The 144,179-nt window shown below is 39.8% G+C and overlaps 3 protein-coding genes and 1 long non-coding RNA gene across 7 annotated transcripts; 2 read left to right on the top strand and 2 right to left on the bottom strand.

Moving 5' to 3' along the window:
* Nucleotides 1–45,040: 45,040 nt before the first annotated feature.
* Nucleotides 45,041–52,483, bottom strand: CMPK2 (cytidine/uridine monophosphate kinase 2). Its single transcript, XM_021551242.4, has 5 exons — nucleotides 52,113–52,483; nucleotides 51,661–51,775; nucleotides 50,648–50,849; nucleotides 49,251–49,484; nucleotides 45,041–46,365 (listed from the first exon to the last, which is right to left on the bottom strand). The coding sequence occupies exons 1-5, from the start codon at nucleotides 52,206–52,208 to the stop codon at nucleotides 46,245–46,247; spliced, it is 768 nt and encodes a 255-aa protein (XP_021406917.2). The 5' UTR covers nucleotides 52,209–52,483; the 3' UTR covers nucleotides 45,041–46,244.
* Nucleotides 52,484–59,157: 6,674 nt separating this feature from the next.
* Nucleotides 59,158–66,533, top strand: RSAD2 (radical S-adenosyl methionine domain containing 2). Its single transcript, XM_021551159.4, has 6 exons — nucleotides 59,158–59,750; nucleotides 59,935–60,096; nucleotides 60,529–60,758; nucleotides 61,583–61,732; nucleotides 63,186–63,218; nucleotides 63,779–66,533. Exons 1-6 carry the CDS (start codon nucleotides 59,426–59,428, stop codon nucleotides 63,941–63,943), a joined length of 1,065 nt encoding a protein of 354 aa, XP_021406834.1. The 5' UTR covers nucleotides 59,158–59,425; the 3' UTR covers nucleotides 63,944–66,533.
* Nucleotides 66,534–68,956: 2,423 nt separating this feature from the next.
* On the top strand, nucleotides 68,957–131,683 carry RNF144A (ring finger protein 144A). Of its 4 annotated transcripts, XM_085574551.1 has the most exons (10): nucleotides 69,068–69,202; nucleotides 72,806–72,911; nucleotides 83,625–83,707; nucleotides 104,096–104,241; nucleotides 118,944–119,048; nucleotides 119,257–119,317; nucleotides 120,304–120,511; nucleotides 122,317–122,464; nucleotides 123,700–123,789; nucleotides 126,933–131,683. In XM_085574551.1, exons 4-10 carry the CDS (start codon nucleotides 104,107–104,109, stop codon nucleotides 127,062–127,064), a joined length of 879 nt encoding a protein of 292 aa, XP_085430677.1. In that variant the 5' UTR covers nucleotides 69,068–69,202; nucleotides 72,806–72,911; nucleotides 83,625–83,707; nucleotides 104,096–104,106; the 3' UTR covers nucleotides 127,065–131,683. The 4 variants fall into 4 exon arrangements, with proteins under 4 accessions (XP_077638541.1, XP_031360307.1, XP_085430677.1 ...); XM_077782415.2 differs by lacking the exon at nucleotides 72,806–72,911 and having other exon boundaries at nucleotides 68,957–69,202; XM_085574552.1 differs by lacking the exons at nucleotides 69,068–69,202; nucleotides 72,806–72,911 and adding an exon at nucleotides 69,249–69,670.
* On the bottom strand, nucleotides 121,179–122,362 carry LOC110467969 (uncharacterized). Its single transcript, XR_014953586.1, has 2 exons — nucleotides 122,237–122,362; nucleotides 121,179–121,918 (listed from the first exon to the last, which is right to left on the bottom strand). It is a non-coding gene; the product is annotated as an uncharacterized LOC110467969 (long non-coding RNA).
* Nucleotides 131,684–144,179: the final 12,496 nt, after the last annotated feature.

Below are 144,179 nucleotides of genomic sequence, written 5' to 3'. Positions count from 1 at the left end.
ATTTAAAGCTGTGTTCATTTATCTCTTCGCCAAAATTTTCTTTCTATTCCAATAACAGGTCTGTAAGAAACAGATTCAACTGAGATTTCCTCCAAGGCAAAGATATTCTCCTGAACATCTGAATTTCAGCTGAAAATTCATGTTCTAATTAATTTACTAGGTCTAAATGTGATCTACCAATACCAAAATCAAATTACTGCAAGACAACTGGACTACAATTTTGTTGTATTGTAGTGTTTGTAGTGTTTATCTAAGGTTCAAGCTCCTAGACTAAAATGGCTATCTAAAAATCTCCTTTATAAATAAAAATATAAATTATTGGACTTCCTAGTCATGGACAATGCTTCAAATCTGAGGGTCAAGAAGGCCCTCAGATGGTAAAGACTTTAATTTTAAAAATTACTTTTCATCCTATTTCATTAATGCATAATCCCTGGATACAATATTTGTCTACATTTTAGATCAAAATCAGAGCTGAAAATGAAGAGATTTTTAGAAAGATACTCTTAAATTGTGTAGAAAAATTGCCAGTCATGTATTTATTGGTGTGTTTTACTTGGTGAACACTGAATTCTTAGCAGCTAATAAAACAAGGAAAGAATTTATTTTTAAACAGAATTTAAAAATCATGTTTACAGAAGTTGTAACTGCATTTCCAAAATGATTACTTGGAACCATAAATTTTATTGTAGTCAAAATTTAAACTGGTGGTTTGAGTCTAAATGTGGAAGATTAGTCAAGATATTCCCTCACAAATTAGCCTATGAAAAAATTTATATGCTGACCAATTGTTTTAATATCCAATACCATTGAGCTGAAATAGAAAGGACTCATTCAGTCAACTTAATCCAGACATGTTTTGCAAGTACCAATCTTAACTGTGTAATCCTAGCAATGATTTTACCATTTTGAACTCAATGTTTACCTTCTGTCCACTATTCCAAATGGAAATCTGCTTCAAATGAGCATTCATTCTGACAGAGAGTAGAAAAAACCTTGCAATAATTTTCACATTTTGTGAAAAATTTTGTGAAAATTATGTCCGTGGCCACAGTCTGAACTTACTTGTTCTTATACCAATACCATTCTTCACTGAAAATACATCTTTTACTTCTCTGATATACATTATTTTTAGCAAATCTCTTGTGAAGTTAAACCACCCAAGCTCTTTTTATTTTTTTTTTAACTGAATTCTGAAATTCCTTGGTCATCCCAGTATCTCTTATCTGCAGGTTCTCTGAATGCAACATTCCTGACCGTAACAATCAGAAGCATTTAGTTTAACCTAATGATTTAATTTCCCTGATACAGCCATGTCTGTATTGTTAAATCAGCTGTATGTGAGGGACATTAGTTGATGTGGCATGTGTCACTTCTGCACAAGCAAGCACACCCCTGGCTTTCAGCGCTGTCCTGAGAATCATTCCCAAGTCCATGGGACCATCACTGGTCTATGTCTAGGTCTTGTTTAATTTATTTGCATAATTGGAGCATATGATGAATACTACACTGGTAAAAATGATGCACAGTGTTTCCTGAAATGACTGTTCCCAACATATCCCAGATCTTAGTTTGCATGCCTGACCCTCATAGATCACATCCTCCCTGCAGTCAGCTGCTGTACTGGCATTTTTCTCCATCTGACTACAGTAATCTTCCAGAATTTTACCAAGACAGAACTTTTGGATTGTCTAACTCTGACATTTCCAATTTTGTTCAGCTCTCCAAGGGGTCTTCAAGATTTTCAAGACTGAAAATATTACATGTCTACGCTGTAAGCTGGCAAATCAGACGAACAAATTGTAATAGACATGGAGCAAGGAAATTAACAACATACAGGGAAAAAGAGTTTCTTGCATATAGAAGATTACAGTATTTACTTGCTAAGAGAGTGAAGAAGTTACTAAAAAAATCACAATCATTGGGATTTTTTTCAGGCACAGCTATTCACTGATAGTCTTATGACAATATATTCCCCCATTTCCTCAATCTCATTCCAAGATTACATCTGTTAATAGAGCACCCTGAGAGATTTCATGTGAATCTGTTAAAACAATACCCAGAGAAATTTTGTGTGCATTATATGACATTAAAATCTCAGTCTACACATGTTTATCTAGCTTTCATTTGGAGACTACACGTGAACACTCATATTCTTCATCCCCAGGAAATTTATAACCAAATCAGCTTTAGTACTCCCTTCACTCCAATCTTTGATAAAACCCCAAAGCATTCTGGTCAAATTCAAATGCAATACAAATAAAAGCAACACAGACTTTGACTTTTTATTTCTTAAATGTCTTATCTCTTAGCCACCAGAGGAAGCTTATTGAGGCTATGAATAGTTGAAATAAGTGATTGATAATGAAGAGGGGGAAAAGTTAATTAAAGATTTGAAATGAGAATTTTGATACCCTATGTGTTCAAACAAAGTGCCTTTCTTAGATCCTACAAAGCCTTACCCATATGCTAATTTCATGGAAATGAGGTTTATTATACTCTGTGGATTTTTCATTAAACAAGCAGAGACATAACCATATATACTCTTCTCTCTCTACCCCGAGCTCTCACACATTCTGTGAAAGGTGTGATAGCTACTTTCTTTTTATCAGTTTTTATCCCTTGTCAACTTGTCTTTGTTGAATCAACATAAAAGACCGTTCCACAAACCGTGTACGATGGATCCCCAGCCTGCCTGAGCTGAGCATTTCTTATGATCTACCCCAGCCTTGCTCATTTCTGCTGGGCTGTATATTGCAAACTTTCTGCACACAAACTGCTTGTTTGGAATGATGCCTGGCTCAGACTAATTATCAAACCATGCCAGGCACTGGGCTAAGATCTTCATATTGCATTCAAAACAATCCAATTCCCAAGGATGCTATTTTGGACATATCTTCAGCCTGTATCCAGACTTCAGATATAGAAGATTTTGTCAGATCTTTCTTTGGGCTCTTTTCTTGAAGAAATTGCCTCCTCTTTCCTCCTTCAGAGCCTTCCACCAGGCCCAGAGTGCATCCCCCAGGACAGGATTATGCAGATATTTCTTTTTATTTTTCCCCTCTTATCAACAGCCTGTTTATCAGTGTATATCACGTACTGTATTTATGCATGTAGTCCTTTCCCTAAAGGGGAAAAAGAGCCAGTTCAGGTCTTAGTTGTCAGCAATAAGTACTGTCTCAAGCCCATCCACAGACCTCAGAAAGTTAAATTAGACTACCTGGAAAGTCCTTTTAGATTTAATGGTGATTACAATTGCTTGAGCAACACCTTCATTCTATTTTCTGAAGCAGCCTTCTATTCATAGCTATTCAGAATACCATGTCTCACTTTACATCTGAAAATGAAAAAAAACCTACTCAAATTCTCCAGTCTTTTCTGCTGCATTTAGTCTCTTCAATTTTTGCCCAAAAGATTAATAGTTTAGTTGACTTTTCTATGTGTGCTTGGTCATCTGACACTTAGATCTCACAAACATCACACGGGAGGTTAAAGACTAAGTATCCAGCATCAATGTCATGCAACAAAATTACATTGCTAAAAGCATATTTCATTAGATAAATAAAATCGTGGTAATTTTTTTTTTTTAACTTTAAAAGAAAGAAGTGTGAAAAACCAATTCTGATGTGGACATTCTGCATGGTTAAAGAAGGTTAGAGAACCACTTACACTACTTATTATTTGTTAAACCGTGTTAGAGGCTGACTAAGTTTCTTTTGAAATATGAGGAAGTCATTTCACTTGTTCCAGATACAGGTCTATAAAGATATATATTTATTTCATATCTATATATTTTTTGTTTTCCTCATTGTAGTAACAGGTATAGCAGGACACAAAGGACTCAATTATATTTTTCAGTTATACCTAGTATTCTGTGGATAGATAGATAGATAGATAGATAGGTAGATAGATAGATAGATAGAAAAGATATAATTAACCTAAATGTAATTTAATATCTATTATATATCATTTGAAGTGTCCTACATATCCTCCAGCTGCTGGTTGAGAAGTGTTTCCTGGTTTCACCTACATTTCTGCCATATGTGCAGAGCCCATATATATTTTCTATATCCCAATGCTTCTGAAGAAACCTAGACACATATATAGGCATATAACTCTTTTGAAGAATGCTTTGGCTAAAAATTCTCATTAAATGACAGGATTTTTCAGGCTACTTCTTTCCACCAAACTTAGGCTCTCTAAAATTATATAAAGAATGCAAATTGCAGGAATTCAATAATTCCTTGGTATTAGAGATGTTCCTCTTTTTTGTGTTCTTTGTCAGATATTTTGTAATTAAAGGGTGTGGTTTTGCATTCAGGTAAGGTGTTGAATTTCAGAGATGTTTGTGGTCTAAACACTTCTCAGATATCCTGTAGTGATGTCTAGTGGTGTCTTGGAGATTTTTCTAACCTAGATATTTAGTATGTTGCTATATAAGTATGTGGTTCTTTCCAGTGCTGATCCTTCTAAAAAAACTACCATGTGGGCTTTTTTTATTACTTTCATAAGAAATAAAGATTTTAAAACCAATGTTGTTCAGTTTTGTTTGCTCTGAAACTTCTCCCTACATACATCTTGAGGCATGTAAGGAAGGAGTAAGCTGGAGCACTGTAAGCAAAGATAAATTACAAACAGTAAGAATGAAATGTGGGACCTCTGTATCCAAACAGTGCAAAGGGGCTCTATTCCACAGCAACAGGCTGTGGCAAGGTCATCAAATTCTCTTTGCACAAAGAGGGATACAATGCTGCCTTCAATGATTAAAAAAAAAAAAAAAAAAAAAAAAGCTTAATTTTTTGCTGCTGAAGTGCACTTATTTTGATCTCATTTCTTAGAATCAAAAAACGTAACTAATTTTAGTAGCATTACAATGTTACAATGAAAGCTTTACATATTCTACTGAGTTCAGGAATTTGCTTTGCAACTATATTGATTTAAATTACAGTGGAATGCATAGAAAGCTAATTAGGAAGCAACACTTGGCTTCCCAGAACAAATACTTATGCCAGCTCTTCAAAAATAATGGGCAAAATTATTAACCTCAAGTACATGGCACCCCATCTACTAATAAGATATATGTTTATTTTTCCAAGTTCAGAACTTTAAAACTTAAAGGCTAATGAGTAGTTAAAGGACTCCTGAGAAGAAAAGATAGGATCCTCCTCAGAACAGGGCTAGGGAAACAGACTGAAAGGTTAAGTAGAGGAAGAAAGAAACCTATTCTAAAGAAAAAGCCCAAGATGTCAGTGCCTTTCCAGAACAAGTGCATAGCAAGCTGTAGGGAAAGGTTTCATATGAATAGGGCTATATTTACTGGTTTAAATGTTTAAGATTTTCTTTCTTTACTTCTAAATAAATTACACTTCTAGAAGGCTTTCAGTCAGCTTTTTGTGTGGACAGCACTTTGAGGGAACTGATTCTGGCCCTCCATTCCTCTGGAATTCTGAGTGCAGCTCAGAATCCTACCTAGAATTCTGAGTGCAACTTGGAGTTCCTAGTACAGGAAAGACCTTGACATGTTGGAGTGAGTCCAGAGGAGTATCATCAAGTTAATTACAGGGATGCAGCACTTCTCCTATGAGGAAAGGTTCAGAGAACTGTGATTGTTGAGCCCAGAGAGGAGAAGACTTTGGGGTAACCTAATTGCAGCTTTCCAATACTTGGAGAGAGACTACAAGAAAAGATGGATAGAGACATTTTACAAGGGCACATAGTGACAGGACAAGGGGGAGTAGCTTCAAACTGAAAGAGAGTAGGTTTAGATTACATATAGGAAAAAAAATATTTACTGTGAGGGTCATGAAGCACTGTCACAGGTTACCCTGAGAAGCTGTGGATGCCTCATCCCTAAAGGTGTTCAAGGCCATGTAGGATGGGGCTCTGAGCAACCTGGTCTAGTGCAAGAGGGATTCGAATGAGATGATCTTTAAGGTTCCTTCCAAACCCGGCCATTCGACAATTCTATGATATATTACCTTGGCATGCTGCAGGGAAAAAGGAACATCAGGGTGCAATCCTATTTGGGATCCAGACTCTGCCTGGGAGAACTACAAGTCAGGCTACAGTGAATGATCCAAAAAGAACTACATTCAATCAGATTACAGGAAACATGGGATTCTAGGATAATACTGCTTTGCCAAAATAAGGAAAAATCCCAAAGCTTTGTATTTCATTTTACCTAATATTTTACATTCTAACTGTCCTCATGCTTACTTTTCCTAACATACCTCTTTCAGGGATAATTCTCAAGAGCAAATTTTCTTTTTCCTGTTAATAGGGGAACTGTTTCTTCCTTGTACCATCTAGCTCTTCCTCTGCTTGTGGATCATTTTTTGCTGTGTTTTGACCCATTTTGGTCTGAGTGGAACTGTGCTACTGTTCTAAGACAATGCATGGAGAAGCTGTGACAGCTTTATGACTTGGGTGATAGCACAGTGAACAGGCACATTACAAAAAGGGCAATTACTGTAGTCTTTGTGATGTTATTTACAGTACTTACTTTGCTAACATGAGCAGCATTGTAAAAACGTTAGTTGTTAACACTGGTAAAACGTAATGCCAGAGTTTCCTGCAGCACAAGAGGCTGGTATGCTGATAAATGACACTGCATGAAATGGTGGCCATGAAAACAAATTCACCGTGAATCACCCTCAACACACAGATTGGAGTAAGAGCATTGCAAAGCTGATTTGTGGGTTGATGTTGCCATTTAATGTGGTTTCCATCAAGCTGTTCATGAAATTCATAGCTGCAGCTAACCTCCATTACTGTGTCCTTGCACATTCTTCTTGAAAATAACTTGCTTATGAAGCTTCAGCAATGCAGAAGGACATTGTATGATCTGTAGGAAATGGAGGAGCCTCGTGTAAACATGGCCACAAAGCAATGGCCAGAAGACACATTCCTTTTATGGGATTCAAATTCTCACTTGCATGTTATGATTCTGTCCAATAGTCTTTGCAGCTATCTCTGCCGTGTGTGTTAGGCCAATCAACAGGCTGGTGCAGGTCCACAGCCCAGAGATTCCTATGCAGACATCTGATTTGTGACTCTGAATCTGGAGCTGAGCTCCACCCACTGTCCCTTCAGCAAGTCTCTGTTATCCTCACGGACAAATGGTATGATCCTGGAGAAACAGGAGCACTGTTCACGAACCATGGAGGTGTTATTGCCTTCAGCTCCCTGGAGAATCCCTCATATAGATGCCAAAAAGATCTAGCACTTAATCAATTCTCCATTAACATCATAAAAATTTGGATGAACACAGTCTATTTTTGTTTGTAAATTGATGATTTAATGTAATGTTTTCTCCTGTATTGATAAATGTCACCAATTTAATGATCAGCTTTGTGTGATTAAATGTTCCATTTCTCCAGCCATTTTATGTGATTTAGATTCATGATGAGAAAATATCAATGTCATAAGTATAGAAAGTATGAAAATAAAATAGAAAATCAACCTATCTTTTGAAATACTGAGATGCAATTTTTGTTTTGCCTGCTTACAGTAATCTCTTTTTTCTTTTGCTACAGTGTTTCTGTAGTTTTGTAGGGGGGTTTTGTTGGTTTTTTGTTAGTTTTTTTACTGTCGAGTATACATAATTTATGTAGAAAATATTGTGATCTTTAAGCTGGGGAGAAAAAGAAGATTCAAATTTATTTTTAAAATATCACTAGCAAAGTTAAGGCATATATCCTTTGATGCTAGATTCAGGAAAATATTTGTAAAAGAAGCATATATTGTTGAGGAGCACACTTCAGCAGTTTTTGGTTTATGTTTCAAGTACAGATTTACACCATAAAGTTAGTATGTGGAGGAGAGTTTTTAACAGACCAATAGTAACTTAACCCTTTCTCTGATTTTCCATAGAAAAGAACTTAAAGTCCTTTTCAGATCAGATGACTTTCAGATCGTATGACCTGTACACTTTCCGTACACTGGAAAGTGTATTTGCCTTAAAGCTGAATAGGATTTTAACAAAGCAAACCCTGGAATGACTGTGTCCACTATGATGCTTTTGATGATGGCTTATGCAGTCAGTAGCTCCCTAGTACATGAATTCTGAAAATCTCAGTATTTTTTCCATGTTGGGTAAAAGCAAAAATTAATTACTTGTAATGTCAGTATTCAATGATAATTGATTATAATTCTGGAATTATAATATATGTTCATTAATGTTCTAGGCTTAGTCAGACAGGAAAGTATTTGGAATGTTTCAATGAGATCCACACTTGCACTTCCCTGGCTAAACTGCTCAGCTTATTAGCTTGAAAAGGCAAAATACAAAGGGTAAGATTTTCACAACTGACTGGGGAACTGAGAGAGTCACTTTGCATTTCCTTAAAAGGGGCCTGATTTTCATAAAATACAGAGAAGCCTTGAACCGTCTAAAGCTGGTTTAGCACCCTAAGCTAAGACAGCTAAATTTACAAGTCCTTTTTGCCTGTTTCCAGCAAGTGGTATATTTAAATTCAGTTTCATGAAAAGAAAATATCAAAGAGACAAATCCAATTTGATCATGAGAATCAAGTCCTACTAACTTTAAATATTGATAAAATAGATCAAACCCAGGAAGAATGCAAATGCTGCTGACATCTCGCACTTCATTCCTTGTTTGGGCTACCAGGGAAGCAGTCTGAACTAGCTTGCAACATCATGTTGCATTCTGAAACTGAAAACAAACAACAGCTTCTGCTCTGCAAAGTCCTCACCCACAGTCGGAACACAACAGCTAATTGGATTAAGAAATGGATTATGACACCCAGCATAGTTTGAATTGGTTAATTGGATTAAAATAGATTGAACTGGCCATTTGGATTAAGGCATAATCAAACTTCTCCACAGACAAAAGATCTGAGCAGCATGTTAAGGGAAAAAAAATAAAAAAGAAAGAGAGAGAAAAAAAGATAAGGGACAAGAAATGCTTGTTAAAGGGGGGTATGCTACTCTTCTCTTCCTAGCTATTTTTAATGAAGGGCACATTATCTTCTTGCCTAGCAGCTGAAATAACATTGTGTAATGGAAATGAGCTCAGCAAAAGGGCTATAGTCATTATAAAAGATAAAAATCCCTAGAAGTCTGTTTAAATGTTAATAAATATAAAAGCATAAAAGAAAAAATTAAACATTTCAATACAATGTTACCCCTATGCAAAACTTCCTGGTCTGCATTCACTCCCCACCACATTATTGATTTTTAAATTACATTGTCTTTTTATTTCTTTTCCTTGAATCTGTCACTGTAAGAACTGACACAAAATCTAATCAAACCATAAGGAAACCATCAATTTTATCTAGTTATTCAGCTGGTTGGTGAATAACATCACAGCCTCTGGTCCTGCTCATAGTAATGAAATCAAGTCCTGTCCTGTGCTTTCATATTTTAAAGGTTTTTCTTTGGAAGAACTACACAGCTGAAGGGAACGCCTTTTTGGGAGTGCTGTGGCACAGCATAAGGGTACAGGCTGCCACAAGGTATTGGCCAAAACGTTTCTGTATCTCTCACTGACACATCTACATAGAGATCGACATCATTTATGTGCGAGCCTCCCAAATATTTTTTTTCAGAAGTTTGTAGAGCAAAAATCACTGTTCTATCAGTGCCATCCCACTGAACATCACATGGGCACACACACAAAAAATTAGCTGGTGCATAGATCCCTAAGCCATTGCCACAAAAAATGGGCTTCAAATCAAGAGCTGCAATCCATTCCCATTCAAGGGCTGCAGAAAAGCCATGGTGCTGGCAATATCTGCTTATCTTCTGAGCCCTTCAGGAGAGTCATGGATTTGCAGAGGCCTCAGCAAGGTTGAGAGTCTGCTTTATCATCCAAATCTACAAGTGCTAGCCTACACTGGCGAGAGCAAGGGATAGGGAGAGACATGAGGGGAAAAAAATTGAGACAATCAGGTAGACCACAGCAATCTTTGGGCTCCTCCTTAGTTTTCCCCCATAGTCCCTGTGGCCCATGCAAGCAGCAGGGAAATGAGTCTTTGCACTTCCAGCTCATGCTGTCCTCTCTGCCGAGCAGGAGAGGTCACTTGTTTCTTTTCAGGTCTTCTTGCCCAGAGCCCAATAACTCTGACATTGCTCAAGTGCACTGAGTGCGCCCTTCAGTTAACAACAATAGCAAAAGTGTTGTGAAAACAGATGATATTTGAGGTCAGAGATGGAGTTAAGTGCCATAGAAGTTCAGGACTAAGTGAGAAATTTTCCCAGATGTAGTTTGCCAAAAAAAGAATCTATATTCAACAGCAACGTGATATGTACTAACTTAGTGTGAAAATCCTACCTTCAATCTCAACCTTTGTAGAAGCCCCATCAAAACCCAAGTAACATTGCTGAATAATACGTGACTTAAATTAGCAGATTACTGGAGACAAGAAATAGCCATAAACTGTAGTCATAATTCAGTATGCATTAAACTTTCCAATCACTATCTCTAAATCACCTTGGTTCTACCCACATTTTCTTTTTCATCTTCTTTCTCTAGAAATGAACAGGAAATAATAAAATCCTGGTAATTTATTAACATAAGAAAAAAATCTGAGGATGGGATGATATACATTCATTGAAAGTCTCATTTCCTACCATCATTCAGATAATAGATTTCCTGGGTTTGGTTAGCTTTGGTTTGGTTTCAGTTAGAGAGCACACTAGGAATATTTGCAAAATTATAGCAGGGCTTTTACTTTAATATCAAATAGAAGATACCTGCAGTGCCCTGTAAAAAATTATAAAACAAAACTTTTTTCAAGTTTTTACAGAAGTATAAGCACAATGCTGCTTCATGATCTGGATTAGGTCAGATCATGCCTTGAATGCTATTTTTGCATGTGGCTATCTTTATCATATTTGATAGAAGCCAGGATTTCTCTTCTATATCAACATAACTATCCCATGGAGGAGCACAGACTCTTTATAGACAACTGTGGACATACCTTCATCAAAAAAACAGAATCAATGTGCTTGCAGGCTTTTGGTTCAGCCATTACTGAATTATCTGCTGCACTTTAGGACAGAGATCCCACTGGATCATCTATACTGACAAATTTCTTAATAAGTGAAGAGTTTGAAAGTTGTGCTGGGGGTTCTATGGCCAGGAGAACCTAAACCTCAGAAGCTCTGACCCAGCTGCTCTCAGCTGCACTGGTCTAGCTGGGCACATCACAGCTGTGCCAATGTTACCAAAATAGGTGAAGTAACACTCATCTATCAGCAGAGTGATTGCCAAACCAGCACCCTAAGAAGTAATTCATAAAGCAATATCAGCTTTGACCCACCCTCTCTTACCTCCTCTCCCCACCAATGAACCTTTCTGTCAATCTGCAGCTTCAAGGTGTCAGAAATATGCTTCTTCGTGCTGAAGTAACCAATTAAGTTTTATTGCTTTATTGATGCCACAGATATAAAATGACTATGTAGAGCATCTGTCATAAAATGCTTGCTTAAGAATCTATTGCTGAAGACATCAGTAGTGCAGTAGAAAGATGAAAGGAAGATTTAAAACACATGATGTGGATATGTGTTAGAAGCTAATTACATGCAGTGGGAACAGATACAAGGATGGCTTGCCATCAGCTGTGGATTGCATCGAAGATGTGGTTATCAGTGCTAAAATGTTTTCATAAAACAATCTTATGTGCTGTCGAGCTAGTCATTTTTCTATCATGAATTGTTCCTTCTAGTGATTTTTTTTTTAAGAAGACAAAAACTCAGTCCTGGTTTTCTCTTATACTGTATAGAGTGGAGTTCTTTTATGAGGAGCTGACAAGTACACACAAAACATTAAATACTGGTCCTGAACAGGGTAGTCTATTGTCAGGAGCTGTCTCTTATAGCAATGGCATTAATTTATAGAAATATAAAGAATAAATTCAGCATGAAGAATCTATGACCATATAAATCTATCGTGCATCAGTTCAAATGAAAGCTGTTGAAAAGAACTGAACCGTGAATATATTCATGTAACTGCCTGTGACACAGAAAGTTTACAAAAGAAAAAAAGAAATGCTAGCAATAAAAATGGAAAGGTGTCTTTCTTCTACCATATCCTTTTATCCCTGATATATGCCCTGCTTCTGCATCTTTCATATGAAAGCTTAAGAGGGTGTTGAAATTCTTTTTAAAAAAAGTAAAAGGAGAAGCAGTGCCTACTGCCTATCAGATATAGTCACAGAGGCAGTTGACTCAGATATACAGATTAGGGAATCTTTTATGCTTTGGCAGCAGTGGTCTCTGTTTTTTTCTGTGTAGCCCACAGCAGTTTTATCTTCTTAATTTGTTATTTTATAAATATTTTGAGTACTGAGACCTTTAAAAAGCCCCAGAACAAAATAAAAAATAAAATAATAAAAAAAAAGAACAAACAGCATCACTATTGTCAATTTTAAAATGGCAAACCCAGATTCCTAACATGTTCCTTTGAAAATGGAAATTGTGTATGAGGATCATGTGCACAGGGACATGTTATCAATTCTGAACGATTTTCAAGATGTAGTCTTGCCTGCTGCTAACACATTATACAGTGCTGCAAATCACATGTACCCTTAAAAAAGGTCAAAGCAAGAAATTTTAAATACCATGGGATTCTTCCTCTTTTTATACAAAAGGCCATGCTTTATTGAAGAGGTTAGGAAATCTGGTATTGTAAAATCCACAGTGGAGATCAATTTTGTGTCATTGAAATAGGAAGCTATGTTATTTACTATGTATGTAAATATTAAATAATTGAAAATCTGTTCTAACTTAATATTAAAACACATTTTTCAGAGATCTGGGCATGTATTTAATAAATTCACTATCTTGCTCAGTAAAACAAGGAGATAGAAGCAAGTATTAAGCTCCCATACAAAACCTGCCCAAAGAAGTATTCACCAATTGTTTTAATTCCTTATTCCTTTTCTACTCTAATTTCCTTTCGGCCTTCTCTTTCTTTTTTTGGCTATATAACTAGTTATTATTTCAGGGTCAGGAAGATGTATTGTGGCAAGAGGAGAAAAGCCACCTTTTAAAAAAAAACTTTTGCTCCTGTTTGTTTTATTCATATATTCAGACACAAATAGTTTTAAAATAACCTCTAAATATTGACATTGAAAAGAATGAGAAAATTCCAATCTTTTTGACCTGGCTTGATCAACCCCCATTGCAGTGCCACCCAATCATTCAACATTTCATTCAGTTAAGCTAATGGCTAAAAGATTGATGAAGAAATATTTGTTTTGTTACTTGACCATGTCCTAAAATCACTGTGAGATTAATAATTTCTTTGTGTTTATTTATTGGTCCTGACACAAATCCCATCTCTTATTGATGCAATGAGCTTTGTGACCACTACACATCTTAAAAGTGAGAAGGAGGAAACCAAAGCACTGCTTTTTTACAGAATGTGTTTCCTGCCTTGACATTTCAAGAGTCAAATGCAGATTATATATGTCTGCAGGTGGTTTAACTCCATCCTATCCAGTAAGATCAGGTAAATCAAGATGTACCAGGAGCAGTTTTTGTAGCAGTAACAGGAAAAAATAACTGTTATGGGAAAGCACACAGAAATGCTGCAATATCTCTATCACCATCCCCCACTCCTCTCACATCAGTTACCATTACCAAACACATCTGTGTGTACTCTCTCTGTAGTTGCACTAACTTGGAGAGAAAAACCTAATTATATATGAACCTCTGCTTGAAAAATTGCCCCTGTTGAAATATCCAATTGTCTCAAAAGTTATTAAATAATTTGCAATTATTTGTTTATGAATAGTTGCTGCTAGACAATTATTTTTGTATTTCAGACATCATTAAAATCAAAATGATCCATACAAATGGACAATCTTCTTTCATTCGTGCTTTATACTCTCTAAATCATAAAATTCCATTCAGCAGAGCAATAGAGTGTCTATTACAAATATTCCAGGTACAAGATTTCTGGTTCTGAGATAGCATCCATCCAGGACAAAAGATGGATCTATGTCATCATTAATAGAGTGTGCTATTTAGGTTACATACCTGCAAACTGGGTTCCTGGGCCAATGAAAAGAGGCATTGGAAAGATTAGTTGATCCACCCTGTTCCATAGTTCCTTATCTCAAAACCCTGAAAAATTATTTTCTTTCCCAAAGGGGTGAAGGAAGTACAAATCTATGAATGGTTGTGTAAGCTTGGATACTACAGTGCTGAGGACCATAGCAAGAAACCTTTGCAACTATATTTTCTTCCAACTTTTTAAATGTTCTTTAGTCCCCACCTTCTGGGAATTCCTACAAATATTCCTTCCTCTTGTCTTGCCCCTTTGTTTTTATGGCATATGCTGGTTTACCATCATGGAATCCAGCAGTGGCTAGGATCACACTGTAAAGCTATGAAACTTAGAGCATAATCACATGGTTTTAATGTGGATCAACCACCTCCTGAACCCTTCCTGTAATGGCAGTCTATCTTAAGATATGCATTAGTGAAGAAAATCAATTAAATTACCACCACTTAATGAACTATTGCTTGTTGGCCAGTCAGGGTATCTGACTCTGTTACCACAATTGAAAAAAAATAGGCCATAAAGGGCATAAAGTAGTTGCATTCCATATCTGAGTGAATCACATATTCAGATAGCAATGAAAAATATTGATTCTTTTTGCTTGTATTGAGTCTTCTCCTGTGGTCAAAAAACAAGTCACAAACTACAATTGATAACAAATTGCAGCAGACTAGATCTAATCTTCTCCCATTGCTCTTCCCATACCTGAACTATACATCTTGCTTTGGAGTACACCTTAGGAGGAATTCTTGGCAGAATGTTCAAGACAAGAAACTGAATCACTGCCTGAATACGGGTCCAGTCAAGTGTTAATTCACTTCAGGTTATGCTACACAGGCTATTGAGGATGAGCCAGTGTTTGTACTGGTGCAAGGATGAGCATTTAGTTTGAAAACTTCTGGGCTTTTAGCTTTACAGTTTCTAGTACATCCAAGGTTTGTTTCAATCACTAAGAAATTTGCAATCATGCAGTTGCTTGCAGCTCACATTGCAATATCCACAGTGAGTGTCTTGCGTGGCTTTTCACAGGAAATGGCCATAAATGATCGGGACCAAATTTCCCCTTTTCCCTCAAGAGGACTACCAGGGTCAGAGTTGAGGTCATTAACAGGATGGTGTGGGGAAACTCACACTGCAGCTATCTCTCGTGTTTGCAGCTCATGGATAAACAATGGACCTCACTGTAAAATATTTCAGTCCATGAATCTTCAAAAATACAAATATTTATAATGAAGTAAGAATGTATTAGCCCTGTACACAGTATCTGCCTGATTTGCTTCCCTTTGTGCAGTTCATTAGCTGTTTTAATACAGGCAGCAGTTCTAAGGTGTGTTGTGCTCACTCTTCATCCATCTGTGCATGCACAGACTATCTGAGAATGTAGGGGCCATCTTCCTGCTTGTGGATTTTGTTATGGTGTTCAGAAGAACTTAATCTTTCCAACTCTACTCTCTTCCTCTGAGGTCGACAAGGCCATGAGAAAGAGGGCACTTTCTCCAATTGCTTTGAAACTGGGAGTAACTTCACAAAGCATTAAAAAAAGCAATCCCATTAAAGCAGTTTTCATACCCTGTTCCCAAATTGTGCCAAGCACTCTTCAAAAAAAGGTCTGGTCCAGAAGAATCATATTTTCAGAATAGGCTTTCTACTTTGGTTATTTTAATTTGAACAGTAAATGTTTCATTCTGCTTCATCAATGCAAATTTGTCTCTGTACAGCAATGCACTTCCCCCCCATAACGAGATCCATGTTTTGTGTCCTGCACTTACCTTTCAAAAACAGGTTCAGCATTTAGACCTGCAAAGGATGATTTTTCACAATACAGTGCAGTAATAACAAGACAGTTTCTTTTGTAGACCTACTAAGACTGACATAATATCATATCTAATGGGCCACTGTCAACAATGAATGGTCCATGAAAGAGCACATTCAGTGCTGTCACTTTCTAGGCAATTAGTTTCACCATTTAAATTATTACACTTCCAGTAATATTATGGCAGTGACATAGGCACATCAAGAAAAAACTGTATTCTGCCCTTTCTTCACCCATGCTAATTGCTTGCAGATTTGTGGAAAAGGCAATGGAATGGAAAAAAAAAAAAAAAAAAAAAGAAAAAGGAGAAGAGAGAAGAAAAAAACAACCCCAACAAGTTATGAGTCCCTGATGGAAATGACTTATCAACATTAGTTGTACACTCTATGCTGTCAATTTATAGATACATAGATGTTTGCATTGTTTTTACAAATATTTGCTTAGCTAGATTCCTAGTTTCATAAGCTAATGGATCAAAATCACTTAGAATATCTTTTTTCTTTCATATTTCAAACAGAAAAATAGTTCTGCTTTCTTGCTCAATTTACTAATGGAGAGCAGTGTCTCTTCTATACAGAGCTAAGCTTTGCATTTTGCTATGCCCAGGCACCAGAGCAGATCAGCAGGCCCATACAGCTCATGCTTTAGTGTAGGATTTTTCCAATGAACAGCTAGATTTTTGCTCCAGCCAGTCATATGAAGTGAGCAGAGCAGGAGTGTACTCTGGCACCACCTAGCAAAAACAAAATCCAACTCAGTCTTCTTCTCTGAGTACAGACTAAAATTGACATGAAGTAACTAAACTGGAAGAGAATTCAAAATATTGGCACCATGTCTCTTTTTGACACAGGTGGAAAAGTACTTTAAAGATGATTTGTAAATATATACCCCCTTGCCAAACATCTATTTGTGCTGTCATAACAGAAGCTTATTTCTTATATTTCAAGGCAAATGGAATAGAATATATAATCTATAGTGATGATTGATGCCTCTGCAGAAGTGGATTAAAAAGCAAAGTAATTTCTTAAGTGTAGGCTTCTGCTTTAACCTTACTTGAAATCACCACCTGAGGCAAAAGCCTAGTGTATCCTGAGAACAAGGGTGTTTTTAACGCTGACTTATTTACTGGCCATAGAGAAGCATCTTGGTTTTCGTGTCTCCATATATACAATGGAAAAAAAATTACAGGATTGGAGAGAAAATAAATTATTGCACACTTACTGGCTGTTCTGAAATCATGACCAAAGCTGAAGCAACTATTTTCCTTCCTACTAATACTATAATAAGGCAGTTTTCAAACAGAAGCTTAAAGAGAAATGAAGAACCAAAGCCTGGAGATAAGAAAATAAAAAAAATAAAAGAAAACATGTTATTATATTAATGAGAGCAGCTCTGCTGTTTTTGCTTTACCTTGGGTAAGAAGGTGAGCTTCTCAGATGGTATAAATTACACTGCTTCCAGCTTCCTTCAAATGATGCCCTTTCACACTGACTGAAAGCCTGGCCTGTGTTCTCTAGCAGCTCTGACCTTGGAAATCCCTTTGTTTGAAGAAGTTTTATGGAAACTTTACCTTTAAAACATTGATTTTTGAAAAACAGAAGCACTTGAAGTTTTTTTCATTAAATGACAAATAATTGCTAACTTTTCTAAGTAACATTTAGAAACACAGAATCACAGAATAAACAGAGTTAGAAGGGATTCACAGGGATCAAGTCCAGCACAGCAGAGCACAATTCCCAGGAGTCACACCCTGTGCCTGAGATCACTGTCCAAATGCTTCTTGAGCTCTGTCAGGCTGGTGCTGTGACTGCTTCCCTGTTCCAGTGCCCAAACACCCTCTGGGGGAAGAACTTTCTTCCTGGTATCCAAACTAAACCTCTCCTGACACAACTTCAGGCCATAATACAATTAGCCTGACTTCATAAATCCTGCTGAGTTCATGTTTTAATTTTCTTCTCATCAAATGACTAGTTCTATAACTACTTTCTTTTCTATCATCTCACCAGTGCAATCTTGCTTACAATTTCTGATAAGATGCTTGGGATAGTTTATTAGGTTTCCTTAGTAATTTGTTAAATTTTGCAGTCACTTTTGAGTCTGTAAAAGTCTGTAAACTTGGGGGGATCAAGGAAAAAAAATAAGCAAGTGGTTTGTATCTAAAAATGTTAAAACTGTTATTTCAGACATAATTCAGTAAAAAAATTATCCTAGTTTTTTTCAAGTGGACTTTTTCTTCCATTGTCCATTTACCTGAAAGAAGGAATTTCTTTAAATTTCTGCTTAAGACTCATACTTTCCTCTCTTTTCCCAGCAATTCTTGTTTCTTTTGATCATGTCTTCTATAAAAAAAAGCTAACTTTTGGAATATCTACTCTGAAACCTGAATGCAATTAAATTCTCTCCAATACTTTACTAATTCATGTACTATTATATGATATCTGTGAAACACTGACAGAAGAGATCACATTTCTGGTTTTCCCACCTCTCCAAAAATACACAGGCAGTTTCCAGGTCTGAGGGATTTTCTCTTCCTGGCTTCTCTTAGTCCCTGTTGTATTCAGGGTAAATGTTTCCATCTGCAGGGTGTAGCCTCAAAATACAGAGCTCTCAGCTGTTTTCTGGGCCAACACATAACTTGATAGAGACATGTACAACACACCAGGTTGTCAGTGAAGAACACACATCCACACTTTGCCTCCCATGGCAAACACAGGCACAGCAGTCCCTGACACGGTGGCCCCAGCAGGCTCCTTTCAGCACCAGGTTCCTCCCGTGGGTGGAATGTCCCCACAGTCCATGTGGAATGTCCCTGCCTACCCAGGGACTCTGAACCCAAGCACACCTAATGGAATTCTCATTCCAAGTCATGCTAGGGAGCCGTGTGGACACCACAGAACATGACCACACTAATAACCTGCAGCAGAAGGGGACCTCCATAAGCCACAGGACGGGTCTGTGCTCCTGCCACCATTGCACTGATGGGAGGACTTGACCTAGAACCTCAGGGAGAGCCACAGTGTCAGGCAAGTATAGGCACACGGTTTTACTCAAATGTATTTTTTAGAGTGATGTTTGGAAACATTTTTACATCTGATTGCATATGTTAATTAGCCACCTGCATTGGCTATTCCATGCATAAAGACAAATTTCTGTTGGCTTCTTGACATGAGTTGGAAATATGTTTGTGAACACAGCAATGTGGGAAACTATTTGAAAGTGGGCCTTCTTCCATTCTGCTAGAGCAATCCCTATGGCTTCAGGGTAAACCAAATGGAAAGCATTTTATTTAGGATCTGGCAAGTGTCCATGCTCCAATTTTTCACAAAGTCATGATACGCTTATGCCGAAAAGGTTGACATATATGAAACCTCTGTGCAGCAAAATGTCATGCTAAAAATAAAGCAAATGGGCTATGGCTTAGGCCTACTTTTTTTGTACAGTGCCAAATTCCCCTGTAGGATGAACTGCAGAGAAATTGTCTCTGGAAAAACAGACTGATTATTCCTGGTTTCATTAACAAGCTGTCAGTGTATCCCTCTAAAAGACCCACATACACAAATAACGGTGTTCTTATATTTAGATTTTTCTCTATCACCTTAAAACTATCCTATCTCACTGCAGCTGGGTCCTTTCCAAGCTGTCAGATTCGCATATTAACTGATATTTCATAAATTTGGCCTGAGCTGCATTTGTAGCTAAGTCCCAAGGGTAAAAGCTAATGCATTAAACAGAACATTAGCCTCCTGGAAGTCATATTTCCTTCAGAAGCAAAGAAGCCTTCCTCAGCTGAGCTGTACAAACCAGAAGCACCAAGATGGCGTGGAGAAACTCATATTGTTCCTTGTGAATTTTTCATGAGGGTTTCTGCCCATCTATCTCTAACATCCATCATTGACTTTTACTTATTCTCATCCTCATAGTAAAGATGGGAAACGTAAAAATGACCTGTGCCTCCACATTTTTGGAAATATTTGATATGGAATAGAGGATATCAGGGTGTATTTGGAGCTGGAGATGGGAGTCAAGTTGGATGGATGTTAGCTTGCTAGTCCATAGCCCAATGTCTACAGAATCATGCAGTGACAGAGGTAGTTAGTTTGTAGCTGTACAGATGGTCATGGATGATAAGATTTGCCTCAGGCAGGAGAGCTGTTCTTGCTTATTCCACTGAAATGTAGCCTTAGATATTTGTAGCTAAATTGCTTTGATTTTTTTTTTTATTGTAAACTCCTCAAGTTAAAAGGGTAAAGCTCAATTTATGAACAAGATATCAGAAGGCAAAGTTTAAAATGTAAGCGTCCCTTAACCTAGCTTAAATATAAATTTCAGAAACAATTTCATTTGAAATACATTTAACTAGCAAGCTTACCAATCGCATCATTTCCCATACAGTTCAAATCAAGACACGGCAGAACTTTCTCATTAATGCATCAAATAATGCAGATGTCCTTTTCTTGCCCCCTTTGAAGTGACATATGCTTCAATTTATTTTTAATCTTCTTAGTGATGTTGTAAGTAAAGCTGCCCTGTGTGACATATGAAGTTACTATTTTCTTGGTTGCTATGAATCTGGAGAACGCAGGCAGTAGTGGCTAAATGCAGATTGAATCAGGCTGTTTAACCTAAACGCCAAGGAATGAAAGCCAGCATTTAATTGTGAGGACATACACAAAGGCAAATGCAATGAATTTGCCCCTTGCAGTAAGAGAGAGAATACACTAAACACTCGAAACCCCACATCTGCACTTCTCTTTCACAAGGCACATTTCCACTGCCAGATGAAGTTTTTTGGCTGTAGCTGTGTGGAACAACAGTGTCATCCAGTGGTTACTTGGCTAAGCACATGCTGCTCTTCCCTCCAGGCTGTCCAAAGTCTGCATCCCAAGCTTCCCGCACTGCTTGAGATAACAGCCTTGTGGGAATCCAGAGCTTCCCTCTGGCTGCCCTGGAAGGCCTGGGACCCTGGCAGGGGGTCAGGAACCCCCCTGGACAGAGCCCCCAGAGACACTGTCTGTGATCCTTGTCCATGGAAAAGAGTTTTTAATCTTACAGGATGAAGCACAAGCTCTGAGTGTTTGATATAAGTAATAATTAAGTGTGGCACGAGTGCAAAAGTAAAATTTTAGGATTCTAGATTAGGGGTTCAAAGGGGACAAGATGGAGGAAATTGGGTGTGCCTTGTCCTTTTTCTCCTTCTTCATGCCCTCCATGTTTCCCTGTGGTGTTGGCATTTTTCTATTGGTTTAGGCTGGGGACACACTGTTCAACGTAGACGATAGATCTTGGCAAGTTATTGTAAATATAGCACAGGTAGTTTCTGGTATTTAATGTTTGTAACATCCCACTGAGGGCAGAGCCACACACGCTGCCCTGCAGGACAGACCTGTGGCAGGGCAGCAGAATATGGTATAGATAAACAAGAATAAACAACCTTGAAAACCAGCACAGACGAATTACAACTTCTTCTTCGGCAATGGGGCAGAAGGATAGACTTTCTACAATCTCGGAATCATCAATACCACAGAATCTGACAAGCCTGAAAATGAGCTGGCACGGCCAGCCCTTTGCATCACACCTTTAGGGAATATTTCTTGGAACACAACTGCTCTCTGCACCCTCAGTACTGGGTAAGGATTGGGTTTCATGAGGAGCTTGCCTTTTGGGGACAGTGCAGAACAAGCAGCTGCTATGACCAAGGCCATTTCCATCTATGTTTTCAGAATCTGACTCTGAGATCCCTTTAAGAAGATCAGACAGCCAAAGGAGGGCCAGATAAGGAGATACTTGGATACTCTCCCTTGGCTTCTGGCATTCACAGTTCAGGAGCTTCCCAAACCAGAGGCAGCCCCTCCATGCCCGGAGCCTGACACGTAGTTTGTCCAGTTGCTCAGTAAATGTTTGATCCTTCCATGTGTAAGGTTATGTGCACTTTTCAAGGAAAAAAAGATCTCTTGCCTGCTTTGATTACACCAATAGTCTTCCTTATTCTTTCACTGGCAGAGGAAATTAATAATCTATTCTGATACACTTTTTCCAGGCCACCACAAAGCCAGATCTTTCTTCATCCCCCCTTCCAGCTGCCAGATTTTTATTTGATCACAACAGCCACTCCACATCTTTGAGCTTCTTTGACCTTCTCTGTGCTAGTTCTAAAATTTCATTTTTGAGACGGAGAGTCATGTCTGAATATTCACGAGTAAAGATGGCATTTTTGCCAAAGCTGAAACTTTTACTCTCAATAAAAGTCAATAGATTTTTCTTTCATTTAAATAACATAAAGATCTTCACTGGTATTAAAATAAATTGATTTGGCTTTATTGTTTTCATGCATTTTCCTCTGACCTAAGGATTAAATATTAATATCATCCTCCATATAACATATCTAGAGTATTTAATATTTTATACTGTGATTTCCCATGGTCTAAATGAAATCCTCTAATATTACTGAACTGAAACTTTCTGACATTCTCAAAATAAAATGCAATAAGTGCTCTGACGTTTCCAAACTGAGAGAAATAATTAAAAAGAAAAGATTCAGTCTGTCATAAAATTCAAAATTTCCATTTTAGGTTGGCATGAGATGTTTAAAAGAAAATATCATGGGAAAACAATTCTATCTTCTCAAGTTTAGCTGCAAGAGTTTTCCATATGGGAAATGATGCAGCTTCTCATGGGAATATGCTTTCCATATATTTTGTTAAAGAAGTGCACATGATCACTTTGGAAAAGATATATTAAACTTAAGGTTTATGGTTTGTTTGCAAGAAAAATATGATGCTAGGGAAAAATAGAACCTAAAGTATGTCTTAGAACAGGCTATCTTTACGACTAAAGATTTTTTTTTTTTGTGAGATTCTATTCTTCTTCAAAGTTTATTTTTCCTTCTCTTGAACAATATATTTAAAAGAAATTGAACAGCTCAGAGTCCAAGACCCCTCTGCCTCCTTTTGGCCATGCAGACTCATTATTTTACTGCAGGAGAGCACTGGAGATAAGGAATTTTATAAAAGAACATAAGTGATTTAGGCACAATTAGATATGTGCTCTTAAACCTGCTAGGTGCATTTAGAAGTCTCCCTAGACAGGTTATGACCATTTATATCCTCATTTATATGGCCTGCCAGGGCTACTTCTTTAAATTAGCTTGAAGCAGGCCAGATAAATCCAGAAGGAAGTCAGTTGTCTTTTCTTTTGGCATATAGATAGCCACTGCTCTGCGTTCAAGGCTAACAACAAACAAGACGAGGGTAGAGATAAACAAGACAAAGACTAAACCATCTTCTCCTGAGCAGTTCACCATGCAAGCAGCAAAATGTCAAGACGAATTGGATGAAATAGTAAACCCCAATAGGAACAATACATCTTTTGAAATGAAAGGCTGCCAGATAGCCTGAAAATGTTCCTTGGCTAGATTACCTCTTCCCCCAGCAAAGCTCATGAAATCATCACGCTAAGCAATCACAGATAAAATGATGGGTAATTTTGAAGGTTTAAGCGATAATACTTGAACTTGGCAAAAAAAGCAAGATAAAATCTCTCTGTTCATTAGGGTTATTAGGCTTCAGATTGTGCTGAAAATCTGTGATATTTTAAGGAGCCTGGGAGCATAACTCAGCTTCAAGAGTAGTTTCTGCAAGAGCCTACAATTAAAAAATAGCAAGCATGATAACATCTCTGCCAGTCTGAATGGAATGGGGTGCTGGGTAGGTCAGAGGAGGTATTACAATGCACCTCAAAAGGTAGCATTGCTGAGAAAGTTTTGGGCAACATGTGTTGAGAATCTGGAAGGTTTTATATGAAAGTGACCTTCAGAAATTGTAAGCAGAATATGATCACTGACATCTGCCTACAGCAGGAAGAGAAAGCTATATGTAACTGGGGGGAAAATGGGGTCACATCTACAGATGCAGATGCAGCCCATATGTTTTGTTGTTGTTGTTGTTGTTGTTTTGTTTTTTTTTTTTAATGAAACTATGTAACACTGATGCCTTTTTTATTTAACAGACTGTATTGTTTGCGGGGTTTTTTGTTGTTGTTGTTGTTACTGGTCTTGATGTTTTTTGTTTCTTTACATTTTTGGCAGGGCTCGCATAGGTGTGTATAGCTGCAGCTGTCACATGGCAGATTACATATATACACATATGTCCAGGTTTTTTCTGAAATAAATTTTTTAGCTTTCAAGGAGAAAGAAGTAGAAGAAGGACAGTAAAGTCTTTAGCTATCTGACCTGCAGTGCACAGAAAATTCATACTGTGGGATTGGTTGAGAAAAAATAAGTTCATTCACAGCAAGTGAGAGATTGACACAAAGACCAACCTCGGCTGCAAAAAAAATCTTGAACAAAAATTGTCAGTATATACATAACAAAAAGGGGCACATAGAGGGGTAAACCCGACATCTGAGGCAATGTAATGAATTTAACCTCCCGTTCCCAATGCAAAGCTCCTGTAACCATGACTCTCTGCAGTTGCCTGGAAGCCAGTTCTTCACAATGAAACCACAGCTTGCCAGGTGGCAGGCTGGTGGGTAGGGTCCCCTAATTCTCCTGGGCTTACAAAACCTGAGGAGACACCTCCACTGACTCTAAGGGGTAACAGATGTATCTTCATCTCCAAGTCTCCGAACAGTTCAATAAGACAGAGAACAGCAGAGAGGCGGCTGAGTGATAGCACTTCATTCCCATCCTGCAGCAAGTGAAATACTCCAGACCCCCACAATTGCAGCTGTAATTCCATTGAGGTTTTCTGGTGACATTAGCCAACTCCTCAAGTCTTGCTCTTGATGGAATTAGAGACCTTCTATGATCTGTGGGATAGACTTTATGTCATTAGCATCAGCACTGGTTCTGCCTGGAAAGGCTGAAGCCCTGAAAAGGAGCTTCTGAAAGTAAGAGCCATTTGAAATATTGCTTTAATGGGAAGAAAAAGAGCTCCTGTAGCATAGCTCAATGTAGCTTTCAAGATAACAATAGCCAAAAGATATAACAATATACAGAGAAATCTAATTTGCTGTCTGTTTACCTTATATGTTGCACCACATTGTTTTTCACCTTGTTTGCACCAATATCAACTAAAACAGCATAACTGAGGGCAGTGGGATTACATTGCATAAAGCTGTCTGATGTGAAGTCATGATCAAGTTTTAAATACAAATATATTACTAATTCTAGGACTGCAACCAGACAATGGTACAAATCCTCATTACCAAAGAGGTAGTTTTGTGCCTGGAGCTCTGTTTGCACAGGGCTTCACCTTCTGTAGAAGGCTGCCTAACTGGTTTCTGCACTTTGTCATCTAAGTGGCCTAAAACTATGCTGACAATAAAAGCCTTTTTTGACAGCTGTGTAGAGGCCTCTAGTGGGGAGATAAACAGAGAGTGGAGGTTATTCATCCTTGTCCCTCCCCCACCCAGCCTAACTCTCAACCCAAGTTAGCAGAGCCAAAAATGTGTCCACCGCAGAAGCTTTCTCTTGTTTTTGAAAGTCAATCTCCCCCAGAACTGGATTACCACTGGCTAATCCCTTTAACCACAGGCACATAATGCTGGAAATGGATAACTTGCTTAGAAACCTGCTCAGAGCACACACGTTTGAGACATGTCCACAGCCTTTGGCTGCTTCAGCATCACGGCTCAGAGCCGACACTGCCCACTGCTCTTTGCTGGCTCCTGCTCTGCTGAAGAGCCTGGCACATCCTTCCTCTACACATCACCTAGGGGATTTTACTGAGCTGCTCTGCACTACCCTCCACATTTTGCTGGAGCTCTGCTATTCCACCTCCTGCTTCCTTGGAATGGGTTTTATATTTTAGCTGGGGAGCTGTAGTAAAGATTTTAAATGAGTGGTTTCTCCTCATTACACAAGCTTGCTGCCCTATTAAACAGATATATGTTGTGCTTCTCATCCTGCTAGAGTGTTCTGCAGCACTTTGTGTACCAAGTCCCACACTACACTGCTTCTTATTTACATTTCAAAACACCTGTCTAGAGATGTGCATGCAGCACAAAAATTAAAATTACAGCCTAGTGCTGGAAATATGCTAAATATTTCTGCCTGGTTGATACTGTACTGGAATATGAGAGAGGGAAAATAGGGGAAAAAAAGCATTATTATTTCATTCAGAAAATATATGAAGAACCAAAGCTTTTTTGATCAGTGTTGTGAAGCTCAAAGGTTATGGTACATGAGTGATAACACATCTTGGTTGATGAGTCAGCATTGAGCCAGGAGGCAGTGACATTTTTTTTCACTCTGAGCATTGCTGGTATTTGTTCCACAATCAGACGGTATCTGGGGTATTGATTAAGTATAGATAGCAATACTGGTTATAGTCTAATCATGTAACTGGAAGGCAGCTTCTAAACATATAATTACTTATAAAAAATGTGTCTGTGTTCTATGCTTAATTATCCTACAAAAGATAATATTATTAATTTTCTGCACTGACACACTAGGGAAGACAATGATGGTACAGTATATTCCAAGTCTCACATTAAAGACTAACCCAATACTACACTATGTTTGAGGTGTGGAGCTAGAGCAGTCAAATACAGTCTTACCCGCCTGATAACCTTCAGTGTTCATACCCTCTTGATGTAAGATGGAAGGGGCATTTTACTCTTTCAGCCTAAGCAAACCTCAAATTTGCAGGTACAAAATTTGCATTGCATTTGCCTGCAGACTCCCTGCAGTACCAGTTTCTAATCAGGTTATGCATTTTCACTATGTATAATGTCTAGAAATTCATTCTGAGTTACCTATGGTTAGAAAGTTTAAAGTTGATTCAAAGAGAAATGCTCATAAAATTAAATAAGTCCCTGTCTAAATAAAACACTGATAATGAAGAGCAAAGGCATTTTTTTTTTTTTTTTTTGTTATTTTAGTATTGACCAGCACTGGCATAACCAAATAAGAAGAGTTGTTAGCTTCACAGATTCCTACTGCATTGGGAACAGAAGTGACAGTATGCCAGGATGCTGCATGTGCATCACTTCTGTCTCCTAAGTATAACATGGAAGCAATTTATCACTATAGTGCACCCAACATGTTCCCATATATCAGACAGTCCCATCATCAAATGTTTTGCCTCCATTTCAACAGCAGGTACAAAATGTCACACTTGTATTTGCTACTTCTGGGTTCTGCTGATGCAGCACCTCAAAAGCCTTTGTACTACAAAAGCCAATCATTCACCAGAGAAAACATGAAAAAAATTCACAGACTGTGCCAAGGTAGGGGTCTACATTGGATTGGCTGCTGTTGGCAGAAATCCAAGGTCTAGGTAAACTATTTTGGAAGTGGTTCAGATGCTCAGGTGAAGTCTAGACTACAACCAGCACACAAATTTCTCCTGCTGTCAGGAGATTTCCAAGGAGACAGCTGGCAAGTGAGGAAGTCAATCAGCCTGTGGAAGCTCAGACATGATGCTGCCCTTTTTCATGCTTCAGCCACAGCAGCCTGGGGATGGTCTTTGTCTTTGGAAGGGCAACTACCTGTACACTGAATTTGTTTCAGTCCTGTCAAACTGTAAAGTGTTTTCCATATGCCAAAGTTGTGTTGTTTTATTTATGATTTTGTGACAGCTTACTGTAATGAAAGAGTGTAATATCAGCAGTAATCTCACTGGAGCAGGAAACAGAAATTTAAGACTTCAAATATAGTTAATTTCTTAAAATAATTCTTAAATTAGAAGAATAAATCTACACAAGGCATTTGCTTCCACTCTGTGGAATGGGGTTGGCTCTCAATGCTGCAGTGACTAAGAAGTTCTCAGATACCTCTCATGACAGCAGCTGCATAGATGTTTCAACTAATCATGTACAGAGAAATTTTGCAGCTTTTAATTCTAGTTTCCCTCCATTTCCTTTCATTAATTGAAAGACTTGATGGTGATGTAAGATTTATAAACCTTGATTTTTCAATTAGGTAATTTATATTACTTGGGATAATCCAAAGCACATTCTTAGTTTGATCAACAGATGCTTTGTGTCCCAAAACACTGAATTCAGATATTTTTCGTGTACCTCTTGGGTACATGGAAAATCATGTACCTCTTGGTTTGCATGTACCTCTTGGGAAAGCAGAGATTGCTAACCCAGAATAGGGTCTGAGCTACATCTGCATGCAGAGCTACTGTTAAATTCTTAGCACAGTTCTGAGAATGTTTAATGGGCTAATAGAAAAAAATTCTTGTCCCAGAAGGAGTGCAGATGACTCAAGAAGCTGTAGAGACCCCTCTTCTGGCTGTTACCAGACACCATTTGCCACTCCAAACCCAATATTTTATATATTCAACCTTTAGCTCTGGGGCTTTGCAAAGGTTCCTAAACTGTAACTGTTTGAATTGTACAAGCTATGGACAGATCTTTCAACCGCTGCAATGCCCAGATGAAGTCTCTGCCTCATTTTCTCCAACAGCTGTGTCCATTCTCCCCAAGCTAGGCTGGATCAGCTCAGAATTCACAAATCTTCCTGTGCAGATTTTGTCCCAGAGAAAAGTTTGTCCTGCTTTATCAAAGCATGACAAAAAATTTTCCTAGTTTGAATAAAAATCTTAGTCTTGTATTACCCTATAAGGACTATTAAAATGTTGCTAATTTTTAATGCATTGAACCCAAGCATTGTGGCATCTCATGATTACCTTCAATAAACAGGAAGAAAGGAAGCAAAAGCTTCACTGCAAGCATTTAGTACAAGGAGTTCATAATTTTAAATTCATGAACTGCAAATAAACAGGCCTGTAATAGGTGACAAACCTGAACGTAAGTAACAAGCAGTTCTTATGTCCGTTATATATACACTTTAGCAAATCAAAATTATTTAAAATTACTTCGGTGGCAAAAAAATAACTTGTTTACTGTTGAAGGGAGGATACTACTGCTTAAAAAACACCATTTGTCTCACAGTAATAAGTGAAATTTGTCCACTTCACTAATTTCAGACACCAAGGGTCTTTTGTAATGGAGCAATGGAAAATGTATAGTTGGGAAAAGACCTTTTTTAAAAAAGAAATTTAAATCTACACTGAACATCTGATATAATGCAGATTAGAATGCATTGAGAGAGCATGCTGGTGAGGCACCTGGATGAAGTCAGCATGGCCAAGATTTTATTAAACTGAGAAAAGTAAAAGGTTATACAAATAACTGCAATAGCAGAATGATGACAAGGTGCACTTTTTCTATCCAGAATACACACTCAGCAGAGAGTGCCAGTCTCTGTGTGATTAATTGTGTACTGACACATCGGATGCATATTTCAGTGAATTTGTAACAAAACAACAGGTTACTCCAGCAATTTGTTTCTCAAAATAATAAACTTTCTTTAGGCTAAATTGTGGTGCAACTTCCAGAGCCATGCAAGGGAACAATAGGATTCAGACACTCCATAAAAAAATTACACTGTGTGTGATTCAGTGCCGCGCTGCCACGCTCCCGCCCCAAATCCCTTTTCTCTCAGCCGCGGCTAGCTCTTGTGGGGCGAGGGCGGGCGATGGAGGCACCCTCCGCCGCTCCCAGCTGGGGTTTGGAGAGTGCCTTTGTGGGTTCCGGGCAGCGCTAGCAAGCCTCGCGGTGGTAAATGAAGAGCGGATCCTGCTGGGGGCTAAGTCCGAGTTTATTGTAGCCCAACAGGGCCAAATATCTTAGAACGGTGCCAGCCAACAGGAACAAGCACAAGGTGCTTGCACTGGCTTATAAACTGTAAGGGAGGGGTATCCAACGACCAATGGGGATAGGGATAGGGGGTGGCTCCCGGGATGGGGGGATATGGTGGGGTCCAATGGGGGAAGGATATGGGGGGAGCCCCAGGTCCTCGCCCAATCACCCGGTGCCCTGAGTAGAAGCTTCTGGATGGATGGGAAGGGGCACCGAGTGATAGACAAGGCACCCAGGGGGGGTAAAATGCCTCTTTCAGGGTGATGGATAGATACTGGGAAGGCGGGAAGGGAGGACAAGGCGGGAAAACTGGGGATAAACCAAGTTGCACACGGGGGTACAAAGGAATAAACCAATACATAATACAGGGATAATAAAACATACAAATAACGCAACTCCACAATTCAGCTTGCCTTGTTGCCTGCTGCTGGGGCATTGAAACATTATCCAGCCCTTTACATGGGTTTCACAGAAAAACCACACCTTGGCCTTGAAAGAATAAATCTTCATGCTTATATGATGCCTGAATTGTCAGCATGAACATACCAATGGTCACTGTTGGAAGTTTCATGGTGTTGCTCATTAATACAATGGCCAAGCATGTGTAAAGTGGGAATTCTGAATATTGCAGCATAATATTTATAATTTAAGTTTTTCAAGGCAAAATTCAGTATTGCTATTGGTTTTGGAGTGGTGGCACAGTCTGCCCTGGGGCTGTGGGGAGGAAATGAAAAATGGGAAAGGAAGGTTTAAGGGGGCAAAACACACAGACACACAGACACACAGACACACAGACACACAGACACACACACACACAGACACACACACAGAGAGACACAGACACAGACACACACAGACAGACACACACACAGACACACACAGACACACACACACACAGACACACACACACACACACAGACACACACACACACAGACACACACACCAATGCCCCTCTGAGAAGGTTACAGTAACCAGCGGTTATAATTTTACTTAATCCTTTATGACGTTTTTAATTAAAAAGGCTTTAGTGCTTTTCTAGCATGACATTTGATTGCACTCTAGATAATGCACCCTAGCTGATTCTGGCAGCAGTAAAGCGCTCAGAAAATATATGAAATGTTTTTATAAGGAATTCTCTCTGATCTGTCTTCAATGGGAAACACAATGATTTCAAACCATGTGTATTCTTTTCAATAAAACAACAATATATGCCAGAGCAAGATAACTGAAGAAAATCACCCTGTCCAAATTACTGTCCATTCTGTTGCTGTCCATATTGTCCCATATTGTCCATTCAAATTACTGTCCAAATTGCTGTTTTCATTCTTGCTGCTTAGATTCACTTTTTTTTTCATAAAAGAATTAGCTGAAATTTGTTGCACCATTTTGAAGTACTGACTAAATGAAATCTACTACAAGCTGTTTCTAGCTGTCTGAAAAAACTTGAGTCTGATTCTCTTGTCATCCATACCATTTTAATTTACTTGACTTAATCCTTATTTTCATCTAAAGCAGAATCACAGATCCTCCTTCCTCAGAAACTGTCAGAATTATTCTGTACTTTTACTTTTATCACTATTACATATACCTCTTTGATTTATTCACATGTATTCCTTTATCCACTTTGGTCAGCAATAATCACACTTTTCTTAAACATGGTACCTTGTTAATCTCTGACACTGAGCTGTAATGCTATGCTCTTTCTTGGATTTATGCAAATCTGAAAGCAGAAATGCTGCTACTATGGACTTCGCATACTTTGATGACAGGGATGCATTTACAAGATCAAAGAATAAAATTCTAGTCCTACTGTAGTCATCTGAAAGTAGCCATTAACAAAAAGAGCTCCGAGATTTTTTTCTCAAAATAATAGATTTTTTAGATAATTATTTAGCTTGTTGTTTAGGTGTGGGGTTTTTTTCCCAGTTAAACAAAGCTTTTGACATTTTAAATTGTTTCTACCCAAATTAAAGGAAAAAAAGTTTTATTAATTCTGAGGAAAAAAACCCTTGTATAGAGAAAAGTTGCCATTTTTAACAAATTAAACCCTTTTTTTCTTTTTTTTTCAGTTTGTTGAAAAACTGTGTATGTTTTGTGCTGAAAATAAAAATTCAGTGGCATAATTCTGAAGAAAGCTTCAGTGATGGGAGACAAATTAGTCGTTTAATGGCAAATTTGTCTATGGGTCACAGCAGTATATAAGTGCTTTCCAAATGCAATTGTCCTCATAGCATCCTTATGACATTAATAATGCTTCCCCTTCTCTGCTATGGATGATGCAAAATGCACATCAAAACCTCCTCCTCATTTGTTAAATCCTGATTTTAAATGTCAAGCCCTAGATTTTTCAAACGGTGCAGTTAAAATATGCTGTATTTGTGGTAGAGCATTTCATTTACCCAGAGTACAATTCCCACTGACTCGGCCTCTCCCTGAAAGATCAGCGTTGCTGCCAGCAGGCACCAGGTGTCCCCTGGCAGGCAGAGCAGCCAGGAGCACACACACACAGACACACAGACAGACAGACACATACACACACAGACACAGACAGACACACACACAAACACACAGACACACAGATGCACACAGAAACAGACACAGACACACACACAAACACACGCACACAGAAACACAGACACACACACACACATACAAACACAGACACACACACACAAACACACACACACAGACACAGACACACACACACACACACAGATACACACACACACAGACACACATAGACACACATAGACACACACAGACAAATACACACATACAAACACAGACAGACACACACACACAAACACACACACACAGACACAGACACACACACACACACACAGATACACACACACACAGACACACATAGACACACATAGACACACACAGACAAATACACACATACAAACACAGACAGACACACACACACAAACACACACACACAGAGACACAGACACACACACACACACACACACAAACACACACACACACAGACACAGACACACATAGACACACACACACAGACAAATACACACAGACACACAGACACACAGACACACACACAGACACACATAGACACACACACAGACAAATACACACAGACACAGACACAGACACACAGACACACAGACACGCAGTTATCACCTGTGTAAAAAAAGTAACCTGTGCCACTTGCTCAAGGGTGACCTGACCCTCCAAGGCCATTGGTGCTCAATTGGACCTGCCCCAGCCTTTGCCCATCTGCCTGAACAGAGAGAAGGATGGAGGCGACTGACAGGGGACGAGGCCCATGTGCTGCAGGAAGGAGCTTTTGATGCACTACAACTAATTTTTCAACAATAAATCTTTCCCTTGCTTTAAAATCAAAATTCAATAAAGCCTTAGCTATGGAGCTTACATGTTATGTCTACAATGAAAAAGACATTGGCTGGACATCCAGGCTCAAAGAGTGGTGGTGCACAGAAAGAGTCACATCCAGCTGGTAGCCAGTCACTAGTGATGTTCCCCAGGGCTCACTTTGGGGAATAGTCCTGTTTAATATCTTTGTCAATGAGCTGACAAGGGGATCAAGGGCACACTCAGTCAGCAGAGGACACCGAGTTGTGCAGGAGTGTTGACCTGCTGGAGAGTTGGAAAGCTGCACAGTGGTGATGAGCCAAGGCCAATGGTAAGAAATTCAACAAGGCCAAGTGCTGGGTCCTGCCCTTGGATCACAGCAACTGCAGGCTTGGGGCAGAGTGGCTGGAAAGCTGGCTGGTGGAAAAGGATCTGGGGGGCTGAGAACCAGCTGAACACGAGGCAGCATGTACCCAGATGGCCAAGAAGGCCAGTGGCATCCTAGATTGTGTCAGAAACAGTGTGGCCAGCAGGACCAGGGCAGTGATTGTCCCTCTGTACTCAGCACTGATGAGACTGCACCTCGAGTCCTGTGCTCAGCTCTGGGGCCTTCACTGCAAGAAGGGCTGGAATGAATGGGCTCTTAGGCTAACAGCCCATTGATGGGCTTGAATGAACCTAGAGAAAGGCAACAGAGCTGCTGAAGGGCCTGGAGAGTAAGTGATATGAGCCACTGCTGAGGAATCAGGGGGTGTTTAGCCTGGACTAAAAGGAGGTTCAGGGGTGACCTTACTGCTCTCTACAACCACCTGAAAGGAGGTTGTAGCCAGGTGAGGGCCAGCCTTTTCTAACAGTTAACAAGTGATATACAAGAGGAAATGGCTTCAAGTTGTGGTAGGAAAGCTTTAGATTGGATATTAGGAAAAAATTCTTCACAGAAAAGGGTTTTTCCAGCATTAGAACATGCCATGGAAGTGGTTGCATCACCACCCTTGGAGGTATTTAAAAGACATGTAGATGTGACACTTTGGGATGTGATCTAGTGGTGGACTTGTATGTTTTAGATTAAAGGTTGGACTTAAGAGTTCTTTTCCAACATAAATGATGCCATGTTATTTAACATCAGTAATGCATATTATTATTACCATTATGTGTGGCCTGAGAGATATCAGGAGAAAGATGGGGATGAATTCCAATTTTATAACCAATTTTCTATGGAGTGCTGTCCCCTTTATCTTAATAGCCCAATTTTGTTCAAATAATACTTCAAGGAATACTTTAAAAGCAGCAGGTTCTGAACTATATATGTTAGGTTGCAGCCAATAATGAAATTTTATAACTCCTTGAAAAGTAAGATCTGCAATGGAAAAATCTGACACACCCTTAATTATTTCATCCAGAATAAACCCAGTACAATAAAGGAAACTGATAAAAGTCGGGAGACACAAAAGTCACGTCTGTAACAGCAAGACAGACCAATGCTGTGTGTGCTATGCAGCAGATCTCTGGAGATCTTGATTTTTTAATCAGAATGCCTGGCTTGTAGCCTCAGCAGCATGCCTTCTGCATGGCTGCATGGAAAACCAGCCCAGGATGTCCTATGAACAAAAAATAGCATTGTTAAAAGTCCTGATTATCTTGTGCTAGTTTTAACAATCAAAGCCCTTGAGCCCCAGATCCCTGAAACATAAAATCTTACACTCTTTAGTGCACTCTTTACAGCATGGTCTGTTTTTCTGTGGGGGAAAGAAGCTGCAGTTCAGACACACAGAGCAAATGGGGAATGGGGGAAATAGGACTACAGTATTATTTAGGTACTTGAGTTCTGCTGTTTTTCGGAGTTTCCTTAATAATAAGTAATAAGTTTCCTTATTATCAATGAGGATTTGGGTTTGGGTTATTTGCACATAGCCACACAAGGGAGAAGTGACAGAAAAGCAAACCATGCTTTAGCAGTACTGTTGTAAAGATACAGTATTGTGTTTAAATTCTGTGCAGCTGAGAGTAATTTTAATCATTTTATTTAATATTCTACTTTTGCCTTTCTCTTAGAGGAATGGTATAAAGTACCTGTAATAGGTACATCTTTAAGCCATTTGACAGCTTATACCGTTTAGCCAGTGTTGGTTATATAAAGAAATCAAGAACTAGGAAAAAAAAAAAAATCCCCACAATACAAAAAACCAGTATTGATTACAAAAAGAAATCAAACATTAGAAAAAAATTCTACAAAACCAAAACCTAAGCAACCAAAAAAAAACCAAAAAAAACCCAAAAAAACAAAAAAAAAAAAAAAAAAAAACACCACCAAAAAAAAAACTACCACATGCATCAAAATGGGCTCTAAATTTCCTTTGGGGTTTCCCCATCTAAATGCAACCACAAACATTCTGAGCCAGCCCTCCTCGCCTCCTGTCTCTCTGACTTCTGTGTTTGCATCACTCTAAAGCGTGAATCCGAGCTCCTTGCTCGGTGCTCTCGCTCCCTCTGGCGGCTCTGCGCTCCCCGCGCTCCCCCTCCAAAAGCGGTTCCACCAAGCGCTTCAGGGGACACGGCACCAACCTGATGTGCTGCAGGTTTCCCTGCACCCACGAGCGTGCTTGGTACACCGGATTCAAGAAGGAGATACAGAAAAGAAAGAGAAGGAACTGGCATCCCCACTGTTTTAGGCACACAAATGGAGTGAATGGGTGGGTTGCAGCCCAGCAGCTGATCTGCAGTGTTTCCCCGTTCGATGGAATTTATGGCACGGTGCATTTGGAAATCAAACTGCTCACACAGCTCGTGCCAGATCTGCTCCCTGTGTGGGGAAATCTGGGCAAGGATCAGGAGAGTCTGCAAGGTTCCCTCCACGAGCCTTCCAGCAGATTGTTTTGTCAGATGTTGGCCACCCTGCAGATAAAGCCTCAGGCTCTGTAGGTCTCTGAGGGCGCCTGCCAAAACCCAGTAACCTCCTGTGTGTCACTGGGGCTCTGCCCTCCCTCCCCACTTCCTCACAGACTTTGTGGAGCAGAATCCAGTTCTCTGCGTCTCCCTTTGGGCCCCCATGGTCCTGCAAGGAGAGGATTTCATTGTACTGAGCCTGCCTCAGGCAAAATTCACTCTAAAATAGCTTTTCCCAGAGGTCCAAGCAGAGGATCCTAATGCCAAGAGGCAGTGTTCCTTTCTGTGCAAGTCTCTGCACAGATCACCATGGACATCAATAGGTCAGGCATGCAGGCAGAGAGTCAGTGATGGGAAAAGCATGCAATCTGAGATCTCTGTTTCTGTCAGTGATGGGCAGACAGCCCTTACAAAGGACAAGGTTTGACAAAAGAAGTAAGTTATTTGAACAAAATGCTGTTCATTCCATGCCTTTTTATGCTATAGAGCAGATTATGGTGAGGGGAATTCCTTTGAAATTCATTTCAGTATTTCCCATATGGCTCTGTTGCTTCATGCATTTGATTCGTCTTATTGAAGTATTTGAAAATGAGTATATCTTGAGGGTCTAAACCCCTTCTACTGTGTGAAACAGAGTGAGACCCTTTCTCACCACTAACCAACATGCTGGACCTGCTAGCCCAAGTCTCAGCATGTGCACAGCTCCTGTTAAAGATCAGGGCTTAGTGCCCAGGGCTCTCCACATCTGAATATTAGATTCCAAATCCACCATGTGGATCCTGTTAACTCCACGCTGAGAAAGAATACCAGAGCTCAGAGTGATAATCTGTAATGAGCCTAACCCAAAATCCCTAGTCAAAGCAGCTGTGACCCCTGAAGGAGCTGAGACCCAGATCCAGACTTCTGTGACTTACCCCAGCTCGCCAGGCTGTTCATGCAACATTAACACAACTCCAGTCCCAGGGGACAAAAGCAAACCACAGACTTGCTGATGCCCCAGCTGTGCTTGATTTACTGAAACTGGATTACAGACTTTCCTTATCACAACTGGCCGTACCACTGGCATGGCTGGAAGCAAAGGACATGATTGTTTTCTCCTGCAGTGTGCTAGTATGCTCCTGCTTATTTTCAATTCTGTAACTAAAGTGAAGCAAGGTTTGATATTTACGTAAAAGCTGTTTCTCTGCAGAGTGGGAATGAGAACAAAGACGTTGATTACAGAAATCTTTCTACTCTCCTTCCCACTGGTCATCTCCCCACGCCTTCTTATGTCAATACCTCCAATTCTACAGCTATTTTCTGCTCCTTAACCTGACAATTGGAAATGCTAAATTCACTCACCTCTTCAGTTTTTCCTGCAGGATATGAATCAAACACTATCTACAATATATTCATGTCTCTCTCAGTAAGTACAGCTGTGAGGAAGAGAACAAAACAAAAACAAACCCTCAAACAGAGAGGTGAAACAATGTTGAGAACAAACCTCCTGCAAAGCTCTCAAGCCTGCTGTGTTTTTATTGCTATATACCTCTCCGTGAGCAGGATATCTTATTGCTTCAGCATTTATAGTCTTGGGTGAAGGCAAGGAGAGATATGAAAGAAGTTTAACTTCAGAAGCTTCTTTATCAGTTTCTTAGGCTACAATTTTGGTTTAAGAGTTTTAATTTTGCCCAGAATACATCTCCCATATCTATTGCTGATGTTCCCTAAAAACTAATCAACACTTTTTTTTTTTTTGTCTTTCAAAGATGTTGTCAGAAATTTGAATAGGTATCTACATTTTACATGCAGAGTGTAGATTGATCAAGGAACTCAGTACAGAAATTATGCGCAGCTTAAAGGTCTCCAAAAATATCAAAGTGGAAAGACTGAGAAGAAGGCTCCTATTAGATCCTCCTCGCCATCAAATGCACCACTCACATCTGCCCAGGAGCACAACCTTACTTTGGTGTTACCCTTTCAGTGAAAAGCCTGTCCAGGGCTCACCCACCCTGTTGAAGGAACAGGGACAGAAATGTTTTTCCTGTTTACAACAGATTGACACAATACACTCCAAGAAGACATAAACCACAGGTCAGGTCCTTACTCTGCCTTATAAGATTCAATCCTTTGTCTATTTTCCCTGGTAAGAGTCAGGCTGAAATTGCTTTGGGAATAAGAGAGCTTTTGCTCTTGTAACCCTGTGGGGAAAAGATTAGGAAATCACAAGCCTCATCTTTTGGATGTGAAAGAAGTCATGCTTTACTAACGGATCACAGTGCTTTCTGAAGAAGATATGCAGTGGTTTTAGAAATGTGCTAGAGGGCATTGAGGGCTAGAGAGCCAAAACTACCTATGAAGATCCTTGCACCCAATGAAGCATCACAGATCAGGTTATACATGGATTATTTCTACCCACTGGTGAGCTGTACAGAGCGAGGCAACCCAAGGAAACATCTGGGATCCACTAACCTACAGCTGCCATTTCTTAGGAATGTAAATTAAACTTCCAAGCAGGGAGGCACTTGAAACAAAATACCCATAATATGACAAAGTCACGTGTTAGAGACAGATGTAATCCCCTATGCCTTCCCACAGCATTATGTGTGTTCACATGTACCCACACACAGGTACACATGTGCACAGTTCAGGATGGGGTGCATTCAGTTCAGCCTTGTATCTTTGCATCCTTTCAATTTTGCATCAGTGTGATTCTATCCTAAATGATGAGTTTTTGAAACACAAATATCTCTACTTTTGCAATTTCTTATTTTTTTCCCATTATTAATTTTGTATGGGATATTTACTGCACTTTGTAAGGCCTGGCCTTTCAGGAGGGAAATGTATATTCCTATGAGCCTACCTTTTTTTTAGAATACAACCATTTTTCTTCTCTCATTCTTTGTAATGGCATGGGCTAAGCACAACACTTGATAGATTTAACTCAGATCTCCCCTCTGCCTGGTGGGCTGCAAACTTGGAGCAGGTCCCAGGTTGTTTGTTTCTGTTGGGATGCTTTTCCTGTTTGCCTTTGTCCTCCTCAAGGGGCTTTCTTGCATTATTGCAGCCTCCTGCAATAATGTTTGATTTTGTTTCTAAGGCAGTGTCCCAGGGTTCTGTGGACAATCTGGTGAATTTTTGTGTACAACTGGCTGCAGACCATTCTGTTCCATTCTGTAGGACAGTTCTACAGATGCTTTTTTGTTTTGCCCTGAAAAAATGAGGGTAACAATATCTGTCTCTTTTGATAATTGTGAAATTGTCCTGAAAATCCATGCTGTAGATCCAGTGCTTCTGGAGACTTACATGAACAATATTTTCTCCCAACAGAATTAGATTTATAGGAAAACATTGGTAAAAAACAAAAGAATGCTTCCTAAAGGTCAAAGGCTTTGAGAAAGTGAATCTATTTGGGGGAATTGCTGGCAAAGCTACATATAGATGTTTTCTTTGAATTGCAGCTGCAGATAAATAAATCTTAATTTGCTATGAAGAGCTCACATTTAGATAATTTCTGAGCTGTCTTCTCAGTGAAACTCCCACACAGAAAAAGGAGAGGCTTTTCACGGTACCTTGAGAGCAGCTGTTGCACAGATGATGCACCCTCTGAGGAGGCAGCTGTAATTGTAAGGTAGATGAACTCTAGAGCTGAACTCTTTGCTGCATTATCAGAGTCATATGGGAATGCTGCTTGGAGATGAGCTGCACTGCCGTGGGGAAGCAGAATCACAGCTACTTCAAGGCTTCTGATCTTAAATATCACAGTTAAACCTAACAGTAGTTCAGAAGCTGTGAAGTGCTAAATAAGAGCTAACTCTAAGTACTCTTCTTTGCTAAAATGACCTATGTTCCATTTATCAAATAAATTTCATGTGGAAATTGAAAAAGCAGAGCAAAACTCATATTGTTTGGGCAATGCACATACATAGTACATAAACATGATACACAAACGACATTACAACGGAATGTCTATATAGCTCATTTGACATTTATGTAATCAACTCTAGTAAAATATTGTTGTAGAATGAATGGATTTTTCAAATTAAAATATTAGTGCGGAAATATTTTTGACAACCTAACACAGAAGCATTGCATCCCATTTTAGAAGAAAACAATAAGTAGTCTTAAGATGTTTGAGTATTTCTTTTTTGGAGGCACAAGATTGGTATCAGGCATGTCTGAAGCTTGTGCTGCCACCACTTTGGAATACAAGAGGGAAAAACAAGTTTCTGGTAGCTGCAATCCTGGAGTATTCACCCCAAAAATTTGGTGGCTGGGAACAAGAAATGCGTGCAGCTGGATACAGAACAAACTTCAGACACAGCAGCAGCACAATATCATCTGTGTGACAATAGCATGAAATCTGCTTCCATCAGCAGAGGAGGCTCCTTAGCCTGGTGCATCGTTACTGCTCCAACCTCCTCCAAGTCTGACTAACACCAGAGTCAAGGAAGACTTGGTTCTTGGTCAAAGAATCCTAGACTGATAGGATTTTTTAGGTTGGAAAAGCCCTCTAAGATCGTTGAGTCCAGCTGTTAACCCAGAACTGCCAAATGCACCACCAAATACCACATCTACACATTTTTAAAATACCTTCAGGGATGGCCACCACTTCCCTGAGCAGCCTGTTACATTGCTGGACAAACCTTTCCATTAAGAATTTTTTTCTGATATAAAATCTAGATCTTTCCTTGTACAACCTTAAGCCATTTTCTCTTGTCCTATTGTTTTATTATCTGGGAGAAAAGACCAACCCTCACCTCACTACAGCCTCCTCTCTGGTAGCTGTAGATAGTGATAAGATATCCACCAAGCCTCTTTTTCTCAAGGCTAAATGCCCTCAGCTCTCTCAACCACTCCTCATAGGATTTGTGGTCTGAACCTTTCACCAGCTTTGTTGCTCTTCTTTGGATGTCCTCTGACACCTCAATGCCTTTCTTATAGTGGGGGTCTCTTGAGCACAGTACTCGAGGTGTGGTACTTGTATCACCAACAAAAGCCTCAGCACTGGCTCAGGAGACTTACAGATGTGGGATGTGGTCTGAAACATCTGCAAAAGTTGTGTCTTCTGTCTTCTCAGGGAAAGCTGTGCCTACTTGGTTACAACACCTTTCATTAAATAAAACTGAAAGCCCAGCAATTCTGCAGCCTGCACTAATCTTTCACCAGTGTAAGTGGCTCCAGGGAGGGGAGAGCAGCAGGAAAAGTAAATTAACCATACTGGAATTAATTTTGTATTTGCCACATGCTTAAAGTGCAGCTTTTCTGTCTGGGTATTTTCATAAGCAATGAGGTTGCAGACATAGCATTTTTCACCATATTTCCCCTGCTTTGGAGTACATAACATGCACTTTTATGGCTGAAAAAAATGTCATGATTGGCCAGCTGCTAACACAAAATGCATTTTTACACTAATGGCAAGGTATTCTAGCTTTTATTTTATAAAATTGCACTGACTGCATATTTACATAAACCTTACATCTGTTTAGTTAAGTTAAGCCAGAGGGTGATGATCTTTGTCTTTACAAAAGAGCTGATTTAATTTTATTAAAGAAAGCTTTCTATTAAAAAGATCAAAGTCAGTGCAGCCCCCTGCAGCAACAACTTAAAAGTTTCTTCAACTATTCAAATTAATGAAGTATGGTAACTGAGACTGAATAAGCAGGAAAAAGTAAAAAAGAAAATAAAAATAAAAATAAAAATAAAAATAAAAATAAAAATAAAAATAAAAATAAAAATAAAAATAAAAATAAAAATAAAAATAAAAATAAAAATAAAAATAAAAATAAAAATAAAAATAAATAAAAATAAAAATAAAAACTCCTTGGGTGCTTTGTTTATCATGAACTTTGAGAGAGACATATTTTCTTTCATCAAAGTCCCATTGAGTGTCCTGACTCTTCTGCCTCTGAAAAGGCAGGAATTGATAGCAGAAGCAGCATGCACAGTTTGCAACAAATTTTTAGAAGCTGGTAATGCTGTGGGGAAAAGGCACAGATTCAGTGAAGAAAATCTAGCAAAGAATTGGCCTCTCTAGCTTCCATGTGCTTGTTCCAGGCACTAGTGAACTCCTACTTGATAAAATATCAGTTTGCATATAAAATTGCTTGGTGACTCTACAGAAAATAATGGTGAAAATAATGAGTTTGAAACTATAGATGTAGTGGAGATGGATATGTCATGCCTTCTGAGAGAGCTCTCAAGTCACCTCCTAGCCTCTGACTTTGTGGAAATTGTCTTGCAAACTTAAAATTTGGGAGGGGAATGGCTAAACATCTGCCTTATATTTCATTCCTGAAATTTGGTATTTGCTTGCAAGTAGCTTCCTCACCTCTCAAGCTGACAGCAGCATTTGCTACTGATACACTGTGTGAGGCCACAGCTATACCTCATGCTATGGCAGGATGGGGTCAAACCCGCTCCAAAATTCAATCTTTGTGCCTGCCCAGAGGTTATATCTGGCAGGCAGCCCAGGAATATGGACCAAAGAAACTGTAGCATGTTCCAACTTAGCCCTCAATTAGAATGCTGATGAAACTGGCCCCAAAGTCTGTTTTGACTCCAAGAAAACCTTTCCCAGAGATCTGATTTGCTTCTACATCTCCTCTACACAATATATCCACATTAGAACTTGAGCTTGAACCAGCAGAGCATTGTGGCAGCTTTCCTCCTGACCACCCATCCTTACCACTCTTTGCTTCATGTGCTGAAACCATCCTGGCATCTATCAACTGGACTCCATCCAGACAAATCTACACAAAAAAATCTGGTGTAGGAGTGCACTTACTGCACTACAGCTGCTAATATGAGGGCAGTCAATGTCACCGGATTATAGATGGTCTAAAATAAACCTGAAATACAGAGAGGGAACACCCTGGGTCCCCCGTGCCAGCTCCTCTGTGCTACAGATCATCCCCACTTGTTCCAGGACACCTGCTAATGTAGACTCAACCCAAAGAGGCTGCACTGCTGCTCTCTAACCCTCTCACTGTTTAAATGGGTGAATAGTGCCATTTTAGGCACCATATGGTATCCCTGCAGGCCTCCAGCTGCCACTCTGCAGATCAACAGCTCAACCAAATGTCTCGTGTCATATCTGGCACCCCCACGCAGACATCTCAGATACTTTAGGGAGACTAACTGCTGTGGATGGCTATGTTTAGACAACTGAATACCATTTTATTTTAGCACCTATTCCCTTCTATACCAAAAAAATTGAAGAAAATTATATTAAAAATGAGATGGAGATGCTTGAAATACTATAGTGTGTTTTATGAAATAAAATATACAATATAAAATAAAATAAATAATAAAAAATGAATTTATTGAAAAATTAATTTAAAACTCTTTTTTTAATAAACTGAAAAGTATACAAAGCTTAATCTGACAACAACAGAAGTATTGTTTCATCCTTCAAGAAACAGCTAAATTTTACAAATTGCATTTATTATTGAGTAAGGGCTGAATTCACTGGCTTTAACAGAATAATTGCAAAACTTGAGATTCAGTTTCTTTTGTGTAATTTACTGGCCTAATGACCCAAATGCTCTGAGAACTGTAACATTAGAGTCTTTGCCGGACTATATTCTAAAGCTAGTGAATCAATAAATTATTAAATTACTAATAGTAATAGTAATGAATGTAATCATAGTAATAAATGAAACAGGCTTTGGCATGTTTTCAGCCCTGAGGGTGACAGAGAGCAGTCTTTCTCTGTTACTAACTCCTGGTGTCCAGCATGGGCTGGCCAGGGATGCTCTCCAGGCTGGCCATGCTCAGGACTGCCTGGCAGAGGCTGGTGGCCATGGGCCTGCGCTGTGTCATGGCTTAACCTGCCTTACACAGGATTTCCTACACAGCAAGCATCCTCCAAAGCTGCAGAAGAACACTTTTACGTGCCGAGGAACAGCCTAAATTTCTGAATCTGCATGGAAATACTTGAAGATTACAGATCTTTCAAACACTAAAACAAAAATCCTGACCTCTGGTGGCCATCAAACTGTCCAGCAAAAGTTTCTGTCGGTTTCTAGCCCAGGTGATGCTCTTGCTGGGAGCAGGATGGCCATTCGTGTATTCCTGCTGCTCCTCTCCAGACCTGCCTGTGCACCAGGAGTCATTGGCAAACTTCACATTTGAACATCTCTGTGGGCCCAGAGGAGGCCATAAATGAGATAAGAGGGCTGGAGCACCTCTCCTACAAAGGCAGGCTGAGAGAGCTGGGGTGTTCAGCCTGGAGAAGTGAATGCTTTGGGAGATCTTGAAACAGCCTCCAGTACCTAAAAGGGTCTTATAAACAAGAGGAAGAATAACTTTTCACATGGCAGATAGTGACAGGACAAGGTTAAATAGTTTTGAACTAAAAGAGGGGAGATTTAGATTAGATAATTGGAAGAAATTCTTTTCTGCGAGGCTGTTGAGGCACTGAAACAGATTGCCCAGAGAAGTTGAGGATGCCTCATCCCTGGATGTGTTCAAGTCCAGGTTTAATGGGCCCCTGAGTAACTGGATCTAGTGGGTGGAACCCCAGCCCACCGCAGGGGGTTTGGAACTAAATGATCCTTAAAGTCCCTTCTAACCTAAGCCATTTTTTTTGGATTCTGTGATTTGTCCTAAATGTAAATGAAATGCAGTATTTTTAGATATTGTGGACAAAAATCTGGCAGGAATGCCACAGGAATGGGAAGTATGGGAGTGGGTCTGCAAATTAACATAAAGCATGTGGCACAAGCTACTTGCAGACCTTTAATTCTAACAAAGGTTTGAAAAGGGGAATGTTTGTTTTTTCTGCCTTGCTTTGCTGTGCTCCTAGTCTGCATCAGTAGCTTTGGGTTCTAGATAAATTTAGACTGTGAATATATTCTGCATGTGTGTAATTGATAATGTCTGATGTCAGTTTTTGCAGATATATATTACCAGCACCTTTGCAAATACAAACCTACACTTCTAAGAACACAGCATCAAAATCCGTAAAGTCTGGCTTCATGTGCTAGTTTGCATAAGGAGAAAGGGCAAGTGGAATTTCTCAGGCCATGTGATCTTTTACCTGGACAAGCTAAGACTACAAAATATTTAGGACAGGCACATATTTGCACCCTGATCATTCATATGCAGTAGTGTCTTCTATATAAGATTTTCCTCTATCGTCTGAGTACCTGAATGCCTTATAATTTCTAGAATAATTGGAGCATCTACAAGTATGCATTTTCAGTTTGCTGCATGGCATATCCAAAGGCTGCTGAAATAAAAATATTATACGAAACAAAACAGCATCTATTTCTAGAATTTATAAATGTATAGAATGTATAAATTATATAATAAATTAATAACATACTCAAAACCATTAAACAGTGCATGAATAAAATGTATTTTTAGAAGTTTTTCTTTCTATCACCTTGTATATACAGACTGGATATAAGAATTACAGTACCAAGTATGTTTTTATTTAGAAGACAGATTCATTGATAATTGCACTTGTTTAAAACAGGAAAGTAAGTAAAAGTGTTCTAAATCAAATTTACATTTTAAGATTTTTTTTATGGAACTGTGATTTTTTCTGGTCTCACAAAGGCTTATACATATGTTTTACTTTTACACTTAGGAGTAACAATAGTTAAACTAATATACATAAAAATAAGCTTTTGCAGACCTGAAGTCTTGATGTAGCCTGCTTTCACATTCAACCTGCTCAAACACCCACACAAAAAGAAAGATGAACTGAAAAAGTGCAATCATTCCCATTGCTCAGAATCTCTATAGTTTTTCATTTCACATTCTCTCAAAAGAATACTAGATCTCATTAACAAATATTAATAGGATAAAGAAAAATTTTGTTTAAAAATACTTTAGTGATCATTTATAAGTTTTTAATTTTGGGTTCTCCTCAAGTCTCTGTTTCTCATTTGCTGGCATTTTCTGGTTTCCCTCTGAAAATAATTGATATTTTATTTGAATATATAAACAGATTTGGACTTTATTACTTAGAGCCCTTGGTGTTTACTGGCACTCATTTACAACACTTTTTTTTTCCAGGATTCCCATCACAGCAACAGCTGCTCATCTTCTATTCCAAAAAAAAAAAAAAAAAAACTCAACACTGGGCACGATTTTCTGTTCCTAAATGCTATGATCATTTCATGGTTTTAGTGCTGATATTTCAGCCTCTCTTGGGCATCTAATCTCCTGATGCAGTGCAGCAAATTTTGGTACACAATGGATTGGGGAATAGGTTCTCCTGGTGATGAAGATGCAACATGATAGCATCTCAAAATGTCCTGGTGTCAGAAAAGCACTGAGGCACTTCATACATGACTGTAGTATGTTTGTTTCTTTACTAAGAATGCTGAATGACGTGAATAGTATTTTGCCTTATACAGAAAAGTAGAGTAGCAACAACTAAACAGATACCCTGCACAGATTACTGTAGACAGAATAAAACTGTATTCAGTATTTCTATGAGACAAAACACATGACTGTACATTTTTAAGTACCAAAACCAGTGGGGCAATAAAAAGTATCTTTTAAGTGCTACTACAGTTTAAAATTTTCTTTTAAAAAGCACAGTGTTTCTTAATTAATTGTAGAACAGTCTTGAGAACCTCTTCCTTGGAGGGGCTGGCATCAACCTCTTGGCATACAGGATTCACCATCCTTTTGTATGACTCTTCAACACTAAAACCAAAACAAGAGAAATTAGACTTCAAAATACAGGGATATGAAATTAAATCAGTTGTCAGTCTCAGAAGACAGTGCTCACATTGCAGAGACAGAGGATAGAAAATCTAATAGGAAGCTAAGAATGAAATCTCTTGCAAAGAGCAATAAACCATTCGTAACTATTACAATGTAAATCTCAAACCACGTAGTTTCCTTGACATTGATTCCCAGAGCTCCAGCCATATTAACAAGGCATGGCATAAAGTATTTCTTTCTTTATGGCTTATCACTGAATAGTCTGGTATAGCAGTAGAGTGGACAGTCTGCTTCTTGTGCCCAAATTAAATTTTTTCTGTTTCTGCTAAGGTATCTCTGAACTATATGGCATTGCATTGTGTAGTTAGTTGTACACATTGATCTCAGCTTTGACTCATTAGATTACAGAGTTGACGTATCCTTCGACCCCTTCCTCTGATCAATTAAGCAGATGAATAACAGGATAAAATACAGAATGAAAACCTCCCCACTTAGGCTATAAGCCTAATGAAAAACTCTCCCACATTTAGTCTTTGAGAGATAATATTTTTAATATTATGGGACCATAATATTATGTTCTCATAATGCTATTTAGGACAGAAGTCACAAGACAAACCAAGGAAGATTCTGGATATTCTCATATTCAGATTGACATAATAAACAGGTAGAAGTAACTAAAAGCTTTCTGACACAAATATGCTGTAAAAGAATTAAAATGTAAAAGATGCTTAAATGGCAGTATGTTCCCTAGCTAACTCATCCCTCTGCAGGTCCCACTATACAAACTGTGTGTCCACACAGCGTTTCTGTCAAAATTAAGCAATCGCAGAATCACAGAATGTTAAGGGGCTGGAATGGACCTGAAAAATCATCTAATCATCTCCCTTCCAGACCAAGTTGCTTAAGGCCTTATCCAACCTGACTTGGAACTCTGACAGAGTTGGGGCATCCACAGCATCTCTGGGAAACCTGTTTCAGTATCTCACCACCCTCACAGTGAAAAGTTTCTTCATAATAGCTAACATAAATTCCCTCTCTTTCCATCTGTATCCATTACTCCTTGTTCTACCTCTACAGTTCCTGATGAAGAGTCCCTCTCTGGCTTCCCTCTAGGCCATTTCAGATACTGGAAGGTTGCTATGAAGTGTCCACTCAGCCTTCTCTTTTCCAGGCTGAACAGCACCCCCTTTCTCAGTCTGCTTTTATAGAGGAGGTGCTCCAGTTCTTTGTGACCCTCCTCTGAGCTTGCTCCAACAATTCCATGTTTTTCTTAGGTTGGAGACATCAAAACTGGACTCAGCACTTTAGGTGGGGTATCACAAGAGCAATGTATAGGAGGAGAATCCCCTGGTTCAACCTGCTGGCCATGGTGCACAGATGCAGCCCAGGGCACAGCTGGCGTTCTGGGCTGTGAGTGCACATTGCCAGCTCATGATGAGTTTTTCATCAACCATCACCATCAAGTCTTTCTCTGAAGGGCACTCTCAATCACTTCCCCATCCAACCTGTAGATATGCTTGGGATTGCCACGACCCAGGTGTTGGACATTGTACTTCCCTTTGTTGAATTTCATGAAGTTTACACAGGCCCACCTCTCAGGCCTGTCCAGGTTCCTCTGGATGGCGTTCCTTCCCTCCCATATATCCACTGCACCACACAGTTTGGTCTTGTCTGCACATCTGCTGAGGGTACACTCGCTTCCACTGTCCATGTCACCAAAAAGATGCTGAATAGTATCAGCCCCAGTAGCTACCCAGGGGACACCACTTGTCTTTGGTTCCCATGTGGACAGCAAGATCTTGGCCATGACTCTTTGTGTGCTGCCATCCAGACAATTCTTCATTCACTGAATGGTCCATTGATCAAATCCATGTCTCTCAAATCTGAAGATGAGGATGTCATGTGGGACACTGTCAAATACTTTGCAGAAGTCCCAGCAGATGTCATCAGTTACTCTGCCTCATTCACCAATGTTGAATTTGTCAGGCAAAATATCCCCTTTGTAAAGCCACTTTGGCTTCACAAATTATAGCTACTTTTGACTTTACAATATTTTTAAGTCATTCTATCACCAGAAATTTAAAAGTCTAAAGGTAGATTTCAGCCCTGCTTGTAGATATGGAAACCAATATTCAAGTGTCTCTACTGAGCTGTCTACACGAACACTGGGTATTTGAGTTTCCACCATAGACAAAGATGATCTAATCAATACATTTGGCAGAGCCTAGATAGCAGTTCAGCACACCCTGAAGTAGGATACCTAGGGTGCCGTTCATTTGCTTAAGTTAATGTACCTAGTACTGCTTGAGATGCTCTGAACTATCTCATTTAGCTTCCAGTTCCTAGCCCAGAAAATGTCCACAGGTTCTGCATCACATCTTATATCAAAAGGCTTTAGATACTTAAGTTTAGATCACTGAGCTCCAAATGAGTGGTGAGATTAATCACTTTGAAGGCTCCATTGAATATATTGACTATAGTGGTACCTGAAACACTCTGCACAATTAATGACATATAGAAGAGGATGTTTTAATTTTATTCTCTTAATCTGGAGCTCAGTTCCAGAATTTCCTGAGGAAGCTGTGTGTTTCAACTTTTTGCCTACCAGTCCTGGAACTCTTAAGTCCATCTCATTCATGACCTCACTGAGAAAGATGCTAGAATTTACCCTTCCTAACAGACATGCATTCTTTCCAAAAAAAAAAAAAAAAAAAAAAACCCAAACAAAAAAAGCTTAAACCAAAAGCTTATACAGAGGAAATTCTTGTGGAAATTCTTGTCCCAATAATGTGAGAGTCACATTTGTTATTGATTCCACAGGAGCCAAGTTTGCCTCCAGCCTCTTATTCCCCATTAAAGGCTACCTTTGGCGAAACAAGCTGTTAGCTTCCAACTCAGCTTCCTCCTTTGTTTTCTCCAACCCGCGATGCTGAAGTCTCCGGGCTCGTTCTTCAGGGTTAACAGTCAGGAGAAGAACAAGATCAGGTTTAAGAAGATCCTCAGGCCACTGATACACCTCATCTTGAGCTGGTGGAAGATCCTGGACTTTCTCACTTGTTTCAGTGGCAATCGCGTAGGCAGCTGTGCTGTGCCAGTATCTGTCAGGAAAGTACAAAATGGAGAGAGAGAAATTTTAAAGAGAACATTAATTTTTCAATAATATAGGAGACAGTTGGCATTATAACAAGTCAATAATGATGAGGTAGATGACACCGTGGCTTTGAAGGGAAATCTGAATAACAGTTCTGTGCTATCCATTATTTCTTAACAATGATAATAGTGCATTATTCAGAGTTAATGTGAACTATTAATTAAAACATTATGTAGAGACTGTTTCAGATATTCCTATCAAAAGAAAGTCTCCTCATATATTGAGACAGGTCAAAGAAGAGTTACAATATATCTCAAAATCCTTTACTCTGAGTCCCCTTTTTTGTGGTTCCCATCCTACTTACTGCAATAGATTTGGCAGAGAACATGCAGTCTTCAAAAACATGTCAATGAACATAGGCATTACTAATGTTACTAATCTCACATGCATTTAACATTCTCCCCACTACAAGGCATTGTGTTTGATACATTTCAGTGGATTTGGGGCTGATTGAAAATAGCACTCACATGCAAACAACGTATATGTGTATGTGTGTGTGTGTTCTAGCCCAAGGTTACAGTACACCTACTGAAATAAGCCAGAGGGTTCAAAGTACATCTAGACTTTTTTATGAACCCTAATAATGTAAGCTGCCTACACAGTTAGTGAAAACCAGAAATAACACAAACAAAAAAGTGGGAAGCATATCTCTGTGTTTAAATTCAGAAAGAGCAAGTCTACCTAAAACTCAGTCATTCCAATCCACCTATATCTGAGACGCATCTTAGAGATGACAATGACTATCCATGAGCAGCAGCCCACAGTCTCCTCTGGTTTGTCACAAAACACTGGTTTAGCTCAGGATGCACAATCTGTTCCTTCACTATTCCTAACTGAAGATGTAACAATTTTCATGCGTCCTAAAGCTAGTTATGAGTATTACAGTGATTGAAGTTCCCTATTTTACTGTTCTCATAAGTGTTACTCTTTAGAAGATATAATATTTATCTGACTCTCTGCAGAGTGCTTCCAAAAAAACCCTAAACAAACTACAAAAAAAAAAACCAAAACAAAACCCCTGAAGAAACACAGAGATGATCACTGACTGCTTGTAACACTGAACAATTGTATGATGGCACTGATATAAGAGGGCTTCTTAAATACACAAACCTGTCTATGATCACAGGTGCCTGTGTGGATGCTTTTGCAATCTCTGAAGCCAGAATGTAGTTGCCTGCAGCATAAAATGCTCTTTTAATGGGTGTTGGCTCATCATCAAATACAGTCCTCCACTGGCTGATGCAGGCTGGTGGGGACCGCAGCAGAATGCCATTCAAGGCGTCCTTAACAGCCTGGGTCACTGTGGTTTTACCTGCATTTCATTCACAGAAGGAAACATTCATTATATTATTTACCAGATACACCTGAGTTTTAAAAACTGAAAAACGCTCGTGTCTGTTCATGTGGCGTACAGGTTCTGACATCTGAATATCTAACCTGAGCATCTTGTCATAAGGTTTCCAGTGGAAAATGATTCTGAGTCTGGTTGCAGGAATTATTACTCCCTTTCCTGCTCTCTGGGCCTTCCAGCCCTTCCTTTAGCCAGTTTTCAGTTTTCACTCCCTTAAATGCATTAGGTGCATGTCAATTTCTCTATATATTCATGGCAATTTCCATATATATTAATTTATAATATTTTTTCTCAGTTGCAATTTATGTAAATGTTCCCATGCTGGTTATCCAATTCCTTCTTTTTATAAGGATTTTCAGTTCTCTTTAACTGACAAGTTAAAAAAACAAAGCTAGTCAGAAGCAAGTAATATTTCTTAGACAAACTGCTGGCAGTTCCCCAGACTACCACTAGTTTAGTACATTTATTTGAAAACTCTCCAGTAAAAGTATGTTTCATCATCTGAACAAGAAATTTAATTTTCAGTACTCCACTCTGTATTCTTTAATTTCTATAGGTAAGGAATAAACCACTGAATGTAAATTAGCATACAGTAATCTTTTACAAGTAAGAGAAGACAGATTGATATTTGTAATTATTAATTCCTTATCTGTCACAGGTTTCCGAGATTTTTAAAATTTTATTTTAAAGATTTATGCCTAATAAAAACAGTAGCAGCTGCTCCTTTCAACAATTTCTCATCTGAGGTTCTTCAACCACATGTTGCTCTTACCTGTGGCATCCAGCCCCTCAAAAACTATGACGGGAAAACTTCCCTTTTTTTGGTGCTCTGGGCATTTCTCCAGCAGGTCGAGTACTGCTTCAGCCTCTGGGATCCGTTCTGCACACTGCAAGGAGAGATCGCAGAATGCGTTGGGTCGGAAGGGACCTTTAAAGACCATCTAGTCCAACCCCCATGCAGAGCACTGGACCATCCTAAACTAGATCAGGTCTATTAGAGCCCCGTCCAACCTGACCCGGAATGTTTCAAGAGATGGGACATCCATCACCGCTCCGGGCAACCTATGTCAGTGTTTCACCACCCTCATCGTAAAAAACTTCTTCCTTACATCTGGTCAGAACCTGCCCTCCCTTCGTTTAAAACGATTACCTCTCGTTCCCTTGGCACCCGCCCGCCCCACGGCGCTGGAGAGCCGAGCGGGGCTCCGCGCCCGCGGTGCTGACCTGGCGCAGGCGCTGGCGGAGGGCGCTGGCGGAGGGCGGCAGGGCACGGGCCACGGGTCGGGGGCACGGGGAGCCCGGGGCGCAGCGCCCCAGCATCGCCGGGAGCCGGCGAGCCGTGAGCAGCGAGCCGGGGAGCCGGGAGCAGCAAACCGGGAGCCGCGAGCCGGGAGCCGGGAGCCGCGAGCCGGGAGCCGGGAGCAGCGAGCCGGGATCCGGGAGCAGCGAGCCGGGGAGCCGGGAGCAGCAAACCGGGAGCCGGGAGCAGCGAGCCGGGGAGCCGGGAGCAGCAAACCGGGAGCCGCGATCCGTGAGCCGGGAGCCGCGAGCCGGGAGCCGGGAGCCGGGAGCAGCGAGCCGGGCCAGCGGCAGAGCCGAGGGTCCGGGTGGAGGCGGAGGAGGAGCCAGCGGGAAACGAAACTTGGCCCGGCCGGCCGGGAAAGCGCCTGTCTGCGGGGGCGGGCGCGGATCAGAGGGAAACTCCTCGGAACGCCCTTCTGCCTTCCCCACCCCGTGTCACTGGCCCCGGGTTGAGCGGGTTCGGTCCCGCGGGGAATGGGTCTGTGCGCGGATGGGCGCCAGCAATCCCGTGTCCCAGCCTCGGGATCCGGCCTGCCCGCCTGCCAGCAGCAAAGGGTCACATTTCCACGGGATCTCGTGGCTGAATCCTGGTGATCTTCTAAAACAAAAAAATTATTATTAGTGCAAATATACTCCACTGCTTAGAACTGGCCCAAAATGACAAACAAGTCCAAACCCAAACTGAACTACTTTGTTGAGTTGCAGTGCCCAAGCAGGACTGGGCTGTCAGGCATATCAGTAACTTGCCTCCATTATTTGGTTATTCAGTGCCTTGGTAACAAAACCAACAGACACAAATAGTTGTTGGAATAAACTGGTCTTTTAGAAGCCTGTTTTCATTTTTCAAGCAATTTTGCAATGGCGAATTTCAGCTTTCATCGGCTCAGATGTAGGAACCAGGAGCACTGCAAATAGCAATAGCACAGACAGTCTCGTGACAGCTGCTATGAGTAACATTGCCTAAATTGCCTACATTGTAGTTTTTGAGTTTTCAGAAGATCTAACTTAAAATGTTTGAGAACCTGCATCTTTGTAGAAAACTTCTCTTTTTCAATAGTTGGAGAACTGCTGCTTAGAGGTATCTAAAGTCAAACTTCTGACATGTTTTCTCAATTAATATACTCTACAAGAAATTCCTTAGAAACTTGTCTTCCTCTGGTCATCTCAAACACTTGCACAAATAACTTTTACTTACTGTAACTGTAGGGAGAGGGGAGCAGCTGGTAGGCAGTACCAGTTGCAAATCATCTGTACTAGCTGGAAACTGCCCATCCCGAAGAAGCTCATGGAAGTCTGGGCCAGAGCCACAACTGGGAACACAGGCTTGGAAGCTCTTCAATACAGTCCCCGTATCATGTACCAAAATTCATTTGGTTCTTTTTAAGGCTGTTTCATACCTGAGAACTCCAGCACCATTCCATGTCACTCAAACACATGGCTATGGTATCTGGGTATGGATACAAGAAGAAACAGGGTAAAATATGCTTTATTATACAGGAAGCCAATAGGTGGTTTTAAGACCATAATAATATCCACTGATTGAGAGTAGGGTTTCTTCTCAGCCATTATTTTGTCTGGCAGAATGACACGCTGTGCATGCCTGTCTTATCCATGGTCCCTTCTCCTAGTACTTGTGCTCCTCCAGTTTCCACAGTCACCAAATTAGGAATGTTAAACAGTACATTTTCATCTTTCCCTTTCAGCACCTGTTGTGGACCCTTGCTTATGGAGTTGGCTAAATCTCTTGTTGACTCTGTGATACAATCTACCTCCACAAACCCCTGTGGAGTTTCCCCAATTCCAGCAGTTCTACTGTTGCATAAAAACTTTATAAATTTTAAACTCACATCCTTATTTCAACAAGTGTCCTTTCAAATAATATTACTAATTTTGGTGAATAACAGTTCAACATTCAATTTATTTATTACCTACAAGATTGTTAAAGATCACTCAGATTTCCCCTTCATCTTTTTCATGTCAGAAATTACAGCCTCTATCCCTTGGTAAGGCAGATACTTCATCTCCTTGATCAGTTAGAAACAAGGATAACTTCTTTAATGGTAAGGTCCTGCCAAGATGTGGAGACCTGAACTGTACCATTAGTCAGGGTTTGGTTGCATTTACCAGTTTCACAGACCAGCAGAGTAATGCAATCTACCTTGTTTTGGGGTGATACTAAGCTTTGAGTTGACTTTTTTCTCTGCTGCCTCCCAATAGACCCATTGGTTTCAAAGGAGAAGCAACAGTGACTAAGATGTCCTTCCTTCCTGAGTTCAAGTGCCACTGCTGGGCTCAGCATCAGGTACACAAGGTTTTGATGACTCTTTTGGATCTGCACTGCCTCACCTTTATCTATACTGAAACTTTATCTATACTGAAACTTACCTGCCAATTTTCTGTTCATTTGTTTGCTCGAGGTCCAACTGACTTTCAGCCAAGTTTCATTTCAAAAGCGCTTGTAAAGCTGGCCATTTCCCTCACTGACCTCTCAGCTTCTTTCCTGTCTGTATTTTTTTTTTTCTGGTTTGTTTGTTTGATTTTTCTCCAATGCTACTGCTGCCTTTCCCCTCTCTACTGAACAAATAGAATGCACTTACTTTCATTTTCTCTTCTCCCTTTTCCCATCTTATGGCCTTGATAAAACCTTGTTACAACTCTTCCTGAACCAAGCTGGTGGTGAGTCCTTAATTTATAATATGCTTATGAGATAATTCATAGTAGGCATATGATGCCTATTTTCCTGCCTAATTACTTTAAAGTACCCTCTTGCAGGATTCAAGTAAAAATATAGGAAAAGAGAGTTGTCTTTTTATGCCCAAGATGTTTTGTTGTATTTAAAACCAGTGAAGACAGTATGACTTTTTCAGTCTCTTTACAAGGACCTTTATAATTTTTCCTCTGTATAATATGAAGAAATGTTGAAGAACACATGTGCTAATTATGTACAAAACACTTTGCAGGAGCATTTTTACATCTTTGAATGTCCACTGTGCTTACATAAAACTACAGGGATGAGATACAGAGACAACAAGAGGCCATATGAATATTGAAAATATTTGATCCACAAAAAGTGGAAAAAGAAAAAAAGAAAAAAAAGAAAAGAAAAGAAAAGAAAAGAAAAGAAAAGAAAAGAAAAGAAAAGAAAAGAAAAGAAAAGAAAAGAAAAGAAAAGAAAAGAAAAGAAAAGAAAAGAAAAGAAAAGAAAAGAAAAGAAAAGAAAAGAAAAGAAAAGAAAAGAAAAGAAAAGAAAAGAAAAGAAAAGACCAAAGCATGGAAATTGATTAGCCTGTAAGTTTAAAATATATCTAAGTCTGCAGTCCTGTAAACAGCTGTCTGATAACACAGGCAGGAAAAACTCAAAGGCCCATAAAATGTGTAGGTACATAGAATATATGCAAATAAAACTGTAAAACTGCTCTTTTAGTGCAAAATAAACTTGAAAGAATATCAGTAAAGGGCACTCCAGTAAAGAAAAAGATTTGGGGATAAGACCATAAGAACACAGAAGTCAGTGTAGTGTCAGGCCAAAAGAGATTCCTCTTCCATCCATGAGAGTGGCCACTGCCAGATGTTTGGGGAAGGCAATGGAAAGGACACTAAGGATTTTTCTCTCAACATACTTCTGTCAAGAAAGGATCTGATGATACTTGAGATCCCTCCCAGCCTGGTATTCTATCATTCCACAATTTTATGATTTTTCTCTAGATCACAGAAACCATCTTTTTAATACTTCCTGAATGGGATATCACATATATACCATTAAGGGCCCATGGTGGACTTCTTTCAAATGTGCCTAATCTATATCTATAATCATATTGCCTGTTTCATATGTCTTTCATAACTTAATTGCATATGTTTCTGTTTGGTAATATCCCCTCAGATTTTTTCATCGCAAGGAGAGCTGAGTCACTGTAAGTACAAGGTCCTTGACAGATTTGCATTTATAGTGCTGCAGATGCAATGAGAATTAGATCATTTCCAGCTGAGACTAGAGCAAGAAGTAATACATTTATCAAATTCTAAAATTGCATCTGCCATTGCATGATTTGCATGAGTTGCCTGGTTGTCCTTGGACCGTTTCTGGTTCTCCCAGGTGACGTTGATATGACTCCTCCTTTAACCTTGATTATGTTAATGGTTTGTATCAGTAGTTTGGTTTGCCTAGCAAAATACTGTTTGACTGGAACTGCCAAATGGCCACTCTGGAGAAAGCAATATATGTATTTCAAATATAAAATTACATTAATTCAATAAATATATAGTTGTTTTAAAGGTTTTGCTTTCCTAGCAACTAGGCACAAGAACATTATCTATGTTTATCCATTTGGATTCTTCCATGTTAGTTGTGTACTTATTTATTATCTAGTGCACTGTTAATAACATTATTCAATAATTTTTGAAAAATTTTATTAGTCTTTAAAGGGTTTTTAGATACAGCTTTGGAAAACAGAAACATTTTTATTTCTGAGACTCCATCATTTTATTTCTGAGAAGCCATTGTAAGATGGCTTCTGTAGGAAGCCAGAGGAAGGATTCATACTTCCTACAATTTTCAAAGAACATTTATGCTTGCTTTTCTGAGGTTCTTCCAGAAGGCATCAGGACAGAAAATTTCATTCCAGTTCTTGCTTGCAGTATTTCTTGTAGATTCAAAGCTGGTGCATTAAAATGCACATTTGTGTTTTCTTGAAGGCCTCACTGTAGAGCCTCTGAGCTAAGACAGTTTGGGATATAAAATGTGAATGTCCTTCTTGATGCTGCTGGAACTTGTATATATGCAGGGGGCACATCCTGGTCTGGGTTTACTTTGAGAGGCTTCACAGTAAAGCAGAGTGTCGTCTGAAAACATATAGTTGAGAAAAAAAGTAAAAATAACTATAATTGCCATTTTCTAAGGAAACACTGATAGAATTACAAAGAACAGGAAGTTTTGAGTATGCTTGGGTGCAAAGTTCTCTGCATGTTTCGTTCTTTGAAACAGAGATCTGTGGTTTTTTAAAGAAGAACAGTCCAAAAATGCTAATGTTTTAGCTTTCTGATTTATTGAACAATATTTTTCTGACATGATTTTAGAGTGTTTGGATATGAGATGTAAATCTTTTGTCAAGAGTAATTGATAATCATCGAGGATTCTTTACCTAATTTTTCTGGCCAGCTGAGGTGCTAGGCAACAAGCTCAGGGCTAGTCATGAGCCTCCCACCTCAAAGAAAAAAGGCTGTAGTTCATACAACTGCATTGGCTTAACTTGACATGAACAAAGGATATGAATGAGGACAGAAAGGAATCTGAATTGAGGCCAAACAAGATAAGAAATGAAATAGGGTTCCTACCATGCAACAGAAGAGATGTATGGAGTGAGGAGAAATAGGGCATATCAGAATTCTCCATATTAACTGAAACATTGAAGCTACCAATTATCAACTCCAATGTCAGATTTCACTTTAAATTTGCATTGTCTTATCCACCTCCATTTCCAATCATATTTTCAAGTTTGTGACCAACAAACTCTTTATTTATTAAAATATCCTGCTTTTATCCTTAATCTTGTGTCTTACATAAACCTCAAGGAACTGGAAGAGCACATGGTTAACTCCTGCTGGAATAATCTCTGCTGACAGCCTCTGAGACCATTTTGGAAAGCCTCAGAAGTGAGATGTTTCCCATCATGTTGCAGCAGTACCTTTGTGAGCGGACATTACTGGAGCCAGAGACAGCAAGAAGTTTCTCATTCTGCCCTACTAGTATGAACCTGCTCCAGCAAGAAACAGCTGATAGAGACAACAATAAAAACTATGCAAACAATAAAAACTGTTCAAAATTGTTTTTACTGATCCAGACATTATTCAGCTAGAAAATCACCTCCAGGAGACTGAAGGAAAGATGACGGGAATTTGACAATAGCCAATGACAGGCCTAATTAACACTTCCTATTCACAAGCAGGTTTTGTTTCTCATGAAAATTGCATAGAATGAAGATAGTTCTACCCCTTTTTTCTAAGGCAAAAAAGGGGAAATAAAAAGAAGAAAACATGAGGGCAAGATTGCTTGGCTACATCAGCAGTATTGACTGGTCAATGTAAATTAGGGAAGCTCAATTTTAGGCCATTGATAACATGGAAGGTGTTAAGATTTGATTATGACTCTACCTTGGCAGTAGTGGCAATGCCAAACAGCCCATGCAAGAGTGAGGACAGGCTGGCTGAAGACAAAGTGAGGCTGAAATTCCATGACAATCCTGTTGGTGTGTCTGGACGCACTGGAAGACTGAAGATGGCAACCGGTATTATCATGGAGGGGGTCCTTCTCATCAGTATCTGTTGTACCATCAAGGAATTGTGGAATATGGAAACTGGAAGCTTTGTCCTGGTCCCTCCTGGTGTTACCAGGAGTGGGCAGCCACCAGTGTTGCACCTCAGGCTGTCAACTATTGCTGCTGTTAAGGCTAACCATGTGCTCAACTCGGTGCAGTAGCTTTACTTGAGGAGCATTACTGGAGATCAAGAATTAAAAAACCTGCAGTTACTTCCTTTTAATGCATCTGAAGTCATCAGGCTTCCTCCCTTGGGTTGCTTTCGATGCAAAACTGTTTAAACTTACAGGAGCTCTTGAATGCCTGACAAAGGTGCAGTGCGGTTGTACAAGCTCTCTTTTCCCCCTGCTTCACGACAAGAAGCCGAAGTCACTGAGACCTCACACACACCAAAAGGGGTCCTAGGCTCCAGACCCGCTCACACCCAGAGGTGCTCAAACCTGCTCCCAGCCCCAGGAAAGCGGCGGGGTCTGCGGTGGCCGCAGACCACCATGTGGCCTCCAGAAGCGGCTCTGGAGCGTGGGGACTCTGGGGCCACGGGTGGGGCCGAGCGGCAGGAGGAAAACACCGCGTCTCGGAGCCAAGTTTCGCTTCTGGGAGAAGGGAAAACGAAACCAAGCTGTCCGCGGTTCTGCGCGGCGCGGCGGGATGGGCGGGGAGGGGTGGCGGTCACCGCACATTTAAGTGCGGAGCTCCGGACACCTCTCTGCAGCCTGCGGGGCGAGCCGAGCCGAGCCGGGTCGGACTGAACTGAACCGAGACCAGCCGAACTGACCCCAGCCGAATCAAGTCCAGTCGAACTGTGCCCAGGCGAGTCCAAACCCGCAGCACATCCCGCTGGGTCCGAGCCGACCGAGCCGAGCCGAGCCGAGCCGAGCCGAGCCGAGCCGAGCCGAGCCGAGCCGAGCCGAGCCGAGCCGAGCCATGCAGCTGGCCCTGTTGTCCCGGCTGCTGTCCGTCGGGCGGGCGGTGCTGGCGGCGCTGCGAGGGCGCCTGGGCGCGCTGTGCTGGAGCCTGGCTCCCCTGTCGCTGTCCCTGTCCCTGTCCCTGCCCGGCTGGCGGGACTCGGCCCCGCGGCCGCAGCGGGAGCAGGAATGGGACGACGCGCCCCCGACGCCCACCAGCGTCAATTACCACTTCACCCGGCGGTGCAACTACAAGTGCGGCTTCTGCTTCCACACGGCCAAGACCTCCTTCGTGCTGCCCCTGGAGGAGGCCAAGCGGGGGCTGGCGATGCTCAAGGAAGGAGGTGAGTCCAGGCGAGGTGGGGCCGGAGGGAACCGGGGAATGGGGACCCCGCAGGACCAAGTGCCGTGGAAAAAGTTATCCCGGGGATGCCCCTCGTCCCGCTGCCTTGGGGCATTGATAACATTGAACAGGAGCAGGCATTGGGCAGCAGAGGTTCATAGCATCTTTCTTTGGTCCTGCTCTAGGAATGGAGAAAATCAATTTCTCGGGAGGAGAACCGTTTCTTCATGACAGAGGCGAATTTGTAGGCAAACTGGTCCAGTTTTGCAAGCAGGAGCTGGAGCTGCCAAGTGTCAGCATTGTTAGCAATGGCAGCCTGATCAGAAAGCAGTGGTTCCAGAAGTACGGTAAGGAGGGAACACTGGGCACAGCTGGGCTGGGGAGCCTCCATGGGGCAGCCTCACCCATGGATGAGCTTGAGGGCAAGTGGGAGATGGTTTCTTAGTGTTCAATTTTTAGTAAATGCAAATGAAATGTAATTACCAGTGAAACAGTTTTGATTATCTGTTGTAAAGATAGGCATTATACCATAAAAACCTTTTGGTATAATAGCGTAATAAAACAATAGTTCCACCTTTTTCCATAATGCTGGGGACACACACACACACAAACTATGTGTTTCAATACTGATGTGGCTTTTGTGGTTGATAGGATGACTCCACAGAACTGCATTTACATGGCATTTTGTGACAGATGACAAGGAAGTGAAAGTGAGCAGAGTCCTCACAGCTTTTAGCTGATGGACTGGATATTAATCAATTTTCAAAACTTGTTTCCAGGTGAATATTTAGATATTCTGGCAATTTCATGTGATAGTTTTGATGAGGATGTCAACGTTTTAATTGGCCGTCATCAAGGAAAGAAGAACCATGTGGAAAATCTGCATAAGCTGAGGCAATGGTGCCGAGAGTATGCAGTTGCTTTTAAAATAAATTCAGTCATAAACAGATTTAATGTTGAAGAAGACATGAACGAGCAGATCAAGGCACTCAACCCTGTGCGCTGGAAGGTAAGAAAGTACTACACAACACATGTTTCCTGTTCAAAGAAAAAAAATGAAGTCCTGGAGTCATCTGAACCTCTGTTGACCTGAATCTTAGCTTCAGCTTGGGCTGGTGTTAGGAGCCTTCTTCTCAATGCTGCATGGTGCTGAGATAGGTTCTATCTCATTCTGCCCTTAAATGGGGCCCAGCAATTCCATAATCTTTTTTTGGTTGTGTTATGTACAGAAAATTTCAGTGTGTGTAGATCTAGGTTGTTTTAGTATATTAAAATTAACACAGAAAGCCTTTAGCATGTGAAACTATGCTATGGTGTAGAGAAAATTAGGAAAAATTACTGAACAATGATACATTAAAGTCAATACATTGTTAGCAAGATATAAGTGAATATTAATTTTCTCTTACAGAGTATTAGAGATTAACGGACACATATTATTAATTTTTTACTAGAAATAAGTTTGAAAATGGGTAGAGATAATATGACATAAATATGGGAGAACTTGTGGAATTTCTCATTATTTGCTTCATGGATATTGTTATAGACACAGAGCTACTCAAAAAAAAAAAAACAAAAAAAAAAACCCAAAAAACACTGTAAGTGAAATCTCAGATAGTAAGGAAAATCATAATTTATAACATTTAGAACTCTGTAATGTTAATTTACAAAAAATAAATCTGCACCATGCCCCTTGTGGAGTATTGAGTTATCACAAGTTGTGTCATTTTGGCTCTACTGACAGAAAAATTAAAGACATTGTTACTGAGACTGAAGTCTCTTATCCTCAAGGCAAGTGAAAACATAACATCTTAACCAGGTGCTTTCTTTGTTCAGGTATTTCAGTGCCTGCTTATTGAAGGGGAGAACAGTGGTGAGGATGCTCTTAGAGAAGCGGAAAAGTTTGTTATCAGTGATGAAGACTTTGATCGATTCCTGGATCGCCACAAAGATGTCTCCTGCTTGGTACCTGAATCTAATCAGAAGGTAAAAATTAAATTGTCCCTTTGTAACTTTTTTAATAATGCTAGAATATTTGAAAGGAACAAGAAACTTTAATGGCAATTAATACTTTCCCTATTAAAAGTGGCTTAGAAGAAGTGCAGTACAACTTTATCAGCAATTGGTTTTTTTATGGTAGAAGCCAAGATTTTTGATTTTTTTTAAGGCTTTTCATTGACAACAAAGTTATTAGTGGAAGAGGAAAAACCCATTGTTCCTATTCCTGTGGACACCAGTGGGAGTACTCTTCCTAAGTTGGGCACAAGGTCCTGAAAATTTCAGAGTTAACGTAAACACAATAGTCTAAGTATAGTTTCCTAGTAGAGATTGACATTATGCCAGTGTCATCAACCTACATGAATAAGACAGCATCCCAACCAACATTATATTGGGAACTGAGGAGCAGTACCAAACTAATAGTACTTTTGGGTAATCCTTCTCACAAAAAAGTGGCATTTTTAACATTTTCTGTCTGAACTCCTTTGGATTTCTCACTCAGGCTCTTTATTCAGGAGAAGACTCCTTGTGCTTCTGCAGAGCCTACCAGTTAACTTGATCTGCTGCCATCCAGCTTACATTAACCACACTAAAGGACTTTGGTGCCTAAGGGTGGAGCTCAGGCCACTTTGTAAATGCCTACAGACCCTAAACATGGGATGAGGAGAGTTAGAAGACTCACTTTTAGGAAAGCTTATGTATTAAGTGAAGAAATAGCAAGTTGAACCAAGTTATCATTTAAGGCATTTGGTGAGAGGGGGCACTCATGCACTCATCAGAGAAAGGGTTAAGAAAGTAGGTTTGATTCCAGAAGACTGTTTCTGATTTCTGGTACACCTATGTGAAAGATGAACGTCAAATTGATCAGATTTCCTGTTATACACAGCAGCAGGCTCCAGCTATCCAGAGAATTTTAAGGAGGATTTAGGAGATGCCCATTTAACTAAGCAAACCTGTCTTATTTCAGCTGTTGGCTGAAATATTTCTTTGTGGAGACCTGAGAACTCTTTTACCTTTGAGATAGCAGAACACCTTTGTTTGGTGGGGTTATAATTAAACATCCCAGTTAAAATGGTCATATCAGTTGTTTGGAAATTGGCATAATCATTCCAGCATACAAAACTCTTAAGTTCTTCTGGTGTGGAGATTAATAGAAAACTTGGATACTATTGAAAACATCTTTTTCCAGTTGGGTACCCATGTTCCACTTAGACACTGGAGAGGTCCTATTATTCATAAATAAAGTTTTTCTAATAACTCTGTCATTTATTTCTATAAATTTTATCCAAGCTCACTGAAATAGTGGTGATACAGCAGCTGTTTCAAAGATTTGTATCAGACCTTGAATGAAAAGTTGTCTGCTTTTTTTTTTCCTCCTTTTTCAGTAGAATAGAATTTTGATTTGTACATGAATTTAATTTTTTCTTTTGATCTATTACAGATGAGAGATTCATACCTCATTCTGGATGAATATGTAAGTCTTTTTTTGATACATGGTATTTGTATGCTAATATATATGTATGTATACAACAGTGATAACCATTAATTTACTCTGCATTCTATAAAACATTTTGACCATGTAGTACAACTAAAAGATGTGATTTATGCCCATCAGAAGTGTTGTGAACTGCAGTACAGTACGACCTAAGGAGGCATTGCCATCAGCCTGCATGTACCACAAATCTTAAGGTGTAAATGTCTAGATTTGCAGGACATCTTTGCTTTTTTTCTTTAATATAAAAATACAGAACTTGCCCTGAAAGTTAAGTTTCAGAGTGCCCACCTAGTTTACATGTAACTGAAGTGACAACGTTTAGTCTTCAAGAATTATGATACTGCTTTGTTCCTGCTAAGATATGTCACATATCTAACCATGAGTTTCTAAGCCTTCAAAGGACTAGAGTGAACCTCTTCGTACACTTACATAGGCTTTGGTGGAACTTTGCAGTGCAACTTGCTTAAGTCTGTAGAAAAATTAAGATTTTGCAAATTGAATTTCTAACATCTTATCATCTTATTTATCTCACGTTCCAGATGCGTTTTCTAAACTGTAGAAATGGACGGAAGGAACCTTCCAAGTCTATCCTGGATGTTGGTGTAGAAGCAGCTATAAAATTTAGTGGATTTGATGAGAAGATGTTCCTAAAAAGAGGAGGAAAGTATGTGTGGAGTAAAGCAGATATGAAACTGGACTGGTGACTCAATATATAGAGTTAGGGCAGTGCACTCTGTAAAAATAGGTGTATCTTTATAGGTGAGTGTATACTTGTATCTGATGCTTTTAACTACACTTGGTATTTTACACAGACTGATCTTCCTCTCATCTGCATACATACATGATATTTGCAGAAATGCTGGGGGATGTAATTTTCTGTGAAAGCATATTTTTAGTCATGAAGAAAATATTGTATTCGTCCATCCTAAAGCCTAGTGGTACATTTTACCTAATGATAAACATCATATTTCACATTGGCAATGTCTTTATTACAACAAATATTTACAGTGAAACATTGTTTTCATTTTATTAGTTTTATTCATTTTATTTTCCTTTCATCTGCAAATATTGATTTATTATTTTAAACTATTTTCAAACTGTAGGCATACAGTTCTGATGAAGATTCCTTCTCAAACTATTTAATATCATGTAGAACAACCTAACATATATCTTCTGTTGCATACTAGCTTTTTATTTTGCTAAGTCATGAAACTACAAACAACAAAGTTCATATATCAAGCAACCTTGTTTTAAAGGTTGCTTGTCTCAGTAACTAATTAGCTTGCTGGTTATAAACCTGCAGACTTTACATGAAACTAATTTGTTTTTGTGAGAGCTGCCTTTGATTTTAAGAGCAGGTAGCATAAATATAAAATACAAAAAAATAAAAAAAATCCCTAACACCTGAAAAATCTCTAATATACTGCCCTCATTTTTGCTTTCTGGGCAATTTTTATGGCTTTATAATTGCAGGTTTTCAAATTTAACTAATTCCATCCTACCTCTGTCTGAAGGGCACAGGGATAGGCACTGCACAGAGCAGAAGTGAGATGGCACTACTCATTCATCCTGTCCACTGAACTCAATGTCTGGACTGTCTCACACATTTAAATATTTACAGCAGTTGGGAGCCAGCAGGCATTAAATGTATCACATAGAGAAAATGACACCTTCTTCCATTTTTTTGGAAATGCTAGTTGATTTTTTAAAGACGTTTTTGAAAGAGATGTTTTGCATTCCCCTAATGCATCTTCAAAGTTGAAGGGGGAAAATGCTTAAGTAGGAGCTGTTACTTCTGTGTAAAGGAAAGTACTCCTCTGAATATTCTGTGAAAAATTTTCCATTTATAATTCCTTCAGTTTCTATTTTGACTATCCTAACAGTAAATATATTCAGTGGTGCTCTTCTGTCCCCTTGTATTTTGCATTTTGCAATCACAACACTTCCTAGACACTGACATTTCAGTATATTTTTTCTTGCAATAACAGTAAGTGACATTTAAAATGTGGCCCACACACCGTAACCCCACAGTCTTTTGGCAGCTATTTCACTGACCTTGGCTGGAGTTCTCCCTGGCTCTATGGGCAGTGCAAATTTAGGTAACTGGGGTTTGACTTTCCCCCACTCAAATATTGAATCTAGTCTCTTCCTCAGTACCTACACCACAACAGAAAATAAGCATTTTCCTTTGCTGCTATCTCAGTCCCAGCATGGGGAATGATTTAATGCTTCAATGTACCAAAAAATCTACAACCCTGCAGTTTCTGCAGAAAATGCCAGCTGTAGCACAGCACACAGATATGAGGTACACAAACTCCTGTTCAGATCCAGAAATCCTGCCATTCTTTGCTTTGCATTTTACCCTGTAAATGGCTATTCTTTTGCTTCCTCTGTGCCTACAGAGGAAACTGCAAGAGAAACAAGAAGGAGCTGAAAATGTCAAAATCCAGTAAATAATGCACAGACATTTAAGAGGGCTTTTGTTAAAAGGTTCTGTGTTCTTACCTTCTTAAAATGTTTTCGTATCACCTCTTGTTACCATAAATAATTAGTAAAAGGTTTCTGCTCTGTGTGAAACTCCTTTTCAAAGGAAATATCAGTTATGTACATTGGAAATATGAGTTGTGTACATTGTGCAACTCACAGTTTGAGAGTGATTTCAGTTAATGAACAGCTATTGGCATTTTTATATGCCACATTTATTGTTGTGTAAACCAACAAAAATTTGGCTACAGTTGGTGAATCTAGTTTATTTAAAAAAAAATTATAAACACAGTACCTATTGGACAAAAAGTGGACTTTAGGCTTTAATTACACAGTATGGGACTAGAAAAATAAAATGGAATTCAACAGGGTTACTCCCAGGCTTAGTGATTACAGCTATGTTGTGATGATGAAAAGTCAGAATTAAATTTATATCTTATGCACAGATATGCTTAATTGTATCCTTGTGTATAATATCATAGTATTGCAGCTAAGCACTTGCTAAAGATGCTGAATTGGGAAGGAACTCACACTGCATTCTACTAACATACAATTGTTTCTATTTGTAAAAAAAATGTAAAGAATGAGTGTTTGGGAGGATGACTTCTGATAAAACTGTGCCTATACCTTGGGTAGCAAGTAAAATTGTCACTTAAGATGCACTTTAGCATGCCCTCTTATTCAGTGTGAAAGATCCTGATATATTTGAATGTTACAAATGATCTATTTTGGACCAATAGTGTTAAATAATTAGTGCTAAGTTTTTCATGACTGTGTTGCACCTTTCAATAAATGTTTCTATTTTCCTAAGTTTGTCTGTATTTTTTTTTTTTTCTGTAATACAAGTCATACTAGCAGAACGTGTGGCTGCATTCACAGGAGATCTATAATTCTGGATGCATTTAGTCTGTATTTAGCATGGGGGCTGCTTGCACGGTGCCAAGGGCAGCATCGAGGCCGAACGGAGAACAATGGTGGTGATTCTCCTCGCGATGAAAGGCACTTGTTACAAGCCTGAGTGGACTGGTCTGTGCTGGGAGAAGACAGTTCAAATACCTTGTGCTATTCAGATGACAGCCGACACGAAGGGCACAGCTATCCATAAATATCCGAGGACAAAAATAAGATTATCTTCTGTTATGGTAAATAAGAGAGAAAAGCCAGTCTATTTAGAAGACTGAAGACAAGCAGCTTCTCAAGCTCATCTTCCATCTTCAGGCTCGGTAAACTCTTGTACTAGACAACCTCAAATTGAGCTTTTCACAGTATTTGGCTGTGTGTGAGAGCATACTTGCTTTTTACCTCCTCTCTGCCATCCCCCGCACACTGCGGTGGTGTGAGGGCGCCCAGCAGCAAGTGCCGCAGTGACAGGCTGCGTGTCCCGTGCCCGGGGCTGCCGGGCTGTGCGTGTCCCGTGCCCGAGGCTGCCGGGCTGACCGTGCCCCGAGCCCGGGGCTGCCGGGCTGTGCGTGCCCCGTGCCCGGGGCTGCCGAGCTGACCGTGCCCCGAGCCCGGGGCTGCCGGGCTGTGCGTGCCCCGTGCCCGGGGCTGCCGGGCTGACCGTGCCCCGTGCCCGGGGCTGCCGGGCTGTGCGTGCTCCGTGCCCGGGGCTGCCGGGCTGACCGTGCCCCGTGCCCGGGGCTGCCGGGGTGACCGTGCCCCGAGCCCGGGGCTGCCGAGCTGTGCGTGCCCCGTGCCCGGGGCTGCCGGGCTGACCGTGTCCCGTGCCCGGGGCTGCCGGGCTGTGTGTGCCCCGAGCCCGGGGCTGCCGGGCTGTGCTTGCTCCGTGCCCGGGGCTGCCGGGCTGTGCGTGCCCCGTGCCCGGGGCTGCCGGGCTGTGCGTGCTCCGTGCCCGGGGCTGCCGGGCTGAGCGTGTCCCGTGCCCGGGGCTGCCGGGCTGTGCGTGCTCCGTGCCCGGGGCTGCCGGGCTGAGCGTGTCCCGTGCCCGGGGCTGCCGGGCTGAGCGTGCCCCGTGCCCGGGGCTGCCGGGCTGTGCGTGCCCCGTGCCCGGGGCTGCCGGGCTGACCGTGCCCCGAGCCCGGGGCTGCCGGGCTGACCGTGCCCCGTGCCCGGGGCTGCCGGGCTGACCGTGCCCCGTGCCCGGGGCTGCCGGGCTGTGCGTGCTCCGTTCCCGGGGCTGCCGGGCTGACCGTGCCCCGTGCCCGGGGCTGCCGGGGTGACCGTGCCCCGAGCCCGGGGCTGCCGAGCTGTGCGTGCCCCGTGCCCGGGGCTGCCGGGCTGACCGTGTCCCGTGCCCGGGGCTGCCGGGCTGTGTGTGCCCCGAGCCCGGGGCTGCCGGGCTGTGCTTGCTCCGTGCCCGGGGCTGCCGGGCTGTGCGTGCCCCGTGCCCGGGGCTGCCGGGCTGTGCGTGCTCCGTGCCCGGGGCTGCCGGGCTGAGCGTGTCCCGTGCCCGGGGCTGCCGGGCTGAGCGTGCCCCGTGCCCGGGGCTGCCGGGCTGTGCGTGCCCCGAGCCCGGGGCTGCCGGGCTGACCGTGCCCCGAGCCCGGGGCTGCCGGGCTGAGCGTGCCCCGAGCCCGGGGCTGCCGGGCTGAGCGTGCCCCGTGCCCGGGGCTGCCGGGCTGAGCGTGCCCCGTGCCCGGGGCTGCCGGGCTGTGCGTGCCCCGAGCCCGGGGCTGCCGGGCTGACCGTGCCCCGAGCCCGGGGCTGCCGGGCTGACCGTGCCCCGAGCTCGGGGCTGCCGGGCTGTGTGTGTCCCGTGCCCGGGGCTGCCGGGCTGAGCGTGCCCCGTGCCCGGGGCTGGGCAGTGCCCGATGGATCCGCCAGGCAGCTCCCGTTCGCCTCCCCGCTCCGTGCGGCTCCTGCCGTGCCTCGTGCCTGCCGCAGGAGCACCGGCCCTTGCTCCGCACTGACACCGACACCCGGGAAGCTCGGACAGCTCCCGCAGAACAGCCGTGCCCGTCATGGTTCCCGTGCCTTCCCCTCCCTTCCCTGGCAGGCAGGACAAACCCCCCGCCTCCTCGGCTCAACCAGTCCCGTTGTTCTCCCTGCCGCTGGCGGACCTGCTGAGCCTGGCCCGTCAGGCTCAGGCAACCCGAGGTGCTATTGCTTCAAGCAGATGAAAAGCCTCACGGTACGACCGGCGGCGCGGCGCGGCTCGGCTCGGCACGCCCAGGCCGGCGGCGCTGCCAAGCGGGAAATCCCGGGATCCCCGCGTCGCGGCGGGAGGCGCTTCTCGCCGCCGCCAGGGGGCGCCGCTGTGCCTGGCGCGGCGCGGCCGCTTCAAAGTGGGCGGCGGCGCGAGCGCGGCCGTTAATGGCGCCCGCCCGCCGCGGGCGCGCCCGCCCCCGCCCGCCCTCACCCCACCCTCCTCCTCCCCCGTCGGAGAAAAGACCGGGAGCGGCGCCCGCCGCGCACACTCCGGCTCCGCGGGGGGTGGAGACCATGGTTGGGGCGGCGGCGTGCTGCCGCGGCTCCGCGGGCTAGCGGGGGGCAGCGCCGCAGGGCTGCCGCCGGTCACGGTAAGGCGCCCGGGGCGGGGCAGCCGGCGCGGCGGGAGCGGGGGCGGCGGGAGGCGGCGCGGGGCACCCTCGAGCCCTTTACGTGAAGGGCCGTGGCCGTGTCGGGAGCGGTGCCCGGCTGCGGGGCGCAGGCTGCCGGCGGAGCGCCGCGGCGGGGGCGGAATGACAGCGGCGGCTCGGCCCGCGTGTGCTCTGTCTTGGCGCTCCCATAAAGGAGCGCGAACGTCTCGAAGGAGCCCAGTGCCTGGAGCGCAGTGGCCATTCTTCGGGCGGGGGAAATAATGAGCGTAGGGGTCTGTGGAGTGCCACCCCCAGCCGTGCTCAACGTGCAAGCGGAGTGTGCAGCCCGGGGAGAAGCCGCATCGTTTGGGTTGCAGGGGTGGAAGAAGTAGGAGTAAGGCTCGGGTTTTCCTTCCCTGAGCTGAAGTGGTGTTGACTTTTTTTTTGAGCTGTTGGAAGAACCCATAGGTACGACAATGAGGTTGTCTCCCCACCCGCTGGATCAAGGGTATCTTGCTGCTAAACAGATCAGGCCCTGCATCATGTGTGTATTGCTTCTACAGAACTGGAACAGGGAGTGTCAGCAGGGCAGGCTGATGGAAGAAGATACCAGCTCTTTGAATTCTTGCTGTATTCTTGGAAATACTGTCACTTCTGCCCTGGAACATAATATTCCTGTTCTACAACAAGCATAAATGATGATTTATAAATAGATCCATTTGTTTATACTGTTCCCCGTGTAGCCAAACAGCTGTTTACATTGGGAAATGGATTGCTCCATTTCACATTAGCTTATCAGTGCTGGCCCAGGAGTGGCTAAACTGAAGTTACATGTTCTTGGGCAGAATGCTACTGGGGAGATTACATCAGTACTTTAAACTGCTGGTGGCTGGCTTGTCTTCTTGCGTGTGCTTCTCTCACAGGCATCAGAGGCTAGTGAAGGTGTAGTTGCGGGGATAAAAGAGTATGTGAGGTTGTAGTACAGTGAGGGGAAAATGTGTGCCTTTTAATGAAAATGCTTAGTTTATACTTTAATGGGACTTTACAGTGTGGGAAAACTTAGATTATTTTTTCCTGGCAGTGAGGTGTCTAGGTGTCCTGACAGGAAGCTTGTTAAATACCCAAGAGAAGCAAGATCAAGTGAGAAAGGTAGTGGTAGGAGGGAAAAATAGCTCCTTTTGTTTAGGAGTGTCTTGAAAAAGACAGGATTTTCCCCATAGCGATCCTTGCCCCCTGGGATGAAGTTTTATTTTTTTACTCCCCCACTTTCCCTGGCCATTATGTCTCATTATCATTATCCTCTTGTGTAATCTATGTATTATGAGGGGGAAAACCACTTGTGATTGAAATAATACTACAATGATAGGTGTTTCAATTTGATAGAACTACTTTCAATAAGCCATCCTTTATGTAAAACAGGGTTGTTTTCCCCTCATGTCTAAATCACCGATTCATAGCCTAGGTGCTGCTAGATCAAATCATGTGTTTGTCGTCTGCAGTTATGGTAGATTTTTGCCCTTGAAGCACAGTTTTAAAAGTTACACATTTACACTATTAGAAGTAACACTTATGGACTTTTTTTTTTTCCTGATTCAGTAGTTTAAAACAATAATTTGTAGGGGAAAAAAGACTATATAGTTGCTTAAGGTCTTTGGTTTTAAGTGTGGGTTGTTTGTTTGTTTTTTTTTCCCCAATACTGTATTCCAAGTATTTGTCAGATTTCATGTAGAATTTTTTATAACTTCTGACAGCTTTTCTTTCAGTTAAGCCAAAGGACAAAGCTGCTGTCTTAAATGTGAGTTTTGGCTGCAGTGTCATAGAGTGGGTATGAATGGCTTCAGTGTATATGCTGTATTTACAAGAATGCTCTCATAGGCTGGCAGAAAACTTGTATTTGCCCTCCCAGTGCTGATTCGGGGAAAAATAATGGCTCTGATCATCCTGCAGCCTGGTCGGTGAGCACAGACCTTTTTTCTCTTAGAGACCTGATGCAGCAGGGGAACTGGAACCTGTTACACTTACCATATTTCCTGTGGATTAGTATCAATAGTTATGCAGTTGAGTTAGTAGTCTTGGATTGATTAGAAGACTTGCTTTTCATTGTGTTCCTTTTTGCATCTTGAGTTACAAAAAGGAAATGGAAAACAATTGCAAACTAACCCACTGCTCATTTGGAGTGGCGTAGTGATTCTGCTGTGTCTAACTTAGGCTGTGGTCAGCTGTTCTTTTTATAAGGCAAGATCCTTTTCTGTATTGATTTGCAGAAACAAGCTCATAAAATTCATTTTGAAGGAGATCTGACAAAAAGATCATAATGGTAATGTCTGTTTTTCACTTCTGATGGCTGGGGGGAAGGAGCTGTTGAAAATAGACTTGGTCTTCTGGCTGCTTGCTGCAAAGTGATATGTTTTTCGTATTTCCTAATCAACTGGGATCAGAAATGCTTGCAGTTTTTCTCTATATGTAGTCAGCAAATTCTGGAGCTGGCAAAGATAGTATAAAATGGATTTTCAAACAGCTTGGTTGTTTGCTGATGGGGCCACTTATAGTGATAACACCATTAAGTGTCTTTTCTAAAAGGCTGAAGAAAAAGAGGAACAGAGAAGGTGAATCAGTATGTCTGGTAACTTTTTGTTTACTGTGAAGACAGAATATCTTGTCAGACTGTTACTACAGCAACTTTTTCACCTTTTCATTCATAGAATATCAAGTGAGTGCTAGCTTTGCATTGAAACACCTTGGTTGCATTGAAACACCTTGCTGTTATTCTCTGACAGTTCAAAACAACTTCATCCTGTTTATATTGAATGCAGATGACATGTGATTGAAAAAAATGCACTAAAGCTTATAAATACAGACTTGATGTCCAATGGATCATCTGAAATACTTCAGAATGTGGAGAGGTCTTGCAGGTTGTCTGGAAAATTAAATTCTAACTTATCAGGTTCAGGTGTAATTTTTTTCATTGTACACAGATGTTCAGCTTTATTTGCATTGATTACTGCTTTGCTTGTGAACAGCCAGATTTCATAGTTTTGGAGTCATTATTCTTGATTTTCACTTGGAAATTTTACTGGCTGTTCTGTTTCTGGAGTATATAGGTTATTTCATCTAACCATAAAACTCCATTTTGAACTACAAGCTGTGAAAGCTATCCCTATGGTTTTTGGAGGCAGTTTCAGCTGACCAGCCTTTGTCTCAACTCTACTCTCTACTAAATAGATCATACATAGCATAAGAATTGTTTACTGTTCTACTCATCCAGTCCTTGCAGACAACTTTTATTTAGCCAGGAATATGAGATACAAGGAATATGAAAATGAATTAGGAAAATATATTAAGGCAAAAATCCATCATTAGCCCTTGCTAATCAGATACATTATCAGCTTCTTCCTATACTTATTATTTCTGTTGTTCAGCAGTTGATTTTCTTCATGTTTGATCACTGATGAGAATCTGTGTGTGGATTTTATAATCTCAGAGATACTAACTTCCTTCTATGTGTACTTTTTTATGTGTATGTATGTAAAGCATATGCTGTGTAGAACATTTTATGCAGTGTATGTATATAAATTACCTTTTTCATTTCTGTGATGGGGGCAGGTCTGACAGAAGCATCAGAAGTGGTTGCCTCCTGTCCTCCCACCCAATGTTTTCAGTCAGGACTGCCTCTCTGCAGTGACCACACAGGATGGCTGTGGTGATATGGGTGAGCAGAGTCTGTTCCTTGCCCAAATGCCCCCTCCCTGACACGTGACAGGAGGGGTCTTGCTGCATTCTGTAAAGTAACTGTATTTTTCTGAGCCTGATGCTTCAGACAGTGTTTGTCCTTTTAGGAGGAAAATGAATGATTTTTAAGTCTGGGTTTCCTTCTATTCCTACAGTTTTCCCTTCAACTCTTTATTCCCATTTTAAGAAATGCATCTATCCAGACAGAATGAGAGCAGTGCTCTGTGACTTGTGTGGTCAGGCTTGTGTCTCCAATGCGGTCTCATAACAGAAACTTCAAGACCAAGCTATGGGCAGTCAGTGTATATATTTTTTAGCCTGCTTTTCTGAGAAAATAGAGATTGCGTACAACTCTCTGTGAATGTCTGACTTTCATTGTTGCTCTTAATTTCTAAACCTTTTGAGCAATTCCAATTACATTTGTGAGAGGGTGGTAGCTTATGTCCAATAAACCTACACCTTTTCTGGCAGTAGGTAGCCTCAGCAGATGGAAAGATCCATGCTGAAGGACAAATTGAAGTCTGAACTCTTCCTGCAACTTTGACCCATTCCTAGGAAACTGGGTTTTACTGGCCCAGTTGCTTACAAATCAACTTATATTGTATTCCTATTTTTTGACACTGTTTCAAATTATACTGTTCTTTCATTTCTGAATATTTTTGCAATGCTATTGAATGCTATTGAAGAGCAAGTGTTTAGTCTTTAGCCCCAAGTAGCTTAATAATACGGCAAAAAGTGCATGAGGAAGATTCACTGTTTTTAAAAAATATTTTATTATTGTTCTTCATACCTGCCCTGCTTATGTGAATTCCTGTTTGTTAAAATAATTGTTTTAACTATTTTATTAATTTCACTTTGTAATAGCAACTCTTTAGACACCCAGAAACTTTCTTTGTAGTTGTATCATATAAAGATTGTTCCCCAAATGGAACAAGACTTAATAGGATGCAAACTGAAACAGTTCAGTCTTATTTCTGTATTTCTCCTTAGTGTTTGTTTTCTGTAAACAGACTCTGTGTGAACCTTTCAGTTAGCTGATCACTTTTGCCTGCTGCTATCTGTTGAATACATCTTGTGGTCTTTGTCTTGTCATGCTGACTTGATTAATGTTGTACCATTATCTTCTTTCATGAATAATATATTTCCTGTCATGCAGTTGAGCCTAGAGGAGAAGACACCTACACCTACTTTCTTAGATTAATTATACATTACTTTTACCTTTGATGTGTACTGTCTATTCTTACTTCTGTGGAAAAAGTGCTGACCAAAAGATACATGTTGAGGGAGTATAAGGTATGTTAGATTTGTGGAAAGGCAGCCCATATTTAAATAAAACCAACCAAACCGAGCCCTAGCTTTTATTAGAGCTTCCAGTTTTGGGTTTTTTTTGTTTTGTTTTTGGTTTTTTTTTGGTACTTCCGATATTTATTGACAACTTGTATTTTTGAAAGGTTTTTGGTGCTTTTTCTCTACTTTAAATAACCAGGTTTTGCTGGTGTCAATTACTGTTTTAGTTGTGTGTATGTGTCTAGCTTTCTAGCAAAGATGTGATAGTATTCATTAGGTCTCACTGTCGTTGGAAAGCTGTGAGAGGTAGGATAACCTCAGTCACAGATTTAGGATGCATCTGCCAGCTCAAATGGGCTGTTTGATTATTCCAGCTTGTTGTTTGGTCTCATTGATCCTTAGGACCACACTTGGAGACTGCTGGGCTCTGGCTTGCTCCAAACACTGAGCTGACATAAGCTTTATGCCTCGGGTAAAAGGGAACAGTCCTCTCTTCCTGTTAATCACTGAGAAGTGAAAATGATGCAGGTTAAGCACAACGTGGTGGTGAACCTTGTAGTTGCTACAGGAACTGAAGCCAGCCGCTTTGTAAGGGTGTAGTGTTTATTATCTGTAGTTCTGATGGTAAGCACTTAAAAACCTTCAGGGTATATGGATGCTCATCCATTCATACTCACCTGCAGGATGTAAGTTTGTCTCAAGGCTACAAGCTTGTTTGTTTCTATTTGCCGTGTGATGTGACAGTCGCTGGCCTTGGGAAGGTTGTGCTGGAAGAATTGGTGCTGTGTGAAGCTTGCTCACAGCAGTGCTGCTGACCCTGGCACTGCTCCATGCTGTTGGGGCTCTGCTCTGTGTGTTTGGTTCTGCCCTGTATTTTGGATCCTTGTGGCTCTGAGGGAGCCATTCTTTGCAGTGTGAGTTCGTCTTCCCTCTACTGTAGTTTTTCACTTCTACAGCTTGTCTCCATCAAACTGTTGCTGTCACTGGGCATCAGCTGTGGTGGTGTTCAGAATATGTAACGTCAAGTCTCTCCTTTCTTGCATGATGTGATGTCGCACTGGAACAGCAGCATTGGCCATTTACTTTGCATGGATTTATGTCTGAAAATCCATTCTTAAAGGTTTTACCACTGCCTTTTATTGAGGGTGAAACGTAATAGTTCTTAGTGGTTTTACTGTCTTAACCCCTTTACATCTGTAGAGTTGCTAGGAGTGTGATAAGCCATTTCTCTGTCTTCTGTTCTCTTTTATTCTAGCTTGTCATTGTCTTAAAAATATCACTTAAGAGGGAGCAAAAGGGTAGTTCTAATTTCAGTTCATGTTACGTAGTCAAAAATCAAGGTATGACAAATTAATAGACAACTCATAAATCCAAAGAATGTGCTATCTTTTTAGCAAACTGTCAGTTAGTGCTAAATATTTGCATCAGACACTTCACATTTCTGCTACCTTCTTAGAAAGGTGAACTTCACAGATTTGAATGAAATAAAATGTTTGACTTGTGTTCCCTTCTTTTCAATTTAGACTACTGTTGTGAAGCTTTCTTACAGTTACAGATGAATGTGTTTCCAGGAGCTGCTTTTTTTTGGAAGGTTTACTGTTTTGCTTTGTCTTCTCTGAAAGGTCTGCATGGGGTTTTTTGGGGGTTTCTTTGGTTTGATTTTGTTTCCTGTCCTGCCAGATTCTACTATATTGGTCAATACTATACTGTACTTGTACTGTATTGAAACAACACAGGCATGTCCTTGCAATTTTATTAGTAGGAATAGTTGATTTTGGATGGGATGATTCACCACAGCTGTCAATATAAGGAAGAGTCAAACCATTGTGCCCCCTTCATTGTGCTAATAATAGTGATGTACCATTTTGCTGGCTGGCAACACTGCTGTCAGTGGCAGCTTCAGAAAGGATTGCTGCAAGGGCAGTGAGAATCTGCTTTCTTCCTTTTGCCTTGGTATCTTTTCTTGTGCAGCTTCATTTCTTACCCCATGAGACTGAGCCTATCCTTTTCATTAAAATGACAGTGTATTTTCACTGTGTTACCAACCAATTCTATCTTGAACTGTGCAAGGGCAAAGATGGTGCTACTTTTGGAGGGGAAAAAAAAACCCACAACAAACCCTGCAAAACAAAACAGTTTTTGTGCTGTGCTGGACAGGATGTTACTAAAACTATAACCTAGAGAGTTCCAGGGTAAAACAATATGTGAACATAAGGATGTCTTATTAAAATCACCTCAAGTAGTAATGTCAAAATCTATTTGTTTTCTCAATACCAAGGGAATTTCCGTGTGATTGCCTTAACTTGGGACTTATTCAGCCCTACTGGTTGTGAAGAATTCACAGTATCTGGAGCTTTACAGGAAAGAGAGGAAATAATTATCTTAAAAAAAGGTCTTTACAGTCAAGAAAGCTTAAAACAAGCAGGATTAAATGAAAAACAGTATGTGTCTACGCTCTTGGAAATTGCTGAAAGGCTGCTGAAGGTTAATATCTGTCCATCAGCAAATAGGTCCTCCTAGAAATGTGTAGGAAATGTTCTTTGTGGCAGCTGTAGACCTGAGTTTAGGTATTTCATATTAGCTAAAGTCTTTGTGTTTTGGGAGAAATCAGAAGTTACTCAACAAGATTGTTCCTGGACATTCTTTGGGCTTTTTTTTTTTTTTTTTTTTAATTTAGTGAAAATATGTAGAACTCCACTACCAGTAAACAGTAAATGCTGTAACAAGAAAATAAAGAATAATTTTGAAGACTCATGTTTCTATTTTATACGGACACCTAATTTTTGAATATGTGCATCAGATAAAGCACATCATGTTTTAATGCGTTTATTGAATGCTCAAAAAGGCTTTGTAACAGAACCTTCTGTGATTTGCATCATTATGTTCTTAGGGAGGCCAAATTGACTTTCTCTTTAATTGAGGTGGCTCCTGATATTTAAAATTATTACATACCTACAGTGATGGAAAGTCTGCAGGGATCAGAAAAGATTCCCTCATTTAGATTCCCTCAGAGAGCTTTTTTTCCTGAATGTACTGTTTTCATATTTCTTTAAAACAAGTTACTTTTCATAATAATAATACAAAAAGCCTTCTCCAGTTTCTTCCCCTCCATTTTCTTCCTATTCAGCAGCCATTCAGTACATGGAAATAAGGAAATGAGGATATTTTGAAATAGGGATACTTTGCATGAATTATTTCCAAAAATATTTGCTGGGTTTGAATGTTGACGTTTTCTTTGGATGTTAACAGTTAGGGAGTATAATAAAACTGTCAAAGAAAAAAAAAAAAGAATTCCTCAGAAAACAATAATGTAAATACAGTGGTTTTCCTCTCAATGCAGTATACTTTTGTAGATATCATCTATTCTGGGAAAGTACCACAAATGCAAAGTATGCAGATGCAAAGAGTGGCTTTGGGGCAGTCTGTCCCAAAAATGACCAAATGTTGGACATCTGATGGTACAGCTTAAACTGTATTAACTCGTAATGTGTGAAGGCTTGAAGGCCAATGAGTGAGCAGTGCTGTATGATGGGGAAGATGTGAGTTATTCCAGAATCCTCTCAGAAGGTTGTCTGGTTTTAGCCATGCAGGCAGCCAGGTTGAGTGGCCTTTGGTGACTGTGGTGTTATGAATTAAGAATTGCATGCCTTGTCATAAATTCATAAATGGGCACGCAGGGAAGAGGCTGTGCGCTCTGTATGTGGAGCTGTATTTTCCTTCATGATTATTGCTATTTGGATCTTTTCCCTCTTTTTGTATGCTGTCCCTGTGTGTGTTTTCTTGTGTGTGTTAGGACAGGGGTGTTGGTTAGTTGACTTAGTTTTGAGAATCCAGACTTAGCTTTGAGGCAGAAAACTGAAGATAATTTGCATATGTAATTCCCTTTTCCATCCAAGAAGCATAGTCCTCTCTTAACTAGTAGAGTGCTTTTGGGAAATGTCTGATATGGCACAGGATATGGAAGAGTACTGACAGTCACCTTGAAACAGCTCTCATCCAACAGACATAGGGAGACTGTCCCCAAATGTTCCAGGGTTACAGGGAGTATATGCTTTGGGATAATGCCATTATATCAATTTCTTCTTGCCTCCTGTTTTGTCTTTATTTTGGCTGTGCAGCTCACTGCCAGTTGCGGTGGTGGAGCCATTGCCAAGTTAATCTGTCTGGCTTAGCCTGTGCAAAATGCAGTTGCACCTCACTTTACATCTGTGCCTCTTCCTGTGTTGTGGGGCCAATCTGTAGCCCGAAAGGAGTTGCCTGGTGTGTTCCTCTTCACCTAGAAACTTCCTGTGTGGTCAAGTTTCAGGAGGGAAGGAACGTGAATCTATGGTCTTCAAAATGAAAGAGTATTTCCTTTTTTTTCTTTCAGTCAAATACCTTCTGTGTTTCAAGGTTTCTGAGATTACAGACAAGTTCATTGGTCCATTTGTGATTGACTGAGAAAATTAGGTTAGGTTAAGTCTGTGTTGATTTCTAGGTTAGATTGAACCTTAGACCCTTCTTTATTTTAATTTCTCTCTAGTACTTGTAAGTGAACAATAACTTTAAAAATATTTGCTAATGAGGGAATTAAAAATGGGTTTATGTTCTCATACAATTATGAGAAATTGCAAAATTTACAATGTTTTTACACATAACTCAGATCCCAATTATGGTCAAATTATTTTAATATTTTTCCCTAGGAAATTTGGCTGGCCGTGTGGAAAAAGCATTTTTTTTCCCAAAAAATTATATTATTTTTTGAAATTGTGTGATATGCCTACCTCTACCTTTTTATAGGAAAACATACAATATTTAGTCAATGTTACTGCATTTGGGGATCTTCTGGAAGGCTTAGAAAAGCTTATCTGGTAAAATGAATATGTAATTGTGACTTCATTATTTTAACCATAGATTTTGATTGTTTGTTCTTCATTGGTGGGAAGAATAAATACAGGGAAGACATTTCCCATTCCAGCTTTTTAATAAGCAGGTGTGTATGTGGTGGGGAATTGTCTTCTCACAAAGACTCAGTTCTGCTTTTCTATTGCATATATTATAATAAACCTGATAGTTAAATCCAACCATTTCTCTTAAAAATTTTAAATGACAAAGCTTCTTTAGAAGTGCATCCAAGAGTCAGTAGAGTAGTAATAACTGTCAAGTTCAAAGCAAAGCTAGCAATTAAATCTTCTGGCCTATCATGCTAGAAATGTCTTAAATTTTCCTGTTTTCAGCACACAGTATCTCCTGTATTAGTATGAATGGATCTATTAAAATGCCTTTTATCACAGTGCTTTGAGCTTTTCTGTTTTCATGAAATCATGTAGCTGCTTTCTGTAAAAAGCCTTTTAAAGATCTTCCCACATGTGATGTGATGAAAAGCACCTCACTGTTGGGAACCAGCCAGTCAAATAGCTGTTGAGCTGTGGTAACCTGAATATTGCTTGCCAAGAGAAAATGGTGTGATATATGTAAACCAGAGGGAAGGAGGGGAGGGACTGTGGCAGGTGGGTAGCTTCCTACTCTGCTTCAGAGAATCCATGGGAATTTCTTTTCCTGCCTTGAGCAACAGCATACTTAAGCTGGCACTGTGCAGCAGGGAGCTTTACCCAGAGTTCATAAGGGCTTCTCTCTACTCTAAGCTGTACACTTAAATTTCGCTTAAGTTTCTAGGATGTAGCTCTGTGTCTCCTTGGCACAGGGTTTCAATTTATTTGTGGCCTGTTATTGCACAACAGAATTTCCCGTTGAAAAGTGTGTTGTGTTCCTGGATGCTGTGGGAGCTGGTGCTGCTGAGGGATCTCATCTTTCACTCTCTTCCCCCTGTGACTAGGGCTGACAGTGTAGGACTGTATGAAATGCTGTCTCCTGACAAAGCTAAGGAGGCTGCTGAGAATATGTTTTGCATAATCACAAGTTGTCACCACTGTGAGTAAAGTGGGAATCCAAAGCTGAAATTCGTTCTTGTGCATATAACCTGTCAAACCTCATCCTCTTTCCTGTGTGCCCTTTAGTGTTTGTCCTTGGACCCTGTGGCTGCCAGGCTGTGAGCTGCATCATAAGCTCTGACAGGATGAAGTGGAGAGAGATGAGTTCATGGCCATTTGTGCCTCCTGGCTACTCTTGGCTGACACAGAAAAACAGATCACCCATGGGCTGTCACACAAATACAGAATAGATCCCACAGCCTTTCTTTCCACGTCTGCCACTGGTCCTATGCTGGGGCTGACAAAGGTTTTTTAATTCTTCTGCCTGTCATCTTGTGGCTCTGTACAATACAGTTTTCTTGTTGGGCATCCATTACACCACAAAAGCCTGCCAGGTGAATGGAGCAGCAGGCAGCTGTAAAATATAAGCAAGTAGATAGGTATCTGTGGGAAATAAACTGAGAATCACAATGTTCCAGGACTGGGCCTAGGCAAGACGCCATTTAACATTTTCATTTCTAAGACAGAGGCTTAAAAAGGAAAAAAACCCAAACATTCAATTATGCTGTTTACCAGATTGCAATAAAAAGTAAGTAGCCACAGAGAATGATTTATTTCTTTTTTGATCAGTAAAACTAAAGGTATATATACAGGATGTAGCTGTTCAGGTTTCTTGGTGAAAAGTTTTCCAGACATGATTTATCAGGGACTGCATCCTGGACAGCAGCAGCTCTGCAAAAGTGTAGGGATCAGTCTGGATACAGGACTCAAGGTATCAGTGCGCTGCTATAGGAAGGGAAGATAGGAATAATTTAATCCTTGGTTGGTGGGATTTATAAAATAAGCATTTTTCTCCTGGCATGATAGAGGTGTTACTAATGACAATAATGCTCAGATTCTGTATCTGATACTAGTTTTTACATCTTTAAAAGGTCTTTTGAAAGCCTTCAGGTGGATAGAAAGAGCCACAATAATTACTAGTGGTGAAAAAATTCCTGGAAGTGATGTAATATGGAAAGGGTGGAGTGTGAGCAACTGCTTTTTTTTTCCATCTGCATTTTTAATAGTAGTTACTGGATTTCTGTCAAGATAAATTTAATACAGACTTCATGTCATCCAAAGATAAATGTCTAAAAAATGTTGAATAGATTGATTAGTAGGGTCATTTTTGTGAAATAAATTGCTTAGTTGCTGATGCAGGATAAAACCCTAGTAAAAAATGATCTAGAGAAAAGGCTGAGAAGGTTATTAAAATTATGGGAAAAGCATTTGGGGGACAGTTCACATGGATTATATAGCAGTAAAAGAGTTAAAATAGCCCAGCAACATGTGCAGGAGATGACCATTGCTTATGCCCTTTCAGAAATCCTTGAAGTTGATTCATTTGGTTGAAGCCTGAGAAAAGGAGAAAGATCATTCAGGATAAAAGGATACCATTATTTTCTTTGTCTAGGAGATCAGAAAAAAGACAGCATTTTATGTATGTTATATGTATGTTCTTTCTGCAGGATTTAAACATACAACTTCTTGTTAAGATAATGATCAGCCTGCAGACTGGGGCACTGGCAGGATGCTGGCTATTTAAGAAGAGCCTCTTGAGAAAGTCTGTATGGGAGGGGAGATAAGTAGTTTGTCCATCTGTGTAGAGCTTAACCTAATAGCTGGATAACTCTGAGGAAAAGTCAGAGAGAAGGGTTGAAATTTCCAGTTTGGATAACGGGGGGAGAGAGACACTGGGAGTAGGAGGTAAATCTATGAGGTCCTTACATAGAGAGGATAAACTGAATTTTTGTGGTTGGAAGAGGTTGCCCAGGAGCAAACAGGAGGAGTGGCAAAGACTGCTGATAAAGAATTATTTGTTTCCTGAGGATCTCTCCTGCCTTTGCAAGATAGAAGTGGGAGAGAGGGCCCCAGGAAGGCAGCGCTGGTAGAGAGGTTAGTGAAGTGCTGAGCGAGGTGCTGGCAAGGACAAGGTTTTAAGAGGAAGAAGGAGATTAGGAGATGCCTAAGTCAGATGAAGCTGTTGCAATGACTTAGAGCACTGGCCCAACACAACTTGTGTGCTAAGAAGGAGAGCTGACAAAAGAGATGAAAAATATCTGTGGTGGAAATTTAGGAAATGAGTTGGAAAGCACCTTAAGTACTAACCATACCCTGATACAAGAGAATGAACATCTTGACTGCCTTGACTAGAAAGTGTGTTGTACTCAATTCTTTTACTTTCCTTTTAAAATTTATCTTTTTCCTCCCATTTAGAGAGTGATAAACCTAACTAGAAACACTGTCTAAAGAGCTAAATAGAAAGGTGAACAGCTCTAGCTCTTCAAACTGGTAAATTGCCCTTCCTGCCATTAGAGAAAGTGGTGAATCTCTTGAGGTTTCCAGCCCAAGGCAGGTTGTATGCCTAGGCAGTATTTGTTTGCCATGTAAAAGCTACTCATCTTGCTGTCAGGATACTTGGTAAATGTGTAATAATTTGTGGTGTTCAGGTTAAGAATCTGATACATCCTATGGACCTTCTGACTCTGGAGCACAGGAAATAGTTTTTTTATTTTACAAGTAGATAGACCATAATGAAAATAAATTTTGATTTTCTTCCTGAAATGTCCAGATAGTTTAGGAAGAGGGCAATAACAATTTTTGTCAGTTTTCCTAATTTTTAATCAACATTTGTTTTAAAAAAGTAGGAGAGGAAAGTAGAAGTGAGGAGGATGTGGAAGAAGTGAGAGGGGAACCTTGTTTTGGTGACACAGCTGTTGGCTGAATAACTGATCAGTAGCCTTGAATAACTAATCAGTAGCCTAGAATTTTAGAGTACATGTATCTGAACTTTTTTCAAGCATTGGTTGCCTGAGTAACAGTAATTACTCTGTTTTTTCTAGAAGTATGGATGATATTTTTCCCATATCACATCTCCCTCTAAATGGAAATCAGAAGGATGAGAATGTTGCAGGAATTAAATACTTTTAGGAGTTTTAAATTTTAAGGCATGCTTCAGTAAATACAAATATTTTTAACTAACATATTGTTTAAAACTTAAGTTGAATAAGGAAGATCATAATTTTGTGTATTTGGCTATAAACTTATTCCAAGCTGCATTTGATAACAAAAGACAGGTTTTAAAATCTACATGTTTAGTTTGAGTAAATAAGTTTTATGAGTATTTGTTGGAAAGGAACTAAACTGATGGTTTATTTCTGAGAAAAAGCACTATTGGATAAATCTGAAAAATGAGGAATAGCTTGCAGTGAAAGTAGGACTTCTGCCAGTTGCTGTTTTCTGAATTCATAGAATTATACAATTGTTTAGTTGAAAAAGACCTCAAAGATCATTAGGTCCAACTTTTAGCGCAGCACTGCCAAGTCCACCACAAAGTTTAGTCTGCTAACACTGTGCTGTCACACAATTTTAAAAGCTACTTGGCAAAATAGAACTCTCAGTTCTGGTTTTATATGGTCAGTTGAAATAAAGTGTGATCCTTATCTTTTGTCTTTCAGGCTTGTCTAAGACTACCAAAATCATAGACTGGTTGGTGCTTTCTCATGGGATCCCTGTGACTGACAAAGGAGAGATTGTTGTGGTAGGTGTTTGCCTTGGCTGTCTTGATAACACTTGGCTGGGGCCCAGACAGATGCAATTTTCAATGCATCCATGCTTTCATAGGACTCATGCCAACAGAAGTGAGAGGGGGAAAAATACACCTGAGACATGGGTTTTGCAGTCTTTGGAATTGCTCTTGTGGTTCCCCATAAAAGTGGAAGCCATGTAGCCTGGGGTAGTATAAGAGGAGGGAATCTGTAAAAGTTTACTTTTAATTATGGAGCTCTACCATGAAAAATGTTGGTTCATTTACCAAAGAAATGTAGGAAAGCAACCAAATCTGCATTCTAATTAGCTTCCTAGCAAAAGCCAAGTCACAGAGACTTATTTGATAGCAATCTTCAAAGCTCAGTTTAATGGTACCACTTAAAATGGGCTCACTAGGCTTTAATTTTTAAATCTCAATATATATATGTATCTATATATACACTTATATAAAATATATCTTCATCTCTATAACAGATCCTCTTGTGCTTTCATATATGGTTTTTGATTTAATAGTTCCATTTCCTGTGTACTCCATATGTCTCACATATTTCATATTCTAAATAAAGGAGAGAGATAATAGTGATTTCCTTTTTGAGATAGCTACAGGTCTATATGTACTCCATAGCAAACTATTGATATATATATTGATATATTTAGTTTCAGATCTTTTAGAAGGCAGCAGAACTTGTATTAAAAAAATTAAAACCTATCTGTTTCTCTGTGGTTTGGGAAAGGTCATTCTGTGACTATCACTACAGCTGCAAATGTAGCTTTATGCTTGCTCTAATATATGGCTATATGCAGAAATAATGACTTTTTTAGATTTTTATTTGCTTGAGCTTGTGACTTGCTGTTGGTAGCTTTCCATTTTTCTAAGCAATGCTGCTTTTGCACACATTCTCTGAAAATAGTACTAAAAAGTCATACACTTACTAGCAAGATTGTACAATTTTTTTCCCTCCTTTTCTTTGAAATTCATGTTCTTGGCTTAGTTATCACAGTGTAATGGTGCTCTTACTTGACTCATTTTGACTACAGGAAACACCTCCTGTGAAAACATAATCATGCCCTCATTGGCTTATATTTAAGTATTAAAGATTTAATGTAAAATCTGTATGCTCTGCTTGAGTAACATATCTTAATATAAAAGGTATTTCTTAATTATATAACTAGTTTACGTATTTCTCATCTGTTTTTTTTTCTGTTCCATTTTTTAGTACTAAGTGTAAAGGTCTGTATTTTCATGTCTTTTTTAGAAGCAGAAAATCTCAGTGGGAGGGGGAAAGAAGAGAGATAACATATTTTGAAACCAAAATGTCTGATACTGTCTTTCATATCCCTTGCTTAAAAAAAAAAGTTGAGGTTAAAAAAAAAAAAATCTACAGTTATATTGCTTTTGTCTTTAATTTAGCTAGTTGGTTTAAAATTTAAATGCAAAGAAGCAGAAATACTTTTTTTTGTGTCCTTCACAGTGCTATAGTTAATTCCTTTTATAAACTTTCATCTTCCAAGTAATCAGCATTTTTCCTACTTTTAGGAAATTATGCTAGAAACATCATTCATTCCTGATACTTAGAAACTTGAAGAAAATCCTTATAAGTGGGAAATGGCAAGTTTATACATGTCTGTCCTTGGGGTCAACGATTTCTTGAAATAGTTCCTCTCCCCACTTAGTGATGTACTTCACCCTGCATCTTGGGTATTCAAGGAGTGACCATACCTCTTCTTGATCTCCTTGTGGGAAGCTAAATGAGCCAAGGTCCCTCAGCCTCTCTCTCCCTTCCTTCAGCTCTCCATCCCTGTCCTGAAGAGTCCTGTGCCTTCAGGCATAGTTGTCTGCCTCTGCACCTATCCACCACTGTGTTCTTTCAGCAGTGCAGCTTGTTCTGTTCTCACCTTTGCTGTTTGTTTGGTTTTCTGCTGAGGTGCCTCTAAAGATCCTCAAACTTCTCCAGGCACCATATCCCATTTTCTCAAACATGAGGGGAAAAACCATGTTTAACGTACTCTTGGGAGCTGTGTCCTTTGTCCTGGAAAAGCATGCATGACTACCCAGTCTTTTTTTCATTCTCTCAAACAAGAGGAAACCTAAGTTGAGTGTGATATGTTCTGGTAAAAGTCAAACAACTGTGAGTGTCTATGGTCTTTCCTGTCCTTCAGTCAGTGTGAGAGCAGCTCTGACATCTTGTGAACATACACAGTTAAAATGTGCCTTGAGTTCTTGAATCTTTCTGCTGCCTTCCAACCCTGCTTCACTGAAATGGCTCTAAGGGATTACTGAAATGGAGCATGTCCTGGCAGAGATCTCTATTGGAAAATATTTGTGGCATACAGATGATCATGAGGTATTTGTGTAAAGAACAAGAACATGCCATAGATAGCTCAGATGATTAATACAAAGCAGAGAAGCATTGCCCTCTGATTTTCCTCGTCTGGCAGGCAAGATCCTGCCACTCCTGTCTGTGTGATAGTGAACATAGGGGGATAGCTCATTGATCATTCCTAAGCATCTGAAAAGGCTTGTGCTCTTGTCATCTTTAGACATGCTTTCATAGCTTGCTCCTGCTCATTAGTAGGGAGAGAATGGAGCAGATGGGGAAAGTCAGAGTTTGCCAGTAAAATGCAAAATTCTTCTCTAATGATCTAGTGTTGGCTTGATACAGTCAGATTTTCTGTTGGAGTTGATAATTTCTGTCCCATTGTTTATAACCTTAAAATAGTTCTAATGTTTCATTTCACTGTGGAAGGAAACAATCAAAATATTTTGGCTTTGTTTCAGATAAAGATGTTTTCTAAGTAGCTGTCCATAACCTTAATGGCAGTTGAGACCTATATAAACTGAATCTTTGTACCATAATTTAGTGACAAGTATGTGATCAAGATCTAGTGATACAGTAATAATTATGTCTTATAGCAGTAGCCAAAGAAACAACTTGGCTCAGTCCAAAATAGGAAAGTGGTAACTAAAATAAAATTTGATAAAGATGTAAATATCTGTCTACAAATGTCAAAGCTTTTTTTCAGCCTGTGACATAAAGAAAAAAATACAGTTTGGAGGTGACAAACTCATTCTGTGATGTCAGCCACAAAGTAAAATTTATTTTTAATAATATTTAATGAAACAAGATGAAAAACTAGATTTATTTGTCTTAGTCACAAAACATCTTCCTCACTAAAAAAGAAGGATTTGAAGGTGGGAAATATTTATCAGTATGCAAAAGTTTTAGAAGTAAATTCTCTGCTCATTCTTAAGCCATCTGTGTTTCTTTGTTTACCTGGTTGTTTATGTGTTTGGGTCTGTGGCTAGCTCAGATCAACATGGAGGTGTTTCTGACCAGGCATGACCTTCTCAGCCTTCATTGCTTTTAATTCTTAGTTTTAAATGCCTCTCTGGTGCTGCAGAAGAACTTAGCATCCTATAGAAACAAATAGCCATAGATTGCATTTCTGAGGCTCTGTTTCAAATGTTGGAAGGTTTTTTCCTATATTTTTGTAATTGTTGTTGCAACAGTTTTTTTTTTTAAAACCAGTATTAGCTTCTAACATAGGAACATTTTGGGGTCATACCATATACCAAACCCTGATCAGGAGCTATTTTTCACCTCTTCTGAATTTTGTAGAATGAAGTCTGGCTGTGAATGTTTACTTTTTATACAGATGCTATGTATATGTGACATTGGCTTTTTGTAGTTTGTTCTAGGTTCTGTAAAATTGATCACCTTTCTGTTAAGAGGGGATTGCAAGAGTTAGTGTTGGGTGGTGTTAGGAATGGTTAATTTTCTCCAGCTCAGTATGTAAGAAAGGAAATAGAGGACATTGACTACTGCAAATATACAAAGGATTAAATGTGCTGGAATGTACTGGCAATGTATAAAGCAGGTAAAGAGGTACAAGTCAAGACACTTGTCTACTGTTGTGTATTTTGACCTTTATAAAGTTAAGTAACCACTGCACATCTTGCAACAATTTGTCTTGTGCAAAAGAATCTCATTGTTGCATAACAGTCAGTTCCTAAGATATCACAAGCTTTCTTCCACTTTTTCTATTTTTTTTAATGCAATGTACACAACTCCTTTACAGCAGTACTTGAGATATTTTCTTGTCCCTAGATTCAGACATTACAGTGGAGCCTCTAATTTTCTCTGATCAGTTTTCCATTCTCCTGGTAAGGTATTGATCCTAGTAAGGATCGATAGCTCTTTCTGTGTTCCCTCATCTCAGTATTACTAAATCTTCCTCCATCCCTAACAGTTACAAATTCAGCTCTTCCTGCTTTCTTGTGGCTTGCATTTTGCATGTCTCAATCCAATTTCACTTTTCTATAAAATTTGCTGGTTGGCTTGAAATAACACTTCAGAATAAGAGCTGCCAATGGGAAGGAAACTACTAGGGAGATCTGGATCTCAGAGGGAAACTGCCCACTTCATCCCTTTCCTTTTCTGTCATAGAGGTAAAAGGCTGATTTACAGCTTGCCATATTATTCAGTAGTCCTTTTAATGTCTCTGTTATAAATTGGGGTGCTAGTTGCCATTTCTGTTAGGCCTTGAGTTCAGGGCTGGGGAGGAAGCAGATTGGTGCCTGGTCTGTCAGGCATAAGCTGAGCTGCACAAGCAAGCTGATTATCTCAGGGCATATGGAAAGAACTTCTCCAAGCACTTGGGAGCCCTCTCAAACCTCAGTGCTTTTTGTTCCAAACCCAACAGCTACTTTTCAACACTGCTTTATTTAACCAAACAGCAAAACCAGTCTCCACAGAAGAAAACATTTCATTTTGAGTGTTAGTAGGGAAGGCAGGAGAGAGCACAAACGGTCTGTCACAGTATAATTATATTGTCTTATGCACTACATACCACTTTGCCTGCTTTTTCCATCTGCTAATTCTCTGACCACTGCTGTCTTTGTAAGAGCCCAGACCTCCTGGTTATTTCAGGTCACTAGCAGGTATTGTAGCATCCTCTTCAAGTCAGCTCAGGTGATCCAGATCTATGGTTAGAAGTCCGGTTTGTTGCTCAGTATTAAAATGTTGTGCCCAAGTATGAGAGCCTGTCTTGCTGTTCAGCACCAGCATGAAGAGGTCTCTGCCCAGCACTCTGAATTCTCGCTCTAGTGCCATTTATCTGTGTCCTTAATTCGTTCCTTTTATAGTGATTAAATTTGTTTTTATGTTTTTAAAATATTTATTAGCTATTTTTACAAATGGTTGGTTACTTTTATTAATTTCTGACAACCACATGGTTATAGGCTGCATGTGGTCAGCTTTTGCTTTGTTTTTAAATCTAATATTTGGATGATTCCTGGTCTATGTATCCTTCTCATTTTCACCATTTCCCATGGGCCTTCTTTAGTGGGGTTTGGGGTTTTTTTGTTCTTTTCAAGTACAAATAGATTATGAATGTGCTGGTAGTTACTGACCTAGTTGTTTTGTGAGTCATATTCCCAAGCTCCCCATTAACTCAACTGCATGACTTCAGCTATTAGACTTCAGAGCTTATGTAGCACTGCCTTGGCTTACAGCTGGTCTGCTATGTCTGATGCTAAATCCTCCCTATTCTCCATCTAGAACACTTTGGTGTGGCTGAAAAAACCCCTGAAATTATTCTGTTGCACTATAGGGTCTTCCTACACTGCCCTGCTCTAGCCTTTCCCAGCTTAGTGAGTTCTGAAGGCCACCGAGCACCTTGGTTCAAGTTGTGATGCTCTTGCTCCCATCTATGCTCACCAATCTAAAGGAGATGCACTGCTTTGCATCTCCTGCTTTTAAAGGACTGGCTTGTTCCAACTCCTTTGGAAAAGCAACAGCAGCTCCTGTACTCCTCTCCCTTCATAAGCACTGCTTTGCTTTTGAATCTATTTTAATTAGTTTCCTGCTAGAAAGAAACTCAAGGGCTGCCTTTGCCAATTAACTAGGACAAAATGCTCTGTTAGGACACAATGTAGGCTTTACCCAAAGATTTCAGAAAAGAAATGTGGGATACCTTTGATGGTTAAACAGTTGTTCTGTTTAAAGAACAGTTATTTGGTGGTCGGCTCTTGCCATTAAATATGCACCATGTTCCAGGTTTAGTTCCTTCCTGAAAGTTTTTTTTTTTTTGTGTAGCTGTAATATTGACAAACTATTTAATCCCAATAACATGTTAAACTTTTAAGTCCTAGTCAATCATGTACTGTCTTTGGTCAAGAAAAAAACCCCAGAGAATGACTTAAGGCCTGTTACACAGGTCAGTCATGTGGTAGACTATATTTAGGAACATTAATAGCCATATTTAAAATGAAATTTCTATTATTGGCTGTGGGAACTCAAAATGTCTCTCAGACATTTTTAGAGGTTCCAGGCCTTGGTCAGAAGCATTCTAGACCCTGGCAGACAACTGAAAAACAGCTGTGATTTTGAGTTTGAGCCATGGAATGAATTACCAACTTTGGAGGTGGAACGAGCAGTCACAAAAGGTTAGATAGTATAGTAAAAGTAGTTAAAAAGTAGAGGGGAAATTTTTTTAGTACTGTACAGGGGGGTTTTAACACTTGTACAGGGGGGTTTTCACTTTGTACATGGGGGTCAGAAGTTCTAAGATGGAGGAAAGTGGGCTGATCCTGTTCTTCCTCCTTCTTCCTTACCTCCATGTTCTTGGTGATGTTGGCACTCACAGATTGGTTTAGAGTAGAAAAACACTTGGCAACGTAGGTAGTAGGTATTGGGGAATAATTGTAAACATGTTATACGTAATATATCTTATAAAAGATAGCAGCAGCCCTGGACGGGGGGAGACGAAGAAGACAGCAAATAGAGAGGATGTCAGTGTGTGTGTGTGCCTCTACCCAGGCCGCTGATCAAATAGCCGCAGTCCAAGAACATAATCTGTTAGATAACTAGCAATAAACTGCCTTGAGACCGAACAGCTAAGCCTGCGGAGTTTTTCTTTGGAAGCACGAGTTGGAGGAGGAATTTCACCACCACATGAGGCCCCAAAGCAAGGCTGGGGTTCTCACAATTGGCCTCCTAGATTGCTAGGTGCAATAACTTCAGCCAAGATAGAGCAATCAGATTGAATTTGTTACTAGGAATATCTAAAAACCAACCACAAAACTTCATTTTAAATAGTGGGTTGTAATCCTTGCTGTTTGGTTTAGAACCCCTTCAGCAATTCCTTTCTAAATGTCTATTTTAAAGCAGTATGTCAGACTTCTGGCTGTTTTTTCACAATGTCCCGAACATAAAACACTTTGACCATTAAAGTAAATAGGAAAAAATAACAACTAAAGAATTTTTAAAAATATTTTTTCTTTTTTTAGTACAGCGGATTCCCTTTAAATAGTGAGGTATGTTTGAAGAGGTGGGTGGTGGTGTGTGTGCCATGTTACTTTGTTCATTGTGGTCCCAACCACCTCATCTGTGATCTTTCTAGCAGCTGGGAAAAGGGCAGGCTTCTGTGGTTTGTGTCTTGTTTGGTTTGGGAAAGCATGAGTTGAACTTGGAAAGTTTCCTACTATCTGAAATGTACACTTGACCTCTGGGAAGTGTAGAGTATCTTTACCTACCATTTTTAAATTCAGTTTTTTAGTCATAACTTTTTCAAGAAAAAAAGCTTTTTTTTTTTTTCTTTATTACTTATTTCAATGTTGACTTGACAGGTCTACTTTTTTTGGGGCTGCATACAAAGGAATGGAAGCTACAGGAATCAGAACTAACTGCTCAGGCAAATACTGCTTCAGAATACTTCCTGATGCCCAAATGGCTCTGCAGAAAATGGTTGCTTGCTAAATTCAGCTACTCATGTTTCCTGAGGCAGAGAATTTAGTACCAAGGCTATTGATATTAGTTGAATTGTCTTACAGCTTGCTTGTATTGATGTAAACTTCTGTAACCTCTGACCTACTGCAGTGTGCACCATGCAAACATAAGAAAATCTTCTCCCCACAGAGCAATTTGCAGTTGATTTCTGTTAATAAACTGTTTGGGACTGTTCTGAGTACTCATATGAATATATGTCAAGGTCCTGAAAAGGTTTTTTCAGACATAATTGATATCCAAGATAAAAAGCTTGACATAGTTATTATACATAAGGAGAAGCATGTTTTCAAAGAACTCTTAGCCTTTTCCTGGATATTGTTTTATGGGACAAGTTTTAGTTACCTTTTTTTTAGTTACCTTTTTGGTAATGGATGATAGACTAATAATTTTTACATGTGGAAGGAGCTCATTTTATGAAGTGGCTTAGGGAAAATATTGTATATGTAAATGCTTTAAATAGTAGTATCACTGCTTTATTTGATTTTCTTCTTTAGGGAATAAAATCACTTAATTCTGATAATTTTCACTTCTTCTAAAAACCATCATGACTCACTGAAAAAGCTTTGTTTGACTTTGTTTTTAAAGCTTTTCTTTATAAATCCCTAGAATAATAGCCACAAGCTTAAGCTGCCCTAAAAACACTGTTCTCCTTGCCAGAATAAGTCTATGCAAAATTCAGTCGCTTTATGCAGCAAACCAGTTTCTCTGCTGGGAAACTGAAAAGTAGATGTTTTCCATCCCTGTGCTCAGCATGCTTTCTGCTGGTAAGCAGGTCAGCACTATGACCCACAAGATGTGCAGTGGGGGCTGTGTTCCTGCCCATGTGCACAAGTGCGTAAAAGTTACAGCTTGAGCAGGATGCAGGTGGTTTGTACAGATACAAAACCCAAAAGTGCTCCAGTGGATGTTCAGCATGGAGTGTATCCTGTACAGCAGGACTATCAATTGCAAAATATGTGTTCTTTTGGAGAAGGGGTTGATATGGTCTAGAAGTGCTAGAAGATGATGCAAAATGGTAGCAGGCAATTTCTCTCTTGAGGAGCTGTCACATTCACTGCATACTGAATCTACAGCAGAGTTAAGTACTCTGGTGCACTAGGTATTAGTGCCTGCACCATTGGTACCTGAGGTGTTTCCTCCTTAACAGGATGAATTATGAGTATATGTAGAAGATGTAAGGGATTGACTTAAGTACCTTCAGCTTTCTCTTCATGCTGTGTAGTGCTATGCTACAGTGAGGTAGTATCCTTTATTTATATTTTTTTTGCAATTCAAATTGATTTCACTAACTCCATGTTAGAAAAGCTTTATTTAAATAATTTTTGATGGCTTATTTTATTGGTATATTCATTGAATAACTTTTGACATCTCCTCTTTGTGTAACTCAAGAGCCAAATCTCTTCCATAATAATAAAGGTTAAAAATCCCAAAAGTCAGAGTCACAGAGTGGGTCAGGTTGGAAGGGACCGCAGCAGATCACCCAGTCCAACCTCTGCTCAAGCAGGGTCATCCTGTAGCATATGCCATGGGTTTGTGTTCAGACAGTTACCGAATTTCTCCAGTAAGGAAGGCTCCACAACCTCTCTGGGAAACCTGTTCCTGTGCAGTTACCTCCACAGTAAGGAAGTTCTTCCTCATATTCAGGCAGAACCTTCAGTGCATCAGTTTCTCTCTGCTGCCTCTTGTCTTTACTAAATGAATTATTTGGTACAGAAAGTGATTTGCCACTGTAGAACTTCCAGAAGCTTGTTCTTAATATTTTGTTGTAAATGTGGAAGGAAACTATAGTTCAAGTGCCAGAATTTAATTTTTAATCTTAATTGGCTACAATTATTCATGAGTAAAAGGAGAAAACTTAATGTAAGCTAGAAGTAAAAACCAGAGATCAACACCTATTGACTTTTGAGCTGTCCTCAAGTGTAGAAAATGGTACACAGGAAATCCCAATAGAATTTTTCTGCATGTGTTCCCAAAATCAAGAGGTCTGTAAATTAATATATTTGTTGCCTTGACAAGGGGAGCCCTGAAGAGAGAATTACCATCACTATGGTGAATCTGTACTCCTTTTTTCTTCCCTGTTATGCTTCCAGTTATCTCTACTTGCCCTCACAATACTTCAGCTGTTGGTTTTGGTATCTCTGCCTGTGTGGTTGCAGAAGTGTTAGGCACGGTCTTTGCCACGTGCTGCTGCTTTCTGCAGTAAACAAGGGTTTTATATGTGTGTTGCACTGCAAATGTTGTTTTAACATGGGGAGGGAGGAAAAAACAGCAACAAAGCTGGAAGCATTACTGTGCAACAGTAATATTACTGTGCAGGATTAGAGCTGGGGCTGATGTTGAGGCTAACATATTATATGATAGTATATAGAATAATATATTCTATATATATTATATATATATAGAATACGGTTACATACTGATTCTCTGCAGAAGGAGAAGTGCAGGAAAACTTGTACTCAAGCAGCTAATGCACTACTCATCCCCACATCCTCTGCTCAGCCCATGTGGTGTGGTAGGTGCTATCTGAAGTGTCTGTGTGACTAAGCTACGTGAGCTGTTCAGCTGTGCAGTAGGTTTGGGACAGAAGAGGTTATCAGTTCTTCTTTATAACTCAGGTGACGTTCTAATCATCGGATTCTTTTTTTTTTTGTACATGCAAATTTGGTGATTGACGCTGGCCTAAGAACTTTTCCTTGATTGTGTTTGTTGAAGGTCTTGCAAGGCCTGTGCTAAATGACTTGACCATCACTTAGAAGAGAGAGAATCTAAGCATCTGTCCCTAATCCAAGTGCTATTGTGTATTAAACATCCGTCTTTAAGTTCTGTGGCCTGTGTGAGTGACATGTCCTTGCACAGGCATGTGCTGGCTGTCATACAAAGACATGGAGACATAAGTTGGAACGTGGAATTCTGGATGTGTGAGATGAAACTTGGAAACAAGCACCACTTTATTAATCAAGCTAGCATGGCTGAGATATTAACTTAGACCTAAATATAATTAAATTTTGTAGCACTGTACTTAGAGGCAAAATGCCTCTTTGCCAAAGAAGAAAGGAGCAGCCAGTTGCCTGTAGGACAGTGAGAGTGAGAAACTGGATTGTGCTACAGATGATATGATGGGAAGAGGGCAGGCTCCTTCAAGCAGGAGGAAATTAGAACAATAGGAGATAAAAAGACAGAACTCCTAGGGGGACGCTGGGGAATAATCAATTGTATTTGAACTGTACAAAAAGAGATTTGAATTCAGAGTCATCAAGTTTTTGACACCAGAGATTTGTTGTAAAATGTCCTAGCTGAGATAGTTGTAATTTTTATCATGTAAAGCATCAGATGATACAAGTAATGATACAAATATTTTATTCTCTTATCTATTTTTAAATTTAGGACTACTAGTAAGAAAAACAGTGAGTAGCAGCTAGTGTTGATCAGATTAGATGCTGTCTGCAGGATGTACTGAGCAGGCTGTATCAGTTTTATCAGTGTTTGGTGGGGGGAGAAATGTACTGATATAATTCATCCCACTGCATAGCTCAAGCCATTTGGTTTATTATTAGGGTACAGAATTCCAAGAAACATGTGTGGTGGTTTGGTTTTTTCCTGTTTGGGTGGGCTTTTTTCCTTTGGCTGAGGTGCCTGGTGTTAGAAACAGTCTTCCTCTCTCTGAATTTCTTCCTCTCACTTTCTTTCCTCTCTCTAAATAAGTAGTGCAGGCACGTATCTGAAAATCTGCTTCTTTAGGTGCCAGCAGTGGCATAACTATCTTGGGCAGTCTAAATCCCATCCTAAGTTTTTCTCTATGCTTAGTCTTGTGTATCACACCAGCATGGTGAATGAGTTTGTAGACTGTGTCTTCTAATTCACAGGGTGAAATTGTATGACACAAGCTGGTGGTCTGGGGGAGACTTCTCACTAGAGTTCCTGGTTTTAGGAATAGTTTTAGAAAAAGTATTTTTCCATGTGATTGTAATGAGTGCACAAAACATATCTATAAAGAAGTGTTAACTGTATGAAGAATCTCTTTTCCTTTGTTTGGCAATACATTTTTTCTATTCCTATTGATTAAATGTGCTCTCTTGGTTCTTCTCCCTCTTAATACTGTGTGTGGAAGATAATGTTTCAGAGCAAGGGAACCCTTCACTCTACTCTCTGAAGGGTTGATCTGGGACATGAGACCAGGAACTTGTCCATGCTGAGAGCTGTGAAGGATGCTGTCTCTTACCAATACCTACCTGGAATTTGGTGATTGTTGTTGAGTCAAAAGAGCAAAGAGCTACAGGGAAGTTAGCCAGACTTCACCCCATTCAGAATGCTGCTTTCAGGCAGCAGCTTATCTGCTTAGCATAGGAAGGGATGGTGCTTAGATATGTGCTGTCTAACTAATGCAGGAGCTGTTGTTCAAACCTGACCTCCACTGTTAGGATGCAAGTTTGTGGTAGGTTTTTCAATTCCATGTACTCTGTTCCTCATCTGAGACTTGTGAAGCACAAATGGAAATTACAGCATGCCTTAAGCATGCATTTTGTCCTAGTTGCAAGTAAAAGAACAGTTTTGATTTCCTTTTGAGAGGTGGTGCAAGTGCCTCAGTCAGAACTAGGGCTCTATACCCCTTGCTCATATTTTCAGTTTCACAATAACTTTACATAGCTTTAAATGTGGTTTCTAGCTTGAAGCTTCTAAGGCTTTTCTCTTTACCCCCAGGAAGAAAGCTCTTACAGAGCTCAAGCTTGGTGTTATTTGGACTTTGTGTAAACATAGATCTTACTTTTCTGAGAGAGTTAGCTCTGGAGAAGGAAAAACATTGTGGTATGTCAAAGCTTCAAACCACTACTTACTGATTTATTGCTAGTGTGGAGACAACCCACAGTGCATTAATTCATCAATTCTTGTAAGCAGAGAGGAGCGAAAGAATAGGAGGAAACAAGAAAGGGGGTGGAGGGGAAAAAGATTGGAGAAGAGAAAATAAAAACATGGGGAAATATAAGGGATGGAGGGAAGATGTAGCAAAGCAGTTGTTTTTGAGTGAGTGGTCTAGGAATTTCTCTAAAATACTCAGTGCTTAACTCTAACAGCTTGACTTTTAGTTATTTAACCTGTGACCTCCCTCACTTCTGTATATATTTTGTATATTATATTTTATACACCTGTACCTATATACCTATGTCTATCTGTAATTCACAGATGGTGCCTTGGTATTGGCCCCAGGGTAGTGGTTCACTGCAGTAAAGTTTATGGAAGTCTCTAATAGGTTCATGACTCTTAAAGCAAGAAAATTAGTCAGGTAGGCTTGTTCACTCCAGACCAAAACATGTTGCATTTGTACCTGTTATAGATTCAGTTGAAAAAACAGTTCTACAGTGTCCAGGCTTTTCTCCCATATTACGTCAGATGGAGTTTTCCCATCCAGAAGAGATGAGGATGCTTTTAAAATGCATATCATCTTGACCTCGCCGTTTGAAATTATCTTAAGCCTTGTGCCTCTAGCTGCTGAGAGTGCTCTGAGATGTGCAGAGGATCTAGGACTCCAGTACTGGGAAATGGTGTGGTGCAAGGGCTTCCCAGCTTTTGCCTGAGGTCATCTGCTGCTCCAATGCTTTCATAATCTCTTGGATAGCAAACACTGATTAGACAAATGAATTCTGAGCAATATAGTTAGTCTTTAGTAATTACACACCTGTCCTTTTGTTCATATCATCTTTTGGGAATATTGAATGTTTGGGTCATATTGCAGTGGGATTCCATTTCAATTATTATTTTACTCTGTATACACTTCTTCTGAGATGAGCTGGGAAGTTGATCTATTTCAGCTATTTTCTCAAGATTTCTTCTGTATTTCCTATGTTTTCAATTGTCTTATAACACCATTTTTCTTTTTATTATATTTCTTTTATAATATATTTCTTTATATTATATTTCTTTTTTCTTACCTTTGTATCTTCCTGTTCTTTCCCTTCTGTCCGTTTGCCTTTCCCATTTGCAGTTTCTTTCAGATGAAATTAAGTGATTTTCTTTTGCTTTGAAATGTTTTCACCCTTGCCTACAGGATCTGAATAACAGCCTCACCCAGTTTATTTCAGGTTGCTGCTGTTTGTCAGTGCTACAAGAAGCCACAGTGGCACCAGTGCTGGTGCCAAACATAGGAAAATGCAAGGTCAGGAAAGTATTTGGGTCTGTTGCATTCAGTGGCTGTGTTTTTTGGAATATGTGCAAGGATCTAGCTCTCTGGGGCCCTTCTGCATGGACAGCTTATGGCATGTCTATTTGTAGTATTCTTTTGAAGGTGGAATTTTAACAATCCCTTGTTTTCTGTGTTTGTCACCATAATATCTTTTCCTTTCTACCCACCCATGTATTTGATAAGGCAGTATTCTCATATCCATAGATCTAGAAACTGTCCTTTGCTTTCCAATCTTTAGAATCTTTCATGGTCTGTGCAGTAATCAAGCCACATTGTCTAAGGTTTGGCAGGAGTGGTTGCCGTATAAAATATTCTAATTTCTCTAGAAAACAAAAAATTTACCCATGTATTTAGCAAAGAAATTGGTGTGGGTTTTTTTTCTTCTTCTTTTAACACGCCCTAAAGGTGATTTGTCCCTGAAGCAATCCACTAGATTTATTTTGTTTTGCAATAAGTGTTACTGTTCAGATGCCTTTTATCATTGAAAAGACACATTCTTTTTTTTTTTTTTTTTTCTTGGCATTGGAATGTTTCAATGTAATCTTTATACATGTATATATTTATATACATATATACATACACGTGTGCTTGTGTATATTTGATACATATATAAATATTTAAAATACAGGATTTTATCAGTCAGGGAGGTAAAGCAAAGAAACATAGTAGCTACTCATGAGTGGACTGAAGTCCCTGGAATAATTGTTTCAACTCAAAGTAAGCTTGTTTCCCATGTGCTTTATTGTCCTGTAGACTGAAGTTCCTGACAGTGTTCTAAAGCTTTTATCTTTTATTTCTTCTGGGCTTGAGCCTTGGAATAGCTTGAAGATAAAAGCCTGGAGAGGTTGGAGTTGGTGGTTAGTCTGTGTAGAGTCTTAAAGGCTAGGTCTAAAGAGCTCACAATAGACAATGTGCTGTCATGACTTTCTGCATTATAAGTTGAAATTTCGTACGTGTTGAAAAGAGTTATCCCTATAAACAGCAGCCTGTTATACTGCTGGAATAAAGAATGTGGCTTTAGTGGGATTGTCTGGAATTCAAGGGATGATACCTATCTGCTGGACTTGTGCAGTTGATTGTGGATCAGATTTATCAATGAGTCTGGAGACTTAGGTAGGCATTTGACAGGTTGACAGGATTTAAGGACCAAAGGAAGGCAGGCATCAAAACTGAAGTTCGCCATCCCTAAACATCCATGTAAATCAGTCTTGTGTTAGTGTGACTGACACCAATCAGAGAGAATGATTCTGCTTTACCAGGTAGTTCTGTGAAGATGAAGACTTGGAGAGAAAGATACTTCAGTGATAGATGCCAGTAACTAACTGTGTTTGATAAATGAGAGATTTTAAGTCTTCCTGCCAGTTTGTGTTATTGTAAAATCTACCTGGTGGGTGGATGTAATAATTAATTTGTTTTATAAAGTGATTTTAAAATGATCTTTTCTGTGATATAGTTGCATAATAAAAACTGGTGGCACCAACACAAAACAGTTGCAAAGTGGTCAATTATGTCATGTAGGCTTCTTTCATATGATCCTTCTGAAGATCTTTGGAAAAGCCTAGGAACAATGAAAAATGGCATCAAGTTCTAGCTCTGACAGAGGAGTAGCAAATAGGACTGTTGCTGAATGCCCTTGGCCGCCAGCCTGGATCATGGGAGGTAGTCCCTGCTGCCCTGAGGGTACGGCCCATAGCTGTTGGATTGTGTGCAATGAGCCACAGCAGTGGCTGCAGAGGAAGGCTCAAAGTCAAAAATATTGACTTAAAAGAAGTGGCAGGCAGTCCCAGTTCCAAAGTGCAGTGTAGTAGCCTTTCTACAAATGACTACACTTCAGACATCTGTGGGCTTCTTCCACATAAGCAAAAATATATAGTTTTTTGTATGGATTTATGCTTTTATAAATATTAGTGTATAAATGTATAGTATAGAAACATACTTCATATATTAAAAAAATACATACAATTGTACTAACAGATGTGTTTGACTCTATATAGGAGAAAATGTAATCTGTATTATATACTTTTTAAATCTATAAATACTTACACACAATACTAAAACTGTACTATAGCAATTGTCTGATTTCATCTAGTAGCCTATATTACTTTAATTAGAGTTATTTTGATAAAGAAGGACAAGAAGATTGAGACCAAATTTTAAATCCCATTTAAGTCCCTTCCTTTGATTTCTAAAAGAGCTGCTTTTCATCATGTCAATAAATTGAGATTAAGTTAATTTCTTAAGGCAGATGACTTAAGTGTACCTGATTAACTGTCTGGTAGGAGGGGGGACTGAAGCCCTTAATTTAGAAATCAAACTCATCCCTGACCTAAAGCTGAAATTGAGATTCTTCTGAAATCTCTATTTTGAGTTTTGCTTGATGGAAAAGACCCACCAGCTAGTGTGCTGCATATGACTTCTATTCAACCCTATTTTCTAGTCACTCTTCTCACATAGGCAGTCATGTATCCTAAGTGTTGATGATGCAATTGCAGTTTAAATGAACTATGCTGTGAAATACTTGACTAGTGTGCAATAAGAAAAATCATATTGTTTTAGGATTTCTTGAATGACTTATGTAAGAAAGTTGCATTTCCTACTTTCATAGAAGTTTTCACAGTATTTCTGCTTCACTGTTTTCTGCAGCTCTTTGAGGCCTAAAAAGAGTTGTTCTGTTCTTGACTTATCAGATGTTATCAGCTACTTGTTCTCTCTAGAAAATGTAGTCTGTGTAGGTGGACCAAAAGCTGATGGCTTACTGTTCAGAAATACAGTTCATGTTCACTTAATTCATTGTTCTTCAGAAATAATGAAAGTTTCCTTTTTATTCCATGCACATCTCTTGGAGTGCCTAAGAGTCACATTCATATATATTGTGTTATTACAGTAAGAAGACTTAGTCACTTCTCTTTCTTTATGCACAGGTTCCCTTTCAGTGTGGACTTGCATGATTGACCAATTAAAAAGTCATTAGTCAGGTTGTTAATTATTTATGACAACATTGCTCTGAATAAACTGTTAGTAAAGCTGTTTCATATGCTTCTGACTTCCAGGTTGCTTTGGGATGGTGTCCCAGAAAATCATGTGCTATCTTACCATGTATCTTACAAATTCAGTATTACCAGATGTGGACCACAGCAAAAATATGTAAATGAGATTGACCTTGACTGCAGTAGAACTGGGAGTTTGGACTGATGACCAACTTCTATTCTGATTTTCTGTGCCTCTGAGTGTGATTTGGTGTGTCTGCTGTCAGTGTTGAAGTTTGGACTGAGTTTGGCAAGCAACACAATCTCCAGTGAACTATATATTTAGTGTGCTGGTGTCTGTTGAACTGTACCTTCACTAGCATGATTTCTTGGGACCTCCTAGTCAATAGCCAAACTATAGGGCAAAATTTTCTACTGCCTGTTTGTCTAACTAGTGCTGTCATTCAACACAATATCACTCCAAAACGTTTTTCAATATTTTGTTCCTCTAGAAATCCTCTTAGTTACCTTGTCTTTCTTGCAATTACTTTGCATTCTCCCTGAAGTATTGCACATCACTACAAAGCATGAGAATACAATCTGAAGCCGTAAGAGGCCACAGTTGTGGAACAGTAGGATTTTTAATCTGGCTTTGAAAGAAGGTGCTTGTTTTTCTACTTTTCTCTTACGAGTTTGTTGTTTGGTTTTATGCTTTATTTTTTTAAACTTTAAGTGTTGTGATGTAAACAGAGAAGCTTATTTAGTTGCAGCAGTGTGCTGTATGATCATGAAACAGGACTTAGTCCATGCACTGAAAAGCTTCATTCTCTCTTCCTTTATGGGGTACCCAGGAGAGGTGATCCAGTGGGGTGTGGAGGCTTTTCATACAAGCCTTTTTTAGGCCAGGTGGCAAATTTCTTGGTCCTTGCTTTAACAGCAGTGACATTATGTCCTCTCCTTGCCCCATAATTAATGTAAAATTTCTTTATTAAAAGAAGGTGTTTGGCAAGGAGGAGAGAGCAGGAATGGGCTCTGCTGTCATTTGAGGCTGAATTCAGATTTTGCTCAGGTTTTGGCTGAATTCAGCATGGATTACATGCCAGCTGTATGGGGCAGCTGATTTTCTTCTGGTCTGTTGAAAGCCAGCTTGGAAGGCATTTAACTTGATTCATTCTTGCTTTGCAGAAGAGGATAATACTTTCCATTGAGGTGTTATTGCAGTATAGTTGTTCTGCAAAAGTGGAATTACTACAGTGATACCAGTAAGCCACTATTGAATATCCTAGAAAACAAGGCTAAGCCTTGGAGCTCAAAGCTTGATATCTTCCCTTTGTTGTCACTGATTGATCCACACTGAATATATATATTTTTTTCTGAATTGAGCCATGCCATACATTCAGTGAGCTTTAGTCTGAATTGTCTGAATTCTACATAAAATTTGCTGTGATTTTGGTCTTCCTGATGTATGCAAGTGCATCCTTAACATAATCTGTCCTTCACTGTTCATTTCCTGGTTTCATCTACTTGAAACCATAAGCATCAGATATGTAATAAACTAGGCAGGACAAGCAAATAGCTAATGGCAGACAGTTCAGATGTGTTTGGTCACTACTTCTCAAAGACCTCATGAATCTGTCTGTAAATGTCAGATAAACCAAAGTTTGGAAGAAGAAAATTGGTTTTGCTAGTAATTTGTGTGTGAAATGAAAAAGTAGTGGTGAAGTACACAAGCAGTCTAGTAGCCTTAGAAATCATGTGGTTTTACTCATATCACTATGTTGGACTTTAATGTGGAGGTCTCAGAAAAGACTGCACAGCACAAGTTGTATTTTGTGAGGTGTTGTTCTGTGGGGCTATTCAATATGTTTCCTTTGAAACAGTGTGGCATATTTGTGTGGGCTTTCAGAGGAAGTGCTCTAGAGCAGCCCTGGAAATGGGGTTGCTTAGCCTTTATTCTCTCCCTGCTTCTTCTCCCTGTTGATTGCATAGAAAAAAATCTTTTGGTGGTACTTATGTACATCATAAAAAACATCTAATGAATTGGACTGAATGGGAGAGCTGATAAGCTCTTCAATTTGTTTCAGAAATGTTAGGGACCTTGGTGGAATCATGCCACAATTAATTGAATATCAAAGACTTGGACTTCAAAGAAATGTTTATGAAGTCTGCATGTGATTTCTTGGGGGACAAAAAGCATGCTTTTCTTGAACATTTGCCTAAATCTAATATAGTAAGCATTAGTTTGTTGCAGTTCTGGAGGCTTGCAAAGTTCACAGATATGACTTAAAAATTAGCAGTTCTGCAAGGAGTAGTGAAGGCAGAGGGGGGAAAAAAGGAGGGGAAAAAAAGAAAACTAACCCTGAAAAACTGTAACCGTGATTTGAGTAATGTAACTGCTGGTGTAACGATGGTAAGGAACCATCTAATTTTGGGAAGGAGGACGGCATGACAATGTGAACCTTTCAGCAGCTTGGGATGTGAATTTTCTATGCTTGGAAGGTCAATGTCACAGTGATAAAACACTACTAGTAAATATGTTGTTAAAATTTGATGTACTCCATAAGTTATCCTAGATGTTCTGGGGGAGTGTGTGGGTTTTTGTTTTGTAATTCTTAATGTAAAATTCATAAATTAGCTTTTCTCTTTGTGAATACGTTTCTTACGTGTGAGATTTTCTTCCTGCTCAGTTAGTTGACAACACACCATCTGGGCCCTGAAGATAAAGATGCTCTGCATGATCCTATCCTATCACTGTCTTGAGGGTGATATATAGGTTATTATAGCCTATTCTTATAGCTCACTTTTTTTGTCCCAGATGGTTGTTGCTACAACCAAGTTGTGCTCTCAGCATATTGAAAGGGTTGGAGGAAATTGCAGGCTAAAACTTGCAGTGTACTCAAAATATTTATTGTTCTTGCTAAAATTAACAGCAAACTGATTGATCTGTCATGCTCCTGGGAACAAAAATATCTGGCTCTGTGAGCTGAAATATCATCATTCTGGAAAAGGGCATAATAAATACCTGGCTTATGAAAGATCTTTTGAGTCTTGCCTGCGTAGCTGAGGTTAAGGTATGTCATGAGTAAATTTTAACATTTGTGAGAGAACAACTAGTGATGAAAATCACAGGAATTAGAAATGAGATTTTTGCATTTGTAATATGTGACAAAAGCCTGTAACCTAAGGGTATTTCTGCTTGCATTCAGATGTTTAGTGTATTATGTGTGGAGTTATTTTACCTTCTGCAAATTCTATCAGGCAGGGGATATAAAAGGGAGTGCAAGTGCTGGCACTTGCTGGCAAGTGCTGCATAACTATTGCTGGTTAATTGGATTGTTGGAAAAAACAAACACAAGAGGCAATAACTGACAATGTGATTTTCAATGGCACAAATGTACTGAGTATCAATATAAGGAAATAATGGAGTATCTTTTTATGCTGTTCTTCAGACTGCTCGGCAATGACTACAGCAAGATACAGGCCTACCTGGGACTTGGTACTTGACCCATTAGTGTCCTGTAAGCTCTGCCTTGGTGAATACCCTGTGGAGCAGATGACAACAATAGCACAATGCCAATGCATCTTCTGTACCCTGGTGAGTTTGTGTTCTTTAGTTTTAGACATTAAAAAAAAAACAAGACATAGATTTAACTGCAGAAATAGTGCATTTCTGCTGGGTAGGACACACCCTGAAGTATTGCTCTTGCGGTGGAAATAAATAACTATTGCTGTGTACTTGACACAAAAGCTAGGAAGTAAACCTTTGTTTACCTGCAATTAAAAAATTATTCTGCACTTCAGTATATTGTATAGTTATATCCTTACCAAGGCTATTTACACTTTCCCTTTTATCTATCAGTGGCTTGGATCTGGGGTGGTTTTGGTGTTCCTTATGTACCTTATAAAAGACAACTTCTAATGAGTTGAACTGAATGGGAAGACTGACAAAATCTTCACTTTTTTTCAGAAATGTTAGAGACCTTGGTGGAGTCATGCCCACAATTAATTGAATATCAAAGTCTACTGGGGTTTTATGATTGATTGGGTTTTTGTTGGGTGCTGAGGTGTTTGTGGTTTGGTTGGTTTTTTTTTAACTCTAGAAGAGAATAGAGTCTTTCAGTTGAAAGAGAACTTCAACCATGATCTATGGTCCAGCTGCCTGGTCACTTCATGGCTTGTCAAAAGCTAAAGCATGGTGTTAAAAGGCATTGTCCAAGTACCTCATAAACACTGCTTCAGGAGGCCTGTTCCAATGTTTGTTCACCCTCTCTGTAAAGTAATGCTTCCTTATGTCCAATCTGAACCTTGCCTGGTGCAGCTTTGAGCCATTCCTACATGTCTTGTCAATGGATACCTGGGAGAAGAGCTCAGCACCTCCCTTTATACTTTCCTTCCTCAAGAAACTTTAGAGAGCAATGAGGTCACTCAGTCTCTCCAAACTAGACAAACCTAAGGTTCTCAGCCACTCCCTACACTCCTTCCAGCCCTTTCACCAGCTTTGTTGTCCTCTGGAGATGCATCCAAGGACACTTGCATCCTTAAGTGGTGTGGCCCAGAACTCCACCCATGCTGAAGGTGAGGCTGCACCAACTCTGAACACAGTGGGACAATCACCTCTTTTAGCCAGCTGGTGGTGCTGGGTTTGGTGATCCCAGGATGGGCTTTGCCCTCCTGGCTGCTGGCCTCTTCTGACTCACATGGAGCCTGCAGTCACCCAGCACCCCAGATGCCTTTCTGCAGGGCTGCTCTCCCACCACTCCTTTCCTAATTCATACCTGTGCCTGGTGTTATTCCATACCAGGTGCAGAAACTGGCAATTCAATTTGTTAAATTTCATGCCATTAATCATTTCCCTATTCCAGTTTATCTAGATCCCTCTGCAAGGCATCTTGCCCCTCAACAGAATCAGCAGCAGTTTCTAGTTTTTATCATCAGACGTGCTAATGGTATATTTGATTCTTGGGTCCAAACAGTTGACAAACACATTGAACACAACTGACACTAGAGCTGAGCTCTGTGGAACAATGCTGGTGACTGGTTGCCAAGCAAATGTGGTCCCATTCACTACAACCTTTGGAACCCAACTTTACATTCAGAGCTCATCTAACAGCTGGACAACTTGTGCAGAAGGGTGCTGAGAGGGACAGTATCAAAAGCCTCATTAAAATCCAGAGAAACTACATCCTTAATTCCAGTCTGGTGACCTTGTCATAGAAGGTTATCAAATTAGTTAAACAGTCTCTTTTTGATCCTGTGTTGATGGGGCCTGATGATTGCATTGTTCTTTAAATGCCTTTCAACAGTACCCAGCATAGCCATGTGCACACTTCTAAGTAGAGAAGTATTTAATGTATTGCAGATTCTAATTTCACTGTATCATAATTACAGTCACAAAACAGGCTTCCATTACCATATTGTACAAATGCCTACCCGGAATAACAAGAATCTTGTCAGTTGAATACAAAACACTGGGGAACATATGTAGTATTTGACAAAGCACATCATCATCACAGTAAATGGATATTGCTACTTTAGGAACAGAGGAAACTACTAGTTGGTTTCCAACCCTAATACTGAACTTAAATTAAAATTTGAGTTCATTAAATATTGCAATGGGTGCAATTACACCAAAAACCTTGTAATGATGGTTCAGCAGAGGAAAAATTGGAGTATTATCAGTAAGAATATAACTTGTGGGATACATGATGATCAAACTTTAATTTCCCAAGAGTTTATGATATGGTATTATAGACTCAGACATGGGATTAGGTGACTTTTTTTTTTTTTTAATTTAAAAAGTTCTTCCCAGAAAAGTTTTTTTTTGGTGTGTAGAAGGATTTTATTTTATTTTTATTAATGGAAATACTACAATTTTTAATAGTAAATTTCATTTTTCTTGGTTATTGAAGATATAGGAGGCAGCCAATGGAACAGGTAGATCTACTGTGAAAGAAATGTTGCTAAAGCATGCAAAAGCATATGAAACAATAGGCTCCATGAAAACTCTTCTCTTCTAGTGCTTACAGCTGAGTGTTGTGTTTGAATGCAGATAATATTTAAATGTCAGTTTTCAATAACACTTCCATGGCAACAGAAGGATTGGGTTACCAAATATATTTTTTCATCTTTACCTTGTTCCTTTCAATGTTTACTGCCATCCCCACTCTTCTGATTTTTTGGTTAGCATGTGGTTGCTGACTCTTCTAATTGTTTTGAAAGATGTAACAGCATCAGATATGCAGCCTTTACCAATAACCTGTTCTTAGCAGCTGATACAGTCATCTGACTGATGACATGGAATTTGTGTTTTGAACTCTGTTCAGGAGTAATCATAAGCCAGTTTTTACTACTTGTATTTGATTGTCTTGAATAGTTTATTCAACTTGGTCCTGTTTAAAGAAATTTTTGTTGTTTGCCTGCCTCTTGTTTGCCACTAATAAGCTTTATACAGTGACATTTGAGTGCCCTGAAAAAAATATTTATCCTAAAACTTTCCCATGAATTAACAGATAGTATTACCCTTACTTTCCTTGACGATAGCGTGGGAAGTATTGAGAATCAATCCAAATAAATGCAAGAGGCAATAGCTATAAACCTGTTACAGCCCAGGCCTTCATCTGAAACCCAAGGCCTTCATCAGTACCTTTGGGCCAGCCTGAAGGCTGATAAATTGCTAAAGAAAATACTCCCATGTGTCTAGCAAGATTTTTTGGCCTACTGACAGTTGTTAAGGAAGAGTGTGACAGATGTATGCAGAATCTTCCACTGGTGTTCCTTCAGCAATGTTTTCCAGAAACATCAGGGACACTGTATGAACTGTGCTTTGTAAATGGCCAAACAATCAAAAAGAGTAGCCTTTTGACTCAAGATTTTGCCTGGGGTCTATGTACAGTAGATCCAGTTAATCTCTGCTTTGTTTTTGGTTGACCAATATGTAGTTTTGTTCAGGCTTCTTTTTTGTATGTGAACAGAGATAACTGATGGCCTTTCCAGGAATATGAGCAAAAAAGACAAAGGGATATCCATACAAGTGTGAGGACTGTTTTTACTACAGCATTTGCCACTAGCTCTAGCCCTTCTGTCTAAATCACAGCAAGCTGAAACAACATGAGTATGTATTACAAAGACATCTTTCAAGTGCAGTACTACTGGTATGTTGGCAGCATTTGGATCAATATACAGGTCTCTCAGTCCTATATTTCTGTCTGCAAGTCTTGACTGTTTATAATCATAGAAGTGCTGTAGTGAAGATACCATGAAGGATTGTCTCTTCCTGACACTTGTATAGTAGCATAGTATTTCTATTCAGAAAGATAGAATAGGGACGCTGTTTGCATTTGCTTTCTGGCAGAGCTGTGCATGGATTAAATAGAGCAGACTGCCACTCCTGTGCTGATAAGGCACAGGCACTACAATTTCCCATAGTATTATTTTGCCAGATAATACAATACTCCATTATAGTTTTTATCATTGTGATCATTAATGCCCAGACAATGCTGTGAGCTCTCAAGTTTTGTATATCTCATCCATTAGGAATGTTATGAGAATGTGTTTTCTCTGGTACCTCAAGCAAATCCATTGTTGGATTGCTTGAAGTACCAGAGAAACATAAGTCTAAAGAACAGAGAAAAACAAGCTAACTGCTGTTTGCTTTTTGTTCGTTTTTCTGAGTATTATCAAGGGGCAAACCAGTATCTCTTAGAGTCATGTTAACAATAAGACCAATCTTAAGTGTGCTTGTGTACTTTTGGACCAAACACCTAAATAGCCTTTTATTAAATTCTTTCCCCACTTAAATAGCACACAATACATAGGCAATAATCTTACATACTAAGACTGTAATTTAGCAGTTGCTTGCCTCAGAAGAAATAATTGATTTTGCATATTTTGTCCCGAAAGGTTTACACTTAGAGAAGGAAAAAGAGAGTAAAGCAGAGAACACCACTTTTTCTTTTCTTTAATATTTTTTTTAAATTATTTGCTGCACTAATTTTTTTCACTTACTACTTAGCCTTTGCTTTTTTTAAGGGGATGATGGGAGACAAGCGGGGGGCAATTGTATCCAGTTCTTGTTGGAAATTCATATTATGTTGTAATCTGTGATGATATTCATGTGCATCATGATGGGCAGGATGTTTCTTTGATGTGTTAACAATTGTATATGTGCTGAAGTTACAAAAGGTTTTCTGCAGTTTATATTCTTGCATGGAAGTCAAGCAGTTAATTGCTTGAATGTTTTCTGGTTCAGGATTTGCATGTACATCTGTGTATATAAATACTGTATAATTTATATATATATATATATATAAAACACACACATACATGTGTCAATGTGTTCCAAGTGCAGTGATGCCACTATTACTCAAGACAGGCTAAGCTCCTTTTGACCTCACATTAGATTATTCAGTTCCCTTCAAGATGTTATTCACTACTGTTTATTCTGGTACCAGTGGATTCATTGCTTACTTTACTAAATTTAAAACAAAATTCTGTCAAGTGGGCAGTCCAAGCAAGCAAATGTCTAGAAGAAATATGAAGCATGACATAAAATTTCAGTGAAAAAATTTGATTACTCCTCTGTAGTCTATCTTGTTACATATAGAAGGAGAAACTGTAGTGAGGTAAATGAAAGAGAGGGCTACTAGCAGTTAGAAAATAACAAAACTGAGGTTAAGACCTGCCTTCTGCTTTGTTTTGTGGTTTCTTTTTGGTCAGATAGCACATGTGTATCAACTGTGGTGTTTCAAACTAACACTGCTTTGTAGATACTCATACTCTGATTCTTTCCCTAAGCACTTGAGCCAGCTGGTTAATCTTAACTGGACCTTTAGGTGTCCCTCTAAGTTTGTTGTATTGTATCCCAAGTATCTTGACAGTAGGCAAGTGAGACTTCTGTTATCACTACTCATTTTTAAACGGGATTACTCTATTTGCCTAATCATGACTGGTTATACAGATCTGCTTAATTCTAATCATTCTGCTATTTGAGCTGCCTTGTAGGCTGTGATCAGCAAAGCACTTATCCTGCCTATCACTTGTATCGGGCACCCCCTTTGCTTTCTTGTTGTCCTGGTTGACCAACAGAACATGAAGGGTCTCTGAGTAGAAGGATAAAAAAGAGTGATTTACTCAGTGTTATTACTCACTCCAAATGAGGCAGAAGCAGCATCAGCCTCTCCTTCCCCCAGGGCAAGGCAGACCTCAAGAGCAGCATGGATGGGAACAGGTGGGCTTGGCTGCCTTCTTGTTCCTGTGTAGTTTGTCTCTGCATGGCAGCACTGAGTTGACAGCAGGCTGTTCCTCACCTCTACCAAAGGAAGTGCCTCACTTGCTTGGAGACCTGAGAGAGGGGGAAACCTAATGGCTTGTGAGGTTTTATAGAGTTCAAGGTCCTTCTTAGCAGCTGTACTGTTTGTTTCCCGCCACCAAAGCTTAGAGCTTGCTGCTTGTGCTTATATACCCTAACCTTAGCAGAGACCTGATACTGATCTTGACACGTGATGTGTCAGCAGAGGCTTCATGGTTAGAGGTCACCGTGTGTTTGTGCAGCAGTTCATGTGGCCAGCTGCGTTCTCACTTGTCTTGTAGGTGGTGGGATGGCACAACTCCCTGCTTTAATAAGCAGATACCACAGAACCCTGGGTGAAAACTAAACTTGATCCAGAGCATTCAGTTCTCTTCTGTGTGATGTCACTAAATGAGATTAATTTTATCTGTCTTCATCAGGCTGTTGGGAAAACTAGCTAATTTTGGTTTGCATAAGGTTTCGCATGTGAAAAGGGAAGGGCCTTTGTTTGCTGCAGGTGTCTTCTCCTCCCACTCAGAATTGCTATTTCTGTTCTGAAATAGAATAAGCTTTTCTCAAGCATATAAGGCTGATTTTTTGTGGTGTTTTTTCCTCCTGAATAGTTGTTTTTCATCCCACATATGTTGGCATTTGAATATAAATTATTTTTTGTAAAATTTACTGTGTGTTTTTACCAATTACAGCTCTAAATAGGTGAGAACAAAAAGTTTGTGAAAGGTAATGGAGGGATAAAAATTCATAATGGAAAAAGTTTACATGTATATCCACTTGAAATAACTATTCAAATGTGAAGAAGTATTACAAAGTATTATCCTTGTGTCATTTGGCTACTTTTTGCTGTCTGCTGCTCTGTCTGATTCCTCTGAAGAAAAATTGCTCAACTTCTATAAATGTTACAGTACACAGCCATAAATGTGTATATAAAAAAACAAGTCCACCACTTCAAAGGCTGAGCAGCTGTAAATCTGTGTTACTTTCTCTTTCATGATACTCATCTGGAGAAAGGCACTTGTTTTTCCAGTGCTTTTAGTTCTGGTTACTTGGTCTTGCTTATGATTTTGCAGCCATTGATTGCTGTGTCTCAAAGGCTATTTGCCATGTTCTGACATTTCTCAAGCTGAAGTAGTTATCAGGGCTCCTCTTTCTGCTTTCTTGATAATACATTTCTTCTTGCCTTACTTCATCATTTGTTGATTGATGGCCTGATGGTGCCTGTTCCCTGTACTCAAACTGGTGCAGTCTCATGTGGAGGATTTGGAGGCTGGACTCAGAGGGATGATGCATCTCATCCCTGATACAAACATCTTATCTGTGAGGTGTTGTTTGCATTCATTAAGAAGCATGTACCATGGACTGCTGTGATATTTGGGTGTACTGTCAGAAGGCATTTGGACAGAGGTAGAACCAATGCAGCAAAGTCTACTCTGCTGTCCACAGGAGGAATCAACAGCCATCACTGCACTAACTACAGCAGAATTTGCAGTGGGTGAGTGCCTGCTCCTGCCAGGATGTGGCCAGTTCCCATGCTACGATGGGGGACTTTGCTGGGAGCACAGGGACTCTTGGATAACAATAATTTTTGCATCTCAGGAAAGAATGCTCAGATGGTTTGTCCTCAAACATGGAAGCACATGGGTTGTGTTTATCTTTCCCAGCCCTCATCCTCTTTGACCATCATCCACAGGGAAGATGATGTGATTTTGTTTAGACTGACAGTATAGTCTGTGACACGGCTACAGAACAGCTGAGGGAGTCTTTAAACATTGATGGCAAGGAGGGAAAAAGAGGCATTTACCCTTTGCAATTTCAAACAAAAAGTATCTTTAAAATAGGCCAAGTATTGGGAAGATGGAGACAGGAAACCTGTCAAACAGGGGTCTTCCAAATTGCTTACCACTTTGGGAAAAACATGTATCAGCTGTGCTGTTATCTCTCTCTGGTCCTGGCCAAAGTCCCTCTGTGTGTACCTTCTTGTTCACAACATAAGGCTCTAGGTATTTTCCTGTTGTGGGGCTCTGGAGTGCCTTGCAGGTGCTTGTCTTGGAGTCAAGGGTATGCTTGTGTAGCAAATTTTTTGTCTCTGTAACAAAACAAAGGATATAAAGGATAAACATGTAAGACAGTTCTCTGTTGCTGCTTTCAGATTTGAAGTACTGCATGTCAAGATAAGTGAATTTGTTCTTCCTGTGATTTATTCTTAAGACTATAAATTACGGTTAATAAAAATTTGAGTTCTAATAGTGATGATTTCTTTGCAAGTAGATAATTGTTTCTGAAAAGATGTCTGTAAAAGTGAAAATAATTCAAGTTCAATCTAGTACCACAAATATTAAACACTTCTAATGTACATCTGTCTCAGATCTAGGTGCTTTGTGAAGTTGAATGTAACTTGTGCTTGCAGATATGGTCAGTATAGCTGACAGTTTATCTAGTAAAGAAACAAAATCACTCCCACAGTCAGGCATATGCTTCAAACAGATCCCTGTGATTAAGTGTGCATAGATATTTCCCAGTAAGTTGCTCGTCAACTAAGTAGGATTAGGGTGATATTGAAAAGCTAGATTGTAGGTCTACTGTAGAGAATTGGGCACACTGGAGCAGCAGTGCAAGAGTGGTTTCAAGTTAAGCCTGTTATTAAGCAACAATAGATTTGAGGCAAGATTATAACTACTTTACACAAAAAAAGGCCATGTAGTAAATTCGAAAGAAGCTTAAAACCTGTCTGAGGAATATACACTTTTTTTTTCATCACACATGTTTTCTTGTGTGTGGTAAGTATACCATGGAAATTTCTCAGAAAGTTTTCTTTTTCAATAAAACACTAAGATTAAATAATATTGCTCTTATGACTGAAGTGTTGAAATGGAAAGATACAGGCTCTTTAGGAGGACAGGCAGAAGAAATAAAGTGGAGGTGTGACTCTATATGTCAGTAACCAGCTGGAGGGTGTGGAGCTACACTTGGGGATCGAGAAGGAGACGACCAAAAGCTTATGGGTCAGGATTAAAGGGAGGGCAGGGACAGGTAACTTTATGATGGGGTTTGCTACAGGGAGTCCAGCTAAGAGGCTGTACAAGAAAATTGGAGGAGCTTTCATTATAAAGGCGCATTGTGATTGGACAAGTGGGAAATGGCTTCAAACTGAAAAAGAGTTGGTTTAGATACTAGGATGGAATTCTTTACTGTGGTGGTGGTGAGGCACTGGACAGGTTACCCAGAGACGTTGTGAATGCCCCATCCCTGGAAGTGTTCCAAGTCAGTCTGGCTAGAGCTCTGAGCAACCTGGTCTAGTAGAAAGTGTTCCTGCCTATGGCAAAGGAGTTGGAACTATATGATCTTTAAGGTATGTCCCAACCTAAACCAAGCTATGATTCTGTGATTTGTCCTATTACCAGATGAGCATTCCTGTTGCTATAAGTATGCACCAAAAGATTTAAAAAGGTAGCATATGGTAGTTATATGAGGCTCCTAGAATCTTTATTTTAGGAATAGGGAAGGCCTCTAGTCTTGTTGTATCATTCTTCCTTCTTCTTCAGAGAACACCCCAGATGCAGGTTCTTGTTTTAGGGGAGTCTTTTTTCTTGAAATTGTTCAAGTTTGTCTGAATGGAAAATATTTCTAGACAATGACATTCAGAGTGAATTTGTTATTTGGATGAAAGGAAGGGAGCTATTTTTCCAAGAGTATTGCTCTTCACCTGAGACACGCTCAGATTTTTTTTTTTGAGTGAAAGAAATTCACTCTCTCACACATGCTGTCTTCCCCTGCCCCAGTGAGTATTGCACACTACATCACTGCACTGTTCTAATCTGAACCTAAAATAAGACATTACATCATGTTACCCAAAAGATTTACAGGCAGTTTGTCTACAAGTATAAATTCTACCTATTCACCAGACTGACTGCAGAATTAGCTTAGGGGAATTTGCACAGAGCAGTAGAATAACTTTGGTATTGCACTGTCTCATGGAAGGAAAATATATCACCATCTTAGAATTCATTTTAAAGTAATGTAAAGAAAAAAAATCCCAGTATGCAGAACATAAAAATACTACAAACTACTACCAAATGTAGTTCATGCTGTAGTAGTTTTGGTTGTCTGTGTAGCCCTATCACATGAATTTTGAGCTTTGGCTTAGTATCCTGTTAGCATAAAAGCAACCCATAGACCAAATTGTAGATTTTTTAGCTACGAGACACAAAATAAGTGCTTCTCACTCAATATCCTTTCATATTCTTCATACAGAAGAATCTTCTTACCCTAGAATGTTATGCCCAGAGGGATCTTTGCATGTGCCTAGCCTGATGTCATTTGTAACATGGATCACAAAATACTAACCAGCTTTTCCTGAGTTTTCATGTGGTTGAATGTAAGTTTATGTAATTACACGTGCGTGTGTATTTATATATGTATATTTTTAGATGTTCATCTAATCCTAGTTTGCAGAAGATATAGAATTTGAGACTGGGAATTTAGTCTGCATGTTAATAATTATCCTATTTGAAAAGATTTTCAGCCTGAGCTTTAAAAAATCTCCCTTGTTGAAAAAACGTGTCAGCCCTTCCTTGTGTTTCTGAAGTACAGGGTAAACTCCTAGTGATTGTCTCCAAAGTGCAGGTTTATTGCCAAGGTTAATGTTTGTGCACAATAGCAACTGTCTTTGCCTAGCTTTAATATTTATTGCTACTAAATATTTTGTCAAAAACTAATTCCCTTTCTTTTTTAGAACTTGGTAAATGCTAGATATCATCTTTTTATTTTCCCCCTTTCAATTTTATCAGTGCATGTGTTTCGGTTTTTTAAAAATTACTTTCCAATACCAGCATGTGATGATTCTGCATTTAGTGCACACTTCATATGGTGATGGCTATGGCCTAGTGCCAGCACTAAAATATATTTGAAGGTTTAAGAAATAAATCAAATGATGTAGTGATTATATACTTCACTCTTGTCATGTGTTTTTTGCCTTTCCAAATACATGGACTGATTTAAAAATTTCCCATATGATTTGGCACTTGCATCACAGCATTATTGTAGTCAGAAGTCTACATTTTAACAAATTCCACCTATCAGCTGTTAAGAAAATAGTGCAGGGTAATCTTTGTCTACCTAACTCAAATGTGACATCTTGAAAAACCATTCCTTGTTTGCTGCAATAGTAGCAATAACATGTTCTTAAAAATAGATAACTTATAACTTTCCCAAACCATCTCCAAGTGTTTTTAATTGTGTGCATTTTGTATTGTAAAATTACCTCAGGCACCAAGTGAACACATTTTTTCTGTCAAAGTAGATGGTAGATAAGTGTTGCCACCCATGTAAACAGTGAAACTCAAGATTCCTTTTTTGGAATTATGATGGGATTTATTTAGGTTTTGATGTCAGGAGAAATAAATCAAAGCACCAACATGGGAAGTAAGCATGATTATTCCTGGACTTCTTCTAAAAGAAAAGGAAAATCAAAAAATTTTGCTGTGTCCTGTGCAGTTTTGTTAGAGCTAAATGTAATAGAGCAAGATTGTGTTGTGTGATACGAAGCTCTAAAGCCATGGCACATCAGTGGTCACTGTTCATACCTTTCTGTGTGGCACAATCCCTGATGTATAGAGGTTAGAAGTACAACACATCTTGCTAAGCTTTAAATACTACACTGTGCTTCCCAGCTTCAGAAAGTCATTCCTTTATTAGTCATCTGTCTCTGAGGCAACAGAAAAAAAAAAAAAGTGTTCCCAATTTATATAGGCAACTTATAGTAAAATTGCTGCTGAATTGGGGTCTCAGTTGATCTTTGTGAGGGAATCTGGGTCAAAACTCCTAAAAATGCATGTGCTTCTGCCCTTTGTCATGGGGACAGCAAATGCTTGTAGGATTCATGGGTTACCAGGTGACAGAAAAAGTTATGCACACATCAGAAAAGACAGCAGGGATGGAAAGAGGACAGAGCAGGGATGCACAAGGAGTATGCATGCACAGGGAACAATACAGGAGTAGTGCTCAGGGGAGCTAACTGGTCTCTTATGACACACATCCATTAGAGTAATAATAAAGATGTTCCTCAGCATATTAGTTTTATACACATCAGTGTACTCCTGTAACCTTACTCCAATCTCATGCCTTAGGTATCTAATTTTAGCTCCTGTTTTCTCTGAGAAAAGTTATGTAATAGACTTCATTTTGAATGTTGTTTGGGGTGACCTACACTCCCACATTTTTTGTTCATGCTTTAGAGTACTTTATTGCCTTAATGGAAGGACTATGAAAATACTTTCCCCCAGCATTGAATCAAGTTGCATAGAAAATTTGCAAAAATTTGTCATCTTTTTGTAATTGTTTTACAATGAATTTTTCATAGTATATGACTGAATACCTAATCCTGCTTTGTTGTGTTGCTTGCATGCTGCTGCATTTCTGGTACTGTAGCCAGTCTTATACAAGTTGCATGTCTTGTGTCTGCCCTCAAGAGAAGCCACAGGTACCCTGTGCATCAAATTCTTTGGTGACTGCTTTGTGTTTCTCTTTCTGCACCCAAGAAGTCTCAGGGGAGTCTTGAGTGGATAGCGTGTTTTAGCCTCTGCCTATTTTCCAGCTATATTTTGTAGCCTTAAGGCATTTCTCAGAAGGTGAAGCATGAGAAGTGCACTTGGCTGTGCTGATTTTTGAGAAGACAGCAGCCAATGCCCCATCAAGGGGAAGGGAAAGGCCATGAACACTGCTCATGGCAGGAATGAACTGTGTAGTTTCTTGGAAAATGAGAGGAAAGGGAAGCAAATAGAGTAGGCTTTGGCAATAGTCCTAAACAGGTTGAGGAGAAGAATTAGCAACATTAATGATTAATGATAGCAAAGCTCATTCAGCTTGAAAAGTACTTTCTATAAGTGCTAAGTGCTGGCATTAAAAATGTATGCATTTTTGTTTTAATCAACACTTGGCATCTGCAAATGGAGAAGAAAGGGGAGAGCCAGCAGTGTCATTATAGCAGCACTAATACCTCAATACAGCTGAAATCCCAGCTTGCCAAGACACACAGCCTAGGGTCTGGGTCTTGCAGAGCTCAGCCTGTTGTGGTTAGTGATATGGGTTCTCCTAAAGTGTTCCATCACCTGTCCTGCAGAGTTCCAAGCGAAGGCTTGGAAACCTTCTGCGAGTCAACATCTACTAAATGAGCAGTTGTCCTCATAAAACCCCTGCTGAGGAAGATAAAGACTATGTGTTGTCTGTCACATGTGGATTTCTGTGCACAATTAAAAATTTTATAAATACCAATTATCTGATCTGTTTTTCTTTTCCAAAAAATTAACCTGCTTTCTCTAATGTGTGGGAGATGCAGAGAAAGGGAGCTCTAACAGAAATGATTCATCGTGCTATCAAGGTGGTGGCAACTTGCCACCAGAAATGCTGTGGACCAAAGCAGCAGTGATTGTGTGGGTAGGAGGTATAGTCTTTGCTGCAATCAAGCTGCGAGAGGCAAAATCTAGAATAGGTTGTTAATAGAGGTGTCTGAAAGGAGCTGAATAGATAAATGGAGAGGCAGAAGATAAAGAGGTTTGAAGTCTGAACTTTAGCAGCTACAAGCCACATGCCTGAGGGTTAGGCTGGAAGGTGCTTGTTGATGGATTATTTGATTGCACAGGATGAAGGAAGAAGCAGTTTGAGAGAAGTTGTTTTGTGCTCTGACCTGAAGCTAGGCACACCAGCCTTGGCACAGTCAATGCAGTCCTTCACCTTCCCAGGCTGGTGGTTAGTCAGAAGCTACATATCTTTAGTAAATGTCTGGAAATGGTAACTGAAATCCTTGTTTTGCCAATTTGCTGCAGAGTGTGTAATGCTTCTTGCCTCCCACAGAGCTCTATGCAGAGCTGGTGTCATATCTTCATTTTACTCTGCTGTTGGTCTAGCCTCACTCTTTATTCACACATCTGCAAACAGAGTTAGGGACCTCGTTCTGTTATCATCTCCAGTTTGCTTATGCTAGCTGAGCACATAGGCAAGGTGAGAACATCAAAGGGTGCCCCTTCCACTGGGAAGCAGAACGTCGTCTGCTCTTTCTGTGTAATGCTGGGCTGGTAGAAGCTGCATGGCAGCAGCAGAGAGCAGGGTCTTTGTCACTCCCTTGTCTTCCCAAGAGACACCTATGCATTAGCTCTCAGCTTGATGTAGGAAGGATAGAGGTGGAGGGGAGTTGTTGCTCATCAAGAATAACAAGGTTTAATCTGAATTTTCCTTTGGTCAAAAGTATATGCATTTCTTCTCTGCTTTGTTGATACCCAGCCATGCTGTGCCCTGCTGTGCTGGAGGCTACATTTGCAGTTGTGAGTTGGGTAAAATGCTGTGGTTGCTAGGGGAGAAAGTATTAGTATTGCCAATATTTATTATTTGGTCCCCATGGAAACTCTAGTTCTTCAGGGAGTCCTAATTCTCACATTTTTCCTTTCTATGGAAAACTTACTTCTTTAACCATGAAGTTCAGATAGTTGTTTTCCAAGAATAGATGTCAAGATACGCAACTCCCTTTGTGTTCTAGTATGCTTGACAGATGTCTATCTATGGAGAATTACTGCTTACTAAAATATGTTGTGGCTTCTAGTCACACAAAGATCTTTAGAGTGTGGTTAATCTAAAATCATGTTTTCTTATATTTTCTGCCTCTTACATCCTCTTTGATTTGTTCTTTCCCCCATTGTTATTTTTTAATTTGCTGCATATTTTATATTGATGAAAAGCTATTTGGTGAATTTTGGTTTAAGGGCTCTTAAAAGTTTTTTTTCAATCTTAATGATTCCATGATTTGATGGGGAAATGAACTTTGTGTTTTCTGCTTAAAGGTATAACTGTAACAAAAGCTACAAATGTGTCTTATGGCTGTAAAAGGGACACAGTAGTGCCTGTTTTTTCAAAGTTTGAATTCTTCAGATTTTCAGACTAAAGCTGTTAAAATACTGAGTGATTTAACCTTGGCAGAATAGTTAACTCAGTGTTTGGCTCTCTTACAGTGCCTAAAACAGTATGTGGAACTTCTGATCAAAGAAGGTTTAGAAACAGCAATCAGCTGCCCTGATGCTGCCTGCCCAAAGCGAGGTCATCTGCAAGAAAATGAGGTACACTCTTCCTGCAAAGAGGCTTTTTTCCTTCGATTGATTTAAACAGGATGTTTAAATCTGGCTTGCTTTTTATGTTACAGCTTCATTGTTGACAACATATGTTTTTATTAATCCTTCAAAGGTCAAAAACATTCTGTTTATTTAAAATTACTAGATTATTGCTGTTCCTAATTAGAATTTTTTCTTCTTTTCCTTTTTTCAACAGATTGAGTGCATGGTTGCATCAGAAATCATGCAAAGGTATAAGAAGCTACAGTTTGAAAGAGGTAACACATGTAACACTATCCATTGAAGGCTGTGAGAGAGGGTTTGTTCAGAGCAATTCTATAAATCAGAATCCCTGCATATGTTCTTGCAGTAGCATTGTGCGTTAATTGCTTAGTTATCAGAAAGAAAAACCCCAAAACCTAAAAAGTAATTGCTTCTGTTCTTGCCTGCATGATTCCCAGAACTGCAGCACTCTGGGAATAAACTAAGGAAAGAAAATTGCTATGTATTATATTTCTAAATAACTAAGGGAGAGAGTGATTTCTATTTTGAGCTTTGCTATTTAAGTTGACTACTAGTGTTACAGGGGCTGGAGAGGAATACTGACCTCTTTCACAGAGCCACGATTATCTCCTGGGTTAGCATTTGGTACAGAATTAATGAGCGGTTCTGTGTGTAAAGATACAAACACATAAGATGACCTTGTGCCTACGGAGATGTGGAATGGTGTAGCCATAGAGAACTTAAAGTTTTGCTAGAGACCACTGCAATTAGCAGGTTTTATTGCCTGAACTGGGCTGTGAAACATGAAATGAGTTATCTGTAAAGAGTACCCAAGAAACAGATAAAACTGTATCTTAGGTGGTTGTTAATCATGTGGTTACATTAGGATAGAGGTCAACTTGAAATAGGTTCCTACAGGGCAAAGCATTGTAAAAACACTTTTTGGTGGGTTTAACTGCATAGTATACACTGTATTTAACCTCAAGTACAACTGAAAAAAATACATCTCATTCTCAGAACAAGTTTACTTTGGTGAATGAAAGAGGGCAATTAATTGAGACTCATGAAACTCACTTTGGTTTGGTGCCTGTTTGCAAAGCAGGCCAGATGTATGTCAATCTGTGTCACATAAATTAAAAAGTTCCTTTTGAAAATTTGTGTCTTCAAATGCCCTGCCAGTCAACCTCAGCTGAAATGCATTGTTATGGAAGGCTGATCTTGTATCTGCCTTTGAATTTGGTTCTTTTATGTCCCTTTGCAGAAGTGCTTTTGGATCCATGCCGAACTTGGTGTCCATCCTCTACGTGCCAGGCAGTTTGCCAGCTCCAGGAATCAAGCCCACAGGACCCTCAGCTGGTCCAGTGCAAAGTGTGTGACATTGAGTTCTGCTCTGCTTGCAAATCTAATTGGCATCCAGGTCAAGGCTGTCAAGAGAGCATGCCAATCTCTTTTCTTCCAGGAGAAACAAGGTAAGATATTGCAAAAGATGAAGTATTTAGAAGCTAAAAACTCAAAGAGGCATTTTCCCGATGTTTTGTTCTAAAGCTGTTTCCTTCATTTAGTTGTTCCTGTTCTTTTAAAGCTGTATTCTAAAACTAAACAGCTCTTGGCAGCCTCACTCTTTGCCAGCATTCCCAGCAAAGCACAAAGGAGCTGTTTGAGCTTTTGGCCTTTTGCCCCAGTGAGAAAAATGTGACATCCAGGCAGCTCATCAGCCTCCCTTGAGAGATGATCTTGTTATTGCTGCTCTCCTGGACAATGTGAGAGTTTTTAATATCATGCCAGACAATGATTTTTAAGATACCCTGCCAATCATCACCTCTGCTGCACATTTGCCCTATGATCTTAAGTTCTGTTTCAAGTGGGCTCTGGTGGCAAATTGCAGCCACTGAATAAGAAAGGCCATTATGTATGAGTTCCACTTCATGCCTGGGCTTTTTCAAAAATGGTGTTGCACTCCTAGGTATCATTAAAGCCCTGCCCAGCCTTGAACTTAGTTACTCATACCTTGTCTTCTTTCAAGCTTTGCTGTAACAGATGACTAGCTAGGATGCTGTCATGATGAGTTCCTGATCAAATATACTAATTTTGGCACATGCTTTTGTGTATGCTTGACAAGAACTGCACTTTGCTAAATTTCATGGCAAGGTAACAAACTTTATTTATTTTTGCTTAGTGTTTTGGTTTCTTTTAGATTTTATTCCATGCTTAATTTTTTTACTCCATCAAGTAAAAGTAATTTTTATTTTCATTATTGTGGAGCATAATGTGTCTGTTAGCAGAATTAGGAGTTTCATGTACATTTTATGTATACAAAGCATTTTTTCTAGTACAGTCACCTCTAGTGTTAATAATTAGCGTGTGCCCTTTTGTCCTGCTATTGGGCAAATCAATTGATTGATTGATCAATGATCAGTCCTGCTTTTCACCAAATTGTCCATCAGTCATTCTTCATTCCATCAGTATGTCACACTGGCAGTAGCTGCAGGAATTGTCATTTAAGGTACATTTTAGTTCTTAGTGAGCATAAAACCTGCATAGAAAGCTACACAAGGGAAATAAAAGTTATCCCACTGTTTCAGCATTCCTCTGTGTTGTGCCCATGATATGAAGGAACACCTGCAGGTTTGCACAACCTTGTGCAAGAACAATCAGTGGTGACCCTAACTCATGAGCTGTGACTTGTTAGGAGTCTGTCAACAGAGACAAAGTTTAACTGAAAGAGCAATATGCACCAAAATCTTCTTGTTCTTGATTTGGAGGGAAACTCCTAGGCAGGATCCTCCAGGTGAGCACAGAGAAGTAATATCCCTGATGCCCTAGTCCAAAGGAATGTGATCTAGGGCTTTTGTGCAATCAAGGGATTGTTTCTTTATCTGAGAAAGAAAGGAGAGAAAAGGAAAATAATCTAGATGTATAAAATATTAAGGTGTGAGCTACCTCCTTCTCCTCTGGTACATTACAGGGGAAAACTGTTTAATATCTATTATTATTGCTAGATAACAAAACCAGATGTTTTTTGCATGGTAAATAAAATATCCTAACTTTTATGTAGACACTATAGTCATTAAACATCTTTTCCTAGAGATATGTTTGAAAAGCATTCTACAGGCATAATATCTGAATAATAAAATAATTTGAATTCCTGAATCTCTAGTAATTTATCTTTTTTTAAGCAAAAAAAGCAGGCTTACCTTCTTAGCACAATTCTTAGACATTCTTCTCTAAACTGACATGATCATGCATTTTGCTAATTTCTCACTCTCTCCCACAGTTCAGTTTTCAAAATGGAAGATGATGATGCTCCAATCAAACGCTGTCCAAAGTGTAAAGTTTACATTGAACGAGATGAAGGCTGTGCCCAAATGATGTGTAAGAATTGCAAACATGCCTTTTGCTGGTACTGTCTGGAATCTCTTGATGTGAGTACATGCCATACACTCTTGGCTCTCAGAAGCTTAGTTCATTGCTTTGCCATCCAGCTGTCTCTTTAATCAATTAAATAGCTCACTAGCTTCTGGCCACAACTCATCAGAGCTGGTGCTGAGAATTTGATAGGATTTGTATCCTCTGTTTTACTTATCTGACCTGTGTGAATTTAGCATTTGTTCTGAGTCAGTAAATAATTATTAAAAAGTAAAATTTTATGACGCTAATCTGTCTACAATCTTTACATGGCGCCTAACATAGGGAAGGGTGTTGCTTTTTTTTTCCAGTGCTGACTTTTTGATGTCTTTCTTTAAGGCATTACAGTATGAGACTAGCAATACTCTTAGTCTGAGGATGTTTAACAAACTAGATGTGGTATGGTATGTCACTAGCAGTCTAATTTGTTTACCATTCATTGTATTCCATGGGACAAGAAATATATCTGACATAGGAGAAAGAATACAGTGTTCTCCCAACAGCAGGAATTTATTGGTCTATAAGCTGCTGCTGTCATATGTTTATAATTTTTTTAAATCAGCCTGTTATCATGCTCACAGATCAGAGTATTTGCAATACACAACATCTGTTTCCATGTCATCAGTTTTGCTTTATTATTGTTAACAATAGCAAAGGAAATTAGGTTCCTGAGAGCTACTCCAGCTATTCAAATCTTGTGGTTGTCCCATTTGAATACTTTACTAACAATCCTGAAGTTACAGGCTTCTCACATGCTCTCACAGATAAAAAAGGAGTGTTTCCTTAGAACTAGACTTATTATCTTGTCTGGTTTTTGAGAGGCTGACAGAATTGATAGGAGTCTAATATCTCAAAAATCTGTTTTGTCATTCTGTTCTTCAGCTAGATAAACCAACTTTGGGAAGTCTGCAGCACAAGTACTGATTTTCCTTTGCTCTTGCTATATGTGTGTAAAATACATGCAGTGGTCAGCTTATCTTCTTGTATTTTCTTGCTAAACTTCATGCTAGGGTTTAAATATGCAGCTTTAGACCCTTTGGGAGAAGAATTTGTTATATATCTATAACACGCCAAACAAACCTGTTTTTGAGGATACCTAAGTGGAAACAAAGCACTTTGGAAAGGTTGGACATGGCCATGTCCACTTGGTTTTACTTCCTATGTGATTCCTGGGTTTAAGTTGTCAGAATATAGTGTTTTGTAACTTGAAGAATTTCTGTTTATTGCCTACCTTCTCATTTAATATTTGTAGGATGATTTTCTCCTTATACATTATGACAAAGGACCTTGTCGAAACAAGCTGGGGCACTCCAGGGCATCTGTTATCTGGCACAGGACGCAGGTAAAGCTCAGATCTTTGAAAGCTCTCTCTACAGGTCTACTACTGTCATAGTGCCTCATTTTAAATCCTTAGGATAAATTCTGTGCCAAATTTTTGTAACTCATTTTTGTAGCAGATAAAAAGAGGGCAGTAACTTGGAGTGGAACAATTAGTTCTCCTAGAGGAGTCCCTCCTTGGCAAAATGCCTGAGATAACCAGAAGATGTATGCTTGCAGAGCCAGTTCAGTGCCAGTCTAGATTGTTCTCACTGAATTTGGAGGATGAACTAGGTTGCCACCATCAGTATTACTTACAAGGAAGCTCTTTTTGCAAGGCATTTTTAGCTCTGGATCCAAAACTGGAAAGGAATTAACATGAATACAGACATTATCTTGCTGTGGTCTCTGACTCCTTCCTGTTGGTTGGATAGAAAGTAACCCTGATGGTTTATCAGCAATTTCAAACACAGATTCAAACTGACAATTGCAGAGAGTGTAGGAATATCTCTTTTAGTCTAAATTCAGTGTTGCTAGACTCAGCAAGAGTGCTGGCAATAAAAGAGTTCTCTGCAGCACTTTGATGCATGCAGTGTAAATGCTAATGTGTGACTTGGTCCAATCTACTGCCTTTACAGTCACTTCAGAGATAGGGGGACATCTGTGTATCTGAGTCATCTCTTCCTAAATTTACTGTGTGCCTGGAAAAAGCTACCTTAGCTTGAGAGAGGTACTTTTCTTGAGGTACAGACTTCTTTCCATGTGAGCATAAACCCCAAGTCTATAGAATAATCATCAAGTCTGGATAAATAGCTAAACTGAAATAAAAGGAGAAGGATCTCGCACCTCTCCTTTCACCCTTACCACTGGGTATCTGAGCTGTGGACTGGCTTTTGCTTGGATTAGCCAATGGTATCTCAGGAGGAGTGTGGGTACATTAAGTTTACTTGATAAACCTGTAGTATGTGGTGATTAATCTGATATTTGGAATATTTTCTAAGTAACTGCAGTTTGTGCAAATATGTTTGATGTATGGAATGCTTGATGATCTGGTCATTGTTGAGAAAGAAGGTGATATTCACTACTAGTCAGGATGTAATTCAGCTAAACCCACTGAAACCAAATCAACACTGCAATTGTTTCCTTATATTAACTTTGAGTAGGTTGTTAAGGTTCTTAGATTTATCCAAAGCAAATTGAGGTAAGTCTTTGGTTTGTTGTTTGTGGATTTAAAAAAATATTTGTTTTGGCCAGAGAAAATGGCTTGATGCCTAGTAGGGCAGCAATTTCTTCAGAAGAAAAAGAACCAAGGAACAAGTAAGTAAATACTCAGCGGGCAGTTTTACTTAAAAATAAACAACACCCCCCACCACACACACACACACACAAAACCACATCAAAAAACAAAACCAGCAAAACAAAAAAATTAAAACTCAATGATTTCTTTGATGGCATATTGAAGTTGAAAGGAAAGTATAAATAGATTTTTTTATATTAATTACCAGTAGTCAGTCTAGTCCATTGAATATCCAGCTTCTAGCTTGGCTCTGTCTGACCAGTGCAGTCAGCCTGGGTTGCAAAGAGCAGCATGGCAGTAGTTGCAGCTCATGTTTTTTTAAATATGAGAATTTAACTTTCCTTTCTGGGAAATAAATGCAGAGATTAGTAGAAGTTCCATCAGCTTGTCAGCACCACCACCAAAAAAACCAGAATGAGATGCGAACCGTGCCCACCTGTGAAGCTGACGGAGGCGCTGCTGCAGGGAGGGAGTGAAGCGGCGAGGGCGCGGCAGCGGCGCCCCGCGGCAGCGGCGCCCCGCGGCAGCGGCGCCCCGCGGCAGCGGCGCCCCGCGGCAGCGGCGCCCCGCGGCAGCCGGTCCCGGCGCCCCGCGGCAGCGGCGCCCCGCGGCAGCCGGTCCCGGCGCCCCGCGGCAGCGGCGCCCCGCGGCAGCCGGTCCCGGCGCCCCGCGGCAGCGGCGCCCCGCGGCAGCCGGTCCCGGCCCTTCCGCGGCAGCGGCGCCCCGCGGCAGCCGGTCCCGGCGCGCCCGCGGCGCTGTCGCGCAGCGCCACCTCCCGCGGCCGCCCGCCGTGGCCAGCAAAGTGCTACTGCACCATCCCATCTCTACCGTGGCTAATTCAATATGAGCCAGCTAATTGAAGTGGCGTATCTAGCCCTGACTAGAAGATTCCTTAATGAGTGCTGCGCTCTAATTTCATTTTGCCTTCTGCATTAGCATTCCACTCTTGCCATCATTATTCAGAATTATTCACAGACACTCTCATGTGAATAAATCTAGATTATTCTCTTAAATAATTTGTGGGCATATCATTGCAGCATCACTCTTACAGTTGCCTATGGCAAATGGGAAACTTTCTCAGGGGATGAAGCTCAACTTGAATGTTTTTAAAAATGATTTTCCAAATTTAAGCTCTGTAGAAATTACTGCTTTGTTGCACTGAGCAGTTAAGTAAGTCTATAGTCCCCTGCTCATGCTGGGAAGGAGGTGATCAATAAATGTCAATGAAAAAGATGCACTTAGGAGTTAGATCGTGTGCCCTGAAGCAGCAGCATGAGCTCAGGTCTGACTACAAAAAGTCATTGCATTTGCAAAGTCCTGCTATAGTCCATGGTGTTAGTAATCTGTGATTGAAATTCCCAAGCTTGAGTGCATGCTGGTGGGACATTGTGGGGTTCTTCCCAGATTCTCTGAACACCACCAACGCCTTGACTGATTCTTCTTGAAGCTTTCTCCAGAAAAAAAGGGAGCACCTGAAAGTGGAAGTCTTTTTTGTAGCCTTGATTTCAATATTTAGTATTTAGGTTTGATCAACAAAAGAAGTAGTGATTTGCTTCCTTAGTTGTTTGAGATATAAGAAGATTCAAAAAGGCAAATAGCCATCTGCATCACCTTGTGTGATAAAACAGAATTCTTTGGCACAGTTCTGACAGGAACCATAAGACATGAACATTCATACTACTTTCACTGGCATTTTCTGGTCACAACAGCTGACTGTGGGGAGTCAGTCATACACGTGGTAGTTCTGGCTTTGATAAGGTCAGTGGCATTTGCTGAGGTTTTTTTGATGAATACAGATGATGCAATGATGTAGCAGACACAGAATCTAGGCAATGCTATCCCTGACACAATGCTATCCCTTTCTCTTACAGGTGGTAGGCATTTTTGCAGGATTTGGTCTTCTACTTTTGGTGGCTTCCCCTTTCCTTCTACTTGCTACACCATTTGTTCTGTGCTGCAAGTGCAAATGTAATAAAGGAGATGATGACCCTCTACCAACCTAGACTGAGAGAAGAGTGGACTCATGTCAAGATTGGACAACATGTTTTGATTTTACTGTTGCTGTTATGTTTCCCTCCTGCACTTACATTGCTGTAGCCTTACTTGCCCATTCTGCTTTTCATTGACACAGTCTTGATTCCAGGAACTGTTATTACTACTGTTGTACAGATCACTTGATAACAGACAAGGAGGGTAATATAAGGCAAGTTTGGTGCTAAAGGGAGAGCACAGACCTGGGTAGCTGTCTGAAATTAAGAGATGATACTGCTTTTATTATAAAAATAATGCAAAAGGTTGGTGCTGCCCTGCTGGTGTACTGGGGACTGTACTGAACAGCATCAGCAAACCAAGCTGAAAAAGCCTACAAACTTTTGCATATCTGTTTGCTTCCAAATTTGGTGTCTTACTCCTGCATATCTTTGAGTTGACTATCATTTAAATCTGATAGTCAACTTCATGTGACTTTATTGCACATCTGATTTTGTTAAAGCCATCTCAATGTCCTTTTTAGTGCTTTTTCCAAGTATAACAAAAGTAGTAAGGTGCATACAGGCCATCCTATGCCTTTCTTGAAATTTGGGGAGGATCAGAGGGAAAAAATTGGTCCTGCTGCCTTCCATGAATTTTATAAGAAATTTGTTTGAATAAAAGCTACATTTTAAAATTAATTGATGAAGCTGTAAGGTTGAGTGGTGACATAAACCTGCTATTTCATCAAGTTTCTTTTAAAAATACACTGATATTGCTTACCCCTGGACCACTAGTGTTTTTCTGAATTGTTATTTTTTGTTACTCTTTAGGGTTCTGCTACACTTATAGGGCTATGTAACTTCTAATCCAGGTATCTTAATCTTTTTATAGATACATAGATATATATATATATAAAACCCTATTTAAACCAAATGTGTAAATAGCTGTGCTATTGAATTATTTTGGAAATTGAGAATAGCTTGCTTCTGTCTTTAGGACAATTAATAAAAAATACAGGACTAACTTTACTGTTTAGCAGACTTTTGGGTTATCAATGAGTCTTTCCTTTTAAATACAAAAATACATCATTGTTATCCCTGTAGTTAATATGAAAATGCCTGGAATATTTGTGGAATAGTTTGCATTTAAACTACTTAGCCCATTTTCAGAGATAGTATTGTATGATATGTGGTGTATTGTGCTAATAACAATACTGTGACAAAATAAGTTTTTATTTGAAAGCTAATCACTTGATAGTTTTGCAGAATTCAGTGCTCTGTTTTCAGGGTAGTAAAGTGTGCTGTTCAACATACTACACCATTGAGGTTTCTCTGTAGAAATATTTTCTTGAAAACCATTTTGCTCTATTTTAAAGCCAACAAGAATTTGACTTATAATTTCTTGCCATGAAATGTGAAGCACCTGAAACAATGTGTATGTCTGTAATACGAAGGAAAACATTCTTTTGAATGGCCTGTGGACTGAAGTTTTACCGCATTGTTTTGTTCATAATTTATTTCTGCCATTAGCAATGTCCTGACAGGAATGAATATCTTGAAGCCAGGATAACTTTACACTGAAAATGTCCTAAGATCCTTAAAGGCATCTGCTTCTGGCTGCTCTCACAGGCTGGGAATATGATTTCGTAGCTCAACCATAAAAAAATTACTCTTTATTGGCTTTTGGTTTACACTGTCTATCTGTTTAATAAAAATATTGTAGGGCACAGTTTTGAAAACGCTAATTTATTTTTATAAAACTATTCTCCTCCCTTATCTTCCAAGTTGAGTGCTGTCCAAATTCAAACTGTATCTAACCATAGATTTTAACTCTAGGAGCTGGAGACTGTCTGCAATTTGCTTACTTGGTTTTATTTTAGTGAGTTCAGCCTCTGTAATGTGAATAAAAAGGATAGCTTGTTTCCAGCAAATCTGAATTCATGATATCTTCAGATTGTTTATGGCAATGCACAGTTCAGATCTTTTGTTATCTGAGTACCTTTAGTATCTTGGCTATCTTTGTTATTAAAAATTGCTTCAAAAATCCTTGTAGGGAAATCTGGTAGTGCATTTGATCCCTGTTTGCCAGCTCCAGGGTCTGTGAAGCACTGCTGGGTTCACTGGGCAGGGAGGTGCTTCTCTCCCTCTGGCATCAGCTCAGTCCATTTCCCAGAAGGATCCCAAGCCACGCACCTGAGCTGTCCTGAATCATAACTTCACTGTCCAAAATTAGTGGAAACCTTTCTGCAAAGGACAGCTTCCTGAAGGTTAGCTTGAACTATGTCCTTTCCTTCCTGGCCCTGTACTCCTGTTTAACTGGAGGAAAAAACCTTGGACAATATGATGTAAAGACTTCATGGGTTCTTAATTTTCCAGCTGGGACTCTAAGGGGTGTTGCTGTATTTTGGTTGTGACTGATGACCAACTCTCCTACTGAGATCATAGTAAACAGGAGACATTCACTGGCCTGTGAACAGTATTAGGTGTCCTGGTATGAGGAGGTTTATTTTCTCTGTGCCTTTCTTAGAGAATTTATGTCAAAATACAGCAAAATTTTACTTTTCCAAAGTGCTGTGTGGCTAGTTAATAATCAGTGACAGAATTAATTCATTTCCACATTTAAAAGAAAAAAGAAAGAGAAATAAGTTGTTTGCATATATAGAAATTTTAAAATGATAATTTATAATCGCTACTCATAGGTAACATTATATACAATCAGAAAACTGTGTCAGTATGTCTCTGATCTTAACATACTTGAATTGCTACTGGTGATTTTTATGACACAACTTTAGTTTCACATCCCAGCTGTTGGACTAGGCTATATTTACCAAATACCTACCCAGTCTTTTCAGGTTTGCTAAATATCATTCCATCTGTATTCTCGGGGATTTTTTTGTTTGTTTTTATTGTTGTTAATGTTATTATTATTACTGTTATTATTTTTAATGATGATTTTGTTCCAAAGTAGCAACTTTTGGTGGTGATTTATTAAGTTCAGGATGCTTTTATGTTACAGCTTATGTTGATAGTGTGACATTTAATACTCCAAAACTCAATTGTAAAGACATAGTTTTAAACTCTGACATTTAAACCCCCTGCCATAAGAAAGGGAATGTTTGTTTCTTTGTCTTTTCAAATGAAAATCTGTTACAACAGCTATGGCTTTTTGGATTTGCACCAGAAAAATAAGTATCACAGTGTGATTTCTGCTGCATTTTTATGGTTGTGCCATTATTTAGGGGGTTTATATTCACATCAGAATCAATATTCTGATTTGAAAGCACCCACAAGGATCAAGTCCAGACCTTGAGTGACTCGTCTGTTCATAAATGTTTTTTAATGGAGTTTGTACCAGTACATCATCTGCATGTTCTTCTGGGGTGTCATGTCTGTGTGGAGTCACAGCTCCAGAGCCATTAGTTGGGCTGAAGCCAGTCCTGAGAGAGATCGGGAGCACAGCCCACTTCATCTTCAATGGTGGCAGTGTTGGGTTTTCCCCTGTGACATTGGGCAGTCACTTACTGCCTTTTATCACAGTTTAACCATCTTTTAAATGAATGGACCAGTGTTTACCTCAGGGGGGCTGTGAGGGCAAATTCATTGGTTTTGAAACTTTTCAAAAGTTTGTGATGAACAATTATATATAAAAGATTACTGTAGTTTTATGTTAATATTTCATTTTTATTCATGTTGCTATTCATCCTGAAACCTCCTACTACTGACTTTAGCATGTCAAAAATTTAGAATACTTTCCCACACATACTAAGAAGCATGATCTTTCCTCAGATACTCTGGTGCATAAATTAGGCAAAATCCCAAATAACAGCAGACTGAACCAACTCTCGGTTTACAGCTGAGCTCCTGACATGCAGAAAACAGTCAAAATTAGTGAATAGCTCTCATTTATGGAGCTGGCAGGATATCTCATTTAGGGAGCTGACAGGATAAAATATCCATATATGAGAAAAATGCAAAGTGGTTTTTTTTTTTTTTTTAATTGTTATGGGCAGGAAGATGATAATGAAGTTCTGTGCATTTCATCTCTAGGCCTTTTACTGTACAGGAATAAATTTTTTTCATGCAGGCCATTATCATTCCAGTAAGGTGCAGCATGCATAAACCTTTGTGCAGGTTTGCTTTTCTAAAACCAAAGTTTGTACATTTCATGTACATAATCTAAAAGCCTGAAGAAAACAAGTAAATTACAGTTGTTGATGACAGTGATACTAAGGACATCAAAAAAGCCTGCATCAGCCCTTAATTGCTAACGCACTTGTACTAAGTAAGGCATGCTGTTTGTGTTTAGAGCCCTGTGGTCTTCATTATTGCTTTGATTTGTGTGTATCTTACAAGAATTCCAGGAACATTGGGTACAGGTTCATGGTACATAACTGAACCTTTCTTGATCATTTTATTATGCTGTATTTTAAACTTGTATAGGGATAAGCATGAAGGAGTCATGCATATGTATAAATAATGTATTTGACCAGTGTAAAAATAGTTCTGTTGATGTATTTGAAATGTAAGTGCATTTTGTGCCACTAACACTGTGATGTATAAAGGAGCTGTTGAATGCCTTTTAATGTGGTGTTTTGTACTTTGAATCATATTGGAGAGTTTAATTTGTAATTTCAATAGATATTTTAAATGAATGTGTTTCCTGTGATTCTTCATAGTGACTTTTCCCTGTGCTTCTCTGCCTCTCAGACCTTTGGAGAAAGCACAGCCTGTGGCCTGGAGACCTCCTGCCACAATTCTGTACATAGTTGTGGTTTCTGACTCCCCATTTCCCAGCTTAGCTAAAAGAGGGAATCTGGATATCTCTAGAACTAATTTGATGCACAGCAGGTGAACGTGCTGCCCCAGGGATCACTGAGGTGTGTACATGTTCTTGCCACCATGGGTTTAGGTCTGGTGCAGGTGGCTGCAAGAAGCTTGTACTCCTCTCAGGTTGGTGTGGAAATTTAAAAGTAAAGCCCAATCTCCTGAATAACCGAGCATATTTAGCTCTCTGACAGTGGTATTGAGTTCTCATGTTCTTGACTTCATCAACAAGCATTTTGCATTTCGCCTAACCTGTAATTGAGAATGTAGATTTTCCTTTGGTTCCCACAGTTTATTTCTCACTTGTTAGGATACAATTTGTCTATACCCGTAAAAAAAGCGTAGGCACAATTTCTTCAAGAAAATGGTGTGCATAAAGAATATGTATATATGTGCTTTCTACCTGACAATTTTTAAAAAGGCCATGTAATAGTTGCTACTAACTCATTTCTTCTTTCATTTTCATGGAACATAATGATTTTTCTCCACAAAGGTATGAGCAAGTTAGATATTTTGTTCAATTAATTTGGCAGAAAATAGTGTCTAAAAGCCATAAGGGGTTTTGATCTCTTCTAGGGCAGGTATTGTTAATAATGATCTTTCTGCTTGTGTTGCTTCCAGTTAATGGATGTCTGATGTTGCAGTTTTCTCTTCGAGAGTAGGATTATTTCTCAGTCTTGTGCAATAACTGTGTAGTTTAGTGACCTTTTGCTTTTGGGAAGTACCTCTATTTCTCTACCAGGTTCATCTTCCCTTGCTGTAGAAGGATTTTCTAACCTGTGCCTTTCAGCTGTGTTACTGGGTTTCTGCACAAGAAGTCTGTCATTAGAGAATTGAGCACCGCAGAAATTAAGAGGGGTAACAGTCATCTATCTAAAATTAGAAAATAGGAGTTGAATTCTCAAGTGGCAAACTTACAGCACATGTATGTTCTAGTAAACAGTGTCCAGGATCATTCAGTTGCTGGAGCTGAACCACATCCATAGTAGTAAGTTCTGTTAGGAGGGATCACAGCCCCAGAATAACTCCTGAGGTATATCTGGGCAGTGGACAGAAGAGTTCTGCTCAGAGTAATGTCATTAATTGTCCTGTAAAAACTGAAAGATTGAGACAAGAGAATTGCACAGCACAAAGCCCTTGTGCTAGTTCTGGCATTCTGCTTGTTACAGTGATGCTAATGGAATTAGCACTGTGTACACATACATGCATGGGGGATTGTGCTAGATATTGTAACTACCAGCTTGTGAGCACAGTGCATCCACAGCATCCACAAAGCACCTTTTTTTTGTTGTTGTTTTTTTTTTGTTTGTTTTTTAATTGAAGATCAGCTAGGAAGTTCCTCATAAGAGATTTTGTGCCCTGGGTACTTGACCTGTCAACACTGAATCTGTATCAAGAGTTATTTTATGCAGGATACATTGAAACAAATGAAACTTTATTTGATTTGGGGAATGACAGGTAAGGCTGTTTTGTACCAGGAAGCCTTTGCTACCCAGGTTCTGTGCTCTGGGAACCAAGATTCAGCCTAATAATATCTGACGTCACTCTAGTATGAGGTGTCTTCACATATGTGTGTCTGGCCTCATCTGGTGGTAATTGAGGCAAAGACACATCTCCTGAGTTTTTGCAACATCTCCCTTCCCATTCCCAGGTTTTTACTAAGGTTGTTGTCTAGACAAATTAACTTTTTTTGCCTCTCAAGCTGCTTCTCAGGTGTGTTTTTTTTTTGTTTTTGTTTTTTTTTTCTCATATACTTTGATGACAGAAGTCTAAACTGTCCTTGTCCAGGTATATAACTATTACATGACTAAAACTGAGGACAGCAGCCATAGAATGCCTTATCACAAGGACTGCTTTCAGACACCAGGGCAGGACTCAGTGCTGCAAATCAGAACCAGGTTACTCTGTATTTCCAGATGTCTCTCTATGTGATAACCATAACTTAACATACGTGCCACATACAAAATGTTTAGATGCTGTAAATTGTACAAACCAACTCACATGCAAGCAGTGGAAACACACTTAAAAGACTGGAGTCCTGTTCTTTTGTGGTATGTGACATAGAGAACAATGTCGAGTTGTGTGTGCTATCTGTGAATTTATTTCTATATTCCTTGTTGTTTTTTTGTTGTTGTTGTTGTTGTGTTTGTTTGTTTGGGTTTTTTTTGTTTGGGTTTTAAAGCAAAAAATGCAATTAACACTAAGCCAAATGAAGAGAGTGCTTGGGAGTAAATTGTAGGTGTCCTAACTTGGTGCAGTATTTTAGAATGTCAAATGAGTCTTCTAGTCTGTGTACTCATATATGACTACAGGAAGAAATTCTATTGCATAATTTTGTAGGAAATGCAATAATTTAGCAGGTTCTGTAGGCCTTGACCTCCTCATACCAGTCTAAATTAAAGTTGTTGTCTCAGCCATTCTTGAGATCTCACTGCTGTATGTTATTCTTGAGAACAATTACAAAAGAGCACACATTTTATTTTCCTCTTTGCTCCCTTAAAATGATGTTTTGGTGGGTGGCAGAAATACTTGGGCTGCTTTAACACCCTGAGGTCTTACTGTATTTTGAGAACGCCACTGTCGCTTTAGGGGTTAGCCACAGGACAAATGCAGGAGCTTGCACAAAACTGCTTTTAAATTTCCTCGGCAGATGAGCAGAGCTCAGGGCTTCTTTGTTTTCATGCCTTGTGAATCCATTTAGTTGAAGTGCCATGTAACTGCTGCGAGGGGTACAGGTCTCCTGAGGGGTTCCTGGGTTGGAATAGGGATAAGCTCTTCCCGCTGCCTTAGCAGAGTTCCCGGGAAGGTGTCGGGCAGTGAGCGGGGCTGCCAGCAGGGAGCAGCCGCCGACAGCGCAGCTCAGCGTGGGCTGCCTCGCAGGAGAAATCCCTGGGAGCCAGATTTCTACCTCGAGCTTGTCAAGTCTGCTTCAGAGCTAATTGTAAAGATAGGGCTAAAAATAACGATGTTATGATGGGCCTGCTCACACTGCTGGGGCTGTTCTAGTCTCTGATATTAACATACATTATTGCTCCTGTTCTCTGAGGGTGTGTAAACCTTTTCTGATGGAAAAAGACCAAGTGTTAAACTTTCAAAAGAAGATATAGAGATGTTCCAGTATACAGATGTAAAATGAGGGGTGCAAACCAGGGGTCTCTTTGAAAATGCCGAGTTCAAAAAGCACTGATTTTACTGGGAGAAGAAGGGGGAACACTAAAATCAGTTGGTTACTAACAGAGTAAGATTTGGCTAATAACACTGCATCTTCTCTATGTTTTATATTGGACAAATATTGTAGCTCAGCCAAATTATTTTTTTTTCTGTCTTCCTACCCACTCCTGCTGTCATGTCTGTGTTCTCTAATACAGATGTTCAGCAGAAAAAATGCAACTGTCCAAACAATAACTCCAGCCATCTATTCAGCAGTCAAGATGTTTGGCAGGGGAGGCAAGATGCAACAGAGACGTTTTACTTCTGTCTTTACCTCTCTATTTATACACATTCCGAAGTTTGTGTGTCTTCCTACCCTTGCCCAGCCACCAAGTATATCTGAATAGAGCAAAGTGAAAAGTTGGTTTCTCATTTTTTGTGGACTAGAGGTTTGTTTTAGGATCCTGCCAATACTAACACAAGCATTAACCTTTTTAAGAAAAGATGTAATGTGCAGTCCTTGCTGCCACCATCTCTCTGACAAAATTCCAGGGACTCCTGGAATTCATGCCAATTACAGCCTGTTAGTAATATGTTTGGAGCATGTTTTTGAGCTGAATCTGTTTTTCCTTTTCAGAACCTTGACATTTTCTCAGGTGAAGCAGAGCAATTAGAGGATTGGGGTAACACAGTGTCTCTTACCAGACCACTTACATTTTCCCCACACCATATCCATGCATTTTGTTCAGGAAATTTTCCCAGCCTTCAATATCAATCAGGGAGCTACAGACTGAGAATCTTCAAAGTGCAGGATGCCTCCAGCCTTTCAGTGTTCCTTGCAGCTTTTCCTGGCTTCCCAGGAGCAGGGTAGTGTTTCTAGGTGCAGAGTATTGAAGAATAGCCCTTGAAAGATGCAAATTGAAGGGGAGAGGGTGTGTGCTATCTTGCTTTTTCCCACAGCTGGAATCAGAGAGCAGAGACACATCCAGAGCAGCAAAAGGCAGAGGCAATAAGAAATTTCACCTTTATCTATGTTGCCTTTACCTGTGCTGTGATTAAAATGTACATTGGTGCTCTGTGCAATCATCCTTACCAGCAATTTTTATCCTTTCACTTGTGATCTCAGGATGTGCTGCATTGCAGGTTCTGCAGTCAAGTACTAGCATTTCCTTACAACTAATACTTGGTAGGAGAAGCAGAGGAGGGTTGTGACTGGGTTAAAATACAAGTGCCTTATGTGAGAGCTGACCCTCTGACTCAGCTTCTCCTGTGCCCTAAGACTGAGAGAATTAACCCAGATATTTTCTCTGCTATTGTGCTGTGGGAGTAAACTGAATGTGAAAAGCTACAACACCTGCAAGCAACATTTGTCCTTATAGAGGGATCCCAGGGCTCCTTAAACCTAAAGAGTTCTGTTTGGTGCAACCATCTCTCTTTCATAACTTTTAACATTAAGACTGAGAAAATGCCTTCTGTGTCACAGCATCTGGCCAGAAGCTGCAGGGAAAAGCTGTGGCTGTGAGGGAAAGGAAGCTGAGAAATGCTTGAGGTTGCAGCAATGTTTGTTTTGAATCACAGGATACCTTAATGACCCTTCAGGACACTCAGTATTTAAAGTCTTTAACGGCAGCCTCAGATGTGGAGCCTGTCAGCACAGCTCAGTAAGGTTATAACAGTAAGGTTATAATACTGCTCTCAGCTGGATAGACTATGACTTTGCTTACTCCAACTCAAATATGAAGCTTGCAGAGGAGCTCCAGCTGCTATGCAGTGCCAGCAAAGCAGCTGAGGGGCTACCTGCCCCTTTCATGCAGTTCACAGCACCGTGGAGCATTCCCTAGCAATGGTCATGATTGTCTCTGCTCCGAGATGGCCGTCTCCAAATAGTGATGGGCAGCAGCCCCACAGAAATGATTATGGTGTTTCTTGGAGCAACAGTTACTGGACTTGCTCAGGAGGCTATGTCAGGCAGGATTTGCCAATAAAACAACTAACAACGCTCCAATGGAAGGGTTTAATAGAGCTTTATGTATCTGAGTGTTCAACAACCGCATGTGAAACACTACAAACAAAGCTCCTGGATACAAGAAGCGCTCAACATGTTGGTAGGGAGAAGAAAACATTTTTCAAAACTTAACAGGAAAATATCATAATCTTTTTAAAAGCCACAAAAGCAGTAACAAGATGAGGTTCAGAAAAAAATTTATTCCTCTCTAGAGTATCTGGTATGTCCTTTGTGTACAAAAGGTTTTTCCACCTGAAGAACTCCTTCTCTCCAGCCTTCTCTGAAGAACTAATGAAGGCTCAACATAAGGTTTATGTGAAGAGTGTGTGGGTTGTGTGCAGTGCTCAGGCTAATTGCTGCCCCTGAAGCAGCTGGGAGGGGGTGGTCACAGAGGAATATTAAATTAAGGTAGTCCACAAAGATTAGAAAGTGTGATAATCACTTGATTTGTCAGGAGTAGAATCAGAAAATTTAAACATCTCCAATTTATTATTATTTCCTTCAACAGGCAAAATTTAAAAAGATATAAAGATATCTGGCATATACCCTTCTCCCACCTCACAGAGAGGAAAATATATTGTGTTACTCCTGGCTTTATTTCACTATTTTCTTCCTATTTTAAACAAAAGAAGCAAACCCCAAAATTTCAACAAGCTCTTGAGTACTGCACAATGCCTGGCTTATTTCTTTTCATGCGTGGTGTCATGGCAACAGGAGGAATTCAAAATTAATTATAATCCAGGCAAGATGGGCTCTACTTATATTGTGTTTGATTTAGCCTGGCCTCCTGATTTATTTTTGACAAAGCAATGTCAGAGGCACTCTTTGCTACTACGGCTTTTTCTTTGTCTGGTAAAGATCTTGTGGTCAATAATTTGAGTATGTAACAAGCTGCCAATGAAAATTGAATTATTACAGAGATATGAGACAAAAGAATATTCAAAAGAAAAAGCAGGAAGAGGTAGTAAGTGATTAAGTGGAACAGATCTTGTTAAACTTTAGTGAATTCTAAGAGTAAAACAAAGCATACTCTTTTTAACAGGAACAGCTCTACAACTATTACTGTTAACAATTTCCCTAAAAAGATTTGATTTATGACTTATTAATCAGATATGAGAACGTGTTTAATTTGAGAAATGCTCAGTACCTGCTTCAATATGGTGGTGCCTTAACCTGAAAGATACCTTGATGGTACACAAAGGGAACAAAATAAAAATTCAATTAGACTTTCCAGCCTACAGTTTACTTCCTCATTCAAAGCCAAAGTACTAAATTCATTTTTCTCTTCTGCTCTGCATTGTTAAAGAGTCATGTATTGTATAGTTTTTTTACATAGAGAGGACCAAATTAAATTTTTAACCATTAGATAGAATTCTTACACCTGGAATGCCGTCTCTGGTTTGCCAGCTCTGGCAAACCTGCAGATCTGTACCAGCAAGTCTATTTTGTACCTCCACCTGCAGCCGTAATGTGCATCCTGTGAAGGACGAAATGCAGACTGAGAGACCCTGCAGCAGATTCCTTCAGCCTCAGTTCTGCATAATGCAGAAATAGTTCCCATGTGATGTGTGAGTGACCCATTTATGAGGCAGCTTCTGGAAAATCATGGGAGGTGTAAAAACATTAATCATAAAGAAAAAGGAAGTTTTGAATTATCTATCTCCATCTTTTTTGGCTTTTGAATGACAAACATTAATGTCCGCAAGTTATCATTCATAATGATCACCAGAACCAATATGTTTTAAAAAAATCCCAAAACAAATCAAATCTGAGATACAGCACAATCTCCAAAAGTAGGATTTTGGAATAAATAATAGAGACAACAAGGTGTTGAATTTTATTCTTTCTTTGTACAAAATATTTTGCTTGCGGCTTAGTTCCTTTATGCCAAATCAGTCCGACTTACATGTTCAAGGTAACCACAAACAACCTACCATTGACTAAACAGAATATTCTCTTTTTTTATATATAATGAGAAAGAGAAAAGCTTTTTTTATTGGCATGAAGAACTCTATCTCTTTAGGGGGGCAAAACCTATATTCAGATGTCACAGTGTATTTAGTTCTTGACTTAGTGAAAGGGAAAGGAGATCTTTAACTGAGCTGATAACCCACAGAAGTTAGGCACTGAGCAGTCCTGCAGCTTGTGAACATCACTGTTCAAGCCTTTGCATGCAGTGAGAGCTACTTGGAGGGCACTTTGATCCCAAGTTTCTCCACACTTATTTACCTTTGGGGTCTCAACACAATTTCTAGAGCTATATGTGCTGATGACTGGAAATTCCAGAAGCTAATGCCCTCCCAGACTGGCGTCAGGGATCAGTGGTATTGCATAAATAACCTCTGAATATTGTAACTAATTTCGGTCAGAACAATCAACTCATTGCAACAAGTGAGAAAGAAGTAGGAAAAGTAGCAACAAGCACTGAACAACATCTTGACATGTCCTCCATGCAGTGTTGAGGAATTGATCCACTTACCAGATGGGAGAGACAAGTCAGGCATGTTTCCTGATTCTTTGGCTCCACATATGGAGCATCAAAGAGGTGAACTCATATTTTTTTGAAAACAGAAAATTGCTCAGTTCAACAGAAATATTTGGGGGTGTAGACGCTTCCCCAAGATGCAGGATGAAAATATTCTGGTATGTGATACCACTTTAGTATCAGCTTTCTGAAGAAATTTGTGAGACTAAATGAGAGTGGGTAAGAGACAAGGAAATAACCAGATGTACTAGTCCACAGGTAATCTGAGGAGTAGTGCTTTCCTTGTGGCTCTCTTACTGTGGCTCTCTTTCAGTGTTTTGCATCTGTACTGCCTGCAGCCAGCACTGGTTATAGATTATACTGGAGGATTTCTAGCATCTAAATTGCTCTAGCATATTTTCAGATAGTTCCACAAATTACTATTGCCATTTATTTTGGATATTGTTTTAAATTACTCTGTTTTCTTTTATGCATGGCAATAATGAGACACAGGTTTTGTTCCATATAGACTGGCACACAGGCAGCAGTCAAGAATCCTGATGTATACCAGAAAACCCTTTCTCCCAAAATGCTCCCAAAACTGTCACTTCTGAAAAATGCGGTCCCAGCTAGCAGAACAGGGAGACCTTGCAGGCAGCTGAAGAGAGGCTGTCTGTTTAATCCATAGTTAAACAGAAGTGGGAAAGCAGTAGGAGCTCAGTAACTTCCTGGACATGAACAATGTTATGTGAGCTGAAAACTTGGCAAAGCAGATTCATGTGGGGGCAAGGACAAAAGCCTAAAGTATAAGGAGAGAATTGTCCAGCAGAGTACAAGAGGATACTGTACTTAATGAGAAAAAGGAAACACACAGCAGTGTAATTAAAAACAAAACAAAACCACTGCATAAGCCCATCATGCAAATAGAAGTGAAAGAAGAAAATAAAACCAACAAATCAAGTAAGTGTAAAACATTGACGTGAAAAGACATACATTTCCTAGAGTACCTGTGTAAAAAAATATTTCTACTAGGTTTAATAAACTGTCTGTGTAGACAAGTGCATATTAGGGTTAGTTTGCTTCTGCTATGCAAAACTGTTCAAGGCAGGACTGCTGGCAGGATGCTTCCCTTGACAGCAGCAGCATTCCCACCTGGCTGAGCACAGACTGACTTGCCTTCATCCAGCATTCCAACCAGGGTCACTGAAGAGAGGCACTTTTCATCATAGTACCAGGCAAATTCAAGGGCCAAATATTGTAATACTGTAATTTTAGCTTCTTATAACTTTACATTTAATGAGAGTTAGGTTAGTATAAAGAATTATGAAACAGTTCCAATGGTGTCCATGGGAAATTCTTCTCAACCACAGGGAATAACACTAAATGAAAAAAGTTTAGAAATGGAGGGGAATTTGACCTTGGCAGAAAGTGGACTGAAATCAGAGACTGGCACCCTTTCAAGGGTATTTTTCCAGTCAGTATTTTTCCTGCCCAAGTTAGAGGCTAAGCAATCCTAGTAGGAAGTTGATGGGAGCCAGAGACACCATTCTCAACCAAACACAGTGCTACTGATGAAAGGGTCAAACCCCTCAGGGGACAGGGCTGGAAACTGCTGCCTTTTGTGGACTAGATGTTTAGGTGGCAGTCTTTGCTGGCCTTGCTGATAGAACCTGACATCTTTCCAAAGAAATACACTTGTATTCCACATTTGCAAAGTCTCTGACCCTGATTTTCCAATCCTTTCTCTCTAAGAACATTTTGTTGTATTCAGTGTTGCAAGCAAATACTGCAACCAGTTGAGAAATCGACCCAAAACGTAAACACAGAAGTAATTTGTTTTATATTATTCAGCATCTTCTCTTCCTTTTACTTTTTTTCTATGAAACAACCAAATCATTAAGTATCTTGGAGAAACTTCTGATTTTTAAGAACTCTAAAGGAATCTACATCAAACAGCAGTGATGGTTCTAGTAGTGGTGGCAAAACATACACCAAAACCTTGCAGTAACACAGCAACTTTCCATCCCACTTTAGTCTGGGGACCAGGTATAAATAGCAACAGTGAAAATGTGTCCAAAAGAAATAGAGATTTACAAGACAGCCTTATTTCTTCAAATTCTTTTACTCTCTTCCTTTTACACGCACACATGCAGATTTCTATCATTTACATTTGATGGGCTTAATTACTAAATTCTGAAAAATTATTTATTCATTCCTTTCACAGAGGTGTAATGAGGTGCCCAAAACTGTGTTTCTCACACTGATTCTCATGTTTTTTTATCTCAGCCAAACTGGATGTCTATGAATTAGAGCTATACATTAAAGCCTCCCATCACATCCAACAGGAAGAAACAGTTCCCTCCAGAGCAGGCTTATCCCACAAGTTATGTTTAGGTTGGTATCTAAGAAAACTGAGATGAGTTTAAATGCTCCCTCTCTCAGTCCACTGATGTTGAAGAACCATAGGGTTGGTTTTCCACAGCCCAAGTAAGCCTGACAGAAGGTTTTTCTCTTCCCAAGAACCAACACTGGAACTTGTGGGATACTTTTCCACATGTACATTAGGCAGCCCCTTGGAAGTATCACTGTAGTCACTTTAAAATTGCAGTCTGAGATGAATAAGTTTTACCTGTTTAAACATCCTGAGATAAATTTGTTTCTGAGAAGTTCTGTATGTTTGTTTCTGTGGAACTGGTTAGAGTGTTGTGTTCCTGAATGCCTGCCTCTCATTTGAGTTTCTGAGCTGTCAGGATAGATATGCTGTTTTTAAGTGTTATTTCTGTGGGGAAAAAAAAGTCTAGAAATCTCTTGGGGAAATGCAAACAGCACATGCTCCATATTTCAGCAATTGAATTCCTGAGGGAAGTACCTGATAGTGAAGAAATTAAAGCAGTGAACTTGATACAGACATACATGGGAAACTCAAAGTGAATTTAATGAAGAGTAAACATGCAAATAGTTAAGCTTTTGTGCCTGTTCTGAACTCTGATTAGTAAGTCAGCCGAATTATTTGTGGGGGACACTTGCCTAAACTCAACTAAAACATATGGGGCCATCTTGGTGACTCTTTTGTTTATAGTTGTTCATATCCACCAGGTTTGCAGTTGTACCTTTTCCTACTAGCAGTTCACTACTTCATAAATCCAGGTGTAACCCACATATTAGAAGATCCATATCAAGACATTCACATTTTAAATCAATACCATTTTGGATAATATTCCTTCTTTCCATTCTCTTCTCTCTTTCAGCACAACTGCAGAACACTGGTGCCAGAAGCCATATGTCTTCACTTTGAATTCTTCTATGTAGTCTATAGTCTCCTCTGGTTTATTTTTTCTAACCGATCTTTGTTTTTAGAGCAATTCATCAGTTTAAAAATAGATGAGTGTGATACTTTCAAAAATCCCAATGAAGAATGAATGCTTTGATATTTTCTTATTGAAAAATGCTAAAAAATAATTCTTTTTATGGTGTGACTCTATAAGACTTGCTTAACACAAGTTAAGCAGTTTGGGCAATTTGATATTCCAAAATAATATTTTATACTGAAAAATATGTTCAAAAAATGCAGGTCAAACTAAATTCCCTTACTGTTGCCATTATTGTATTTTTGGCAAGTCTTACCTCTTAATATATTTTGGCTGAAATCGAGTCTTGCTTGTGTCTTATATTCACTTTTGTTTGAAAGCATAATTTCCCAAATCTGAAGGCCATGACCAGTGATATTATTTCTGTAGTAGTAAGACTTAGGATGAAGCATCTATTTTTTTTTAATCTTATATTTTGTGCTCTAAATCCCTTCCTAACTCAAAGTGACAATGTTCTGGGGATCAGAATGAAAAAGAAAATAGTTTCTATTTTAGTCACTTGGTCTGGGGATTCTACAATTAATGGCCTACAAGGCTACTGAAGTACATGTGGTATTTGAGAAAGGTTCTGCTACGTCTCCTGCCAGAATCTGACTTGAGTAAATGAGATGTCTGGAGAATTCACTTCAGCTCCTGGCTGCACAGAGAAGATATGTGCCTGTATGAAAAGTGGAAGGGCCTCTTCTGTTTGGGCATTTCATTTAAAATTCAGATAGATATTGAGTTTCCACCTGAACACTGGTCACCCCTCAGCCAATTATTTTGATCTGCAGCTATGCAGCCGGCCCCTGAAAACCTAAACAGTAATCTTACAAAATCACAGAGTCATAGAGTGGTTTGGATTGGAAAGGATGTTAAAGTTCATCCAGTTCTAACCCCCCTGCCATGGGCAGGCACATAGTCCACTAGACCAAGTTGCTCAGAACCTCATCCACACTGGCCTGGAGCATTCTCAGGGATGAGAGGGACATCCAAAGCTTCTCTGGTCAACCTGTTCCAGTGGCTCACCCCTCTTACAGTAAAGAATTTCTTCCTACCACCTAATCTAAACCTGCTCTAGGTTTGAAGCCACTACCCCTTGTCCTGGCACTACGTTCCCTTGTAAAAAGTGCCTCTCCAGCTCTCTCATAGGTCCTCTTCATGTACAGGAAGTCAACTATAGCTTTTCCAAGTTATGAACCAATAGTTATGGAGTAATTTTAAAATAGATACTTTACATGGCTAAATCAAAGATTACATCAAAATTCTTCTGGCAGGGGTTTGTTATCATTTCCTATCACCTTTTCCCACTGTGCCAGGCTATCCTGCAATAACTGAGCTGCTTTGCTTTTCTCAGA

Source organism: Lonchura striata, chromosome 3 (genome assembly GCF_050655825.1).
Source record: "Lonchura striata isolate lonStrDom1 chromosome 3, ASM5065582v1, whole genome shotgun sequence".
NCBI lineage: Eukaryota > Metazoa > Chordata > Aves > Passeriformes > Estrildidae > Lonchura > Lonchura striata.
This window is presented reverse-complemented; position numbering and strand designations above follow the sequence as displayed.

Excerpts from the sequence above, each read along its gene's own strand:
- CMPK2 (XM_021551242.4), bottom strand. The coding sequence starts at position 52,208 with ATGCTGGGGCGCTGCGCCCCGGGCTCCCCGTGCCCCCGACCCGTGGCC. Across the intron at positions 49,485-50,647 it reads GCACCTGTGATCATAGACAG|ATACTGGCACAGCACAGCTG; the intron begins GTTTGTGTATTT and ends CTTTCCTGACAG. Across the intron at positions 46,366-49,250 it reads AACAGCTTGTTTCGCCAAAG|TGTTGAAGAGTCATACAAAA; the intron begins GTAGCCTTTAAT and ends TTTTGGTTTTAG.
- RSAD2 (XM_021551159.4), top strand. The coding sequence starts at position 59,426 with ATGCAGCTGGCCCTGTTGTCCCGGCTGCTGTCCGTCGGGCGGGCGGTG. Across the intron at positions 61,733-63,185 it reads TACCTGAATCTAATCAGAAG|ATGAGAGATTCATACCTCAT; the intron begins GTAAAAATTAAA and ends GATCTATTACAG. Across the intron at positions 63,219-63,778 it reads ACCTCATTCTGGATGAATAT|ATGCGTTTTCTAAACTGTAG; the intron begins GTAAGTCTTTTT and ends CTCACGTTCCAG.
- RNF144A (XM_077782415.2), top strand. The coding sequence starts at position 104,107 with ATGACTACAGCAAGATACAGGCCTACCTGGGACTTGGTACTTGACCCA. Across the intron at positions 119,049-119,256 it reads GTCATCTGCAAGAAAATGAG|ATTGAGTGCATGGTTGCATC; the intron begins GTACACTCTTCC and ends TTTTTTCAACAG. Across the intron at positions 119,318-120,303 it reads GAAGCTACAGTTTGAAAGAG|AAGTGCTTTTGGATCCATGC; the intron begins GTAACACATGTA and ends GTCCCTTTGCAG.